The 144,179-nt window shown below is 42.9% G+C and overlaps 5 protein-coding genes and 3 pseudogenes across 5 annotated transcripts; 3 read left to right on the top strand and 5 right to left on the bottom strand.

The window, feature by feature from the left end:
• LOC133898307 (uncharacterized) overlaps positions 1-4,608 on the bottom strand; it is a 5,002-nt pseudogene extending 394 nt beyond the window's left edge.
• Positions 4,609-47,154: 42,546 nt separating this feature from the next.
• On the bottom strand, positions 47,155-48,536 carry LOC133899559 (2-hydroxyisoflavanone dehydratase-like). Its single transcript, XM_062340557.1, has one exon. It carries the CDS (start codon positions 48,399-48,401, stop codon positions 47,421-47,423), a length of 981 nt encoding a protein of 326 aa, XP_062196541.1. The 5' UTR covers positions 48,402-48,536; the 3' UTR covers positions 47,155-47,420.
• Positions 48,537-56,384: 7,848 nt separating this feature from the next.
• On the bottom strand, positions 56,385-57,364 carry LOC133898618 (tuliposide A-converting enzyme b2, amyloplastic-like; annotated as a pseudogene).
• Positions 57,365-61,195: 3,831 nt separating this feature from the next.
• Positions 61,196-62,612, top strand: LOC133899675 (probable carboxylesterase 2). The gene has a single exon (XM_062340709.1). It carries the CDS (start codon positions 61,221-61,223, stop codon positions 62,253-62,255), a length of 1,035 nt encoding a protein of 344 aa, XP_062196693.1. The 5' UTR covers positions 61,196-61,220; the 3' UTR covers positions 62,256-62,612.
• Positions 62,613-76,417: 13,805 nt separating this feature from the next.
• LOC133899190 (probable carboxylesterase 12) lies at positions 76,418-77,951 on the top strand. Its single transcript, XM_062340159.1, has one exon. The coding sequence runs from the start codon at positions 76,618-76,620 to the stop codon at positions 77,761-77,763; it is 1,146 nt and encodes a 381-aa protein (XP_062196143.1). The 5' UTR covers positions 76,418-76,617; the 3' UTR covers positions 77,764-77,951.
• Positions 77,952-82,330: 4,379 nt separating this feature from the next.
• Positions 82,331-91,379, bottom strand: LOC133898464 (protein transport protein SEC23 C-like; annotated as a pseudogene).
• Positions 91,380-103,420: 12,041 nt separating this feature from the next.
• LOC133899272 (probable BRI1 kinase inhibitor 1) lies at positions 103,421-104,437 on the top strand. The gene has a single exon (XM_062340251.1). It carries the CDS (start codon positions 103,566-103,568, stop codon positions 104,178-104,180), a length of 615 nt encoding a protein of 204 aa, XP_062196235.1. The 5' UTR covers positions 103,421-103,565; the 3' UTR covers positions 104,181-104,437.
• A 15,815-nt stretch (positions 104,438-120,252) lies between these two features.
• LOC133899777 (uncharacterized) lies at positions 120,253-121,490 on the bottom strand. Its single transcript, XM_062340839.1, has 2 exons — positions 120,923-121,490; positions 120,253-120,707 (listed from the first exon to the last, which is right to left on the bottom strand). Exons 1-2 carry the CDS (start codon positions 121,322-121,324, stop codon positions 120,675-120,677), a joined length of 435 nt encoding a protein of 144 aa, XP_062196823.1. The 5' UTR covers positions 121,325-121,490; the 3' UTR covers positions 120,253-120,674.
• Positions 121,491-144,179: the final 22,689 nt, after the last annotated feature.

Here is a 144,179-nt window from a genome sequence, read left to right as displayed (position 1 = left end):
GACAGGTCGCGGCGCCGCGGGGCTGTGCCGACCGGTCTCAACGACACAGACGGCGTCGCGCTGCTGCTCGCCGGGCAGCTGCAGGCACATCGAGTCCACGAGGGAGCCCACGTCCTTGGCCAAGTCTGGGAGGTACCAATGCAGGAGCTTCGGGATCGCGAGCCTGCCGGGCGACGAGACGCCGACGGCAGCCTGCAGGTAGTCCCTCTTGGCCGCCTCCAGCTCCTCCTCGACATGGGCAGCCGTGAAGACCCTCACCTTCAGAAAAAAAGGGAAGCAACACTGTCAGTAGAGCGAATTATGCCGGCCGGCATGCAACGATCAGTACTCAGTGGTCAGTGTCACTGTGCTGTGGTGCGGTTAAAATCATTTGCATTGAGAAAGCCCGGGGGGAAAGTTCGGTCTGCTTTACTGCATGATTGCCTATGTCATGCCTGAATTCTCCCACTTCAACAAAGTTCAGAAGATGAACGCTAGTGCTTGTGTGTGTGTGTGTGTGTTTTGGAGAAGAGAACAGATCCTAAAACAACTCGGTTAGACGTGTGATGGATGCCTGAAACTTTTCTTTAGATGGATGAAACTGCCAAATTGCTTCACTTTAAGTACACATTTTTTTGTGGGGGGGGGGGGGGGTCATTCTGTAGCAGTTGAAAAGATGCACCAAGACAGCACCTTTCCTTCTGTCAGTCCTGGATCGGGGCATCGAGTTGTACAGTGCGAGCAAAGGAAATGCAGTGGCACCACGCCAGTGGAGCCAGGGACTCACCGCCGGCGAGGACCAGCTACCGCAGGAGAGCGCGAACGTCACCAGCGGTTCCGGCCACTGCAGCCCGAGCACGGCACGCGCCGCCATGTCGTCGCCCTCCGCCCCTCCCGGGTTCACCTGCCCCCATGTCAAATTTCCATTGTCACAACACAATCGTACACGGCTCAGAGGTTTCAGCCTTTTCGGTCACACGGCAACGATGGTGCATGATGCCTTACGTGCTTTACATCTAGGGCAGCCTTAGGATCAAGTGCTCGATCGTCATGGCGCTCAGCACGCGCCCACCCACGTTGATCGTCGCCTGGGGGAAGAAAACCGACAGCTCACTCTTGTCAGAGATTTCTCATACAATATCTCCTTTTGTAAACAATGTAAACTGAATGCTGCACGCGGTGTATCTAGAGAGGTGGGGTGAACATGGGACCTTGGGCATCATGGCCGCCAGCATATGTGGGGTGGTAGGTGCTCCGTGCTCAAGAAATGCCTGGAGTTGCAGAATAAACAAGTTATCAGTGCCAGATCAGGGCATAGCAGTTGATCTTTTAATGAATATATCCTGTTAGGGTGTAAGTACATTCGAAGACGTGCTGCGGTCAAAGGCTGTTGCTGCCAAGATCGCAATTATTTAGGGCTTTGCCGATGATTAAGGAGACAGGAAGCATTTCAATACTCAAGTCTATGAACGGATAACATGCAGGGCACAGACATGCTGTTTTAGTTCAATCATAAAACAATAGTAGTAGTAATGCAAAAATCTGCTCCTTGCACATCATCAGAACCACAGTACTAGCTCGGTTACAGCATGAACATACTTATGAAATTTCAAATGGTCCCCAAAACAAAGAAACTTCCTTCCAATGAGGATTGCACATGAACAAAGGAGCCTAAAGCTAGGGGTGCCCATAGGTGAACCTTATGGTACCCTCTAACCCTCTTTAGTTCATTTGTTTGTACAAGGAATCCACAAAATGGATGATAACGTGAGTTTTTAGTTCATTTGTACAAAACTAAAAAGAGTCTAGGGTCGAACCTCTGGCACCCATACCTAAAGCTATGAATCATGCTGAACAGGGGCGGAGCCACATTCAGATAGGGGTGCACAGGCACCCTCGTAAATCAAAATTTTAGTTAAAACTGACCTGTTTTTGACCATATGTGCACCCCCGAAACCTAAAATTATACCATCTGAAATAACTTATTTGTATATGTTGTTATATTTACAGTGAGGTAGTGCACCCTTACCACTTCGATCTAGCTCCCTCCATGAATCATGTTGACGGGAGAAGCCAAAGGATGAGGCCTCAATTATGGAGGACAGCTTACATTCATCATGCAGGAGTTGCAGGTGTTGATCCAGAATGCCAGCCTCTGCCGGTGGGAGAGGCCCACTAGGTAACCCGAGGAGAGCTTCCGGAGCAATGCCCTGATTTTTGACAGGTAGACAACGACCATTCGATCAGCATGCAAAGTCAAACATCCACCAGCTCACCACAACCAGATCTAGTTCACAACAACAGATTAGCAGTAGCATTTACCGAATCAGTGGGAACTCACTTCAATCTCCGACCAAGAGCGGCGTCGCCGGCAAGGACATTCTTGTCGAACGAAGGGGCGTCGACCGCTCGGAACTGCTTGTACGGGCCAATGTCTCTCCATCCGAACTCTAGGACACCGTAGGGGTCTCCGGCGCAGGCGCCGTCTGAGCTGCCCTCGCAAGAACCGGAAACCGACGGCGACGATGCTCACTCCTCGTCGTGGCCGGTGGAGGTGCTCATCTGCGAGAAGATGACCAGCAGGCACGTCAATAGCTCCTCCGAACTTCGTTCGCCGCGGTTTAGGCCATGTCTGAATCAACGCCATTGCTGCCATCAAGAGCCTGATGATCTTCCACTGTACTAGTTATCTGAAATTGAAGATTCAAACGCAAGAACATAAGCCTGAATACTGAATTCAGTGTCAATTTTATCTCTAAAATAAAGCCTCATACATGAAAACCGGCACATTTATCCACTACCGGCATCCTGCATTTTGGCACATTGTTCAAAGGCGTCCAGCTGAAGTCTCTACATGAGTTAGTGCCACAGGATTGATTCTCCTTCCCCAGACGATCGCCTTGGCTGAGGGAAGGACCGGCTCTTCTTGGCTTCAAAGATGACCAATTAGCAGCATCTTGATCAGGACCTTGGCGCATCGACGTGGAGACCTCTGAATTCTGCAGTTGGGCCGATGGCTTGTGCCGCGCCGTCGTGGGCCGCTCACCGTCCGGGAAGCACGCATGCTTCGCCATGGAGGTGATGATGGCCTCCTCGTAGAGGCCTCGCCGGAAATTGACGACCTGCTCCTCGAGGCGGACAATCTCCTCCTCCAGGACGGCGACTTCGGCAAGAAGCTCCAGTGTCTGGGCACAATTCAGACGAAGCAGAGATCAGAATGGAATCTGCCAAGCTGCAATGAGCAACGAATTGCTTCAATTGCATGCAGGGCACTAACCTGAGACGGCAGGTAAGGGGGGAGGCGAGGGAGCGCGCCCAGTGGCCTGGTGAACGCGCGCTCTAGAGCTCGGTGGACGTTCTCCTCGTGCCGCAGCTTCTTTCTCAGCTTGTCCACCTGCAACTCGAAATGGAAAACAATGAGCTAAAAGCAGTGATCTCTGTATCAAACACTAGCTGTTAAGGTCGGATACTATACGTCTTGCTGAAGTGCAATTTTCCTATCCCTCCTCGATTGGTTTCTGTTCTTGATCCCCTGCGCCGCTGCATTGGAGGATGTCTTCATAGCCGCCGGCGTCTTCGAGTTGGGTCTCTTCTGATCCTTCTCCATCGCCTTGAACAGAGAAACCAACAAGAAACGACGAAAAGATGACTCTTTAGGTGGAGGAAACAAAATTCAACAAACGGCAGGAGTCAGCAGCAAACAGCAGGTACCAAATTGGAGTTGCTCTCTACAACGACGGATCCGACCGAGCCCATTTCAAACGCTTAGCACAACAAAACCGCCAAATTTGGCTCAGAAAAGCATCGAAGAATAGAGTGTGGTGCACACAACCGTACTACTAGTAAACAATCCTTACTCACAGAGAACTTGATACTGTAGCAATCACTCCCTCCAAGAACAGGAGTAGAGTGCAGAGTTCATATCTCGAAGACACCAAAAGCGCAGGATGAAAGACGCAAACGCAAAGAATTCAAAGACCCATCTCCACGGGGCGCGAAAGCCGTCAGCTTTCCGATCCGAGGAGCACGCAGAACGCCGAGAAACCAAAAAAAAAAACATCGCGGAAACCGCCCCCAAAACGCAAAGAATATCTATCATTGCTTGGGCGCTCAACTCAACGAAAGGCGCAAACTTTCCGACGCCAGAGCCCAAGAAAAGAGATGGGTGGTACAAGGGCTACTCACTTTCTCGTTCCTCGGAGTGGACTTGTTGTTGCCGCGCACCACCACCGGCCTCCGCGCCCTCCCGCTCATCTCCAACGGCGTGGGCATCTGTGAGGCGTCAGCGCAGAACACAATGCGCGGGCCGCGCGAGCAAGCGCCGAGCCGCGGGCGGAGGCAGGTGCAGAGGAACAGGCCTAGGGGCCGGGTGGAGCCTTGATTGACATTAATGGCTAGCGGCCACCTGGAGGTCGGGGGCAGTTGTTAGCGCGGCGCCTGGAGCAGGACAAGGTTGCAGAGGCCAGAATTCGGCGGTGTGGATTGCGTTCGGGTTTGGGAGGGGGTTCGGCGAGATGGAGGCGGGGCGGGGTCACGGCGATGGCGACGATGGCGTCGAGGTGGAGCCAGGGTTGGTTCCGGGTTTCGACCATAGTCACTTCAACTCCGGCAGATCGGGTCGAACGGGGTTTTAGAGACGCGGGATGACAACGGACAAAATTGCGGTGCGCGTAGTATACCTCTTCGGTACGTCAGTCTATCGGAAAACAAGTTGAAATATATTTTAATTTATTTATAATGAGTAATTAATATTAATATTGATTTGGTTCGATAATTTTTGATTTTGTACGAGCATTGATGCGATGATTCTGATAAATCCAAAACTTCCGGTTTAAATCCAGAGCCTTCGGTTGAATTTTTGGTGTTAAGAGTTTTTTATCCGCTAGAGTTTTCGGTGTTTAGTTTTAGCAATCGAATTTAAAATTTCCAATCCAAACCTGGAACTTCTGGATTGACAGGAAAACCAAGATATAGAGCATCTGTTCAAAGGTAAACTCGGAACTTTCATGTATCTAGAACTTCAGGTCTCCAGACAGAGAGGGGTCATTTAGAGGATGATCAGAACTTCCGAGTTATCGTGATTTTTTTTCTGAGTTAGGGTTTTAATTGAGAATTTTGATTTTATGACTAATTTATAATAGAGTTGGAAATATGATTTTGCTTGTCTCATGTTATGCAAGTGATGAGTGTAACTTGACTATCAATGGTGGGATGATGGGGGACAAGCGGGGTGGGTGCCGGACGATCAAGGAGGTCGGATGGAATCAATGATGATCCTAGCTGTATACATAGAGGTCAAAAAAGCATGAGAAGATAGAAGACAACGTGTTGATAAAGTTGAGCGAAGGGGATGCCGATGCAAGTGACAAGACGGCTCGAGGGATCATGAGCAAAGATAGACTTATCGGTGGTCAAGATCGCAAGACGGGGTACACGTGTCGATATCGAATGTTTGCTTGAGGTCAAACAAGTGGCAGTGAGTCATGCTTTCAGAAGTATGCAATGAGTTTTGCGGTGTAGCCTCAAAACTGTGGGAAGGATGGAAGTGCACGTGGTATCATCGCGAAGTTTACGTCGAGACGAAGCTAGGTCATAAAGACATCATAGTCGTCCGATAAATGGAGGAGAAAACAGATCAAACTACCCTCAGTGGTAGGTAAGAGTGTATTATACGAGATGAGTATTTTAGAAATAAGGAAACTTGATATCTAAAAAAGCTTCCAATGCCTATAAATAGAGGAGTAGGATTGTGTTGTAAGTTGAACCAATTACTTGGGCCTCTTGAACCATTTATACAAGAGCTTTGTGCTAGAGTTATAGAGAAGAGGAAAAGAAATGCTTAACCTATGTATTAGATGAGAGCTTTGAAAGGAAAATTTTTTGTAATTCGTCTAAAATAGGGTTGATCTATGTAAGTAATGTAATTTGTATTTACTCTTGTGCTTGTATTCATCTCGTTCTAGTTTCTTTTTATTGGTTCTCTTATAAGTTTGAAAGTTTTTCGATTTTCGGTTGCAATTTTCGTTTTCCTTTTTAAGCTGAAATTTTTTGTTTTGTTGGAGTCATTCTTCTCGTACTAGAGGCATAAAATTTATATACTAATATACAAGATTAGATCTTGAATTCCCTTGCCTGTAAATAATCAACTTGGATGATTTCTTTACTAGTGTTTTTCTCTTGGATCTTCGGTTTAGTTTCTCAAGTTCTAATATTGTGTGAGGATATCTCTTGGGAATGGTTTGCAATGGAATCTAGTGTTCAATTCTATCTATGAGATCCACGGTTGATCCGATTTTAAGTTTGAATTTTGAATTTTTAAGCTGTTGTTCTGTTTTGGTCAGAACTTCCGGATTGAAATATCAAACCGTGACACAGAACCCTAAGCTGGAGTTCATCCGGAGCTTCCAGATACCGGAACTTCCGGATAAACAGTGTTTTCAGCCTTGAGTTTCTGCTGTGTTCTTTGTTGAGTTTTGTTGAGATTTGATTTTGAGGTGCGTTAGCTGAAAATAGGAGAAGGTTATCAGTTTCAAAAGAAATTGTTAAGACGACTATTCACCTCTCTAGTTGTCGTTCTTGGTCTACAGTTTAGAACGTGAAACATAACTAATATAATCTGGATCGATGACTTGGATCGATGGTCTACTTTTACAGATATATTATAGTAGTCATGTTCCAACTAAAGGCTATTATCTAATATTATTCCACACTGCAACATATCTATACAGTTTATTATCGAATGTTCCATCTAAAGCCAAAGGTCCAGCAACCCACTAAATATCTAGCCCATTCGAATCCATTACCTTAGCATCAAGGCACCACTGAGTCTGTACAAGCCCACCGCTTTATGTCCCCTTCCACATCGAAGTCACTCTGTCTCTAGTGTCCAGCCATCGCTCATTTCTCTCCCTCTCCCTCTCCATTGGATCGACGGTCAGCGGCTGACGAGGACACCACCGTTGCTCTCTCCTCCTTGGATCTGTACTGCCATTGCTCCCTTCCCGCCAGATCAGCGATGTCATCGCTGCCTCCTCGCCGGATCCGCACCGTCACCGTGACCTTCCCGTTGAATCTACGCGTTGCGGCCTTCCACACTGGAGGCTGTATTTGCATCGTCGTGCCATGGGTGTGGCTCCACGTGACGGCGTGCCAATGGGGCGGCATCCTGGCGACGACCTAGGATGTCCCGATAGCGACCTGGACCCGTTGGTCATTCGATCAGGGGTCGTGGAGACTCTGGTGACTATTTTTACTGAAATGAACACGCATGAGGGTTGACTATTATATTAAAAAAAAGAAGAAGTTGAGCCTAGACTGGATAGGACAATAATAGAGACCACAACAAAATAACAATAGCAAAACAATAACAGACAATAACCTAGCAACACAACAGTAGCAGATGCAACTGCGAGGGAGCAATAACAGACAACCGACATCCAGAGGAGAAAACCCCAAATGAGATACTTCTGCAAGGAGAAGGACCTAACGAGAAGGAAGCAACCTCCCATCACAAGATTCCAGAAGGCACGATCCTTTAGACACAGAGGAGCATCAAGAAGGTCCGATGGAACTAGCTTCGTGAGGAATTCGGCGAAACCTTGAAAAGCGTTGTTATCAAACTTTTCATTGGCTCTCACGATGCCTAAGTCTCTTAAAACTTTGCGCTTTGGCAAACCGATGACCGATCATAAGACATTCGCTTCCGTTTTGACGGCACCGTTAAAGAAGAAGGTTGTAGCAGAGTGTGAGGGGTACTCAACCCCGGCGGAGGAGACTCTTGTGACTATGGTTTCGACAGGGCTCGATCGAGCGCTTGCTTCCGTGGTGGGGCACTGGGGCGGGCGGGGTCAGCGCTGCAGCTGCCTGCACGGGGCCGCCGGGCCACGCGGCCAATCATGAGTGCAGCGTGCGCTCGTCGTTCTCGGCTTCTCGCTCGCTTTCCGGCTTCGGCAGCGTTGCGCCGCCCACTTCGCGGTTTTCTTTTCGCCTTTGGCTCTTTCAGTGGAGGAGCAGCTCGTCGATTTGACTGCGCACGCTGTTAAAACTGGAACGGGCACTGCTGTGCTTCGAAAGGGCTGCACGTGCGTACGGAAATGTTATGAAAAAAAATGCACGCTGAGATAGCGTAACAGATCAGTGCTCCCACCCTTGGTCTGCTCCGTGCTCCACGTTCAGGACATGTTTGTTTTAACCCTGACGTATGAAAAACAATTTACAGATTATGAATTGTAAAAAATTAAATTATGGAAGTTAAATTGTGAATGTTGTATCGTACAATTTGCAGAAGCTGATAAAAATGGATTGTTACAATCTAAAAACTGAATTGTATAATCTAGTATATTTATTTTAACTTACAGATTATAATCATAATCTGCAATCTATCAGCAGAAATAAACATACCCTAAACGTGGTGAAAATGGTCACTAAAAGTTTAAAAAATACATAAAATTGGTCCAAATTCTATCTACAATGCCAAAAAAATAAACCCTAAACTCGATGCATATACTGATAAATGAAAAGAAAAAATTGTTGAAAAAGAACCCGAAAAGAAAAGGAGAAAAAATAGCAATGTTATTGTTCACTAATATTTGTCTTTTTTTCTCTTAAAATACATTGTATTTTAAAGTTGAAATTCAGGATGAGACTTAATATTTTTCTTTTTTGTTTCTCCGAAAATTCATTGTATTTTCTCATAGTTTTTCATGACCATTTTCACAATGTCTTGACGCGTGGGAGCAAGGAAGCACAAGATATGATCTCGATTAGATAGAGATAGTGGATTGGCTGGATGCGCTCGTGCATCTGACTCCTTGTTTCAGGACTTCCTTTTTTTAGTTAAAGTCCAGGACTTTCTTCTTCCTTTGAAGAAGAAATATCATAACAAAAATGTAGTAGCACTCATTATGTCCCCTAATTTTGGCCGTTGGAGACTGATGCATAGATTAATTAGTGTGAAAAACCGGCAAAGATCCCCAAAAGTTTCAATCGTAAAGATGATGAGAGCGGCTCAAACCCGGCCGACTAGTGCTCCCCACGTGTCCTAGATAGTAAAAATCATGCGAGAGTCCTCCAGACGATCTAACACGCCAACGATATAATTAAGTATCTAACACAATTTAGATCTATTTAGCAGAGTTTTCAGAGTAATTTTCTGGTTGGAATCAGAAAAGCTCTGTCAAATCAGTAGCTTTCAGCTTTTAGCTTTCTGTGGAATCCGTGAAAGTGATTCTATAAAATAAATTAAAAGTTACAGAGCTGAAAAAAACAATTTTTCTCTAATTTACTTTCTGTACATAATCATTTTCTCTATATAGTTTATTTAAAAAATCACTACAGAATCACTTTCAACCATATAATCACTCTCTGTAGAAAATTCAAATCAGAAAGAGTTATATCAAACAGCATGTTAAAATGAAGCATAACTAGTACCCTTGCCAATTGAGCTACACTCGAAAAAAAGTGAGTCGCTAAAAAGGCCTAAGAGTAAAATGGTTGCCACATGTAGTGCAGATGTTGTTACATACATGTTGGGCAAAAACGCATTCCCGTCAAAAGGCGAAGATACGCTGGATTATAGAGGCATGGTGAGTCTTTTGCGGCCAGTTTTTTTCAGACGAAATAACAAAAGGGATTTGTTTACTTATTATCGATGTCCTATTAGCTTAAAAATATTATGTTAGTAAGGTCTAGATTTTTTAAAGGGACTTCACACAGGTCAACAACTAGTTTCAAGATAGGGTTCCATAGGATCTTTGTTCGTATTTCTCAATTATGAATTAAAAATAGATATGTAAACCTCAGAACAGAAATAGTTACTCCCACATCCGCATCCAGCATGGCAAGTCCTTGGAAGTTAGAAGTAATACCCTAATTTCTTGGTTAATTATATCCTTAACCATTTTTTTTTTAACCCGAGGAACTCACCATGAATCCACTAATTACCAATATTTCCGTTATTGCTACCCGTTGTTGTATCCGATTTAACAATCGATATATATGTGTTCTTCTCTTAAAAAAAATCTACATCTAGCTTTTGGTTTGGTGTGTCATCCGAATTAGATCAAGAGAATCGTACAGATTTTATGAAATCCATAGACATAGAGAAGAGAAATGCCATCCCTATTCTGACCAAGATAGAAAGTTCGAATAAGAACCATTGGATCAGTCTCCTATTCCTCACCCCTGTCATCATTCTATTCCTCGACCGTTTACAACAGCGGTGCGGTGCTGTTCATGCAACCGTTTCAGCCGGCCAGCCACCGCACTGCAGAGTGCAGAGCCTTTACAAAAGACGGCCGTGGTGAAGCGTGCACCACGTCTCCATCGTTGCAAGATTACAAGCGAGCAGGGACGAGGCAGGTGAAAAGCGTCGGATTTTGCAGACAGCGAGATTGGGAGGAATTCAGGATAGATATTACTTGCTGGATAAATCTGAATCTGAGCAGAAAAAAAGAGGAGAGAAAGCAGGATATATATCTATCTAGATGCTGGATAAGATAAGAATCTGTACGTTCGAAATCGGTGCGTCATGTGCTAAACATTTCTGGCTGCTAATTTCTTTCGGGCATTACGGTCACGGAGGAGGCAAGCAACCCCGTTTTCCCTCGATCTGATGGCTGAATCGGCCAGTTCGTCTCGACAAAATTTCGCTACGTTCTGATGCCGTCCATGTGACTTGTGACATGGTCCACATGGACAGACAGGGGCACATAGATTAGTTGTGCGCCAAGGCTACTTCCAGTTATTAGGATGTCGATACAAGAGATTTTGTTTTCATTTCTATATGTAACGTTTTAGTAGCATTTGTTTCACTCATAGACGTTGGGTTTAAACGAAATTCATGCCGCTGAAGTCTGAACCTATCCTTCTGCTCTGTCGAGAGGCAATCTGATTAAAAATATAAGCGATGCCGATTAAACTGATAGATGCAGCTCGTCGTCTACTGGCGCTCTTGACCGCATGTTTAACCAGATTCAAACTTGAAACCGTCCAAATTTTGTTTGGTTCAAGGTTGGCTGGCTTGACAGTGGATCAGAGAGATTCAGAACCCAGGAAGCAGACAACAACTATTCTCCTAGCCCCTGGAATCCAAAGCTTCAAAACATCCCCTTTCATCTTTTGGCTAGTGGCACTACTGGACGAGCACCAACTAAATTAGAGAAAGGCAACAACAAGATGCTGTTGGAGATACCGGCGCTGGGACACACACACGAACTAGAGATCAAAAAACCAGAGTGAACAAAGGATGCAAAACACGAATTTGTGCTGCGTGAAAACTGGACAGCTTTTCTGATTTTTCCATTGCTTATTTAAACTGATATGTACACCCATACAACTACTAATGACCGATTAAAACTGACCAACACTAATTACTATACAGCTACTAATGCCCACACTGATAACCGATTAAGACTGACCAACACTGACTACCATACAGCTTCTAATGCCCATACTAACGACTGATTAAAACTAACATGCATAGGCTAACTACAACATGCAGAAACAGCTGACTAAAAAAGAAAAAAACTACCTCAGGATTAATAGTCATGCAACAGATGCATCAAAATATTCTCTTAAAAAAAAGGCGCGTCACAATATTTAGTTTTTAAGCTTATTCAGAAGTGCAGGAAGAGGACCGTACGTGCTTAAGACCGCTGCCTGTTGTGCCTAATGACATTTATAAACGTTGTGATCTCTACTGATTGGACGGCAGAGAGCGCGTGTTTTTTTCAAACCGCCTGATTGACTGATTCTTCTCATGTGACCTCGCTTTGCTGCACCCAACTAGCACATACTTCTAGTAATATTGTACTATACTGAACTGTCAGTTATATGGAAGTGAATCTACATGGAGTAGTGAGAATTTGACCAAAAGCTCTGGATTAATATAAACTACTAGTATTAGCTCAGAAAAACATATAATAATCATCATGCCCGGTTGTGACACCCTGGCTAAATCATGTACCAACACCTTGCAAGAAAAGCTTGTGGCTTTTACTGTGAAATTCACAATTGCAGCTATTGTTGGTGAGTTCACTTGGGGAACAAAGTGAGTGTATGGTGAAGGGTAGGATGTCTCATGCTCGTCAAATTATTGCTGGACTTTGGAGGCCTGCTTCCGGTTACAAAATTGCATTATGGTTTGTTGGGGGTGTCTTCGCCTGAAACATGAAACTGTTTGTGGAAAAGGAGGTGACAATGGTGGACACAGATGCCTACACTGCTAGGATTGTTGAGGAAATTTAGATGCTTTTTGTTGTTTTTCTTTGCAGATAGTATATGAGATCTTATATTCATGCTTGTAGCTTTCCGCCTGTAGGAAAAAGACATCAGCACTAGACATCGAATAAACCAAATTGCAGCCCTGACTGTTTAATTCAATCGCTAGCATTTCTTTAGAAACTGGCAACTTCAGTATTAACTATTCTGCATCACCTTTCAACGATCTGTTTTGTATGAAGAACAAAGCTGAACACGGCAGCAACATGACCAAAACTTTTTTTGTTTGTTTATTTGGAAATCAGTAGGGACGAACATGACCAAAACGTCAGTAACCTATGCCAACATTTCACAAGAATCTCAATCAAAACGGCCCCGTTCTTTCACTACGATGCATCCGCAGCGTTATGTTTCATCAACTGATCGATCATTCACCTTGCAGCTCTGCTCAGCTGATCATCAGTTTACAGTAGCATGAGACAGTGAAAGGAAGGAGGTGAACGCAATGCAAGCACACTATAGCTACAAGGACATGGCTACTGATCAACTAGCCTAGCTTGCCCATCCAAGATTGTTCTTGGTCCACTAAACGCCTATCTACCTGTGCGGCTGTGCCTGTGGCTACCTGCTTCCACGGCAGAAAGTAGCATCCATCTGGCACAAAGATCCGCAGAAGGTTAACCCAATGGCCACCACAGCACAGCTGAGCAGACGCTGAAGAAACAGTCAGTCATGTGCCAAAAGGTGGCAGCTCGCTGCTTTGCCTGCCTGCCTGACATCTTCGAGTGGCTGCTGAAATTTCGTACCTAAAAGGTTGCATTGTCTCTGGAGCTCTATCAGTGATCCTTTGTTTCTCATTGTGACTGTTCCGTCTTATTTAACATGGCAATTGCCCTCGGAGTGCAGGACAATGATACATCAGAATCCAAAGTTGGGTTGCTCTGGATTCATCCTTTTGTCTTGGTTGACTTGTAGCCATCAGCAAGCTGGTGCTACAATGCAATTTCTCAAATCGTTGTATGACCTTGTGCCTTTGTAACACATCGCCTCCAAAATCCGCTTACAATCTAGCTTACTTGTGTAGCGGACCCATATATGCATAATATCTCTTACACTTTCGTCCTTACTTAATGTAAAAGAGTTAATCCGAAAATACTATGTTTTGAAATACAAAAGGTTATAAGCTGATCCGAACCTATTTAAACTACTAAGGTGGTACTAAATCCACCATACTAGAACAATTAGGTCACATGGGGTGAAACCAAAACTATTAATGAGCCAGGGTGTCACATTGTGGTACACTGTAAGTATGATCGGTGTCACATCTATACTGCACGCGCAAAGGTTATAGAAACCTAAATTTGAGCTGTTATATCTAAAGGTTAGCAATGGCCAAAAGATCAAATGATTTGTTTAGGCAAATGCCAACTGGTTCTAGAACGTTTTTTTAACGAAGAGGGAAAAGGTTTGCCTATTAACAGCATGGTTTGAACATTGGTGCAACATTCTAGTAATCCATGGCTATAGATCAGAAAAGCCACTCTTTCATATTCGAAGGTTGGGCACGACAAGAAAAGGATTTAGGGGTGTTTGGATGAGGAAGACCGATGTAGGAATTTTCAAGATTTTGTTCAAATTTGAGCTAAATTCAAAGAATTTGGATCCGACCGGCCAGCCCCATATGGAGCTTTTAAATACTCTGGATAGAATATTGAAGATCAGCATTACGTTCACCATTTCTCCTTCTTTCTCTGAAGTGGACAAGATCTGTAGAAGAGGCATCGATCGATCTTACCAAGCAGACCATGTCCCAGAAGAAGTATTTTGCATTCTAGCCAAGTTAGAATCAAAGCCCATCACGGTCTGTTGAGGTCTGGATGAATCCTCCTCCTATTCCTGCGTGAGCTGTATTGACTGCCCGACTGATGCAAGGCCCATGGAACCATGGAAAAAGGTCAATTAGATTTTTCTTATTTGCTTGTTGGCTCCAAAAGTGAAGGAATTTTTCATTTTGGTTCTTTACTTTTCTTTCCCATTTCTCACCTGTGTTTGCATTGTGCCGTTCACTGAAGAAGCAAAATGCCTTTCCTTTTTCTTAAAAGCTTTGTCACGAATGTCAGCAAACCGAAGAAACTGCAAGATCTTGAAAATGAAAGGCATCGTCCTAATATTAGTTGAAAGTGTCCAGCCATAAGATGGAGGAGTGTAGGATCCATAATTCTAAAAGACATCGTTAACAGAGGGGTGAATGATTATGCAAAAACTAAAAACTTAATTTTCGAAGTTTTGGACATAATGGTCTTACATCACTAAAATCGATCTACAGAAAGATCCGTCCGTTGAATTGCCCTCAAATATTAACTGCAGATACTAGATGTTAATACACAATCAACGCGGCAAGAATCAGTTCAATTGGATGAGTAGATCCAAAGATATGAAATTCGCAAGTAGACTACTCTACACAGTAACACGAAATGCGAATTGATTAAACCCTACACTACTGTAGAAAACCCACCACTAATGACGATTTTGAACGAACACTGATTACTCGGCACTGATAGTCAGTGACTATCAGTACCGAGTATAAAACCAGCATTGAAAATCACTATCAGTACCGGTTTCATCCACGAACCGGCACTAATACTAATTATCAATGTCAGTTCTTAAATAGAAATGGCACTGATAGATATTTGGCAACAAAAAAATTACACAATCCAAAATACATCACATGCACATGCATCCATTGTTCTAATATTTAAGTTACGATAAACACTTAATACATTAATTCAACTATAGCCATTTCTAAAATTACATCAAATACCACTACATGCATAGTTGATATCTAAAATTTCAACTCTAAATATTATATTAAAATGATTCAGTGCATAAATGAGCGCACTAGCTGTTGCTTCAAATAGAAGTTCTATTGGACTTCCGTAAATAATAAAATTATTACTATCACACTGAAACTTAATGTGTGACTGCATGGATCTTCTGCATTGAGGACCAAGTAATGTATACCTCTATTGCTGCGCAAGAAGACGTAAGATTGAAGTCAAAAACTAGAACATACCACTTACATCAACAAATACCCAAAAACAATACTTCTAAAATGACCAAAAACTTCATCTTTAGATGTCATAAAAAATATCCAAGCATATCTAAAGAAATCATCAACAATCACCATAACATACTACTTACCTCCGAAAGATTGAACTCTTGAAGGACCAATAATATCAAGATGTAAAAACTGACCTGGAGAATTTGTTATGACCATGGTAATAGACGGATGGGAACATGCAATCATTTTACCATATATACACGAAGAGAATACTAAATTGCTATCACCCTTAAGCTTAGGCAAGCCACATATAAGATCTAGACCACTAACACGAGTAAGATGATCAAGTCTACGATGCCAAAAGAATAAATCTTTAAAACTATTAGCAACAAGACATCTAAGCTCAGAAGAAGGTGATGCATCAAAATCAGCTTTAAAAACTATTCCAAAATATGTAATCCTAAAAACTAGATCACCTGAAGCATCTAACCCTTTATATTCATTTTTCTTAAAACATACTTCAAGATCTCCATCAATCATTTGTGATACAGACAATAAATTAAATTTCAAGTTCTCAACAAGAGCAACATCTTTAAACATGAACTTGTCATTTACCTGCACTATACCTTTTGCAACAACAATAGAAGAAGATACATCTCCAAATTTAACACTTTCAGCACGAGATGCTTGTACAAAAGAGGAGAACAAATTCATATTGCTAGACATACGACGTGAGCATCTAGAATAAACTAGCCAAATGTTCTCCTTTCTTGCCCTATGAACCTACAAATTCACAGCACGTGTCAAGATCTCAGTTTTAGGGTTAGTAATAAATTAAGAATCCAATACTAAGACACTCAACCAAAAGCATGCACAACACGAGTATTTTTATGAATAGAATTAGTATTACATTTTCTCATGTTCCTAATAGCAAAAAGTGATGACTGTTTCACCCGAGGCACAAAATGAGGAGTCACAACCTCACAAGGAATAAGACGTGTCTTTCTCAAATTAGACCAAGCATTAAATCTTTCTTTCATTTGTTGTCTAGCTAGTCTAAAACAAAACTCAGCCAGATGTCCATCTTTACCACAATGAGTACAAATGCATTTAACACAACGTTTAGATTTAGAGGAAGTAATATTTGCATTCATGATGGAAGATAAAATTCCAGCAAATTTAAAAACAGTCTTTTTAGGTTCATCACGAGTTTCAAACTTGCCATTACCAATCGTTCTAACAATAGTGGGAGCATGTGTCTTAGAATGAGCATAAGGATCAAAACCCAAACCCTTATTGTGTGTGCTAACCTTGGACTGATCCAAAATCATATTTAGATTTTTCTTTCCATAAGAAAAATGTTCTAATGTCCCTTTCAAATAATCAACTTGTTTCGTGACAGACACACAATTAGCACAAGCAACATTCATGGGTTTCTTTTGATTATGGCAATTAGAGCATGAGAGAACCTCATGTGTAATCATATCACTAGCAATTTGAGAAACTCCAGCATTAACATCATGCAACTTAGATTCAAGAATAAAGCATTTAGAACAAGCAGTCATATCAAGCAAATCAGATGTCGAACAACTAGCATCTTTAACTTATTTGCTATTTAACACAAGTTTCTCATTTTTAGCAATTTCAGCACTAAGCTTCTCAAGAGTAGAAGCACGAACATCTCTAAGAGAGGCAAATTCAAAATAGATAAAATCACATGCCTTGTAATCATCATCATCAGGAATCAAGATTTTAAGTCTTGCAATTTTAGAATTAAGTGATTCAATCAAAAGAACATGTTTCTTAATTTTCTTATTGCATTTCTCTAAGAGAGTACCAAGACGAACAACAATATTAGATAAATCATCATAAGTAGGAAGTATCTCACTGTTGTTGCTGTCAAGCTCATCCTCGCTAGTGCTTTCTTTACCATTCGCCATGAGACACAATCCCGTCAAGTCATGTATCATCTCATCTTTGGATGTTGTTTCATCATCGCTACTCTCGAAATCAACATCGCTCAGGTTGATTTGTTCAAGAGCCAAAAGAACTTGATGCACAACCTTTCAGTTGAGAAAGTTCTTCTTTTTATCATCAAATGGATGCTTCTTTTTCTCCTTCTCCTCCTTTGATCTTTTTCCTGGAAGTTTAGGACAGTTTGGACAGATATGGTTGAGATCACCACATTCAAAGCATCTTTGAGGACCTCCACTTCCTCTCTTTTTCATCCTCACATTCTGCAAAGCTTTACAAAAATGAGTAGAGAGAAGTGTCAAATCTTCTAAAGGATTAGTTCAAGCTGATCATTGGTTAGTGAAGATATAGATGATAATGAAAAACTTGATGAAGAAGATTCAATACGAGACATGCTAGGTTGAGAAATTAAAGCAACAGATTTATTTGCATTCTTTCTAGAAAAGACATATAGTTCATATGTTTTCAATTTAAAGTAGAGAATATCCAATGTAAGTGTGCTCGTGGTAGCAGATTCTCTAATATATGTCACCTTCATCTCCCAAACCGACATGTCTAAAGCTCCTAGTAATTGATGTGTGTTTTCAGCATCTGAATATGCAACACTAACATCATGCAAATTGCTAAGGAACTTATTAAAACGCGCAAAGAATTCATCATGGGATTCACCGAGCTTCATCTCAAAATGCATGTACTCTTTCTTATATAAATCATGACGTACATCTTTAATAGTAGATAAACCTTTATGCTAATCACAAAGTACTTTTCATACCTCGTACGTCAATTTGAGATGCACAACACGGTCGAAGTCGCTCCTTCCCAAGCCTTGTATGATCAAGTTCCTTACCTTGATATTTGCCTCGATGGCTAGTATGTTTTGCGCCATGACTGCATCATTCTCTAGAACTACATACAACTTTAAGACCTTCTCCCATATTGCAAAGCCTTGCGCTTGGATGTACGCCTCCATCTTCCCTTTCAAGAACAGAAAATCAACAACATCGAAAACACACAGTTTTGTGGAATACCTATCTAACGCCATTAGTGAGTTAGATCAATATAGATGAGCAACAAAGCTCTGATACCAATTGTAGGATCGATAACTTTAAAATATGTCAATCAGAGGTGGGTGAATGATTGTGTGGAAGCTAAAAACCTAATTTTTGAAGTTCTTGACATATTGGTCTTACGTCACTAAAATTAACCTACAGAAATATCCGTCCTTTGGATTGTCCTCAAATCTTAACTGTAGATACTAGATGTCAATACACAAATAACATGACAAGAATCATTTTAATTGGATGTGTAGATCTAAAGATATGAAATTTGCAATTAGACCATGACTAGTGACCACGTCCAGTGATCATATCTCGCGTGACTTCCTGACTGTCTTGACCTCAGTTTCTCTCTGAACCTAGTCCCAGTCCCTGTCACCGATCACATCTGTCCTCAAGACGACACCTGCACATGAGCAAAAACCAACAACGAACTCCGAGCACAAGTTTCATAAACTTGACTCATGTCAAACCATACAACACCACTCACACGAGTATGTTGCACATATAAAAAAACACAGATCACATTACGCAACCAGAAGCATATCAAGTAACATCATATTGCGGGTTTACAAATTAACACTTTGCCTTTGCCAATTCACTAAAACAGCCAATGGTTCATCACATGATCTCACAATGAGTGTTCTTTTAGGACTGATAAAAGTAGTGATACTAAAGACACTTGGGAATTTGCTTGTTGAAAGGACAATGATGTCGCCTAGAGAGGAGATGAATAGATATTTTTGCAAAACTTTATCCCTTTTTGATATTTGGCCTAAACTTACAGTGGAAATAAACTAACAAATTATTCACAAGTGAAAAACCTAAATATGTTAGACTCAACTAGTGCACAAACGCCCTAACAAAAGTGAAGATTACAATTTTAGGGTGACAAAGCTTATTCAAATCTAGCCAAATATGAAAGAAACTCTAATCAGATGTTCTGATTTTATTGTACATCAGATATTTTGATACTGTTCATCAGAACATCCGATCAGTTCAAAATAACAGATTTGAATATCACAAAATTGACTCAATGTGCATACAAATAAGCATACAAACAATTAAACCAATGTAATGCATAGGAGTAAGAAAATACAGAGACAAATGATTTGTTACCAAAGTTTGGATTTCCACTGGTATCCTACGTCTCCGTTAAGGAAGCTCGGTCACACTTGACCCAAATCTTTTTCAATCTTTTTCCTCATGAGGATGCACACATGCACTCCTCGTCTACACTATGACCAAATATTCCTTCACTCCGGAGATGGTGAGTTCCGCTACCACTTTCGGGTCTCCTCACAATCTTCACTTTAGGAGATCGTTGGCAATCCACCATTGAGATGTCTAGGAGACGGTGGTCTCCAAGAGTAACAAACTCCCGAATTCACGCACGATCAATGCCGAGTGCTCAAACACATGCAACTAATATGACACGTGCAAGCAACCCAAGCTCCACATACCTCACACACCCTACTCTATCCTCACTAAGCCACAAAGGCTTGATTCTCACAAATTCTAGATCGAGAGGGGAGGGGAGCACTCAAAGGTGGAAAACCAAGTTCTAACACCTCTTCTCAGCACCACAAAGCTAGCCAAAAAGCCCCCAACATGCTAGGAGAACTAGGGATATAAATACCCCACTCTGAAAAACTAGCCGTTGGAAAGATTATGTACTGATTGGAACTTCTGATCCCCAGAATGGAACATCCGATACTTCAAATCCCAACGGTTAAATCTAGGCAAAACACACACATAACTTTCGTTGTTTGGATCAAAACATCCAATTAGATCAAAATTAGGAACCTGAGAACCCCAAATTTCTGAAAATCGGAGGTTCTGACACATCAGAACTACCGATTTCACATCGGAACTTCTGAAATTAGCACAGCTAACACTCGAAAAAATGACAATAATTTTGGATCCCAATGTCCGATTTTGGTGATCTTGAACCCTATATAAAGCTTATTCAGAGGGCTACACAATCGTACTTAATTCATGATCCTAACCACATTGGATCAAAACTAGAAACACTATGAAAACCAATTCGCACACTTCAACACATTGTACCAGGCTTAATCCCCCAAGATCAAACTAGGTACCACATGTAACATGCCAAACACCACTAAGGCTTGACCACAACCACTTTTCGTCATCAAGACCGACAACAACAAAGGATTAAATCTAAAACATATTTTAGATACTCCAGACTTGTAAAATGAACTCTCAACACAAAACCATCCCGCACTAAGCATATGGTTTGAGCACTCGACACAACAATCAAGGAAATTCGATGTAGCCGATTATGATGAAATCATGGTAGAACAAGTAGCTACCGTGCTATTAGAACAATTCGATGCGGAGGTTAGAAGAAAAGCTCATGCATATCAAAAGCCATATACCAAACACTATGATACAATCCCATACCCTTGCAGTTTCAAAGTTCTCAATTTTGTGAAATTCACCAGGGAAGATAATAGAACTACTAGGGAGCATGTGGGTCAGTTTCTCACAAAATTTGGGTGAAGCTAGTTCCAATGATATCCTGAAAATTAAATTATTTCCTTTATCATTACCTGAAAATGTTTTTACATGGTTTACATCTCTTGCTCCTAATTTTATACATGTGTGGTCTCAATTGGAAGAAAGATTTCATGAATATTTTTATAGTGCTGACAATGAATTGAGACTTTCTCATTTGACATCGGTTAAGTAGAAATACAATGAACTTGTTGCTGATATATTAGAAGGTTTAGGGATACAAAGAACCAATGTTTTGATTTGACACATTTTCTAAAAAAGATTTGGCCAAATTGGCTTATTTGAGCTTATTGTCACATCTTAAGGAGAAGCTAGGGGGTTATGATTTTCAAGATGTTAGTCAAGTCTTACAAAGTGCTCTGGCACAAGAGTGCTAGGTTAAAGAGTCTAGAAATTTTGAAAGGTCAAATGACAGAATAAGAGTTGATTGACCTAATGTTCACATGCTTGAGTACGAGTCTAAAAATTTAGACGATAATGATGCTGATGTGTGTGTGGCCGAGTGGGCCTGGTCCTCTAAGTCCAATCCATTCGTTTGCTCTGCTCTTAAGCCGATACCTCCAAAGAATCAGCAAGAAGAGATTAAATTTACCTTTGATGTAGCAAAGTGTGATCAAATTTTTGATTACTTGCTACAAGAAAAATAGATTAATCTATCTCATAGTCATGTAATTCCACCACCAGATGGGTTAAAGAGGCGAGATTATTGCAAACGGCACAATTCTTATTCTCATGCAACTAATGATTACAATATTTTTTGTCGACAGATTCAATCGGCCATTACTGAAGGACGATTGAAATTTGCAAAGATGCAAATAGACAAACAGTAGTTTCCGGTTAATGTGGTCGATTTCCAAGACAAAAACGTCCTAATTCGGCCAAATCAAACCGAATCAACTAGAGGGAAAAATGTAATCGTTGGTGAAGAAAGACCTAAACCTTTGGGGGAGAACAAAAGCTTGCTAAGAGAAGTATTACTTAAGAAAGCTCCCAAAGGTAAAGAATCAATCAATATTGTGGTGCACACTTTAGCTACCGGGGGGTACGATCACATGCTAGGCCAAGAATGATTAGACAAAAAGTCTGGAAGTTGGCAAGTGGAAGGTCAATAAAGCGAGGATACCTAACATGGCTAAGAAGTTCAAGCTAGATTACCTTTTTGGCTATACATTGCTGTGGGAGAGAGCGTGATTGGTGTTATTTTGACACAAGAAATTGATGGCAAGGAATATGCAGTTATCTATTTGAGCCGATGTCTCCTGGAATCGGAGACTAGGCATATCTTTATTGAAAAATTATGCTTATAGTTGTATTATGCTTGCAAGAAGTTGAGGCATTACTTGCTCTCCAGTACTTATATTATAGCATGTCAAGTCAATGTGGTCAAATACATATTGCAAATGCCAATTTTAAGTGGTAGAATTGGCAAATGGCTTACGCGCTTATAGAGTATGATTTGGCTTATGAGTCCTTGAAATCTATGAAATGCCAGATTGTGGCGAATTTCATTGTTGACCATCAGATTGATGGTAAGCATGATTTAGAAGTCGGCTATGTATCTGTTAAATAATGGAAACTTTACTTTGATGGTTTGGCTTACGGGATAGTACAATGTGTTGGTCATATTTTTGTTTCATCTAGAAGTGTTGTTTTGAAATATCTTGTTGTTTGGAGTATTTTTGTACTAATATCCAAGACGAATATGAAGTTCTCTTGTCAAGATTAGAAGTTTTGAGTTCCATGGGTATAAAGAATATAGAACGTTTTGGTGATTCATTGCTAGTTATACAGCAAGTTTCTGGTAATTATCGATGTTTATGAATCACTAAATAACATCATTGCCATCTTGGATGATTTTGCTACCAGTCGTGTGTCTAGAGACGATAATTTTAGAGCTAATGACTTAGCAAAATAAGCATCCGATTATCAAGTTAATAGAGGCAAATTCTTTACGATTGAAAGACCGATGCTTGAGCATGTTGATCATTGTATAGCAGATATGAGTTCTTAGGTTTGGTTATGTTTTCTTCAGTGAGAGAAAAGGTTGAAGTAGTTGAATATAAGGATTGGAGAAGACATTTAATTGATTATTTGAAGGATCTAAGCAAAAGTGTTGGTAGTAGGATTTGGTGACAAGCCTTCAAATATGCATTGTTGAATAATGAGTTATATCGCCGAGTTGTTTGCTTCTCAAATGCTTGGATTCAGATCAAGCAAGAATTGTTGTGGGAGAAATACATAAAGGCATATGTGGCACACACCAATCAACACGCAATATGAAGTGGTTATTGAAAAGAGTTGGATTCTATTGGCCTACTATACTTAGTAATTGCTTCACGTATTATAAGGGATGCAAATCATGCCAAAAGTTTGGTGATATTCAATTTGTTCCTGTCGCTATGATGCATCCAATTATTAAACCATAGTCGTTTTGAGGATGGAGCTTGGATTTTATTGGTCAAATACATCCTTCATCGTCTAAAGGTCATCACTTTAATTTAGTGGCTACTTATTATTTCACCAAGTGGGCTGAAACTGTTCATCTCAAGAACATGATACATAAGGAGGTGAATGGTTTTATTTTGGAGCATATTGTTTATAGATTCGGTATTCCACAAACTTTAACTATGGATCAAGGTACTTCATTCATGTCATATCAGGTACGTGAATCTGCTAAGTCATTAAAGTTAAGCTTCTCAATTCATCTCTATATTATGCTCAGACCAATGGTCAGGCCGAGTTTAGTAATAAGATTTTTGATTAAGTTTATCAAGAAAAAACAGAGGAACACCCCATAAAATGGCATGAAGTTCTATCGAATTCTTTATGAGTACACCGTATCTCTATACATTGTGCCACTAAAGTAACATTGTATGAACTCGTTTATGGATAAGAGGTCGTACTACCTGTTGAAGTAAACCTTGGTGATTTGAGGTTGGCTGAGCAGAATAACCTATCAGCTGTGAATTATTATGATATAATGATAGACATGATTGATGAAGTGACAGATGAAAAATTACATGCTTTGGGAGAAATTAAGAAGGACAAATTAAGAGTAGCCAAAGCTTACAAGAAGAAGGTAAAAACAAAGTCATTTCAAATTAGGGATCGTATGTGGAAGACTATCTTACCGATTGGATCAAAAGACAACATGTTTGTCAAGTGGTCTCCGAGCTAGGAAGGTCTATATAGAGTTGTAAGTATTATCCCCAGAAATTCTTATTTGTTAGAAACGTTACAAGGGAAGAAATTGCATAGATCTATTAACAAATGATACTTAAAGAAGTATTATCCTAGTGTGTGGCAGAGTACTTAGATAAAAATATAGCCGATGTTTTGCTTACCATCATCCTGAGGAACAACTGAGGATATTGTTTTGTGTCAAACATATCTCTTCACCAAAAAGGGGGGGGGGGCATGTGTTGATGACAAGATTTGATATCTATAGTGGTCGTTACAATAATGATCGACTCAATGAGATATTGTTGGATCTGGTCAAATATGTGGGAGGTGACCACGACCAGTGACCACCGACCAATGACCACGATCAAGTGACCACCGACCACAGTGATCTCCGAATACGGTGAATTTCAGCAGTTGGTCCCTAAACAGTTGGAATAACTGGACGGATTCAATCACATAGGTACATCGAGCAATTGGTCTCTAAGCAGGTAGTCAGACCGAAAAGGTAGTATGTGAGCGGATGTTCGGATCGAGCATGTAGTTGAATCCAAGAAGGCCGAACTACAATAAAAGATACTTGGACAAATATATGGGATTTACGTGGTTGACTAGGAAAGATATGTTAGTTATAGAAAGTTTAGAGGTCAGAAAGCATGATCGGATCATATATGTAAGTTTTGTTTGGTTTGAATTAGTAGTCCTGATCTTGTATGGCTAAGACATAATTCCCTTTAAATATGAGAGGGTCCTGACCAATTGAGAGAATCATCAATCAATCGATCAAAATATAACTTATATTACCTTTCATTTTGCCTAGTTTCTATAGTCTAATTCTCTTATTCAATTTATATTGCTATTTCTTCTTGATCTTGACGACTAAGGACAAGTCACCGGCTATATACGCTCTGATGGAGTTTCTCCCGAGCGTGGGTGACGGTGAAAGTCCGACGACGCTGTGGCATGATCAGAATATCTTAGATGCTGCTTGTCAAATTTACACATGAGATGCTTGGTGATTAAGGTAGCATCTTTCCACGTCAATACTCCCCTAAATTTTGCGCTAAGCTCTCGTCCCCCGATATAGCCCAGAGTTCTTGCCTCTTCTTTTATCTTGTTGAACAACATGGCCGCAGATAGTTCCCGGTATTGCAAAACCCGGGGGTTTCTTTTCTTCCAAATTTCCCAAGAGACAAGGATGGGAATTGTCTATAATGCTTCTTTTGGACTCCGGTGGTCGATGATGCCGTGGAGGCCCACCAATCGTGTATCGTGTCACTCGGCTGAAAGGATGCCTGTTGAATTATTGGTTGCGCAATTCAGTCAGCGACAAGGGTCCACATCTGCCTAGTGTATGTGCAATCTGTTAGAGGTGGCGTGCCGTTTTCGGCACTTGGCAGCATGCAGGGCAGGAAAGGCTATGTTGCCAACCCCGCGCCGGTAATGCGTTTGAGCCTTGAGGTCCAAGTGCGATTTTGTAGAGCCAACCAGCGAAGAACTTGTATTTTGGCGGCGCTCACGATTTTCAGATCAGTCCCTTGCATGTTAATTGCTGTACTTGTGCTGTCTGAGTGTAGCTGCAGGGTACCTGTTTCTACACACTGCCAGTAAAACATTTTTGCTTCACCTCTGCTCTTCGGTTTATGCCAAAATAGCTAAAAGGAGTTTTTCAGAGGTAATAAGATAAAATAAGGGCTAGTGCAAGCACATGCACCGTCACTTGCACGACCAGTAGGACTGCACCAGAAGCTGCATGCGCTCTATCATAGATAGGCCCTTGTGCGCCCAATCATGCCGGACTAGGTTGCCCGCAGGCCGCAGCGCACCAACGGTTAAGGAGAATGCAGAGCTAAGGGGGCTCTTTCTCCTGCCTTTTCGGCCGAGAGCTAGGTCGCCATGAGCGCCGAATGCTGGCCACTGAATGTTGCAAGTCAAGGACATGCAGCCAGAGACGAACATGTCATGGCGAGCCAGAATATTCAGAGGGATACAGCGAATTCGCATGGGATCTTGGTATGGATCGGGAAAGCGGCGGTGCGTCGCAGCTGCAAGGATCTCATGCTTCGTTCTCTGAACTATTGCAAGAGATCTTATCGGGAATCGGATCGATCAGACCACCGCCGTGCGTGTCAGGCGAGGTACATGCATTATTGTGCTTGCACCGTTGCGCCTTGCGGCGTGCCAGCCTGATCGATGTGTAAGAGTCCACGAGCATGCATGTGCAAAGCATGGCACGCGTGGTACCTCTCCCTTTCTCTGCAAAATGCAAAACATCACAAATCAGCTCAAGTTGAGACACTCTACACCAAAATACTACCTAATAAGAATGTGCAGGTTTTCATTTACCGGTTAAGAAGGTTTACCAGGGGGACCGATCGAGATCTTGACCTTTTACCATCCGAAGTTTTAACATTATATTTAAATTGGAAAATGGTAACCTGACAAAAATTCTGAAAAGTTCCAGTAACTGGTCGAATTTTCTGAAAATTCATTCGATTTTTTTGCAGTTTACGCCTTTTACCTAACAAGTAGCAACAGACACTTTCAAGTCATTCCCCCTTCTAGACGTATGTTAACACTGAAGCGCTTTTTCTTATGATATATAAATAGCTATAAAGGTAAGCATATAAACTTACCCCATATACGTGCTCCACAAAGCGCTTGTTTTGCAAGCATGTTTCTTTAGTTTAGACAGCCACACAAGCAGAATAATTTTAAGCAATGTATAGTATCTTTGCAAATTGGCATGCAGCCTGCCGTTATATTCCTACAAATTTGTGATGTGCTGATTCCTGAGCTTTACTAGTATTTCTTTAAACTGAAAGTATAGTGGCCAAAATAAATCGGAAATTGACTCATATGGGCCTATGCCTTGTCATATTCAGTAATGTTTCCTGCAAGATTGGACAGTATGAGAAAGCAGGGAGAGACAATGCCATCTGGTTCAGTTTTCCAAGTTCCCCTCTTCTCCACAACTCTCTTTGCCGGACCACCACATGCTGAACATGCATGGGCTGAGAATGACCAAGAATCCATTTGATCTAGCTCTTCAACTTCACAATGGTTTAGAGTTTAGTGCTCTCATTGGCTTAGAGTTTAGACAGTTTTCTCAGTTATCGTCTGCTTTCCTCTCATGGGTCTAGTGGTCGTGGAGCGAATAACTCATCTACCCTACCCTACCTGAGTTCGAGGATCAGGCCCACTTAATGAAGAGCTGCGGGACGTCTTCCCCCAGTTTCGTTCTGTTACTAACGGGTGCGATTTATTGATCATATATGTAGATTGAGGGAAAGTAAGTTGAGTGGAGTTATATTTATTAAAATAAATATATATATATATATATGTAGTTGGTTGTATCAGTCTAGATAAGTCAAACTAAGATTCTGTTTGGTTGACCGAATCTTAGATTAGATGAGCGAATACAAGAGTTGAGACTGTGATTAGTTGTTCTTATAAAAATGATTTTACGATATTGATAAGTGAGCCCACCTGCATGAGTAGATATAAGAGCCTGTATCTGTCGGGCTAAACTACGAGCGTATATTTGCATCCATCCGATCAGCTAAAACAATACATACGAAGAACTAAACATACTTCTCTCTAAGATTATACATATCCACCGAACCAGTTTACTCCTATACATACAACCAATCACATCCTTATCATATTCGAAAGATGCAGAAGCCATGGGGTGACATAAGGAGCTGCACTTTAGTCCCTCAAAACTTTATTTACGTTAATCATGGTTACAAGACAGTAGTACAACAGTGCACATTGAAGAGTGAACTGAACAATGTACACAGAACAACGAAAGTAAAATGACAAGAAAACTAAACGAACAGAATGGTAGGACTGGCAAAGTACGTTACAGTACCAAATTACAAAGCAGTACAGCACTAGTAGCCAGCTTCATTGGACCCTTGGATGAGAACACAGTACGCTAGTTGTTGATCTTCCCTCTGTTGCCTATTCCGGGGCTGTTCCCGGGAGCCGTAGCCCGGGAGTCCGTGGTCGTCATTGGCATCCCTTCGCCGCCTTGCCCCGTGCTCGTCGCAGTGGTCATTTCTTGCCTTGCTCTGAAGCTTCCATCTCCTTCGACGCTGCCACCATCGTTGCAGCATGGTCCTTCATTGCCGTTGCTCGTTGCATCCATCAGCTTCCTCGCCTCAGCTTGGCTTGTGACGACAATAAAGATCAGAATGCAAGTGCACAAAACCTGGGAACCAGCCATGCATGCAAGTATTTGTGCTAGCTTAGAGTGAGAGAGGAATGGAGCTAGGTATTTTTTGCTAAATGGTACTAGCAGTAGGCTCAAGTCTGGTGGTCACTACTCTTCTGAGGTTTCTTGGGGCCGATGTGGGAAGGGTGTCTGAGCCTATATATAGAGAGAGGGAGTGAGCACTGAAGCTGCGGTTTAATATTATATATGCACCGTTGTTCGTTCAGACTCAACGATTCAAGGAACAAGCGATCAAAATCCCAAATCTTTTCACATGCTAGTTGGCGCAGTCAGAAGCTATGCCTGTTCATCAGCTGATCAGCACGCCCGTTTAATTCTGTTCATCCGCTCAGTATGCTATCATACTTTTTTTAGACCGCAATATATATGCTATTATACTAGAAATGTGTTATGGTATTTGTTAATTTGTGAGCATATACCGAAAGTAAAAGAGAACAAGATGCTACTATATATACTTTTGTCCATCTGAAACTTTTACTAAAATTGGCCTATTTTTTCACTGTATGCTATTACTAGAAATGAACTGGTGCTTAAATAGCCAAATAACAAAACTAACCAGTGTATGATTTGGGCTACGAACATAACACCAACTTTCACCAGATTCTGGGTGCTTGTAGTATATATACACAATTAGATGCTAGCTAGTGGTAATTTTCTATGGCCTACCTTCTTTTGGAAAACATTTGTGATGGCATATAAACCGTACAGATGCTAATTTGACACAAAATACTCGTTTAAACTGTACAGATGCTAATTTGACAGAAAATACTCGTTTAAATTGTTATACCATTCGAATGATGCTTTTTTGCGAAACAGGCAGGAGCTCTGCTGATTCATTGAGATAAAAGGAGACTCAAAATAAAGTACAATAACGCCAAAAAGGCGTCGAAACAGCCAAGAGAAAACACACCCCCAAAAGAAGTGGCATAGGCAAAATCGAAAACAATAAGCACACTTTTTAAAAAAAAAAAATGAACAAGCAGAAGTTAATCAGACTGGATAGTACACCACCATTGGAGGGGAGGACAACAATAGAACACCAATACAACAAGGACAACAACTAGGCTACTAGTAGGATGGCCGAAACAATGAAAAGTGATGATGGAGCAACGAAAGGCAAGCACTAAACGATTAGGACATATGCTGCCACATAGGCAACCAAGCCTTTCCCGAAGAAGGATTTGATGACTCAAGGTCCAACGTACGCTTGAAAGCCGACACTCGCAATCACGTTGCTAAGGTACCACGACTGCGACACCGGCAAGCAAGCCCTTTACAAGGAAATGTGAGGACTCATAGCCCCACGTAAGCTTGAAGACCGATGGCTAAGATGATCCAAGAGAGCTCCTTCGGTGGTGGTGGTGGTGGTGGTGGAGATCCTTCGAATTTAGCCAAGAACTTCAAAGCAAGGCAGGCATTGCAGCGGACCGATGACTTGTCATAAGACCTTCGTGGACGTCTTGTTGGTGCCATCATTAGCGGTAGAGGCTGTATTAGAGAGGAAGGGGGACCTTGACAGAGTCCTCGACGGTAGCCTTCACGGAGGATGGGTGCTCAGGCGTATCGGCTAAGGCCAGAGTAGGCATAACTGGGAGATCCAAATAGAAATCCAGAATCTCCAGAAGGTAAGCTTCAGATGGTTGCACCAATCGCTCAGCGGATGACTGGGAAACACAAGCCGCAGTAGCGGCCCCTGTGGCAAGGGTGATAACTTGGAGTGACGTTTTGCTCCACGGACAGCTCCTGATCAAGAGCGGGGAGGAACGGAGCTATCGCTTGGTGTTCGCAATCCAGAGGATTCATGCTTGGCCCATCGTTAGTAGTGGTAGCATGAGGTTGTGGCAGTGACCCAAAAACAGTCTTGGGCAGGCGGCTAAGGGGTCAGGTTCCTCTAGTTGCTTCTGTGCAACTGTTGATCGACCTAGCGGTCGTGGCATCTCCCTCATTAGCCCCTGGAAGCTCGTAGCCAACTAGGTCTGCAGTGACTACAATCGTAGTTTCGCAAAGTGCAAGCTCCAATGGTGGTGTGCATACTACCACGAGTGAGCCGAACAGAGATGGGGTCGGGGTCAGGGAGCGGTGAACTGGATAGTAGGGTCCGAAGAGGCCAGCCATGTTAGCACCCATGCTAGGTAGCTCCATGCGCTCCAGCTGGTTGGCCACACGCGCCAGCCACAACTTAATGGTAGATGCCTCATCTCTGAGAGGACACACCACTTCCTCAAAGTGGGTCAAGAGCAATTGATGGAGCTCCGAACACAAAGATTCCACCATCGGCTCAAGCATGGACTTGAGGTTCAGGTGGGATGGCCCAGGCGAGGCATGACAGTGGCAGACACATGGAACACCTGTCTTGTTGTGGTTGACGGAGCCGATATCCTTGCCATGCCTGCTAGGAGAAGCCAACAACAATGTGGGAAGCCTACATGGCGCATGCATGACCACAACATGCACCAATCTCCGGGGAAGGTGAGGATAGTGAGGCTGGACAGACGGGGAGCGAGCGTTCGGGGTAGGAGTGGAGGATCGAAAACGATATTGGCGCTCATTATGCCTAGACTGGCGACATTGAATGCAACAGAAGGAGTCGCGACAAGAGCTGACTTGGTGGTCCCATGCAAGGCATCAGTAGCATCTACCGCGAGCCCACCTTATGAAGGCGAGGCTGTGCTCCAACTGTTCTTTGGATGGCGATGATGACAAATGCTCAGCGTGGCATGGGCACGGATCCCGTTGCACCTCGATGGAGATGTTGGGCAGCGGCGAAGCCCATAGAGGTGATGACCTCAGTGGAAATGGTGGAGAAGTTGACGGCATGGTAGAAGGAAACCACCTCGAGACCCAAGAGGGCATTGTCTTCTACATGAGCAACCGATTTGTGAAGGCATAGGTGTGCTCGCAAAGACCTTCCTCTGATGAGATCGAGCTCCAAATGACACATTGGGGCCAGCACAAGCAGTCGGTGGAGGGGGGTGACGAGATCCGTAATTGGGATAGGCCTGTAGAGCCCGGGACGATGAGATCCATGATTGGATCAAGCAGGTAGGGCTGAGAGACGATAGTGTGAAGGGGTTGCGACCACAACCAGCTGTTGCAGCGACGAGGGAAACCTATGTCCCCCCCCCCCCTCACATCGCCCAGTCCGAGAAGAATCCCGAGCGCCAACTAGGAGCCCCTCCCACCACTCTGGCCAAGGTGGCCGAGCGCGCAGGCAAGCGTGGAGGCCGCGTGGAAGGGCTCGGACAACGGTGAGGTTGGAGACTACGAGGTGGAGCTCGAACTAGTGGTGAGGTGACCAGAGGGGGCCGCAATGACCAATGGAGGAGGTGGATTTAGGCTGCGGCGACCTTTGAACGAGGTGGATCTAGGGTCGAGGTTGTCCTACAAAGGAGGTAGATCCTGGGACGACGGCGTTCGGTGAAGGAGGTGCTTACTAGGGTGACGACTAGTGGAGGGGGTGGATCTAGGGGCGAGGGCGTCCGGTGAAGGATATGGAACCGGGGCGATGGCGGTTGTGAAGGCAGTGGGTGTAGGGGCGTCTATGGCTGGCGGAGGGGCAGCAGCCTGAGGAGAGGCAATGCAAGTTGGAGGGAAATCTTCAGTGGGGAGGGGCGGCGTTGGTGATGGGCTTCGGTGCCATCGAGGTGAAACTGATATGCTAATGTTGACCCATTAAGCCAAACATCCTTCCAAATCCTAGTTTGCTCTCTGTTTCTCACTTTTCTCTTACAAAACTTGAAGAAAGTATCTTTAACCTCTAAGATACCTCTCCAAAAATGAGAAATTCTATTTTTTTGCTCAACTTGAGACAGAGTTTGAGTATGTAGATACTTCTTTCTTAACAGATTTTGCCGAAGGCCTTCCTCATTCTCAAATTTCCAAATCCATTTCCCAAGTAGACACGTGTTCATGGTATCCAAGTCTAAAACTCCCAACCCCCCCTGATCTTTGGGTAAACAAACTGTCCCAATTTACTAGATGGTTTTTTTTTCACACATGGTTTTTCTTGCCATAAAAGCCAAGTTCTGAAATAATTCATTCTTTTAAGTACTCATCTAGGTACTCTTAGGAAAGAAAGCATGTATAGCGGAATGCTACTCAAACTAGTATTCACCAAGATACCTCTCCCACCAATTGTCAGCGGTCTACCTTGCCATCCACCCAACTTTTTTTTATCAAATTTCTCTTCAATTGGTTTCCATCGACTATTACTCAGTTTCTTCCTATCAATGGGAATGCCCAAGTACTTTAGTAGAAGGTTACCCGTACGACAAGTTAAAATACTACTATAAAGCTCCTCTCTCTCTACTGCTCCTCACAAACAAAACATTGGCTTTTGTGGAAATTAATTTTTAAGCTAGATAACTGCTGAAACAAACATAACATAAACTTCAAGTTCTTAGCACTTCTCGGATCATCCTCCATTAAAAAAATTGTATTATCAGTGTATTATAAAATAGCTAGACCCCCATCTACTAAGTGTGGCACTACTCCTTTAATCAAGCCTGCTTCTTGAGCTCTCTTACTCAAAAGTGCAAAGCCATCTGCTGCCAAGTCAAACAACAAAAGTGCCAACGGGTCACCTTGCCTAAGATGTAAGAAAAGTCTAGCATCGATGTTCATGGTTGGTCTCACTAAGGAATGTCATGCGTAGCATTGGAAACATTTTTGGAGTCAACTTTAGTGTGTCTAAATTGGGACACTCTGTTAGTATAGTCTTATGAAATTCAACTTGTTTAAAATCAATTGTTGATTACTTAATTCGACTTATTTTAAAATCAATTGTTGATTACTTAATTCAACTTAGTTTAAAATCAATTGTTGATATATTAGTGAGAGGTCGATAGAGAAACTCTAGTATATGTAATTTTTAAATGGGATTAATACATATAGACCCTGAATATATATAGCATTGGAATCAACTTTAGGTTGTCTAAATTGGCCCTTCCAAGAAAAAAAGTCCGTCCATATGTGTAGTCTTATGAAACTAAACTTAGTTTGGAATCTTCTAAAAGTGGTTGATGAATTGATGAGAGGTCGCGTTCTTGAAAAAAAAAATGATGAGAGGTCAGTAGAGCAACTGCAGCATATGTAAACTTTAAAATGGGACTCCTTTCATACAGCTTCCCTGAATATATATAGTAGCAGAAAAGAAGTGCTTCATTTCTTTAGGAGTCTGAAAAAACTGATACTTTTAACTGAAATTGAAGGAGTACCCATCCTTTACTTAATGACATTTCAGATAACCAAATTAAAGAGGATTATTCGCTGTGTCTGTGGATGTTTGTTGAGGTGTTTCTGCATCCAAAAGAACCAAAACAATGGTTTCACTATTTTTATTTTTATTTTTCTTCTGCGAGAAGATTTTGCTATTAGTAAGTTGCCCCCGCGTGAACCTCCTGCACAAAACCATCGTCACTCCTCCTGAATCCTACTAACTGTGGTCAGGAGTGGTCATTTGTTCCCTGCAAATTTGTTTCGTGATAGATGGAGGAGTATGGCATCAATGTTCATGTTTGGCCTCACTAAGGAATATTATACGTATCACTGGAATCTCTTTTTTTTTCTGAAACAGAGCATTGGAGTCAACTTTAGTTTGTTTATGAAATTCAACTTAGTCTTATGAAACAGAGCATTGGGACATTCTTTCTGTATAGTCTTATGAAATTCAACTTAGTTTAAAATCAATTGTTGATTAATTAATGAGAGGTCGATAGAGCAACTGTTGTGTGTGTGTATAATTTTAGTATGGATCTCTGACTCTCTGTCATACAGATCAGATGAATATATATAGCTCTGTGATCAACTTCAATTTGTCTAAATTGATCCTTTCAAGAAAAATGCTTGTCCAAATTGGGACACACTTTTTGTGTAGTATTATAAAACTCAACTTAGTTTAGCATCTACGGAAGTGGTGATGAATTGATGAGCAACTGCAACATATGTAAATTTAAAAATATGACTCTTTTAACACAGGTCGTCTGCATATATATAGATGTATTATACACTCCGGCCTAACCTAGCCGGCTCAGCTGTGCCAGCCGCGCGCGAGCCGCCCAACCCGCGCGAGCCCGCGCGCACGTCCTGCCCGCCCAGCGCGTGCCACGTGGCTGCCCAATTCGCTCACCCGCGTGCGGCGCACCAAGCGTTTTTGCATGTATGATTGCTGTTGGTTCACGTGGACGTGGGAATCAATGCATGGTAGAGGCACCAATGCATGATTTTTTGCATGTGGGGGTATTGATGCATGGCCTTTTGCATGGCAGAAACATGCAAGCCGATGTGTTTTTTATGCATGCATGTGAGCTGATTTTTGTATGCATGACCATGGTGGGCTCGGTCACCTAGGTCAGGCGAGTGAATTTAATATGACTTAGATTTTACAATAGTTTTGTAGTGTTCGGTAGTTCTGAAGTAACTTTATAGTTACTTAGGGCTCTGTTTGGTTTAAGGGATAAGGTGAGATAGGATGAAGTGATCTTTATTTTTATGTTGTTTGGTTCAGGGACAGTAGGGATGGGATGATCCCTCCTGAGAAATATTCTCTCAATATGCTGGATGAAGATATCTCTCAAAAATATATGGGATGAAGTCATCCACCTTTGCTAATCATGCACATTAGTAAAATGATTAATGATATTAATATACTTGTATTACTTATTAGTACATATTACTATAAGATTAGAATTTGTAAGAGTTAATGTACTGATTATTGCTAATTAATGAGTTAATTAGAGTATGATTATGGTTAATTAGTATATTTTATTGTTAATTAGTAATGATTATGGCAAGAGTAACGTTAATACATGTTGGTGCATGTTGATTAGTGTATTATTAATAATTATTATTTAAAATTAAAAAATATAATTAGTTGATAATTCTCATCCTCATCCGTCCTCGTCCCTCCAACCAAACAAAAAAGAGACTCATCCCATCCAACCAACCAAACAAAAAATAGGATCATCCCATCCCTAAAAACAGGGACGGCCCTATCCCATCCCACTTTGTCTCCCAACCAAACGGATCCTTAGTAATGTTGAGTAGTTATAAATTATAGTAAATTTTATTAAGTAGTTTTTTCGGTAGTGTTAGTAATAATCAGTAGTTGTTATGTAGTTTTAGGTTATAGTAAAATTATTTAAGTAGTGTCAGTAATTTAGTTTAGTGATTTTTTTAATATCATTAATTATTCAGTAGTTTTAAGTTATAGTAAATTTTTTTCAGCAGTTTATGTTAATAGTAGTAGTATTTGTCAGTAGTTGTCGATAGTATCGTTAGTTTTGTTCAGTAGTTTTGGTTCAATAGTTTTGGTTCAGCAATTTTAAGTTATAGTAAATTTGTTCAGTAAGTTTGTTTAATAGTGTCAGTAGTTCAGTAAAGTAGTTATGTCAGTAGTTTAGTAAAGTAGTTATGTCAGTAGTTTAGTAATATCAGTAGTTCTAAGTTATAGTAAAGTTGTTTATTAATTTATGTCAGTAGTGTAAGTAGTTTGTGTTAGTAGTTTATTTAGTAATTTTCGGTAGTGTCAAATTTTCTGATTCTTCAGAGTTCATAGTAACGGTTGCTTCTGGCCGTACTTCCTCCATTAGCACCCGTCAAAATCGAGCACTAGTGTTACAAGTGATGTACGACTGGTTTCTTGCTTCTTCCTGCACATACATATATATAGACACATGTTTGCATACAAAGGGTACTATCTGATATATTGCTTAATTGGTCCATAAAAGTTGAAGCAAGAAATTTTATGAAGGTCGAGAGTGCGGTGGTGGTGTGGCAACCACGGTGGCCAGGGCGGCACGAGGAGGCACGACGGCCGGGGGCAGCGTGAGATCATGTGATACTATCATGTATGGATGTGCTATGACATATATGTAGGTGGCGCATGGTCATTTATATGGTCATGCACGTACACGCATGCAAGTGTGTGTGACGTGAGCGGAGCAGGTATACATGCAGGTGTGCACGCATGCAGGGAGCAGGCAGGAGCAAGTGTCCAGTGTCTCGGGTACGTGTGGGTGACATGTGAGTAGGCAGGAGCAGCGAGCCCGAGCAGAGCGGGTACGCGTGGGCGACACTCGGCCAGTGATGGCTAGAGCACGCGGCAGACTAGGATGGGGAAGCGCACGCTCTATCGGTTGCGGCTCTAGTTCAGCTGCGGTGTTGGTGGAGAGGAGGGGTATATATAGGGGATTCGGGTGTAGAATAGCGTTTTTATATAGTTATTCTACACTCAGGTGTGTGTGTATATATATATATAGCCCGAGCAGAGTAGGTACGCGTGGGCGACACTTGGCCAGTGCTGGCTAGAGCACGCGTGGGCGCACCCGTGTGCTGACCGGACTAGGATGGGGAAGCGCACGCTCGATCGGTTACGGCTCTAGTTTGGCTGTGGTGCTGGTGGAGAGAAGGGGTATATATAGGGGACTCGGGTGTAGAATAGCGTCTCTATATATAGTTATTCTACACTCAGGTATATATATATATATATATATATATATATATATAGAGCTCGAGCAGAGCAGGTACGCGTGGGCGACACTCGGCCAGTGCTGGCTAGAGCACGCGTGGGTGCACCCGCGTGCTGACCGGACTAGGATGGGGGAAGCGCACGCTCGATCGGTTGCGGCTCTAGTTCGGCTGTGGTGTTGTGGTGCTGGTGGAGAGAAGGGGTATATATAGGGGACTCGGGTGTAGAATAGCGTCTCTATATATAGTTATTCTACACTCAGGTATATATATATATATATATATATATATATATATATATATATATATATATATATATCCTTCCCCGTATGCACCCTAATCGAGTCAGCCTCTCTCTCGTGCATCCCCGATCGAGCCTTCCTCCCTCCCGGTCGTCCCGATCGAGCCGGCCTTCCTTTCCTGCTCCCCTAACCGCTTCAACATGTGCCCAACAAAGTCTGCCTTGTGCTATACTGCAGTTATAACTTGGTTTATAGTTGTGATTCAGAAATAGCCGAATTATAATATGCTCAACAACATAGTTGCAGTAGGGTAGACACTATAGTTACGATATGCATTGTCAAGTGAGTACTAATTACAGTATGGAAGATACTCTACTTACAACATGACGAATACTATAGTTACAACATGGTGAACACTACAGTTATAATATGGTAGACATTTTAGTTATAACATGGTAGACACTCTAATTATAATATGATAGACACTCTAGTTATAACATGGTATACACTCTAATTACAACATGGTAGATACTCTAGTTATGATATGCATTTTTTAGTGTGGATTAATTACAACATGGGAGACACTCTAGTTACAACATATTGAATACTACAATTACAATATGGTAAACAATCTAGTTATAACAAGCTGAACAATACAGTATGCATATACTTGTAACCACTCTATGTATGTAGTTGCAACTAATAGTTACAATCACTCTATACACGTAGGTGCAACTGGTTGCAATCGATGCTCACAAGGTGGGAACGCGCTCGATAATCCAATGGACCAGCTGGAGATTGAGCAATAATTGCAACCAGTTGTAACTTCGTGTATAGAGGAGTTACAACTATAAGTATAGGGTGATTGCAACTACATGCTGCAACGGGGTCGGTGGGTGGGAGCGCTCTCAGGGTACGGGTGGTACATGCTTGATCTATGGGGCTAGCGCGCACGTTAGAACCTGATTGGCTGCTCAGTCGGGTGCGCGCGCTCGACCTGTGCGGATTCTGTAGGTACAGTACGCTTTAACTCTAGCGCGTTAAGTAAGACCTAGCTTGCAACCGACACGCTCACCCATAGCCATGCGCACAGCAGCGCGGATCGGAAAATACATGTTGCCTAACTAGAAAATGTCCATGTATGCACCGAAAATAGGCTTTTCTATTTTATAATTTATGTTTTACTGTTTTATGACTTGTGTTTTCTCGCTTTCCTATTTTATAGTGTGTGTTTTCCGGATTTTTGGGTTCTTAACATGTAGTTTCCAGTTTCTTAATAGACTATGATCCAACTGGCCTTTAAATAGCGGTTGTTTCCTCTCTCTCCACTCTTACCCCTATAAACCGTTGTAGATCTGCAGATCCAGACGTGTAGCCAATGTGGCGGGGCGATTTGAGAGGATCGTGAATCTCTCGATCTCGATCTCGCTATGCTCACTCCTCAATGTTCAACAACGAGTCAAGACGTCGTCCATCGTCTCCAACACATTTGTGAATTTCTATGTCTTGCTACGCTCACTCCCTCACGTTCAACGACGAGCTCAGGCGTCGTTCATCGGTGCAACCGTGGATGTACACGCAACATCTCCACCAACACTTCCGTCCATTGCTCACACCTCTATAGTCTCCACCATCGACCCAATCAATGTACCCGACGATGGCGGTGTGGTGGGTGTGTGCACTGCTCGGTCGTGCCCGTGCTGAAATCTAAATCTTTTCTAGTATAGAAACATATCTGGTGAATCATATATTGTAATTTTTTTCATTTTTGTTTGATTCTGTTAGCAGACCAAGAATTCATGAATGTGAGATTGTTTCCCTGATTATTTGATTAGTTTCCTTGTTCAGCGAGTAAATCTCGCAGGCTATTATTGCCTACCAAATCAGCGGGTGATTATTCCTTGGTTAGTTAGGATTGCTCCCATGATTACGTGATTAGTTTCCTTATTTAGAGATGAAATCTCGCATGTTATTATTACCTATGTTCTCCGTATATGGTGCAATATCAACAAATGAATCAACAAGTTTGATTTTTTTGGTTTCCTTCTATGTAATATATATATATATATATTTCAGTCACTCAACAAATATTTTCTAGTCATGTCGACATATGTTTTCTAATCACGTCAAGTCATATTTCCGGTCATGCCAACATATGCTTTTCGGTTTCTTAGTAGTTTTTTTTTCCTATTTTATAATGTGTGTTTTCTAGTTTCTTTCCTGTTTTATAATATATTTTTTTCCTATTTTATAATGTGTGTTTTTGGCTTTTCAGTTTTTTAATAGGTGTTTTCTTGTTTTATAATGTGTTTCTATGTTTTATTACGTGTGTTTTACGGCTTTTCTGTTTTATAATGTTTGTTTTCCTGTTTTATAATGATAATTTTTCAGTTTCCGGATATGAAAATTTACGACCTTCCCACCTGCAGGCATGTTTGGTTCAGCTAGGTTGGATTGGTCAGGGCGCCGAGCGTGTAGAATAATATTTAATGCGCAACACATTAAATAGCGTGAACATATATAGAGAGAAGTGCTTCATTGCTTACGGAATCTGTAAAAAAAAAACTGTGACTTTTCTGAACCTTCGTAAGCTTGCCTCTCAAGAATGTTTGTGGAAGAAGGCCTTCCCTGAGCAGATGTTGGTGAGGGCCTCATCGCAGCAGTAGTTTGCCGGCAGGCGGCAGCTCATTCCATATAGTGCAAGAGACGATTGCTCTAGAGAGTGGACATAGAGAAGTAAAGTGGGCCAAATCCAAGACCGAGGTTCATGACTTTCTAATAAGCCATCTAGAAAATGGGGAGGCTCCCCAAAAAGAAAAAAATAGGCTGAACAATACAGTATTTTATTTCCACTTTAATAAGCCATACTTGTAATCATCTATCATTACAACATGTTAGACACTCTAGTTATAACATGTTGAATACTACAGCTACAATGTGGTAGACAATCTAGTTATAACATTTTCGATTACAACATGCTGAACAATATAATGTGCATATACTTGTAACCACTCTATGTATGTAGTTGCAACTAATAGTTGTAATAACTCTGTACTGCATGTTATAACTCCTCTATGCATGTAGTTTCAACTGGTTACAATCACTGCTCGCACGGTGGAAACGCGCTCGGTAATCTAGTGGGCCCACTGGACATCAAGCAGTGATTGCAACCAGTTGCAACTTCGTGCATAGAGGAGTTACAACTATAAGCATAGAGTGATTGTAACTACATGTTGTAGTGGGGTTGGTGGGTGGGAGCACTCTCAGGACGCAGGTGGTGCGCGCTCAGTCTATGGGGCTGGCACGGCGTTAGAACCTAATTGGCTGCTCGGTCGGTTGGGCGCGCACGCTCGACCTGTGCGCATTCTGCAGGTACGCTACGCTAAAGATTATATATATATATATATATATATATATATATATATATATATATATGCGCTTTAACTCCAGCGCGTTAAGTAAGACCCAACCGGCAACCGACACGCTTGCCCCCAGTCATGCACACAATAGCGCGGATCGGAAAATACATGTTGCCTAACTGCAAAATGCCCAAGTATGCACCAAAAATAGGCTTTCCTGTTTTATAATTTATGTTTTACTGTTTTATGACTTGTGTTTTCCGGCTTTCCTGTTTTATAATGTGTGTTTTCCAGATTTCCGGGTTCCCATGTATTTTCCAGCCTCTTAATAGACTATGATCCAGGTGGCCTTTCAATAGCGGTCGTTTCCTCTCTCTCCACTCTTACCCTTGTAAACCGTTATAGATCTGCAGATCCAGATTTGTAGCCAATGCGGCAGGGCAATTTGAGAGGATCTTGAATATCTCGATCTTGATCTCTCTATGCTCACTCCTCGATGTTCAACGATGAGTCAAGACGTCGTCCATCATCTCCAACAAGTTTGTGAATCTCTCTGTCTTGCTATGCTCACTCCCCGATGTTCAACGACGAGCCGAGACATCGTTCATCGGTGCAACCGTGGATGTACACACAGAATCTCCATCAACACCTCCGTCCATTGCTCACACCTCTATAGTCTCCACCGTCGACCCAAGTGACATACTCAGCGATGGCGGCGTGGCGGGCGTGTGCACTATTCGGTCGTGCCCGTGCTGAAATCTAAAATCTTTTCTAGTATAGAAACATATCCGGTGAAACATATATTGTAATATATTTTTTTCATTTCTGTTTGATTCTGTTAGTATACCGATAATTCATGAATGTGAGATTGTTTCCCGGATTATTTGATTAGTTTTCCTATTTAAGGAGGAAATCTCGCAGGCTATTATTGCCTACCAAATCAGCTGGTGATTATTTCCTTGATTAGTTAGGGATTGCTCCTATGATTACATGATTATTTGCCTTATTTAGAGATGAAATCTCACATGTTGTTATTGCCTATGTTCTCCATATATGGTGCAACATTCTTGTTAATAAGATCAATGAGTTAGATTTGATGTCAATTGAAGATGATCAAGTGGTGAGAAGAATACTTCAAGCTCTTCTTTCAAAGTACAAGTTGATAGTCTCTATCATCTACGACAATAATGACATTAAGAAGATGACTCCAAGTCAAGTACTTAGCAAGATCACCGCCCATGAGATAACAATGAACATGGAGGTGGAAGCTCTAGCCTCATCCAACGCTAAGAATCCTGCCCTCACAAGCAAGCAAGCTCAATGCTCACACATGAAGGCAAAGATGAGAAGGCAAGAGCAAGAGTCAAGTTTAAGCAAAAATGATGGTGATCAAGATGAAGAGAGCTATGAAGAGGATGATCAAATCACATCAAGTGATGAAGAAATTGATCATAATATAGCCAAACTCTTCTCAAGATTAGAGAAGAACATGAAAAGGATCAATACCAAGGTTGATCATCCTATCTCTAGTGAAGATTTGGTCAACATAATTGATCATATCAAGAAGGAGAAGAAGACTAAGAACAAGAGAGAGACAAGAAAAGAGCCAAGGCATTCACAAGCATCGTAAGATTGGTGAGCGACGATGAAGAGTCAAGTTCAAGTGATGAAAGCTTTACCATCTTTCCCTCTAAGAAAAGCTCTTCCTCAAGATTATCATCACACAAGTCATCATCGTGTAAGTCATCTCACAAGTGTCTTATGATCAAAGGTATGGATAGTAATGTAAGTGATGATGAATCTGATGAGGATTTTGCTTCCTATGATGAACTCCTTTATTTGATCAATGAACAAAAAGGGCCCTTAAGAAACAATCAAAGGAGCTTAAGAAATTCAATGCATTTAATGACATTCATTCTACCTTTGTTTATAATTATAAATAATTATTGAGCAAATTCAATTTACTAAACAAGGAGCATGATGAGCTTAAGGCTAAATTTGACTACATTGAAACTTAAACTAAAGTCTCTTTGAAGCAATCTACCTCTATATTTAATTTTAATCCTAAGGTAGATGCTTCTACTTCTTGTGATGATTTAATTGTTTTATCTAGCTCACCCTTTTGCATTGAGATTTGTGTTGAGAATATTGTTGTAGAATCATCTAACAACCTCATTGCACAAGAGAATGATGAGCTTAAATAAGAAGTGGAGAAGCTCAAGAATAACTTGGCAAGTTTAAAGGGCAAAAAATATGTCTAACCTCCTCAAGATAATCGTGCTTTCATATTGAAGAAGCTTACAAAAGGGTCAACCGTGACATGCTTAAAATGGCATCAAGAAGGTCACAAGTCCTTCTAATGCAAACAAGTGAAGAAACAGACCAAGGAGAAGAACAAGATGACGAACCTCGACACCAAGCCCAACTACAAGATCAAAACCAAGAGCAACCACTACAAGCTCAAGAAGAAGGATAATGACAAGGTGGTTGCACACATGGTTGGGAGAAAGTATTGGAGGTGAAACCAACCCATTTGGGTGCCTAATAAGTCATCACCAACATGAAGGGACCCTAATCGATTTGGGTTCTAAAGAAGACTTGAAGCCCAAGACGGCTATGGGGATTTGGAAGCTTGGCTTACAAGATAGAGTGAAGATTCAAGTAAAGAAGGTAAGTGTACAAGATAAGCGCATTGATAAAGATTATGATCATCACATATCTAAATTCCCATCCAAAGGAAAAAAGAGATAATGAAGCTAGATGCAAAATCCTTTCATTTGATATAGCTCATTTACCACATCTAGGATTGCATATGCATATTTTAATTTATTGCAATGCCTAGTGTAGGTTTTCATATGGTAGGTTGCTTGTGTTTATCTCTAACCCATGAGCAACCTACATAGTTTATTACTTGTAGGTTCATTTCATGGCACTAGTTTTTACAATTGGTATATTTCATTTGCCATGATCCAATCTATAGGATAAATCTCCATTGTTATCAATAACAAGTGCATATATCTCAAAAGTATTCAATATTTGTACGCACATATTTAGGGAGAGCATATCCTATAGGTTGTGATTTTGAGACTAACATATGCTGCAGGTTGTATCTCTTGTAGTCTCATGGAGGAATCAATATGTCTATGTAGGTATGTAGTGCTTAAATTCTTCAATTGATATCATTGTCAAATCTTTTATTTATTTAAACTACCTCCATGCATAATATAGCTTAAATTTACTATCTTGACATATTATCTAGTTGTGCATATGTTTCCTCAATCATATGTATGAACATATATAGGGGGAGTTTAGACTATATTATGTGAGTTTTATAAATTATGATACATGTGCTTTTATAGCATACAATTGGTATCATTCATTTGTAGTGGTATTCATACAATTAGTATCATTTTAATTTGATAATGATTTATGAAGCTCTCTTTCATGTGCTATAATATTTTCCCTTTAAGTTCAACATGTGAATATAGCTTTTTTGGGAGATTATTGACAAAGAGGGAGGATTTAGATGACCAAAGCAAGATGCAAGTTGCAAGATAAACAATGTGGAGGAGATTATAGCAACTAGTAAGATATCTAGGAATGCCGAAGTTGACATAAGAGGAGAAGAAGAAAAAGCTCTTACATAGGTCGATCAAGAGAGATAGTGGTGATAGAGAAAGAGGGAGCCACAACAAAATAAGACTAAGTGGTAAGAACATGCATCCAAGCAATGTGGTAAGATTTGTGCTCATTTATGATCTTTACATTTGGAATCATTTATTATTTACCACTTTCTTTGGTTGTGTTGTCATCAATCACCAAAAATGGGAAGATTGTAGAGAAAATAGCCCTATTAGGTCATGATTGTAATTTTAGTGATTAATGACAATATGGTAAATGAGACTAATATGTTTATCAAGAATATATGTTAGTAGGTCTCATATATGCAATACATGAAAAAGTCATCATAGCTGGGACAAAGTTTGGTCGAATTGCAGAAGTCCTAGGAAGATTTGCCTCACCGGATGCTCCAGTGCTGTGAATATTGAGCTCACCGGAGCATATTTGATAAAGGGGGAGAGAGAGGCTAAAGACCTCACCAGAGGGTCCGATGATTATCAAGTGTGCTTACCGAAGAAATTCTTCCAAAGAAGGGTGTCATACTAAAGAATGATGGCTAAGCCTCACTGGATAGTCCGGTGATCAAAGCATGGCAACACCGGAGTGTTTCTGTTCAGAAGGTAGAATAGAACAACTCACCGGATAGTCTGGTGATCAGAGGAAGATACACACCAAAGTATTTCCACTAGAGAAGGTTGCAATCGTGCAAGATCGAAGATCAACATACCGGAAGGTCATATGATGAAGCAAGGCTACACCAAACAATGAATAGTGCAAATAGGCACAACGAAGTTCAAGGCATCAGATAGTCCAGTGATGAAGTGATGAGCACCGGATGCTGAAACCGGAGCAATTTACATAGAGAGAATGCAATTGGCTCGGATGCTAAGTATATATTCACTGGATAGTCCAGTGATAGAGATGAAGTATACATCATAGTGTCTGGTGTTCGCAAAGGCTTGAGTGGGGGTTCTAACGGCTAGTTTGTGAGAGTATACTCACCGGATGATCCAGTGTTAGTACTACTGTTCTCACCGGATCATCCGGTGTTAACGATTTTTCTGAGCCATTGGGTTAACGACTAGTGCGCTGGTTTAAGGCTATAAATATCCCTCCCGCTGGTCCACCACTTTGCCATCTTCATTCGGATCAAGCACAGTCAAGGTAGCCATCGGTATCCCCAAGAGCTTCGCGTTGCTCAGGTCGAACTCAAGTGGTTGATTCCAACTCTTTCATAGCCCTATCCCTTTATTTATAGGCCTAGAAAACTTGACCCCTAAATTTTCTAACTTGTTACCAAAATATCCCTCTTTTGTAGTACACTCATACTTACCACTGAGGGTATTTTGGTCTGGTTTATGCTCCGTCCATCGAACGGTCGTGGCGCCTTCACGATTTAGCTTCGCCTCAACATAAACTTCACGATGATGTTACATACTCCTCCAATCATCCCACGATTTTGAGGCCCAACTATGAAACCCTCTGCACGCTTCTCAAAGCGTGACTCGCCACTTACTTACACTTTAAGTAAACGCTGTGATGTCGAAATGTGTACTCCATCTTGCGATCCTGACCGTTGGTAAGTCTCTCCCGCATCGGCATCCCTTTCGCTTGATTTTGTCAACACGCTGTCTTCATCCGCCGTTTCATACTTTGCTTGACCTCCACGTATACAGATAGAATCACCCTTGACTCTGTCCGGCCTCCTTGATTATCTGGCATCAAGCACCCGCTTAGCTCCGATCACCTGTTATCGATCGTTAAGTTGCATCCGTCACCTGCACACCATGAAATAAGCAAACACATTTCTCCAACTCTAACTCCAGTTAATCCATAATCAAAATACTCAAACCAAGCTCAACCAATCCAAAACTCGACAAACCAAATCGACCACCTTATCATCACTCATCACATATAAACTAAGACACATTTCTATTTGGTTTCTCATAATGTGTGTTTTTCTACTTTATAATGATAATTTTCCAGTTTCGGGATATGAAAAAATTCGACTTTCCCACCTGCGAGCATGTTTGGTTACTCCGGCTAGGTCGGGTTAGTCCAGACGCGGGTGTAATTATATTTAACGTGCATCACATTAAATAGGGTGGACATATAGAGAGAGAAGTGCTTCATTGCTTACGGAGTCTGAAAAAACTGAGACTTTTCTGAACCTTCGTACGCTTGCCTCTCAAGAATGTGTGTGGAAGAAGGGCTTCTCTGAGCAGATGTTGGTGAGGGCCTCATCGCAGCAGTAGTTTGCCGGCAGGCGGCAGCTCATTCCATATAGTGCAAGAGACGATTGCTCTAGAGAGTGGACATAGAGAAGTAAAGTGGGCCAAATCCGAGACCTAATGACTTTCTAGATAAAAATGAAGCCCATCTAGAAAATGGGGAGGCTCCAAAAAAAACTCAAAAAAGGAGATGTAATACTTTAAGACAACTGTTCTTTTTTATCTTAAAGCTTCTCTAGCATCTCTGAAACTGAAAAGTGGAAATAAAATAGTGTAATAAGCCATTTGACTTTCGTCCTTCGTTAGTGTCCTCCCAAGTCTCAACATAGGCTAACATGGCGCAACGTGGGAGGCAAAAGAAGCTAGCAAAGGCCTACAACAATAAGCACATAAAAATTTAGGAAGAGTTTGTTCGAGGGACCCGGATTCTCTGCATTAATACATCATTAATGCAGAGGATCACTGTTTACACAGTAAAATGAGTCTGATGCTACAGTGATGTGCATTAGTTACTTGTATATTACTGTAGCAACAGTAATCTGGTTTTACGTAAAGTCGTTTCGGTACTGTAGCACACTATTGTAGAGATACTGTAGCATACGAATCTGATGCATCCACTCTGAAATCAACGGCTCAGAGCAGACCTAAATGCACTTACTGTAGCTACAGTAGCCTCTCTGCAGTTGCCAGTAGCAACTGCAGAGGATCCAGATCCTTGTTCGAGAGGTGGTTCTACCCAGCACATAAGAGGAGTTTGTTCGAGAGGTGGTTCTACCCAGCCACCTTTCTCGACAAGATGCAGTTTGAAACATCTTTCCATGTGAAACCGAGCTAGTTGACAAATGTATGAACACATGCTAAAGAACTTGGGAATTTCTTCTCTTCTTTTAGTGATCGGAGCCAACCTTTCTACCCAAATTGAGAAGTAATTGATCTTTCAAAAAACAAAACAAATTGAGAAGCAATTGCAGTTGCTACAAGCAATAAATACGTGATTTTCAACTACATTAGAAGATCGAACCAATGTTTCAACAAATTCTGTGTCCAACAAGTATAGTTTCATCAACCCCTTTTCATCCATACACCCAATTGCAACGAACACAAACACAACTCTGAATCCCAAATGTACTAGCAGTAGTGTAGCGCAGCAGCATTCGTCGGCGACGAGGCTGCAGTTATTCCGATTTCCGAGTGTACACTGAAGCTAAATTTGATTCTTCAGCTCCGGCGATGCCACCGCTGGCGAGGCCAGTCAACGGTTGAGGAAGTCGCTGATGACCTTGTCCTGCGCGACGGCCTCGTCGCAGTGCGGCTCCAGGAGGTGGAACGTGTGGCCCTTGTTGGGCGCCTGCCATATCTCCGCCTCGCCGCGCCACCCGCTGGCCCGGAGCCGGTCGTAGTAGGCGCGGCCGCGGTCGCGGAGCACGTCGCTCTCGCCGACGCACACGAGGACGCGCCGGCACGCCAGGACCTCCAGCGCCGGGGCGCCGTCCACGAATGGGTTGATGAGCGGGTCGTCCTCGCCCGTGGTGGCCGGGCACATGACGCGCCACAGGGATCCCAGGCTCTCGCGCACCACGGGGGCCAGCTCGTCGGAGGGCACCTTGTCGGTGCCCAGGAAGTAGGGGTGGATCATGACGAGGCCCCGGATCTCGGCGCCGTGGGGCAGCCCCTCCGCGGCCACGCGCATCGCCATGTGGTGTGCGATGTTGGAGCCCGCACTCTCGCCGCCGAGGTAGAGGCGAGAGAAGTCGGCGTGGCCCGCGATCCACGGCTCGGCGTCGCCGGCGTTGGCGAGGTGGGAGACGACCCAGGAGAGCGCCTCCCAGGAGTCGGCGTAGGCGACGGGGACGGGGTGCTCGGGCGCGAGGCGGTACTCGACGGAGACGACGAGGACGTTGGCGAGCGCGGCGAAGGCGTTGAAGTAGGCGTGGAAGGTGGGGTTGAAGGCGGAGCCGAGGCAGAAGCCGCCGCCGTGGTAGTAGACGAGGATGGGGAGCTTCTTGGCGCTTCCATCCTCAAAGCGCGGGAGGTAGAGGCGCGCGGAGACGTTGGGGGAGATGACGACGTCCTTGGAGGCGACGCCGGTGGCGGCGTCGGTGGAGGCGGCGACGAACTCGGAACCGAAGTAGCGTTCCACGCGGTTCTTGTAGATGCGGATGCAGGGCATGGACTCGTACACGATCTCGTCGTCGGGGGACGCTGCCGGTGGTGCGGTCGGTGCGGCGGCCATCGGATGGTGGGGGAGATCTGGGCAGGCAACCGGTGGTTGGGGTTCCGCAGGGGAGAAGACGAGCAAGTCGTCGAGTGATGGGAAGGGAAGCTACTGCTACGATGGGAGTTGGTGACTGCGGTGTAAAGGGATCAAAGACATTGACTTGTACAAATGATATCGTCATGTTGAAGTCCAAATTTGACATGCCATTGGTTTTCAACAAATTATATGAAGTCTAATTGTGGCCGAATTATTGTGGTTGGTTAGTTTAATTTGATTGCCAAATAAATAGGTAGCCGAATATAAATTTTCTGGTTTAATCAGTTGATAGTTAATTAAGCTTAACAATTAGTTATTGAATTGATATGTTGATTAGGAGAAAAGGCTGGAAGAAAAGAGAGAGAGATTAGGTGGAAGGTCTACATGCTAATCAGTGTCGATTTCTACGCATTAATAGATAATGGTTATTCAAATCATTAGCGGTTGCTAGAGTGACATGCATGCAGGCAATAGACACCAAAATACAGGGAGCTTGACGTCAGCTACAACTTCATCGCCGCACTGTCGGACTCCATGGTCTGCCTCATCAAGCTCATTCGGTACACCGCCATGCATGATCGATCAGGTGCAGCTCTCTTGGTAGGCTATGTTGTGGTCGAGCTGTGATCAAGAGCTGTGGTCAGCTATCGTAGTCAGGTGTTGTAGATTTCGTGGTCGGGCTGCTGTTAGTGAGGCATCTGGTCAGATACCCGTCTAGTTGGGCTGTTGTGGTCACACCTGGTTGACCATCGTGAGGGCGTCTGGTCAGGTGCCATGGTCGAGGGTTGTGGATGTCGTGGTCGGGCTTCCGAGTAACTGGTCAGGCTGCCACATCGGATCAATCTTGTTTTGCCCGACTGCCGGTAATTGAAGACTTACAATCGTCAAACCAAGAACATGATAGGTAATGGAAAATAGAATAGATGTGTTCGGTTGGAAGTTAGAGATAGAGATGTAATTTCTATAGCCAAACAAGAAGTTATCTTCGGTTTTGGAAAGATTGACCGAACAAGATAGCAAGAGATTGACTTGGTTTCGGGAAGAGAGGAGTCCTAGTCGATCCAGGCTAAGTCCAAGTTGTCTCTATAAATAGTTGCAGGGGTGAAGGCTGATTGAATAACGACAATCGACACAAATCAATCTATTATCATGTTTTTTATTTTTCCTCTCGTTTACCCTACTTTTCCAACCTTCATTGATGTTGTTCTTGATCTCCATGATCTAGGGGAAGACGCAGACCGACCGTGCCCCAATAGGGTCTCTCTCGGGTACGATTTGCTGACGAAGATTCGTCACCGCAGTGCCAGACTGGGCTTCACAGGTGCTGCTCGCCGGGTTAGTTATCCTTTGCAGGTTTGCACGTGAATCGGTCGCTTGTTACCACCGATAGCGCAATAATTATCCCCGCTGTTGTACGCCCTACGCGCGTCGTTGCGGATTGCACACGAGGTGCTCAGTGTTTGGTATGGCATGTTTTCATATCAACACACTTTTTGGCGACTCCGCCGGGGAACGATTCATTTAGCTTAGGTCACAGCCGAATTTGTTTTCTAGCCAATTATTCAAATTGATCTATTTTATCTCTATCATCACTGCTGCATCAGGCCTATAGGTCGATTGCGCTCATCTGCGATTGTGGCTGTTCGCGATCATTGTTATCTTGATGTTCGCCGCATCAGGCCTATAGGCCAATTGCGCTCTTCTGTGATTGTAGCCATTCAAGATCGCTATTGTCTTGCCATTCACTTGCGTGTGTGCTGCCTGCTACGTGCTGTTGTGCTGTGCGCTGTCCGTGCTGCTACGTGCTGCTACGTGCTGCCTGTCGTGCGTTGCTGCCCTGCTGCGCCCTACTGTGCTGTTGCGTGCTGCTGCATGCTCACCGCTGCGTATTGCGTTTGTGTGTTGTTGCGTGCTGCCGCTCGTGCTGCTTGAAGATAGACTAGGGACTGCCGTGCACAAGCACCAGACCACCTTGAAAAGTTTTCTCTTCAGCAATTAACTTGTGGATCCAAACGTTTATGATCTTCATGTGGGGGATATTCACGGTTGTTCATCAGAAGACAACTAAGCTCTGTCACGCAAAGAAAATCAACATAAGGTTTCATCATCCGCTGCTGCTCCATGCTATCCGCGGGGAAATTGATTTCTCCAACCATGGTACAATATGAACTCAGGATCAGCCGCAACAATATCATCACGCCATCCATTTATGCCAAGCCCGAGGTACAATTTGCAAATACAGTACATGTCTCTCAAGATTATTTTGCAAATACGATAAATAGGCATGTTGATGTTGTTGTGCCCATATTTGATGAATTTGATGCATCGGCTAGAAGTTTAAAATTACAACGTTTTGATAATATACAATTGCCAATGCAAAATAATATGCATGCTTTAAATTTCAATGCTATTAGCAACATACAATATGAGCCTGCGTCTTTTAATTCATCGATAATATTTGCGTCACCTAGTGTATCACAAACTAACATGCCAACGAACAATCATTATGACCGAATTGAGATGATAGGTTCGGCTGATTATTATGAGTTATCACATGTTAATAATTCTAGTCGTATACAACAAAAAATGGTATATCTTAATTCATCGGTAATGAGTTCACCGCTTATGGTTACACAACAAGCTATGCCAATGGATAAGATGTATGGTCGCAATGCTGATTATTTGGTCAATTATTTTGAACCCCATATGCTACACCATATGTTACTAGAATGGAGGTTACACCTTATACTTTATCAGCATCATATGCAACACCTAATGCATCTAACTCGGCTCCATGTGTTACTAAATATTATAGCCGAATAAATGAAAATTCAGAAAATATACATGTACCTCCATACAACACAGTAGCGTATAGTTTACCTCCCACTCCAACCTAAAGTTCCGGTGTTCCTGTACTTCATTGCCGGGAACCTATTTTAGTTTTTTCCAACAAAATACACTATATGTGCAGCCCACAATGCTATATTCATGTGATATGTCACAAGCACATACTTGTACCCCTAAGCAACAAGCTAATTCCGAACCTACTCGCCTTATAGCCGAGCAAGAAATAGGGACTAAAAGTATTGGGGGCAATCTGGTTCCAAAAAAGGAGCCGAAATAGATATAATGTCTGTAGCTTTTTGGGAGAAAGTGGATAAAATTTTGAAGAAATGATTTAATTCTAATAAAAAGCTAGAACTAACCTTAGCTAAGGAAAAAATGTTGACTACTGTTGAATTGTCAGCTATGCTTGAGATAAAGGAAGCTATGGTGCTAGTATCTGAATTTCGTGCTAAAACAATTGATGATCAATACCGAAATAAAGGTGTTTCGGTCATGCCCATAGCTGATGTAAATAACGGCAACAGATTTACGCTTAATGAATTACCTGAAGAAGATAACAGCGTGATTAAAGCAGAATTGCAAGAACATCGAAAGGAGCTATTTTCGTGCTATTAGAAGACAAAGCAATGTGTTATTAAGATAAAAGAGTTCTCATCCATTGATACCCTGCTAAAAGAGGTATAATGGATGACCCTGCTAAAAGAGGTACGATTTGTAACTACGTTATCCGATCCCTAATCTGATTTTATAGTTTGATAGATAAATCTTTTGGTGATTATATGCTTAATAATTTTGTAAGATTAGGTAGAGATGTTAATGAACAAATTGATAGTATGTTGCAAGAGAAATTGAAATAGAGCTTGATAATGCAATATCTATAAACAAAAGATCGTATTCTGATTTTGATAATGCAGTCTCAAACCCGTGGGGTTTCAAAATGCTAGAACTTGCAAAATTCATGGGTAAAGATAGTAGAATCACCAGGGGTTTCGTCGGCCAAGTTATTGCGTAATATAGGAAGGCCGATAATGATAATACATTCAAGTTAGAATTATTTCCATCATCATCTGTGCTAGGCAATATATTTATATGGATTACTTTACTTGTTCTAAACTCGGTCTACACTTGGTCGCAAATAGGGTTTAAGTTTTGTGATTATTTCGTGTTTAGAGATACAAGATCGAGGTTGAAAGAATCTGAAAATACCGATATTGATTTGGTAGAAAATAACTTTAAGATATCGAACAAGATAAGTACAAGTAAATGTGTAGCCAAATGGGTAGATATCAAATCTGAATTATTTGTTTGTTTAGCTTTGAAACCATCTCCGCAAAAGAATCGACTAAAGATGAAAAGGTATACATTCGATTTTACCAAGTGTGATCAGATTTTTGATATTTATTACAAGAAAAACATATTAAATTATTTGGTCATCATGTTATACCTTCATGTGAAGAATTAGGACATAGTACATATTGCAAATGGCATAATTTGTTTACTCATACTACTAATGACTCCAACATGTTTCGCGGGCAAGTACAATCGGCTATTAATGAAGGTCGATTGAAGTTTTCAAATCATCTAGAGATAAGGGAGCATAAAGCAAATGAACAATCTCTCCCTGTAGGTATGCCTAATTGTGGAGATAAGCAAGTGTTGATTCGGTCAAAACAGGCTAATACAACAAAAGGCAAGAAGGTCGCAATAGCTAGCAAGATTAATAATGATAGAACTAGTAAAGCTAGAAATATTGTGGGCCAAAATAAGAATATGGTTTGGATCCCTAAAGGTACTCAAAATATTAAAGCTAAGGTTAATGTTCAAGAATCAACTGCTAGAGCTGTACCAAATGCAAAGCCGAAGGTGACATTCAAACAACTTATGGCTAAGTATGAGAGGAAGAAAGGCAGCTTGAGTGCTGCTGGTCGGTTTGATAATTTTAAGCGACCGAGAGCACCTCCAAAACATGAGTTTGGTGGTCAGGATCGGCGGTGGAAAGGTTTCCATGCAGCAACACCGTATCCTCCTTTTGGGTCACCAATGCTCATGCCATGTGGGACTTTTTCTATGGTATTTCCTCCTTGTTCACTATGTGGCTGTTATGGTTCATGGATGCCACATCTGAGACCTTTTGAGCCATTCCATCCAGGGTGGACAGCACCGAGGCCACCGGTGTTTTGATGGACAATCTCATCCTAGAGAGAACCAATGTAAGCCAAGGAATCGATCAAGTAATGGGAGAGGTAGAAAGGTGGTAAAAATGATTTATTGTATGAAGGAGAAGGCTAGTTCAAGTGAGGAATCAGATCTGAAATCAAAAGAGGAAAGGCCGGTTATTGAGCAAGAAGAAGTACAAGAACAACCGGCTAATAAGGATTCGGTTGTTAACCATGGGGGACATGGTGCAGCGATGAAGGCAGTAGCTATGCATGGTTCAGATGTGGATGGTCTCTCACCTTCACAAAAGAGGTAATTACAAAGGTTGCACATGCAAGAATTGAGAAAAGCGAAGACTGAGGAGGTAAGAGATAATGTTCTTAGTAAAGTTAAGTCTATGTTACCTGTCAAGAAGGTATGGAGGCCTTAGAAGATGAAAGAACCAATTATTGATAAAGATGAAATGCAAATGGATGAGGATTCTCCATTAATCAAGGATGGTGCTCCGCCCAACAAAGGTATGGATGTTATTGCAGTTTTTACATTATCTTCGAAATTTCGAATGGTTGATGGGTGAAAAAGACATATATAAAGGCCGATGTAGTTTATCATCGTCATACGAAGGAGCTGAAATGATTAATACATTGTTCATGATCATGGTTAAGATGCAAGTTTGTTTTTTTGCCTGCAAGCTTTGCCAAAAAAAATAGGGGGGCATGTGTTGACGACCAAATTTGACATGTCAATGGTCTAAAGTCTAATTGGATTATCAAGTATTTTAGTGGCCAAATTATTATGGTTCGTTAGTTTAATTTGATTGCCAAATGAATGGGTAGCCGAATATAAATGTTCTAGTTTAATCAGTTGATGGTTAATTAAGCTTAACAATTAGTTACTGAAGCCGATTGGTATGTTGATTAGGAGAAAAGGTAGGAAGAAAAGAGATAGAAATTGGGCGGAAGGTCTACATGCTAAGCAGTATCGATTTCTACTCATTAGTAGATAATGGATATTCAAATCATTAGCTATTGCTGGACTGACATGCATGCAGGCAATATGTACCAAAACACAGGGAGCTTGATGTCAACTAAAACTTCATCGGCGCACTGTCGGACTCCATGGACTGCCTCATCAAGCTCATTAGGTACACCACCATGCGTGATCCATCAGGTGCAGCTGTCTCGGTAGGCTATGGTCGAGCTGTGATCAAGAACCATGGTCGGCTATCATAGTCGGGCGCTGCAGATTCCGTGGTCGGGCGCCTGGTCGGATACCCATCTAGTTGGGTTGTTGTGGTCATGCCTGGTTGACAGCCGTGAGCACGTCTTGTCGGGTGCCATGGTCGAGGGTTGTGGATATTGTGGTCAGGCTTCCGAGTAAATGGTCAGGCTACCGTGCTGGATCAATCTTGTTTTTCCCAACTGCTGGTAATTGAAGACTTACAATCGTCAGACCAGGGACATGATAGGTAATGGAAAATAGAATACATGTGTTCGATTGGAAGTTAGAGATAGAGATGTGATTTCTATAGCTAAACAAGAAGTTCTCTTCGGTTTTGGAAAGATTGACCGAACAGGATAGCAAGAGATCGACTTGGTTTCGGGAGGAGAGGAGTCCTGGTCAATCCAGGCTAAGTTCAAGCCATCCCTATAAATAGTTGAGGGGGTGAAGATAGATTGAATAACCACAATCGACACAAATCAATCTATTATCATGTTCTTTTACTTTTCCTCTTATTTACCCTACTTTTCCAACCTCCATTGTTGCTGCTCTTGATCTCCATGATCTAGGGCAAGACGACGGCCGACCGTGCCCTAACGGGGTCCTTCTCGGGTATGATTTACTGACGTAGATCTATCGCCACAGTGCCAGACTAGACTTCACAAGTGTTGGTTGTCGATCTACTGGTTTGCTCATAAATCAGTCGCTCATTGCTGCGAAAGCGCAATAATTATTCCCGCTGTTGTACGCCCTCCGTGTGTTGTTGCGGATTGCACACGAGGTGCTCAGTGTTTGGCGTGGCATGTTTTCGCGTCAACACGTCAGGTGCAAGTTTGTAAGGGCTTCGCTTCTACTAACAACTCATGTGCAGATTTTATTCTGTCGCACCTCCTAAATTTCATGGTATGAAATTTAAATTTAAGAGCTGTGTTGATAGCTTTTCGATGGGAGTTAATGGAAGGGTTAATTTTTTTTTTATGGGTAGGGGAGGGGGCTTTCTTCGTCGTGGGACTTAGGAGGGGGAGCGAGGCCAGCCCAGCAGAGGAGGTGGGCACGAGGTGGCAAGGACGCTGCTGGTCATGGGAACGGAGGACGATCATTGGGTGGTGTTAAGGTGGTGGTGAGCGAAGACGGGTTAGTGTAGCGATGAGCAAAGCCGATGGATCTATTGACGGGAGTGCTACCGGAGGCGAGAGAGGCGAGCGAGATAGGGGAGCGAAAGACATTGTCGATGGGAAAGAAGAAGAACATTATGCAGACGAGACGGGAAGAAAAAATCACTTCCGTCCCATTAAAATCTGATGGCTGAGGAGCATCGCCTAAAAAATTACCTGTTTTCTGGCGCTGCCTGAGGGATAGCATGCGCCTTATTTTCTCCTCAAACTTTTCTTCAGGCCAAATCTTCATTGATCTAAATACAGTGTCATTTGGTTAATGGAATACATGATCCTCTCTCTCAAAAAAAGTACAGGATTCGGCATAGAACCAAAGCTAAGCCAAACAAGGAACAGTATGATTGAACTCCAGCGCATAACCTAGTACGTGCTCGGCACTACGGCAGGGCGTTTGACCAGCTGATAAATTCGGGTTTCCGATTTGAATTTCCAGCAAAAAACAGAGTTTTCTCCTTCCATTTTATTTCTGGTGATCGAGAATTCAAAGACACAGTGAAGTTGTCCCTGCTAAGCTGCACCAGCATTGCCATTCAGCACAAGTACACGTGGCGCGCGCGAGGTTCTACTGGTTCCCGCGGACGAGCGCGACCAGCCGGTCCATGAGAAGCAGCGCCTTGGCGCCATCAGGCTCCCGGATGAAGAACTCGTGGTCCTCCCCGGCGGAGTGCAGCAGCTGGGCGTCCCCCTCCGCCCACCCGCTCCCCAGCAGCCCGTCGTAGTACGCCTTAACCCGGACCTCCAGCTCGCCGTCCGCGACGCAGACCAGGACCCACTCGCACACGAGCCTCCTCAGGCTCGGCGCGCCATCGGCTAGCGGGTTCACGCGCGGGTCGTCGGGAGCGGGGTCCGCCCGCCGCACGCGAACGCCCACATCTCCTCCAGCTTGGCTTGCAGCCACGCGAGCTTCACCTCGCCCTCTTTCTTGTTCCCCGACAGGAAGCCCGGGTGCAGCAGCGCCATCCCCTTCACCCGGGCGCCCGCGCCGCCCGGGTGGTCCTCCGAGCCGGCACGGAGCGTGACGTTGTAGGCGATGTTGCCGCCCGAGCTGTAGCCGGCCACGAACACGCGCTCACGGTCGCCGTGGTCACGTACCCACGGGTCCGCGCTCGCCCCCGCCGCGACCCACCGGAGCGCGGCCCACGCGTCGTCGTAGCAGGCGGTTGAGGAGCGTGCTCGCTGGCGTCCGCGGCCGAGCCAACGACCAGCCCCGCACCGTGCAAGTACAGGACGATGGGAAGCCGCCTGTCCACGCTGCCGCCAGGGCGCGCGGAGAGGTCAGGGAGGTAGAGGCGCGCCCACAGTCCCGTGGCCAAGTCGACGTCCTTGGAGGCGACGCCGGTGGCGGCGTCGACGGAGGGCGAGACGGGAGCAGGCGCTCGACGCGGCCGCTCCTATACTGCCGGATCACCTGCACGAACTCGAACGTGACCTCGGCGTCGGGGTCCATGTGGATCATTTACACGAGATGGAGGCGATAACGAGGTGGTTCGTCAGATTTGTAGCAGCACTGCACTGCGGCAAGCGACGCTCCGTCCGACGAACAGCAGCTTCACATGTGTCACTGTCATGATGGGAACGAGGCGTTGAGGAGCATTCCGAGGAGTAAAATACAGTGCGGGGTCAGACCCTGTATCCTTGGGATTCTTTTTGGAAATGACTTGCGTGTAGTGGAATGGATTGTTCTTTTTGGGCCCAAATTACTTTGTTTGGGCCTAGTTTTTTATAGGAGCTTTGGGCCGGACATCCTGAGGGCTGGGACTTTCTGCGTTCGTTTCCTTCTTTTGGGACCCAAAATACGTTTTCGGCCCTAGTTTATTTACAGGAGTTTCGGGCTAGTAGCAGCCCGGATCTTCTTTGCTCGTTTCCAATAAAAGGAAAAAATGCATTTGACCTTCTTGAACTCTTGTCCTAGTCCGATTTTCCTCCTTCAACAGTAAAATCTGATATGGAATACTCTCAACTATCAAAAATTGGACATGTTATCCCCTCAGGCCAAACCACAATAGTTTTTTATGATGTGTCACTGATTTTGTTGCGGACAGTTGATATGGACATAATATGGCAACCACTAAGCAAAGAAAAGCAAAAAGTTTTAGGACCCATGTGTTGTCCTCTAAAGGGCCCACCAGTCAAAATCCACCTCACCTCTTCTTCTTCCTTTCCTCCTCTTTTCTCTCTCCCCTTACACCTAGATCTCACCATGGCTGGCGTGGGGCAACTCAGCGGTTCCAAGGGACGCCACCACCGGCATGCAGGCACAAGGCCAAAGGGGCACATGGCGGACTCGTCCCATGCAGGATGCAAGAGGAGGGGTAGCATCACGAACCTAGGGACCTCTTAGAGGCGGTTGCAAAAATCTTGTGCTTGTCACCGATGGTAGCTCCGACATCCTCCACTGAAATCACGAGGTGCGCACTCGTAGTGAAAGGCGATGGGGATTGTAGGTGCATCAGGCTAGACTAGATCTGCACTTAAATACTCACAGTTTTGGATGTGGATGCAGGTAGAAGTGAGAGCCAAGATCTAGGTTATAAGACTAGTGCCAGCGGTTGTCTGCTCTGTCGGCGGACACAGATAAGATTTTCAACACCCAATGGCCAGCGGTACCATGGAGGTCAGCACACCTGTAGGGACAGCCTGGATGGGACGATGAGAATGGGGGAAACAAGTGGAGGAAGAAGAGCACAAAGGATGGACGCGTTCTTTTTTGTAATTTGTTGACTGGGTTGCCACCTCCTAAAAAAAATAGTATATGTGGTAAAAACCGATGCCATGTTTGTGCCACATTAGCCAAAATCGCCTTCAAATGTAGTTAGGTGGTAATTTCTATGATTTTTTTATCGTTAAGGGTGTTCAATATCTGGTTTTGCAGTTGAAGGAGGAAATCGGACTAGGTCAAAAGTTGAAGGATGATTCTAGACATAAATTAAAGATTAGGCGTGCTATTCTTTAATCACATAAAAATTGCAATTCGTTAGCCGCCCTTCCATACCATTGGATCTCCTTGACATCCATGCTCCGATTGACGGTGTAGTTTTCCTCACCGAGAATGTCGTACAATGGTGGTGGTACCTAGTGGACTAGTACTTACGTCCACATGCACCCTGAAAGCTTAAACGAAGGCAGAGAATTTGAAGGCTACTTGGAGGAGGGAAGTGGGCAATGTTGGGTGGGGGGGGTGGAAGGGGTAGAGTGGATTAGCAGTGGGCTTATATAGCCTCTTGAAAGAGGAAAAAGGATGACGGTGGCGTAAGTTAGTTTGTCAGAATTGAGAATAGCAAAGAAGATATGCATATTCCACAAATTACTCTTGTATCACTTTTGTAGTCATCTTCAATATACATATAAGATCATGTATGCAGTGTAAGATGTGTCACTTATGTAGGCACTAAACATATTACAGTATAATAGTAGGATTACGGACATGTTTGGTTTGCAACTTAAAATTGCCACGCCTAACCTTAGGTGACCATGGTTTTAGTAGTACCTAATGTTTCGTTCCTGCCACAATTACAACTTGCCTAACTTTCTGCCTAAGGTTAGATTGACAATTTTCTTGCCACAAAAGTGTGACAAGACTAACCTTAGGCAATAATATGTGACACGATTAGTTACTAACCAAGCATGTCCTTAACCTAGATATCTCTATAGAAATTTTGCCATATTTTTTCGAACGGACGATACGAGCACTACCGATTTTATTATAGAAGAAGATAATTGACCTAGTTTATGAAAGAAACTGAGTTCAAAAATCTTACAACTGCACGATTAATTAGAGGAAAAACTGGCTAAAATCCATAAACAACATGATGACAAAAACAACTAAGCTAAAAACGGCCCGCACACCACTCAACATAGAAAAAAAAAGATAGAGCCCCGTCGCAGGTCATCGTTGCTCAAAATTTTGCCATACAAATATGCAAACATGTGAGAAATGGTGTGAAGGTCATTATGACTCAAGGAACACTATTTAGAGGCCTACAACATAATCTGGTCTAAGCTGTGCAAACTATGATATCTTATTGATTGTTTGTGCTGCATTTTTACAGTCCGTACTTTAGAAGTTTGCACACGTATTGTTTAGGTCTATTTGTGACTACTGGATGTGAAATTCAACAGGGCAATATGATGATGCGGTTCTTACATGTGTCACTGTTTGCACTCTAGTTCCATTCAGTGGAGGGAAATGCTAAAGACTATCTTTCTTCAAAAAAGGTTGATGCTACAGTGCAATGCACTGCAGTGCCGTGGCACTCTCGTGTTCAGTTTCGTGAGGACGTACGATAGCCGGGCAAGTCTGTTGACATCCCATCCCTTCAACACGCAGATCGATCCACCCCTATCCCATCCCTTCCAACTCGAAAACAGAAATCTGTTTCATCGCATCCAGAGATATGAATACAGACGCCATGGCAGGGCCAGGGCTGCCGTTAAGGTTGCGCCCATCCCTCGTCGCAGTCAAAGCCTGAACCTAAAAGGAGAGTGAGCGCAGGCACTCCTACATGTCTACATCACGACAAACACGACGTTTTCACTGTAGTGATGCGTGTTGGTTACACTGGTACAAGCAATGAGTAGCGCCGCCCCCATAGCTTTCGGCGAGTAAATAATAGTGGCATAAGGTGAGGGACCGTGTGCAGGTTCTAGGACGAGTAAAACGCCAGGCATCCATTGATGCCGCAGCAAGGTGCTAGGCTCTGAGAAACGGCCGGCATGGCCTGCTGCAAGGCAACAAACGCTCGCACGACGAGCAGAAACAAACTACAGATAGGAAGTGGCCCGCCCGCCCTTCCGCCCCGAATCACAGTCATCACACCAGTGGCACTTGAATGTCTTGCTGGATCAGGATTCTAGAACGGGGCGGCACTAGCACGGAGCCAAACACGGCGACACCACACGAGCACAGCGCAAGGGTCCGAATCTACCTACCAGCAATGGCCGAACGGCACAGCTCCATCTCTCCTCCCGTGATGTCGTATGACGCCATGGCCGTTGAACAGAGCTAGGGCTTGACGACGCGCCGGTTGCTTGCTGCTTGGCTTCGCGGCAAGCCGGATCGATAGCTCCGCGCACTTGAGCAATAACCGTCCGATGGTTACGGATCACTAGTGGCCAGTGCCGCCACCCCACTACTGAAACGGCAACGGGCGCATGCGCTCCCCTGCGAATTGACCGAGCCGTCTCGGGCACATGACACGCCGGGCCACGGCGCGCACGCCGTCGGTCGCGTCCCGTGGAAGCGGTTAAAAGAAGCGATCGGCGCCACCCATCCGTGACGTGCCGAAAACGATTTTAGTGCGCGCACTCGCGGCCCCATCGTGCCGGCCGCATCGGTGCATATAAGCGCGCGCTCTGCGGGCGCCATTTGTGCGGGTCACTCGCGCTGCCACCGCGCCTCATGGCTTTCCCTGTCCTGTTCACCGCACTTCTCGTCGCGCTCTGCTCATTTTTCGGGGCAGGGGAGGCGAGGGAAGCGGTGGAAGCCTCGGCATTTCGGAGCCGGGCCACGGACCCCAACATGGAGGTCAAGTTCGACTTCACGCCGTTCCTCGTCCAGTACAAGAGCGGCCGCGTGCAGCGGCTCATGGGCACCACAGTCGTCCCGCCTTCCCTGGACGCGCGCACCGGGGTTTCCTCCAAGGACGTCGTCGTCGACCAGGGCACCGGCATCGCTGTGCGGCTCTACCGGCCGAGCCACCATCGTGGGGCCGGCGGCGGCAGGCTCCCTGTGCTCATATACTTTCATGGCGGCGCGTTCGTCGTCGAGTCGGCGTTTGATCCCGTGTACCACAACTACCTCAACGTGCTCACGGCCAAGGCCGGCGTCATTGCCGTGTCGGTGAACTACCACCTCGCGCCGGAGCACCCTCTCCCCGCCGCGTACGACGATTCGTGGACGGCGCTCAAGTGGGTGCTCGAGAACGCGCGGCACGGCGGGGACCCCTGGCTCTCCAAGCTCGGTGACACGTCCCGCCTGTTCCTCGCCGGCGACAGCGCCGGCGGCAACATCGCGCACAACCTGGCCATGCGCGCGGGCCAGCAACCGCACGGCAGCGCGAGGATCAAGGGCGTGGCGCTTCTCGACCCGTACTTCCTGGGCCGGTACGTCGACCCGGCGACGCAGCGGGCGTGGGGTTTCATCTGCGCGGGGCGGTACGGGATGGACCACCCGTACGTGAACCCGATGGCGCTGCCGGCGTCGGCGTGGCGGCGGCTCGCGTCCGCGCGCGTGCTGATGACGGTGTCGGACCAGGACCGGCTCGGCCCGTGGCAGCGCGCGTACGTGGACGCCCTGCGGGCGAGCGGGTGGGCCGGCCAGGCGCAGCTGTACGAGACACCCGGCGAGGGCCACTGCTACTTCCTCAACAACCTCGCGTCGCCCAAGGCGGCCATGCATATGGCCACGCTTGCCGCGTTCATTAACGGCAGCTAGCTCTCTCTTCGGCAGCGTGGTACTGCGATCGGAGCTCTGTAGTATCGGCGGTGATAACAACACAGAGCATATATACTACTGTACATGTCACTCTGTCAGTCACGAGTGACCGGAGATATGTTTTGCATCTACTACTACCTTCTTTTTTTTCCTTCTTCGGGTAGACTTCTTTGTGACCTCAGCGACAGGTGATTTCACTTGTTTACTGCGGCCGTTGAACGCACAAGTACATCGGTTTCACAGTAGAACTTGGAACGGAAAAGTATATGAATGGAGTGGGGGTCACTTCTATCTACGACTTCTCGAACTAGATGTAAAATGGGGTGTTTAATAAAGCCTTATGAAAAAAAATCTCAACCGTACCGGCGTACACGTGTTTATTTAAATATCGATGTTTATAATAGTACTAATAAAATAATTAATCATATTTAAACACATATAGTCTTTATTTATATTAAAAATTATAATTTTTATATGAGTAAATTTTACAAAACTACAACTATTTGCACCTAACTATCACAAAACTATAATTTTTAAAACAAGTTTCACAAAATTATAAATACTTATGTCACTAGTGACACAAAACTATATTTTTTGTGTTTCACAAAACTGCAATTATTTTGTATAGAATAGTTGTAGTTTTGTAAAAAAAAATATAGTTTTGTATTACTAGGGGCATAAATACTTGCAGTTTTATGAAACTTATTTAAGAAGTTGTAGTTTTGTGATAGTTTTTTTTTTCTCAAAACCGCAGGAGAGCTACATGTATTAAGAAGAAAAATAACCTAGTTTATAAAAAAAAACTAGATCCAAAAACCTTAACAAGTACAGTAGTATAATCCGCTGAGCTCCACTCACACGTAAGCCAAAGAAAAAAGAAAGAAAGAAAGAAAGAAACCCCCAGATCCCCCTTAAACAACTGGACGACGGAGGTTTGGCGAAGCAGCATACATACAACCCGACAACCACAAACAAACAACACCCACACCGAACAATGCTACACCGCAAGCAACTGTGTCCAGCTAGCACCTCGACCAGGACAGGGGACTTGGGACATCAGAGCATAGCCACTGCCGCGAAGCGCCAAAGGTGAAGGGAAGCCCCACAAAATAGGAGAACGTCGGACAAAAGGGCATACAACAGTGGAGGATGGTGTGCCGTGCAAGTAGTGCCGCTAGCTATAGCACCAAGACAATAGAGGGATTCTCAGAAATAACGCCTTCTAGAGGGAAGCATAACCGTCGTCGCTCGTCGGAGAAGTCGGACAAGGTTTCACCCGAAGAGATCCCATGGGGAAGCCTCGCCACGGTGCCTCCAGAGAGGTTATGACATCCGCGGGCGTCACCGCCGTCGGCATAAGATGCCTATTAGGGCTTTCGCCCATAATTCCCCCTACCACAGCATAACCCAATGAACCTAGAGGCTCGATGGGTCGACCGGATCAATCACCTGTAAGGAACAGCAGTAGCACGCAACACAAGAACACGATGCATCTGCCAACAAGAGATGATTGGGGCTGAAGCCCCGATCCACAATCACACACAACATGACCGCCGGAGGTGCACCAACGTCATCGTCAACAATGACCAGCCACCACAAAGGAGCACTGGAGGTCACTGATGGCCCCTCCGGGTGCACAGTGCATCAGGCTGGCCGAGAGCCAGACCGCATCAGGCTAACCGCAGAGAGCCCTGCCGAATGGCGATCAGCTAGCCAACAGTCCATTCCCGCAGCCCCCAGCCTCGCAAGCCCACATGCCCATAGCCCTTCATTAGAGCCGAAGAGAGATCAAATAGGCAGCAAGAGGAGAGAAAGGCAAGCCACCACACGGATCCGCCCGGAGCGAGCAAGTGTAGAGCTGAGCCAGCCAGAGCAAGCAGCGCACACAGGGGCGAGAGGAGGGGGGAGGGGAGAGGAGAGGAGGTGAGGAGGGGGAAGAGAGAGGGTGGAACGGAGGGAGTGGCCGCCGCCGCCATTACCGGCCGGCCTTGACGGCGGTGGTCTCGCCTACAACATTATTTTATAATAGTTAGGTATAAGTAATTATAATTTTATGAAATAATTCTTTTAAAGATACTCATGCTCTCTTTTTTTAACAAATAGCCATAAGCATCTAGCTGATCACGCGCCATAAGCAATGTTGCCATCGCGCGGCAGCGGCAGTTACTCCGGTGCAACTAGCATTGGCGCGCGTAACAGTCATCTCGACCTGCCCCGTGTCCTCGTGCCGGCCAGTCCTAGAAGCGTGTTCCTCTTCCACGGCAGAAATGATGCGCCGCCGTCCCGGCCGATCGGGCGGCGGCGAACTGTGGCTCCCCTGTGCGTGTTCAGGTCTGTTTTCCACATGAATTAGGCTGGCACCTTTAGCAGTGCTGCGTAGACTTTGGGCATGGTTCGTCTAAAGTTCGGCACACTGCCGAGGTGTAGATTATGGCCTATGGACCATCAAATGTGTGTCACGATCAGTAGCGGCTGGGAAAAATTTGCAGACATTTTGTAGGATGTAGGTGGTCATAAGATCAGCTTTAACGGATTCTTTTTGTGAACCATATTTTTTATGAAGAGATTTTCGTTTTCTTTAATATTTTAATAGTTTACTTTTATGATTTCCTTCATGAAATGATTCTTAAGATCATTTTTTTCATTCTGAAATTATCTATTCTTTCACTTCACGAATCTATTAAAAAAATAAGAACGGACATGAAAACAAAAAAAGAAATAAAATGAAGGAAAAAATGATTCAAGATGACCTAATCGATCATGATCTCTTCTCAATTAAAGGTAGCACGCACTTGTGGGCTATTCATACAGCTTTCAACCGTGGTTGCCGCACTTGATCAGACTCAAAGAGCCGGTTTGTGGATGTCGCGCTCTTGTACTAACTTTACTGCCACCATGGATGCCCAGTTGACAATCCACAGCCGCCACAGTCGCAAGATGGAGACATGTAGTAGAACCGTAGAAGTAGAACATGCTGCAAACTGCAGAAAACGTCATCGCAGAAGAGACGAAGTCGCTCACAAGAGTGGAGGCTTCAATGGTTGCGGACAACGCCTCGACCCCCACCTTCTTGGCAACATTGTCATCTTTCTCTAGAAGCTTGTGGCCTTGAGCAGGGGTGGATCCACTTGTAGATGGAGGGTGTATAAGATGCTTAGTAATTTTTAATTTTCCAATAATTTATTTACGTATTGGACTCATATGATAATTTTTAACTTAACAAGTGAGATATCTAATTATTTTTTTCTGGATTTGTTATTGACCTTAGGGATGCTTCCAAATCTGACATTTGTGGTCATGTGATGCCTGATTGGCAGATGATTCCATCTCGAATCCAAAGCAGGTGAACTACAAATACTACTTCAGTCGTACCACAGCTCGTGGTGCAAGCTGGACCAGTGGACGATTTTACTGGCGAAAGCAAGGCATTCCTACTCGTGCAGCTCTGCAGTTACCGGCGTCACCTCCAAGGACGTTGTCATCGACGCCGAGGCCGGCCTCTCCGCGCGGCTCTACGTTGCCAAGGACGTCCTTGCTAAGTCCACGAAGCTCCCCCTCCTCGTGTTCTTCCACGGCGGCGCCTTCGCCGTGCACTAGGCGTTTGGGAGCGTGCACTTCCGCTTCCACGGCCCAACTTCCCAAGGCCAGGCCCAGTGCCCAGTCCCCGTCCCACGGCCTGAATCGGTGACGTCTGACGGCTCACGCCCACGAGACGCACGAGTCCACATCTGACATCTCCACGAAGCACGATCACGAACGCGGGCACGAGACCACATCTGAGATACTAAGATGGAGGGCGGCAGCGGCAGAGGCAGGGCACAGCGGCGGCGCAGGCACGAGCACGAGGCAGGCGAAGGCGGGAGGCGGCGTCGACGCGATCCGGGCCTAGTCAGGGGCCGCGAGGCACGGGCATGGCGGCGGCGGCACTGGCTCGAGCGCTGCAAGGCGCGGGTACGATGCAGGCAGTAGCAGTACTGGTACACGGCTGGACAGCTGGTCCTACACAAGGCCATCTTGGCATCTTCCAACAGACAAGAAATTTGTTGTTCTTGCTGTTCGTATTGTAATCACAGCTCACAAGAGCCGTTTGTGTCAATCACGAGCACTTCAGTAGTTCAATTAAACCAAAATTGTGTTGTCAATCAAGCGCGGTGGCGGCGCGGGCAGGGCATGAGCAAAGCGGGGCGCGGCCGAGGCGGCGCTAGCGCGAGCACGGCAGGTATGGAGGTGTAATGGGGTTGTTGATTCATGCTAAGTTTGTGGGGGGGGGGGGGGTGCTGATTTGCAGGATGCTTGCAAACAGGCAGTCGGCGGCGAGGTCGAAGGAAAGGAAGATCAAGTACACTAGTAAGCTGGAGAGGAAGGTCCAGACTCTGCAGACGGAGGCCACCACGCTATCAGCACAGCTCACGCTTCTCCAGGTATTGGGTTATATTTGCCTAATCAGTTAAATTCATTGATGAATTGTTGTGTGCCTTCTGTGAAGAATTGCAGTAAATCAGCTCCTACTTGCCTGTACTTTTTTGTGTGTGTTCGGTGTGTAATGGCATGCTGTCCGTTTCCTTGGAACCCAACTTGCCTGTATCAGCTCCAGCTTGATGAACCCAGCAGTTTATAATGAATTTATCATGCCATGTGATACTTTTATACGGATAACATAGTCTTTTCAGTTTGCATATGCGAGCTCTTAACCGTAGAACAACAGGAAGTAAGATTTTTCAAACTGAAAAATGGTCATTTAGGGATAGAAGCAAGTGCAATGAACAGTTCGAAAAAATGTGTTGTAATTTCAATTTTTTAGTTCTTTTATATTACTTTAGATGTTATTATTATGAATAATTTTTACTTTACATCTTGTCGTTATTTAATATTTATAGTTATTAAAAAAATATCTATATATAATATAGTATGTACATCTAAATTTAAAATCATAAACCCGGCGCTGCTATTGTGTGGTTCATCAAGCAAAGCTAGGTTCTTGTGGAATGCAAGATTGATGTATTTTGCTCGAATTATTCAAAAAAACTGTACTCCAGTAGTACTTTTCTTGTGGGCTTTGAACGATTTGGTGCTTAATTTGCGCATTGCAAAAGTGGCACCAAAGTGTTTGGCTGGTCTATTGATTGTGGTTCTTTATCGAAGGAGGCAGGTGATGATAATGCAGTGGTTATATGATTCTCGGTATCGGAGTGGTGGTGATTGATGACGGATGAGGACTTTTGAAGTGGGGTGGTGAGTGAAATGCCAACAGCTACACTGTATAGTACGGGCATTGCTGCCACGAGTCATGACAGTTACAGAAGCTGGCAAAACTATCAGGCGATCATTGGACAAAGTTACTAGTACCAAGATGCATAGGCAAAACCTGAAACTATCAAATTCAAAATGACCGTAGGAGCCGTGAGGTACAAACCCACCCAAAAAAAAAAAACAAGAGCTCTTAAAAAAGGCTGAGACTACCTTATTACAATAGCAAGAAGTAGATCTCAAACATTGTCTAAAAGAGGGTTAGTCCAGTTATTCAGGGAAGGGGAGATAAAATGGTACCAACGCTCTAAAACAATTGATTTAGAGTAATGTGACTGTAGCACCAAATATTTTCAGTTGGTAGCAAATGACAAATACATTAAAATACATCTTTTTCAGCTAGAACATGATGCTCAAATTATTAGAGGCGAGGAACACTCAGAGTACATTATCCAATATAAAGGTCCCTGTGACCACCTGATAATGGGGATTTCTCTATGATTGAGTGAAGTAAGGATGATATCCCTCAAGTGTCCAATGATGAAAATGAGATGTTGACATCAATGTTCACTGAGAAAGAATTGAAATAAGCAATATTCCAAATGGAGCATAAAAAAAATACCGGGTACTCCCAGCTGAGTTTTACCAAGTTTTTTTGGGAAATCATAAAATGTGATTTGATGGCACTTTTTTTATGAATTTCACAAAAGGAACTTTTCCTCTCTTTAGCTTAAATTTTGGCATAATTACTTTGCTATCAAAACAAAATGAAGCAGCACAAATTCAACAGTTTAGACCAATATGTTTTCTCAATGTTAGCTCAAGATTTTCACAAAGGTGGGTGTTAACAGAATAACAAGTGTGGCACAAAATATTATCAAACCAACACAAAGTGCTTTCATGCTGGGTAGACATATCATAGAGGGAATGGTCATCTTGCATGAAATCATATATGAGATGTATAGGAAAAAAGCGTAATAGAGTAATCCTTAAATTGGACTTTGAGAAGGTTTATGACAATGTTACATGGCTTTTCCTTCAACAAGTTCTAAGAGTGAAAGGATTTTCTCCACAATGGTGAAAGTGGATTGAAAAATTTGTGTGTACGTGGGGGTAAGAGTAAATGATGATTTAGCAAGATTTTTTCAAACTAAGAAAGATTTTTGACAAGGAGACTCCCCCTCTCCAATTCTTTTTAATCTAGTTGTCGATATGCTAGCTATTATACTTGCAAGAGATAAAGAAGATGGGAAAATAGAGGGTGTCATTCCATATTTGGTAGAAGATGACCTTTCAATCTTACATTATGCAGATGATACTATAATTTTTATGGAACACAATATTGAACAGGCTAAGAATATGAAGCCGCTGCTATGTTCATTTGAGCAATTATCTAGCCTAAAAAATAATTTTTATAAGAATGGGTTATTTTCCTATGTGGAAGCAAAGGACTATGAAGACCACTGTTCATAATTGTTTGGATGTGGGATGGGAGAATACCCTTTTAGATACTTGGAAATGCCTATGCATCATAGAAATTCTGTAACAAGGATTGAAAAATTGTGGAGGATAGATTCCAAAAGAAATAAAGTAGTTGGAAAGGTAAATACTTGTCATATGGTGGTAGATTAGTCCTTATTAATTTAGTCCTTAGCAGTCTACTTATGTATATGCTTTCCTTTTGAAATAACTAGAAGAATTTAAAGAAATTGGATTATTACCAGTCTAGATTTTTTTTGGCTAAGTGAGGGGCATGAAAAGAAACACAGACTTGCTAAATGAAATATGTTATGTAGGCCGAAAGATCAAGGTGGCTTGGGAATCTAAGACCATGACATTCAAAACAAGTGCCTGCTTAGCAAATGTCTTTTCAAGTTAATTAATGAGGATGGGGTATGGCAAAAGCTACATAGGAATAAATACCAAGGTAATAAGATAATCGCTCAAGTTGAAAAGATGCCAGTTGATTCAGGTCTAATGAATTTGAAACCACTCTTTTCAGTCTGGAAAATTTTGGATTAGAGAATGACTAACACATTAAGAAGATAATTGACTGGGATCAAGCAAACTATGTGAGCAATACCTCATCTTGTATAACATATAACATTGTTTATAGGAAACATGCCATAGTTTCATAAGTGCTTAGTTCTAAACCACTTAATATCTCTTTTTTTTAGAGCTTTGGTGTGAAACAAGTTGGTGGCATGGCATAATTTAGTGGCGAGAATTATACATATTCAGCTAAGTGAACAATCTGACACATTTAGATGGTCTTTGCATAGGGTATTGATGGATTCTAATATTATTGACATAATAAATATGTGTGGCATTTAAAACTCCCTCTAAAGATTAAAGTTTTCATGTGGTTCTTGCATAAATGAGTAATTATTACAAAACATAACTTAGTTAAAAGAAATTGGTAAAGAAATGAAAAGTGTTGTTTTTAGTAACAATGAGACTATTCGCCACATTTTCTTTTATCACAATTTTGCTAAGTTTATTTGGAGAACACTAAAGATCACTTTTGACTGCGCGCGTCCAAACCGCTACACCACCGGCATCGTGTCATTGTTGACAAACACGCGCGCCTAACGCACACGAGTATCGTTGCCGGACCCCATCATCACCCCTCCACCGGCTATAAAAGCCACCTCGCTCGCTCCTTCGCTCTTCACCACCGCTCGCTGAGCCCACCAAGGCAAGCCCCGCCCTTCCCCTCTCTCTCTCTCTCTCTCACACACACACACACACACACACACACACACACAGAGTTTTTCCCCTCCAATGACCGCCACCGTCGATCCACTCTCTAAGGCCGCTGCCGGCCAATTGGACCTCATGGCGAGCTTCACCGAACCTCACTCCACCTCCCTAGCCCCACGGTTTGACCTATCCCTTCCCAACTCGAGCTCTCACTGAGCCATCATGGCGGCTGGAGCTCCTTCTCCATCGCTGGCCGCCGTTAGTGCCCCATCGACCAAACCAAGTGACGACATGTGTTCCCTACACTATGTACAAGCTTCCAGTGCCCAAAAGCCTGACTCAAAGCCATCTCTCCACGGTCTCTGACTTTGGCTGCCGTCTTTCCCAACTCCGACAAGAAATAAACCCTGTTCTGGCCATCACTTGTTGATGATATGCCCTCTAGCAGCTTCACTGTACCAAGCTGATCAGCGTGGGCCATCTCCAGATCCAACCTGAAGCCTAGAGCCACCGGTGGCGAGTACTCCGATGAGCCTCCACTGAGGGCATCTCAACGCCGTCGTCCCCGCGTCGAGCCAACCGCCCGTCCTCGTTCGGCTGCCATCGTCGTTCCCTGCTCTCTCTCTCTCTCTCTCTCTCTCTCTCTCTCTCTCTCTCTCTCTCTCTCTCTCTCTCTCTCTCTCTCTCTCTCTCTCTCTCTCTCTCTCTGTCTGTGTGTGTGTGTGTGTGTGTGTGTGTCAATCCGACAAGAAGGCCCGACCATGATGCCGTCAAGCCTCCCGCCGTCACCCTCCTTCAGGTCGAATTGGGCTGTCTCGGCCCATAGGCTAGCCCAGTAGCCGTTGAGCCTTGCTGAAGCCCGCTTCTGCAGAGCCAACCCACAAGCACAGTAGCATTTCTCTTTTTCTGAAAATCCAATTTTTCAGAGAATATTCTTCCCCTTTTCTTTTTCCGGAATAAAATTGCCGACCAACTTAGAAAGCCCGTATCTCCGTCGTTTCAACTCCGATTTTGACGATTCTTCCACCGATATTCATCTAAATTCAAACTATATCTATTATTACCAATTTCATATTTATTTAAAATTTATTTATATGTATTCGTATTTAATTATATGTTTGTTTTGCTTGTATACCGCGCTTTAGAGACCGAAGAGTTCGTGGAAAAGGAGGAGGAGCCGGGAACGCAGGGCTTTGAGTAGGACCCTCTCGAGGACTTCAAAGGAGGTAAGTCTCAATCTGTTTCCCTCATTGATCCTATTGAACACAGATTTATCACCATAACTCGTAGTAGCTGTTTTTCCACCAGACAATTGCATGAAGTATTATTTATTGGCATAATTTAAAGTGTTGATCTAGTTATGTCCTATTAGCCAGCCTGATTATTTTGACCTGAATATAATCTTGGAAACCCTAGAACATTCATCTCGGCTACTTTAATCACGCTAAGACGACCTTGTTACTAGAATGTTTAGTGTTGGTTACGAAGTCACCAAACCAGGGGAAGCCTTCGGCCCAGAGAGAGAAAGAGCCGAAGGTGGTGAGACGCAACACGTGTTAATGGGGAGATGAGTAAACTATTTTTCTTTGTCCCATCAGTTACAGTGTCAGCCTATTTATAGCCCGTACTCAACCACTCCATACCATAATCTACAATATTACCCCTCTGACTGCCACATTCTCGGCATATTCAGGGGTATTTTGGTACCATTGAGTATATTTGCACATTTACAATTATACCTCAGACCGCTACACGGGCCTCGACAGACGCGCGCCTTCACACGGGTCCCCACAAAGCCAGCCGCACACAGGCCCTCAAGGCACCTTCGACTAGCCTCGGCGCTGCGTCCTGAGTCACTCTTCGGTTTTCGCCCGAAGTCCCGCCAGAGGCTTCGTCTGCACTGATACTTGGTGTCGCGGGTCGACCTTCGGTCTCCACGCGAAGGCCCGCCAGAAGCTTCGCCTGCACTGATACTTGGCGCCGCGGGTCGACCTTCGGTCTCCATGCGAAGGCCAGCCAGATGCTTTGCCCGCGCTCCCTGAAACACAACTGTATTATCCGTCATTGAACAGCCACCAGTGGACTTCACCTTGGGATACGAAGGGGCGCGTAAGATCATTCCCCAACACTTAGGACTATAATCTTTACTATTATTTTATAAATAATCATAATTAGCTTTGCGAAATGGGTGAAAATCGGTGCTTTGGTGTTGTGTGGGTTGTTGGAATGAGAAAACTTACCAGATAATGATAACAACTGAGAACCTATTAAGAGCTTGGGCAAATCAGGATTCCCGCGGGGAATGCCTTGGGAGTATAAGTGCTACCTGTGTGGTAGGCTTAGTATTGAGATGTTTATCTTAGCTCGATTAAGGATCAAGTTGATGTGATATCCTACCTAGTTTTCATAGTACAACCACTTGGCACTGTATGTAGCAAGGCTTAATCTAAACCCCACATGCTAGTCTACTAGTTGTCAAGAGATAAGTGTGCAACGGAAGGCCACGGAGCAAATACAAGTAGGTGCAGGCTTGTTGACCCGGTTGGAGGCCTAGTTAAAGGCCAGGAACCCCTGGTTAGCTCTCGTAGACGGCTAGTGAGATGATTCTTGGGTGGGTAATGGCTTTGTTAAGTCACACTGTCACGACGGTGGTATGTTGTCAAACTCAGTTTGTAGGTAAAGTGTACCACTCTGCAGAGATAAAACTATTCTAATAATCGTGTTCATGATCATAAATGAACTATAGTTCGATGACAGCAACTAGCATGAGTTGTGTGTGTTCCTTGGTGTGGGCGTGGGCAAGGTGCGCTTTTCAGAAGATAGGTCCGACAGTATGTCGTGGGTTGTCGTGGATGGGGTGTCTAGTAACATTAAAATTTGGACCCTAATGACCTTCCACCACAACTTAACGTCCCCCCCCTCCGTCATTTAATGATGTTGATATAATATTTTCACAAAACTTGCCTTATGAAAAATGACCCATGCATGTGTAAACTTAGCTTTTCCGTAAAGGTAAACTCATAGCCTTTGCCCTTGTTGATATCATATGCATTTATTGGTACCCCTTGCTGTAGAGTAAGGGTTGTGACTTACTGAGTATGTTTGTACTCACCTTTACTTGTGCTTTCAGAGGATGACCCGGATTTCACTTATGCAGACGGTGAAGCTGATGAGTAGGTTTGGTCACGTTCGCACCCGAGTTGCTTGTGGAGTGGTGTCGGAGGGTGAACTCCTCAAGTGGGGATCCGGAGGGACCCCCTTTGAGATTCGGCCGGGGGGATGATTCTGAATGCGTTTTGCGGGTGAAATAAATGGGCGTAAATGCGATGCAGGTGGAATGGAATGGTCGGATGCAGGAAGTAGTAAATGCTCAGGGGATTTTTAGATAGGTTCGGGCCGCACTGAGCGTAACACGCTACTCCTGTGTGTATTGCTATAAATGCTCTGAGAATGTCTCTCTAAGTGCTTACTGGGTTACAAGAATATTTGTCTAGTCTAGAGCTTCGTACTCCTTGTTCTTCGGTGCTCGACCTCAGCTCGTACTGGACTTGACTCAGTTAATGTCAAACTCTCCAACTTTTGTGCTTCACTTGGCTACTGTCCTGCCTCTTCTTCTCCGTGGAGCCCGCCCCGCCTTTATACTCACCGGGACGGTAGCGTGCCCAGAAAGGATGGCGCGAGTTCCAAGGCGCCATAAATGGAAAGCAACCATCATAGGCTGCTGCGCGAGGTGACGGGGAGGGTTGAAAACGCGCCCTGTCCGGTCTTGTTCGTCATCATGCCGTTCTTCAACGGGCGCCGCGGGGAGGGCCCACCGGGCAGCCACCGAGCAGCCCGGCGTGCCCGTCCAGTCAGAGCAAGCCTGACACAGCAGAGCGGCAGGTGGGGCACCTTGGGCCTCGCGATGTTATCCCGAGGCGCGCCGGATGTCCCACGATGGGACCCGTGCATTAAATGTCCCCACGCCTCCCTGCCAGGCCGTGGCAGGGACTGACAGAAAGCGTGGGGGGAGTAGTTGGAAGTGACAGACCATGCGCCCTCTTAAATGCAGCATCGGGCCTTTCACCAGTTGACACCTCACCGCTGGACCTCTGTGGGGGCCACTGGCGAAGGATTTCTCAGGCCCTCGGGGAACCGAGTGCTCGGGGGCCACTATTCACGACCCCGATCACTCTCTCCCAGATATACCCTTCCTTGGTCCTCGGGTAACCGAGTGCTCAGGGGCCACTGTTCACGGCCCCGAGCACTCTCTCCCCCAAGCACTCTCTCCTGGAACTGACTGTTCGGGTCCTCGGGGAACCGAGTGCTCGGGGGCTACTATTCACGGCCCCGAGCATTCTCTCCCGGAACTGACTGTTCGGGTCCTCGGAGAACTGAGTGCTCGGGGGTCATTGTTCACGGCCTTGGGCACTCTCTCCCGGAACTGACTTCCCTTGGGTGCTCGGGGGCCACTGTTCGCAGCCCCGAGCACTCTCTTCCCAGTACTTGGTCTTCTCGGGTCATCGGGGAACTCGGGTACTCGGGGACCACTATTCATGGCCCCGAGCACCCTCTCCTGGGACTTGGTTTTCTCGTATCTCGCGGAGATAATCCCCGCGGGAGGGTGCCACGTGGCAACCTACTGATCTGGCCTCGGAACTCAGGGACCCTTGGTTCCTGTATCACCGACAAGTGGCGTGTTCATCATGTTGTCCCTGTTGTGCATTCTGATGTCGTGGACTTTGTTGTTTGTGTGTTCGTGCGCTGTTGTATAGTGTTGTATGTTTATTAGTTTGGTGGAGTTATTTCATCACTTCCTTTCTTTCGTTGTATGACTATGAATCCACTTTTTTAAGACTCTTATTTATCAATGACTGATATAATAAAGATTTTAAGTATCAGAGATAACTCGAGGCGCTTATACGGGCATGGCCTGGCAACAGCACATCTCCCGTTCTTGCGTAGCGCCGACAACACGCGAAGGTAGAACGCCCGTGCCAAGCCAAGTGGAATTTTTTGGGCCGCTCCTCTGTCCGTCCTGCCCCGCCTAGGCCGCCTCCTCACAAAGTGACCCTTCTCCTCCAGCTCGTGCCTCCCAATGTAGGTTGTATGTGCATGGGCCTTCTAGCCCAAGAAGTCATGCACGTCGCTTACCGCTCGATCGGCCAACGCCGTTGCGAAATTGGGCTTATCAAGGGTGCCATGGGCAACGGTGCAAGCCTTTTCGTGACTCTTTTTCTTTTGGGCCGTGCCACGGCCTTATCGGCCATCATCGAATGTCCATCCTCGCTCAGTTCCCCGAGGTCGCCCCTCAACTTGTTGCTGTTGTCAAGATCGAGCGATAGCTTCATTGGCAAGATCGCCAAGTGTGCAAGAGTCCGTCTGCGTTCGAGCTCCACTCTATGCAAGTGCTCACTTCCGTCTGTGATTTATTTTCAGGTACATTCACCCTTCGAATTAGATCCCGAGCAAGTTATGGATGCGCAAACACACATGCGCGTTAGTGACACTAAGTGTTTCTCACACATTGAGAGTCCAGAACTCGTGTGTAAGAGACAAGTATTAGTGTGCGTATGCGTATGGTGCGAATAGGGTATGCGTGGGTCGTGTGAGTCCGAATGTACCGGCTAAAAAACTTGTAGCTGTTGTCATCACTTGACTAGTGAGCAGCCAAATCCTTCCAGAAAGGTGCCTTTGCTGTCGACCAGCGCCACGCAGTGGTCCATCCGTCTTCTGCAACGCGTCCAGATGAACCAAATGCGCTGCTGAGTGCTGATAGCTGGCCCAATCCACTGCCTAGGATTTTTTGACGGCGTCCTGGTTAGTCCATTGCTGGTGAATCAACGCCGTTTTGTTCCGGGGATTGAAATCGCTTGTGCTGCCTGCTCCAATGTTTGGCTCGGTACTGACATCCTCTTGAGCGTTAACTTTCTATGCTGTGCAGAGGATCCTCCCCTGCCCTGAGGTAGGAATCAGTATCCCAAACATTCCTGCACTTCGTCAATTCGTCTTCGTCATGCTGCGACCTTGCCGTCCTATGCGGCACTCTCTCGAGCTCCGTCGAAAGATCCTGCAACGTGGCCGTGTATGCGTCCGATTGAATCTGCGAAAACTACAAAGTACTAGTCGGACTCCGATCGCGACGCCGGAGTAGGAGGCTGGGACTATCCAATGTTCGCACATCACCTGTGGCTGTGCCTCAAGACAAATTCGCCAGCGTCACCGAGGAAAAAACGCAGATTCTTCGGCAGTTCGACGTTGCTGTGCCTAACTTCCGTTTCGTCTCGAGCAACGGGAGCTTAACAGAGGAGATGATCCATGTGATGATGCAACTGGCCTGTCGTCGAGAGGTGCCAGTGACGGAGGACAACACGTAGGGCGCACGCTGCAGATGGGACGCTGCCTACTGCCTACATAAACGGCTAACTCAAGGATGTCTCCGCCTCTCAAAGGCTGCGACTTGGCTTCGCTGATCATGGCGGTGAGCATCACGTCCGCGCTGCTGCTCCTGCTCAACATGGCCGGGGCCTTGCTGGCCCCGCGCTCTCCTCCCGGCCCGGCCTCCGTGGACGCCGATGGCAGAGATGGGGACGTGGACTTTTTCTTCTTCCCCTTCTTGGTCCTCTACAAGAGCGGCCGTGTGCAGAGGTTCATGGGCACGGACACCGTGCCGGCCTCCACGGACCCGGCCACCGGCGTCGCGTCCAGGGACGTGGTCATTGACGCCGCCGCCGGACTCGCCGTACGCCTCTACCTGCCGAGCCTCGCCAACTGCACGGCGAGGGTGAGCGGTGGCAAGCTGCCCTTGGTCGTGTTCTACCATGGCGGCGCGTTCGTCACGGAGTCGGCCTTCTCGCCGACGTACCAGAGGTACCTGAACGCCCTCGTGTCCAAGGCCGGGGTGCTCGCCGTGTCCGTGAAGTACCACCTCGCGCCCGAGCACCGGCTCCCGACGGGCTACGACGACGGGTGGGCGGCGCTCCGGTGGGTACTCGAGAACGCGCGGTCAGGGCCGGAGCCCTGGCTGTCGCGCCACGCCGACCTGACGCGGCTGTTCTTGGTCGGCGACAGCGCCGGCGGCAACATCGCGCACAACATGGCGATGCGCGCCGGGAGGGAGGGCCTGGACGGCGGCGCGACCATCCGGGGCGTAGCGCTGCTGGACCCGTACTTCTGGGGGAAGCGCCCGGTGCCGGCGGAGACGAGGGACGAGGCGACGCGGCGGTGGCGCGAGCGGACGTGGAACTTCGTGTGCGCGGGGCAGTACGGGATCGACGACCCGGTGATCAACCCGGTGGCCATGGCGCGGGACGAGTGGCGGCGGCTCGGGTGCGCGCGCGTGCTGGTGACCGTGGCGGGGCTGGACGCGCTGAGTGCGAGGGGCCGCGCGTACGTCCAGGCGCTCCGGGCGAGTGGGTGGCGCGGCGAGGCGGAGCTCTACGAGACGCCTGGCGAGTACCATGTCTACTTCCTTAATAAGCCGGAGAGCGAGAAGGCGGCGAAGGAGATGGAGATCGTGGTGGACTTCATCAGTGGCAACAAAGTGCGCACAGCTTCAACTTCAAGAATGGATGCCTGAAACAATTTATTTCAAGAGGTTCAATAGAACGCAAGTACACGACATGTTACTGTTCAGATGATATGAAATTATGAAGTTAGCAAGTGAAAGGCTGAACTTGGGGATCGTACGCCCATCCATCTGACCGTGTTAATTCAGAGGATGCAATTTACTCATATAAAGATTTTGCAGTAAATTTTGGATTGCAATTTATCTGGTCCGTAAAATTCAGTTGAATTGGTGCATCAAGCTATGCAAGGTATAACTTCTCACAATCTGTGGTCTGGGCACAAGGTCCGCAACTTCCAAAGAACAATAAGCGAGTGCCTCCTGTCCAAACAACCATCTCTCGGTAGCGCCGGGCATAGCTGCCAGTCTAAAACGTCATGTTCGGAACCAGAATATTCTTTGAACAAGAAATTGACCCAAACAATTTTTTCTACCATCATGCACAGTTTGCAATAGAACATTTACAGAAAATGAAAATTCTTACGCCCGTTGCAACTTACTCGATTACTCCAGAAAAGAGCTACCAATTGTCCCTGGTTCCCAGTTAGAATGGACAAACTGAACCTGCATTTTAAGGTCAATGGCACTAAAAGGTTTGGCGTTTGGGTAGTAGCAACCTGAATAAAAGGTCCAACTCTATCTATTATCTTAATATTTGAGTGTGAAAAGAAGCTTTTTTTTTCGCTCTCAAAGTCACAAAATTATCACGTTAATCAGTGAAAAATAAAGCAAAATATCCCTATACCTATTTATAAATTACCCACAACTACCAATACAAAAAATTAACCCAAAATACCCCTATATCTACTACTCTATTACCTGCTGCTATTATTAAAAAATATCTATTATATTAGTAATAGGCAATTATATTAATAATTAGCCATAAAAAGAAGCCTCCACATTTAACCTCAAGGGTTTAGAAAATCCTAGTTCATTGTTGAAAAAAAATCTACATGTTATTTAGTGGGCCAAAATTATAACGGTTCAGATTTCATCTGAAGTTATGATCAAACATTTAGAATCCATATAGTGTATAGACTGCATCCTACTCGACGCTTGGAAACATGAATAAATTTCCATATTAATTAATACGTATCTACTACGGTCCTATTAAATTCTCTATTTGTCAATAGGTATCTAGATTTGAAGGCAGGGATTTTTTTTAAGATCAAAGAGCTTTCATTACTCATGGTATATTATGAGTTACAATCAAGCTCAAGGCATCTACGAACTCGTAGGGGTGCTTCGTCACGTCACTTACCCCTAGTCAAGCTATGAGATACAAGCTTGGCACATTCATCTGCAGCCTCATTACAAGAATGACTAGTAAAACAAAGTTTAAATTCAATAAAGCATCCCACCAGCTCCTTGATCTCCTTCGAAATGAATGAAATCTCTGAACGTTTGAGTGTTGTGATTCTTCCAAAGATCAACCAAAACTTGACAATCAGTCTCCATCATCAATCGCTGAACACCCCTTCTACCAACGAACAAGATTATCTTTACAAGCAAGAGCCTCCATTGTGAGAGCATTCAAGCCATGGCTATACCAGATTATGTAAGCCCCCTAAAACACTCCCAAGTGATCACGAAGAACCATACCCGTTGCACCAATGCTATTGTCGGCCACAAATGCACCATCACTGTTGCATTTCATCTAGTTATCCGGTGGCTTAGACCAATTAAGTTGAAACCTACCAATTGAGTCTGGCTGCTATGGGTGATTAATTTTCCATAAATCAAATATTGTATCTCTTGCCCAAAAATAGCTTGTCTCATTGACATCGTAGCTTCACGATGGTGTCTCTTATTTCTTGTCATCCACAACATCCACATTCCACACAGGATCACGGTCGAATCCCTTCTAGAACAGATGCTGGGGATCATGATATCCCGAGCCCAAGTCAACGGGTGTAAAATTGGCAACTTAACACCCGTTAGTTCCTTTATGTATAACCAAAATGATCTAGCCATGGTACAGTCAACTAGGACATGTTTTATCGATTCTTCATCAGCACCACAAACTTCACAGTTAGCCAAAGGATCAATATGACGCCTATGGAGAATCTGGCGAGCAGGAAACAACTCATGTAAGACCCTCCACCAGAACACTTTCACTTTAGAGGTACCTCCATTTTCCAAACAAGCTTCCATTCATCATTTGTTGAACTCCTAGGTTGCATTTCCTCGTCTTGTTGCTGTCAATCAGAATCCAATAGCCTATGAGCTGATCTCATTATATAATTGCCATGCCTCTCTAGTGGCCAAGCCCTTGCATCTCCTTCTGTATTGCATAGAGGAATACGTAGGATAACATCAACATCAATAAGTAGAAAGATAGAACGAATAAGATCTTCATTCCACTGACCACTAGCTGTTAAGAGATCAGATACTAGATGAACCTGTGACCATCAGCTGGAGAGATCGGATGGCCTTGTAAATGATTATGTATCCATTTATCATTCCATATATCAGTCACTAAACTATTTCCGACATGCCTTAGGAGACCATGTTTGAGAACATCCCAGCCACCCAGGATTGCCCTCCATGTGTGGCTTGAATGCTTTTTATATGTAGCTGAAAGGAAATTAGTGTGCGGAAAATATCGACCCTTCAACACTCTCGCACACAACGAACTAGGATTTATGAAGAGTCGCCAACCTTGTTTTCCCAACATCGCTATATTGAACAAGCAAAGATCACGAAAACCCATAACCCTTTATATTTTGGCTTCGTCAAGTGCTCCCACCACTGCCAATGAATATTTTGATTATCTACCGAGCTACCCCACCAATAGTTGGAGATGGTATTCTTCATTTTCTTACATGTCTACACTGGTATCTTGAAACAACTTATAGAGTATGTAGGAAACACCTGAGCAACAAACTTGAGAAGCACCTCTCGACCAACACAACTAACATCTTTGCCACTCCAACTCCCTACTAGACCTTTGATCCGGGTAGGCATATACTTGAATGTCTCTTTTGTTGCCCTACCTAGAGCTATAGGTAACACAAGGTATTTTTCAACTAATACTTCAGTGTGAATATTCATAGTAGTACTCACCTCGATTTTCATATCATTAGTGCAATTGTTGCTAAAGAAGACAATATATTTGTCTCTATTAACCAACTATCCCGAGCCTCTAGAATATATATCAAAGAATGTTTTGTAGTCTTTCAGTCCCACTTTGCGATGCTTCAAAAAAAAAAATGCAATCATCCGCAAAAAGATGTGATATCAAGGTGAGTGTATACTAGCACGAACACCGCTAGATAGAAACATTGGGCCTACCGACTTTAGCAAACTCGAGAAATCCTCTCCACATAACAAGAACATATAAGGAGAAATAGGTTCTCCACATAACTCAGAGGGATTATGATTGTCAGAGCTACAGGTTAATGAGTACAAATGTTAGGTTTGTCGGTGCAGCGAGTAACAAACTACTACATCATGTATGTCTTCGGTCTCTGTTTGGTTAAATGCATCTTAATTATACAAAGTTCAGAAATATGCTTTTTTACGATTGTATCATCGGTCTCTGTTTCACTGTATATATCTTAGTTATAAAGAGAGAACAATACATTTTTTGACAATTATATCATCTTGACATGACGTCAAGAATTAATAAAGATCCTGTTAACGAAAAAATGTCTACGGCCTCTATGTGCCAGTCGACTTGCCCGCCACACAGGCCGCGATCGCGGCCACCCTCGCCCCGCCACCAACGCTGCAGCGTCCAAGTATTTGGGGAGGAGACGTGGGCATGGCACATGGAGCAGTGTACGGTATCCAGTAGCAGCTAGGAAGGAGGTTGATGTAGTTGGTGCAACGATGGTGCGACAAGGAAGCAGCAGGGAGAGGGTGGTGAGCTGGTGGCACTACAGGGAGGGCAGAAGTCGCGATCTAGAAAGAGGAAGAGCGACTGCTTGAGGAAGGTTGCTGCAGTGGAGGTTCACGCTTAAGGACTCAAGTGGCTGAACTATCGGGTTTAGTCTTCAGCATCATTAGAAACTGGAGAGAGAAGGATCACGTTACAATGAAAAAAAAGGCCATATGCTATAAGCTTGCTCCCCCTTCTCTTCTGTTATTATGTTTTGATTATCTATCCGAAGTGTCATTTGAGCAGTAACCATCAAAACATCAATGTAGATATTTTATTATGGTGTATATTGTTAGAAAGATTTATCTAATAGTTAGTGATATATTTTTTAAGTCTGATTATTCTCTAAATATTCAAAATCTAGGAAGCACAAATACTCTCCATAAAATCTAATGGTAATGAAACTGAAACCTTAAGGTCACATTTCAACATTCCTAAACTTTGTCTGCAACTATTCTAAAACTACACTACGATTACGTTCACAATAAATCATTACATAACGCCTAAATATATTCTTTTACAATTAGTGCATATGGTTTACTGTAGCAACGACATTGACTGTCCATAGGTTACTGTATCACCTGATCTGAGCTCTCCGTGCGCGTTCACCTTAATGCATAGGGCTGTAGCATCTCTGCATTGGCTTCTATCTCAGTCCATATTGACAAACCTAGCCGTGCAAATGTATGCGCTACCTTGCTAGTTTACACAATATATAAAGGTTCCTCTTGAATCAGAAACCTGTCTATGATGTACAGATGTAGAGCTACAATGGCATGTCAGAGGCTAAAATGTGGCAACTAGGAGAGTCCCATGCTGTACAAAACTTATCATACGTCCATACTTACAAAATTGATGTGCATAGTGAAATCACAATGATCTACTGAACTGCCAAGCGCTGGAGATGATCCATAAAGACCTGGAAGCTCACGTCATCCGTGAATATGACATCCCCTCCCGGTGGTGGCTTGTCGGAGTTGTACGAGACCGATGGATTAAGCTTTGCCAGTAAAAAACGAGCCTGCAATTTCCAAAAGAAAGTAAATTCAGTCGATGTGATACTCCCTGCATTCTCTTCTATTTGATGTATAATGCATTTTTACAGTTTCCAAGATGCAATTTTAGCCATTACCTCTAATAACTTTTATCTTACTAAAAATTCATAGATCCAGAGTTTTATAAAAATAACTTCGACAACAAATATAGTGGTATATTTCGTATGTGGATATGTGCTATCTTGATAGTTTTTTATACATGTTGCTGTCTAACTTTGACGAAGGTTGACCACATCTATTTTAAAGAACCAAATAAAAACGAGATGGAATAATTAGTCATTTTATCTAGCAATGAGCATCCCCTGAAATGCTAATCGACTATCGGAACCATTGCAACTGAAATTTGGGCCACTAGCTTCAAACTGAAAGTAAGTTGAATTCATAAATGTTATCCAGTAGGCAGAACAATTGTTCGTAATTACTTAAATAGATACAAAAGAACAAACAAGATTCGATTGAAAAAAGAGAACCTGAGAACCATATTGATCGCATACAACCAAACGAGGCACAGGAAAGCGTTCCTTGGTTATCGTATCAGCTTCCTCCTGTGGAGCTTGCAACAACTGGGCAAATGCCTGAACATCACACAAGTTTAGTTCCTCAATTGTTGGTTTGCTAATGTAGCATATACTATATATAATGAAGCGCACATGAATTTTCTTCAATCAGTGTAACAGCCTCTAGGTCTCATGCCTCAAGGTTATGCATAAATCTTAAGCTTGGAATTTTCTTCAGACATAATACGATAGGAAGTTTCAAATCATTTTGATGCAAAGGCAAACTACTAGAAAGTAGATCAAACCTAGATAAAATGTTATTTATAACCATGCATAAACATAAACGCATATAAGAAAGTCTACATGGAGCTCAACAGACCAAAATTAATGTTTCAGGTTTCACAGAATATTACCCCATGGCCTTGATTTTGGTAACCAGCCTTTCGCCACTGTGCAATTGTAATTCCATGGAATATGACAATGGTAAAATAAGAATCCAACAAAAGAATCCTATCAGCAGAAATTGCAGTTACATCCAACAGAACAGGCTCTGGACCTGACTGAAATGAATAAGATATAAGTGAAGGCTGTATCATCACAACTGCATTCGCTACATTCTCTCTGTTTAACATCATCCTGAAATATGCAGTTTCATCTGGACTGTTATTCAAAACCTGCACGGGAAGTATAATAATTATTGCACCAAGAAGTACACCTTCCACTTGATCTGTTTGATCTGTTGATAAGCACTGCTCAATGAACAAGGGAAAATGCTTTACCTGAACAAACTGAGATCGTCTCAAATTAAAAATAAACTGGGGGAAAATAGACAGGCGTGGGGATAAACTGAAAGATGAGGGTGTTTCTTTCTGATAGTCTCCAAATTTCGAACATAAACTAATCAATGCTCGATCAAGCCATCTTATTGGATCAAAATCAGCCTGAGAGAAACATGACGATCATGGTATAAAAGAGATTAATGTAATAAGACTCCAAAAACAGAATCAATCGAAGAGATAACCTATCTCAGCAATCGATTGCAGCAAGCCAGCAATATTTTATTAATAAAACTAGTCGAGAAACTCTTATGCATCTAATCAATGTTCAGCCTGTCAAAGTAAGTTTTCTACAGCTTCTTTACTTTCCAATTGATGCTAATATTCTTTTTTCCGATAAAAACACTTCTTTTCCATGTTAGGTGGCACACTCATTGAGAGCCCATGTATATCATATCCTTTTACACTGTGTTTCGTATTGTATGACAATTCTAGAGAGAACATTATAGCTCCTACTCAGTCCAGGGTTCTCCACTGAGAGGAAAAAGCAGTGTCTGCCTTTCTAAGAGTGAAAGATAATGGCTGTACTAATGCATGGAGTGAGAAAGATAATTAGCTGATTCTTTTTATCTTGGAAAAATCCATAAAACTCCCCACAAGTCAATCGATTTTTCATTTTGCCCTCCAAAACTCATTTCCTTTCATTCACACCCCATAGGCGAATATTCTGTCCATAAAGTCCCCAATAAGCAAGGCATTTGGGAATTGGGACTTTGGCCCGACCAAATCGATTAGTGTTTTAACTCGGTTTGCTGTGTACAACATCAGGTTAACTAAATTCACAATCACATGACCTGCCATAAGTCCATAACTGGGTTCCGACGAGAAACCACAAGAAATAGTGGGAACTTGAGGGGATTATGAAAGCCAGTTCACTTTGGGGCTCCAATGAATGAAACGGGCTATGAGAGGCAAAAAGAAAAGGAGGGTAACCTATGGAGGAGTTTATCGATTTTTCCTAGTTAGTTGATGCCTTAAATGTTTCAACCAAATCAATAAGGTACATTCTTATTATGTTACCAAAAGCTGAAGAAATAAAATAAATTCTTTTTTCTGCAAGAAATTTAAGCTAGGCTGTGAAAACCCAACAAGGAAGGCAGATTAAAAGGAAAATTAAACTATGATGTGAACATCTCATAAGTAACTTTAGAATAGGGAAGTGTATATTGTATTGCGTCCACTTAAAATGGGATGAAAAGAACTATTATTTAGTAATTTTAGCTGCTCGATCACCTCTGACTGGTGATCAAGGCAGATTATTCGTACCACTAGAAAGTGAGAGGATATACATGCTAATTAGGATAATTCAAGGGGTCATATGAAAAGTGCCAGTAACTTTAAGTCATTGATCTGAGATGTCTAAATTCAAAACAATCGATAAGGTTGTTTGCTCCAATAGTCCTAAAATCCCATCTTAAGGCTAGTTCTCAGTAGATACATTACTATTGATGACGTATACTGCATAAGCAAAAGATAAGTGGGGGTAGATTTCATCCTATGCATGCTTCTGTATTGGGTATCTGGAAATAATAAATTAGTCTATCATGTGTTCATAAACTGCTAAAATGGTCTAAGAAGTATGGAGTAGTACCTCAGCTTCCATCTTAAATGAGACCAAGCGTGCCATGACTGCAGCAGCTGCCTCTTGATCAAAGCCAGCTATTAGCTCCTAAACCACATGAACTCTTAAGTAAGCAACAATGCTGCATTAGGTTTCAAATATAAGATTTTGAGGAAAAAACAGGTGACAGAATCAGATAGAATAGGCAAAAGGGCAGCCTGGAGCTGAGTAATGATGAGAAAGCACACTGTTATTTCTACCAGCCAAACAAGGTAGAAGTAAAGACAGCTACAATAAAACTTACCTGCAAACCACCAGAACCAGCAACCCATTTTCTCGAAAGTGTAGTAGCTCGTAATCTCATCTGACCCTCATGATGCTGATAACTGCACATCGCACCTCCAAGTCAGTAAGGTACCACTCTCCAACAGTATCAGCTGTTTAGCAAAATGACGAAGGCAGAAAAAAAGAGTCCCTACTAGGTTAAGAATTGGAAGTAGAACTGATTTCTCGCTGATTGACCAACCGCATCTGAGCCATCCTTTTTTGCAATATCAAATACTAAACAGAGTGATGTTTTCCTGTCTAGACCACACATCTTCCAAGCGCTAGTGTTTCCCTGACCTACTACTGTATCTGAGCATAGAGGACTTTTCTGCACAAGCAGAAGCATACAGAAGACTCAGATGTATAGAGTACTATCATTCTCAAAAGTTGACAGCATGCAACTAATGCTATACCTTCTCCAGGGATGTACAAGGTCCAATAATGCCTTGAATTTTGACATCCTTTGAGCAGTTAATCTCAAATATACCACTGCATAAATAATTATTTAAACACATAAATCAGAACATTCTAATGAAAACTGATGTCAAGATACATTATTTGATGCCATGAAAGTATATTTACTTAAAAGATAAGTCGAGGTCATTGCCAGTCTTTAAAAACAGAATGACCAAAACTTTCTGCAAGCACAACTATGCCCCCAGTTCTCTCCACTGCAACCTTCATCTCAGAAACACCAACCTGAGAAAGTTGATATAAACAAAGAATGTTTAATTTAAAAAAAAGGTAACATGCTCATATGAAATATTGGAAAATTTAGTCAAGACTGCACTATGATGTACTAATTACCAGTAATTTGTTCATTAACACTTTTGTCAATATCATTTGACTATTTTTTTGGTACACACTACTATGAGAAAGTTTGCATAAAAGATAAATCCTCACATATTATTGACAAATTTACCTACTAATTACTCGGTGGGTCAATGTTCCATTGCCTAACAACACCAGATAAAACATGTCAATTACTTCACTAAATTGGTGAAGCATTAATTACATATGCCATTACTCACAAACCTACTAAGTTTCTGTTGATTGACTATTATACCAAGACAAGAACGCTTGTGTGATATCAGTCCATGAATTATTATATAGAAAAATTGTTTGAGTCCTAACTGACAGTAACGAACACCAAGAAAACAAAATGGAGTCCTCATTCGAAATGCTGATGTTTGATCCTTTACAAAAGGTCATAAGTACAAAATAAGAAAGAAACAAAATAAGCAACAAACCTGGTCAAGCGCACAAGCAAATAAATCAAGCACATGGCCTTGATGCACAAGCTGCTTAGAGATATCCTCATAGAACTTAACAGCTTTATTATAAAATGGAGCTGAACCTTTTTCGAGGTCTTTGTGTGAACGAATTGGTTCTGATAGGGTCTTGGATACAATCTGAAATTTTGCAAAGAATACGGTTACAGTAAATTGAAGAGAAAATTCCTTATTCGCCATCGGAAGATAAGGTGGTTCCCTATGTGCTATTCCACGAAATGAACTTCCTTATTTGCCACCGCTTCTAATTTTCATTACTTCCTCACCACTGTCATCCATTTGACCCATAAAAAAGACACACTTGCCCTTGGGGAGGAAGTATCCATTGCAGTCCTGTCACCTTGTTATTTTCATATCTATTTTTCTACAACAGGAAACACAACAAATAAGCACACTAAAATTATCTACACAAAATTTTCTACAATTTTGGTATTCACCACAAAAATTAATTATGGCTTTTGCTATGCCTAATCATAGTCACAAATGTAACCATGCAGCCCCCCTAATGGTCGGCAAACAACACGACTTCAGAAATTCATATCTCCTAATCTATTCATCCAAATTCAGTGTTAAAAAGCCCTATGGAACATAAAGAAATTTTCTACGACTCTCTAGGACATCACATTCTAACATTCGGCCTCTAAAGATCACTAAACTTCAATTACCTGTCGGTGGCCGCACCCATGGCCACCATCCTCCCCAAGGGCAAATCTATCTTTTCTATGGATCAAATGGACGACGGTGGCGAGGAAGGAATGAAAATTAGAAACAGTGGCAAATAAGGAAGTTCATTTCGTGGGATGGCAAATAGGGAATTACCTTATCTTCCGATGGCAAATAAGGAATTTTCTCTAAATTGAAAGCATAAGCAAGAAATGTGTAACAATAATTTTAAGAATTTTTTTGAGACAACCAACTCTCAACAATAATTAGTATCCAAGGATAACTAATGTCATGGACATACTTGTCCCAGTGATTCTCTGCTGGCATATCACCAATCCGCAGGCAGAAAGTTATAGCAGTCAAGCAGAAGGTAAAGTGAAATAAAAAGGCATTCAGCTTTTATCAGAAAACAAACCATAATACACTGAGGCTGTTGTGTGTGTGTTTTCGTGGTACCCCTTTAGGGGGTACTTGTACTTGGGCCATTTATTCTCTCTTTAATACAAAAATGCACAGTTCTCCTGCATGTTAGAAAAAATAATGCACTGAGACTATATAAGTAGAATAGACTTAAGTTTATTTTAGGTTGGTCGTTGATGTTACTTTTGGTTATGAGACCTCTTTAAGTTTATCTAAGTTTTTTCTGTTCTCTAGCAATCATGTATGGATGTGATTTCATCAATGTTATAATTTATGAGTAATAGCTTGACCTGGACTCATACATGCGGTGCAAAGGGTTATGGACTTCAATGCAAGTCTAATGCGAGATTAAACCCACCTCTGTTAGACATTTAGCCAGTACTGATCTGATCGAGATCTAAGTTTTTTCTGTTCTCTAGCAATCGTGTATGGATGTGATTTCATCAATGTTGTAATTTATGAGTAATAGCTTGACCTGGACTCGTACAGGTGGTGCAAAGGGTTATGGACATCAATGCAAGTCTAATGTGGCATTAAACCCACCTCAGTTAGACACTTAGCCAGTACTGATCTGATCGAGATAGGGGTTACAAAATAGTCCCATAGCATGAACGGAAAAGAATGTTCGATCACTTGTACTAGAGAGTAGGTACAGATTTTGTAACTGTAAGAGAATGATCACAAATACAAGCATCTTAACTACAAGAACAATTTAACTGTGAACAAATGGGTGGCCAAGACAGCACTTCGTTTATAACATCAGCGTATCTCAACAAAGTGAATGAAGCTTAACAACGTAGTGTTCACTAAAAGATTTATGACTTACAGAACCGGGTCCCTCCGTAGATGGTCCACTTATAAATGCCATAATTCTAGCACCTGATCCAGGTACACAAGCCCCCAGGAGATTAGTCGCAACACTTAATGCAGCTCCAGTACATCTTGATGCCCGTTGATCAGCTGGGACAGGCCAAGGGTCCTTTTGCAGCTCTTCTATAACCTACAGAAAATGGAAAACAGTGTCAATCCTAACGGTGGAAAGGAAAATTGGTGTATCATGTGGGAGTTCTCATTTCACAATTGTACTAAAAGAAAAAGATTCCAGCTCCATTGATAAAGTAATAATGTTTTTGCAATTAAGCAGAGCTCTTAACTGAATTCAGCACAAACTCGCACTCTGAAGCAGGCAACAGGAACCTAGCAATGCTCTCTGCTGAAAGACCGTCCCTTGAGCCTGCGATCACACCTGTTGTGGGTTTTATTTTCCCTGCAAAGAAGCTCATTTGCTCCAGAATTTGCTCCTTGGTAACCTCCTTTGTCCCTTTGAAAACATATGACTTTGGCGACAAGCCAAAACCCAATTCATGCACCTATGTGGATCAAAATGTAACTGTGTTAATTGTTAAACAGTACATTCAGCAATGAAGCATAAATGAGAGAAATGATTATAACCTGCACATATGTCCCAAAAGTAATAAATCCAACAAGGGATTGATCTGGCAAAAGTTCGATTGCTTGTGCTAGAGCAGACTTCAAATAGCCAATTTCCTCCTCAATCATACATGTATCAACAACAAACAGGAAGACTGGAGGGACCACAGGACCTGTTTCAGCAGTGGATAAGTACTCAACGGTGGTATACTGAGGAAATAGTTCTGCAGGCAGGTTGTTTTCCGAAATGGAGTAGTAGTGTTGGGGGAAGTGGTTGCGCTGAAAGCAGAATGGACAGACCCAAATCTTTGCAGCAAAGTCAACAATGGAGAAAGGGTTGAGGATCGAACGGCAAATGCGGCATCGGAGTGGGCCATAAGAAAGAACAGGAATGGCAGCATTTGGCTTTAGAGGAGTATAAATGGCGGAAACAGGGACCACACAGTTAGTAACATCCTGCTTAGTGCCCGGTATGACATTCCAAGTCATTCTTAACCCATCCTGGGCCTCAAGGTCCAGGAACTCAGACATTTTCCGTAATCAAGTCACTATAACGATAGTTTCTTCAACAGAACCTCAGTTTCACAACTGTATCAGGCCTCTGCCAGCAGCAAGAAGCTCTCTGACCTGTAATGACCAATTTTTAACGATGTGTTCATTTAACGGAAGCCAAAACAACAGAGGAAAATCGAAACAACAATCAACAATTGATGTGAACAAATAACATATAATTATTATGCAGATTACTGAAGCTTCCAGTCAGTATTGGCCACTGTGAGCTTCGGAATTTTCAAATCACCACAGCATACTTTCCAAGTAGAGAATTAATGAAGTGTTTGTACCATGCCCTCCAACTATTCCTGACAGAGTAAATCTCGAGATGTCTTATTCTTTCAGACACTCGTCTTAAAATTTTACTATTAATAACAGTATTTATTGCTGAAAAGTGGAGGTCTCTATTTATGTAGTCATCACCATCTGATAATAATCACAGGTTGCTCCTGCTGATGTCGTAGGGGCATGTGGTTTCAGCTGAACCTCCAATTTTATTTTATTTTTTAAAATTAACTGCAGTATTAGCATACCACGACGCATCACAAATACGCAACAAGCAGGAGGAAATAATTTTTTGGATTTAAATGCTCACAGCAATTTTCCCGCTGAACAAACTCACTCTTAGAATAATCCATCTAAGCTGAGCCAAAAATGAAAAAAAGAAAGAAAGAACGTGCCCACAAGCAAGCTAGGGCCTTCTTACCAACAGAAGACGAAATCAATCCAAGCACGGAATTCCGTCGAAACCCACACCAAAGGGAGAAGAAGGACAACGAGGGGAATTCCGTCGAAGCGAGCGTCGTGCTTCGCTTCGGAGCAAGGATGACTGGAGGAGTGTGCGCTCGGCGGAGAGGGTTCGGTGATGGTGTGAGGCTGGGAGCCCAGGCGGAAGTTGACAAAGGGTGTCAGTTGTTGGTGGTGGACTCAGCGCCGCCGCCGCCGCGAGGGGAAGAGGCAGCGGGGGGAGCCGGAAGGTAGTAGGCAAACGGCGATTGGTCGCCTCGCCGCCGAAGGGGAAGAGGAAGGACTAGGATGGAAAATTTTGTTACGAAACACGACAGTTCTGCGAGTTGCGACATGGGACTTCTGAGTAGACCTCAGAAAAGAGAGAGAGGGGGGGGGGCTTTTTTGCAATGCAGAAAAGTGTGGACTAATATGGTTTGCTAATTTTCAGTGATTTGAGATTGGGAGTTACTAATTTTTAATAAAACAAGAGTACGTTTTATTTGACAACAACAATCGTTAGATGAAGACCTAACAGTTGATAAAAACTAATTCATAAGTAAATAATATTTTTTATAATAAAAACATTTATAATTTTCTAGTACATATCAAATAAAAATTATTAACTTAGTACAGATAAGGGACAGATAAAAATTCTTAGCTGAGTATAGATAAGGGATAGAAGTACATCTAGTAAATCATTTTCTTATCTTCTAGTCACTGTTGATCTTGTAGCAAGTAAAATCCAAGTTTAGAAGAGTTTTACAACATTTTTAGGTATCCATTTGTAGGGTTCACCGGACTAGTATTTATCCTTTTTTGTCTATGTTGAAATATATTTGTTTCATTCTGTCATATATAACAAAATAACGGTAGAGAGGAAAACGGAAGTAATAAGAATCGGATGTATAAAAGGCTAAATATCATTAAACAAAATTTCAATTACATAAATAAATATGAGTCAAGCACTTCAAAAGAATGCCATCCATACTAATTTGTAATTGATCTGACATGTCGATCGAACTAAAGTTGTTAGCAAACAGCCTGCTCCTACTGACAAGACGGTCAATTAAACTTACATATTTTTGTTGGACAAACTCTTATGCGTAGGTCCAGTGACCTACACAAAGCCTCTCCTCTTTTATAAACAAGAAACTACACCACACTATTTTTTCAGACTTTCTGATGGGCGCAGACGGGGTGAATTTTTATATTTTTAAAATAAAAATGCAAATATACGAGTATATTTTACATATTTACAGATCTAGGCTTATGTCGCTGGTTCGAATGGGGACAGTATCTGAAATTTTTTAAGAGCAAGATAATGGTACCATCTACACACAAAAACTTTTCATAATTTTTCATGATTATTTCTATAGTGTTTTGAATTTTAAGAGAATTGGAATGTAATAATTTTTTGATTCTTAAATATATTGTCTTTCCACTGGTGACATGAGTCTAGATCTCTATAATTTTTTAAAACAGAAGTATATATTTGCAATTTTTATTTTATTAATATAAAAAACTCCGTACGAGGCTAGGTTAATTAGGCTGAGCTCAAGCTTGGGTTTCAAGGCCCGCTCAGCATTTGAACTGGTCTAGCAACTTAAGTCTTACTTTGCTTATGTTGACAGCAGACAACTGTAACAACACCATGGCTCATCAAGGATCCACTGGTGATACAGTGAAGGTGTAAGGATAGCTTCACCTAACCGGACTAAGATAGTTAGGTCCACTCTATAGTCACTCTATAGGATGTATTTACAGAGTAAATAATATTTAATAGAGAAGTGCTTCTATACTTTTCGGAAACAAAGAGAGGTTATTAATTGTGGATTAGGGCCACAGGAGCTCGGATCGCAAGCTCATATGGGCCTGAACCATCCACGCAACCCAGTCCCTTTCCCTTCTCTCATGTGGTTTCACTGGTGAAGATGCTTAAGCATACCTTTCTCAATATGCTAAGAGCAAATGAGATGACTGGTACCTGATAGTACACATCAGATTGCTTTCATCATTGAATTGTCACTATCAGTAATTATGGACTTTGGCTTCTGTTGGCACATTGCTCTCACAAACTGTGCATCACACCAGAAAAGGCATTCGGCCTTCAACATCAACTTGGTACTCATAAAAGAAATCAGGATCCTTGTCCCGCTTGATTTGCATGATCTCTAAAGTAGCATTTGCATCACCATCCACAATTCTTGGCCTCTTATACCTAGATGAGAAATTGTAAATGTCCTTCCTAACAATACCAACCTTATCATATCCCCCGTACCTGTACTCCAAGATATCCATTATTACATGCTTTTGAATGCCCATTGATTCCATTAGTTTAATTTCAGATTTCGGAGATTCCGTCATCTTCCTTTGAGACCGAAGAAACGGAGTTTCATCAGGAGATGTCAAACGATGATTATGGTCATCCACAAAATTATCAACAAACCAAATACCACGGGCCTTATTAAGCCTAATGCAGAGTTGAGCAGGACAATCACATCTTGTTTTTGCTCTTTCCCTCCTTTTCTGATTCTTGATGTCACTTAGTTCAGGATCTCAACTCCCTTCCTTACAGCACAGATAATGTCCGTAGAATATGTCCCCAACCTTTTTCTCATACCTCACAACATCCTTCCTAATGCTGAATCCTTTGCCACTGGCATACTTATTATAGAAACTATAACACTCGTCTTCGCTTCCAAATGTCATCTGCGCTACATTCTAAAACTCTTCCAGAGCAACGTTTCTTTCCTCAGCATTGTAGAATCCACCACAGCTGCTCCCACTCTCATGAGATTCACTAGTACTCGCATTTTCCTGTGGATGAAAAATAAATGTATGATTCGTCCCGATCAATAAGAACTTGCAGTGATTAATTACAAAGTAGAAGCAATTACAATTCAGGTCATAATAAGCAAACCTCCATAGAGTTGTTGTAGCCACTGCACGTCTACTCCGAGTGATTATACCCTTCCGTCTACATATCAGCTATAGAAAGACGCCAAAAGGCACCAACCATTACAATTCCAGCAGATAATACACATCGTATTGGAACTTCACCGAAGGGATAACAAATGTCGGTGCACTGTCTACTCCGGTTTCTTTCCCGATGTCTCATGTTCAACAGAATTTTTTGACCAAACTATCAATGTGTAAACCAATGAACAATTATCACTGCAAATTTTTTTACACGAGGCATTATCCAGTTGTTGTAGACAAAGCAAAAAAAATGACACATAGGAACATGTATACAGGTGACCCCTGGCATGCGAGATTGCCAAATTATTGTTGAAGTCTTCTCGAGTTTCTCCCTGACAAGCTCAAAGAGCAAGATGAAACACTAGGGTAATAATGGCATGTTTAAATTGGGTACTTGTTAGGTATAACTTAGCTTTAACTTTATCTCATAAGATCAAGAATATTAGAGGCTCTATCATGTTAGAAAGATGAGCAACAGTTCAAATGTTCCTTCTTCTTAGACATGAACATAGTTGCCTGAGAAGCCTTGAGAGAGGTGACTACCTAACGATAACAGTCTGATTAAGCTGATCAACCTTACAGTCCAATATCTTGCACGCTATTGCTTTCACAATCCAACATTCGACCTCATCATCATTGATCTAATGAATGAAGCGTTATAAAAGTCAATAAAAAGTTTTAGCACGTGAACAACAGCAAGATCAATAGAAGTCATCGATGGAACGAACAATAGCAAGTGAAACCTTTAATGCATATGTGATTGCGGAATAAAGGATTTCACCATAGCAATGGCTGCTCAGAAACTCTCCTTCGATCTCGCCTTGCAAGGGAGCTGGACAACGAGAGACGGCGGTGGAGCGGCACCATGTGACGAGGACGGGTGCCGGCGGAGCGGCAACTATGTTGTTTGCTAACAACTTTAGGTTCGATCGACATGTCAGATCAATTACAAATTAGTATGGATGTCATTCTTTTGAAGTGCTTGACTCATATTTATTTATGTAATTGAAATTTTGTTAAATGACATTTAGCCTTTTATACATCCAATTCTTATTACTTCCGCTTTCCTGTCTACCGTTATTTTGTTATATATGACAGAATGAAACAAATATATTTCAACATAGACAAAAGGATAAGTACTAGTCCGGTGAACCCTACAAATGGATACCTAAAAATGTTGTAAAACTCTTCTAAACTTGGATTTTACTTGCTACAAGATCAACAGTGACTAGAAGATAAGAAAATGATTTACTTAGATGTACTTCTATCCCTTATCTGTAGTCAGCTAAGGATTTTTATCTGATATGTACATAAAATTATAAATGTTTTTATTATAAAAATATTATTTATTTATGAATTAGTTTTTTATCAACTACTAGATCTTCATCCAACGGTTATTGTTGTAAAATGAAATGTCCTCTTGTTTTTATTAAAAATTAGTAACTCCCAATCTTAAATCACTGAAAATTAGCAAACCATATTACTCCACACTTTTCTGCATTGCAAACTATTATAAAAAATTAGTTTCAATATGAAATCCGTGTATGTACATGGTGTTTCTATGCTCGCACAAAAGCTAAAATTGCGATAACATGCTCTAAAACAGTAATGTCAGGACCCGCATTACCACAGAACCCGAAAATCGTCAGGGTACAATTTCCTTACATCACTGTCAAGAATTCGTCGACAGGAGTCGGGTTCGCGCATGTCCATCAGGAAAAACCAATAGTGTCATGAATTAATCGTGTTCTGGTATTATCCTTTGACCAAGCTATAGCACCTAGATCATGTCCAACTGTTTTCTGTTGGAGAAAATTTTGTGGTGAAGAAATTTTCGTTTCCTTCAGCGTTTCAACAGTTTTATTTCACGATTTCTATCACGAAAGAATTTTTAAGGTTATTTCTTCCGTAATAGGATTCTCTCTTCTTTTCGTTTGAAATTTCCCTCGAAGGAAAACTATTAGAGATTAGAGAAAATAAAGGAAATGAGAATGGAGAATAAAACAAAATAAAAGGAATATGATTGTAGATGGTCTTAGATCACTCCCGATATTAGTTTCTTAAATATTAATTAGCTATCTATTTAAGAAAAAGATAATATAAAAATAATTTAAAGATGGGTGAGAAGAAGCTTATTTTTTAAAGAAGAAACTAGCTCTTTAAGTAATCCTAGATGATTGTAAAACAATAAAACTGAATTATAAGATCCCAATAAAGTAACAACACATATATGCATTGTAAGTTTATTTCTTAACCACGATTTATTACTCTCTCTTTTCTTTTAAATATCACTTAAGAAACAAGACGGGAGTAGCCTTAGAGCATGTATATTCATCGGTGTTAAGCATGTATATGATCTTATGGCATGTTTGGTTGATGCTCTAGTGCAAACTTGCCTGACAGGAAGATTGTCGGAGACATGGGGAACCGGTTCCTCTGACGTAGTTGTTTTTACGTCAGAGGGACGTTGAAGTCGGGAGGAACGTCCGACGAGAATCAAACGGCTGTATTCGCTCAGTCGTTGCTCGGGGCTCGCTCACGCGTGGTCGGACGCTCGTTGGGGCTCGTTCGCGCGGGTTGGCTCGGCCTCGGCTGAGCTGAGCTCATGAGCGCTGCCGCTGCTAGCTGCTACAGTAAAAAATCTAGATAAGTTGGCTATGCAAGTTAGAACTAATTCATTCACAATTTTGTAAAAATCATAGAAAAATAATTACAACTCAGAAAAATGTGAAATAAATTTTGTTAGTTTTGTATTCATCGGTCATACATGTTAAAAATATATGGGCTCATAAAAATGTTAAAAATTATGAAACAAATATTCAAATTTATATGAATGATGTATCTTTTAAATTTTCTTTATGAATTTTTATATTTCAAAATGAATTACAAGTCCAATCGAATGTTAAACAACCGAGGGCACCCAAAGGCATTTGTGACATTTCTTCACTGCGTTATATTGCTCTCAAAATTCCAAACAATATCGAAATAGTCATGATTTTTTTTTTAAAAAGTATGTTTTAGAGGATGCTATAATCTATCTCTCTAAAAAATTTCAACTCAAACCAATATGTTTACAATAAAAAACATCATTCATACAAATATGAATATTTGTTTCATAATTTTTAACATTTTCATGAGCCCGCATATTTTTAACATGTATGACCGATGAATACAAAACTAACAAAATTTATTTCACATTTTTCTGAGTTGTAATTATTTTTCTATAATTTTTACAAGATTGTGAATGAACTAGTTCTAACTTGCATAGCCAGATTATCTAGCTTTTACTGTAGCAGCTAGCAGCGGCAGCGCTCATGAGCTCAGCTCAGCCCAGGCCGAGCCAACCCGCGTGAACGAGCCCCAACAAGCGTCCGACCACGCGTGAGCGAGCCCTGAGCAACGACCGAACGAGCACAACCATTTGATTCTCGTCGGACGTTCCTCCCGGCTTCAACGTCCCTCTGACGTAAAAACGACTACGTCAGGGAACCGGTTCCGAGACATGGTGCTTGTTTGTTTCGTACCTTGAGGGGGTTCCCGACTCAGGCGTCCTGACTCCGGCGCGTGCAGGTGCCTATGTGTGCTCGCTTAAATATTTGCTAATCACAATCAATGCTTGGACTGGACTGGACTGCTTTTCATGCGGACCAGATAAATTTGGCTTCAGCGTGCTGCCCCAGCGCTCATTTTCTTACTATTTTCTTGCTCGAAAGTAGTCTGCTACAATCGTTTTACCCTACCGATGTCCCGAACATGCCATCATTTTTTTTTCTTATTTTTCTAACTTCTAGCTGGGATATTTGTGACACAAAGGATTAAGGAAAGATTGATGGGTGGGAAATATATTAGAAGATCAAAATTATATTAGATGATAGCGTTGTTTAGTGATTAAGTTATGTTCCTATGGCATGTTGACCCACCCACGAAACGGATATTATGTAATGCGGATGAGCTATTAGGGAAACAGACTCAATTTTACGCTTTCTCATTTATAGAGTGTATTTTTCTTAGTTTCGTGTTTTCCTCTGGCATAGTGGCAGACACAATGAAGTCATGGAGGGGCTCATCTTCTTACCCCTTCAATTTATCTCACTCTTCTTCTCTTCTCTTGCAAAAAATGGATGCCCGGTCCTGAGATTTTGGTAGTCCTAGGTGAAACTAAAAACAAGGCCTATTGAGTTATCGAGCTCAGTAAAAAACCAAATATATTTTTTAGCGATGGAATTAGCAAGGGAAACCATTCTGCTAACCTCCTTGCAAAGCTGACACCTCTTGCCATAGACTCGTAGACTCAACAACAACATCGCAGAACGTGTCAATGAGCCCGTCACAAGAGGCGTCCACGTAGGTCGCGTGGGTTGGACGGCCTGCACCGGCCAGCAAGGACGCAATCCACCATGCGACGCCCGAAGGAGGTGAAGGCCGCGACCAAGGGCGTGGTAAGGAAGTCGAGTAGCTGTTAGCTGTTCCATCATGGCATTGCACACACCCACGCCCATCAGCGCCAACGTCGTGTACACGGACGCCGACAACAACGCGACATTGCCGGCACGGGTGGAGGAGGTGGTGGCAGCGGTGTCTATTGGCAAATACGCGAGGTGCTTGGCGAGGTAGAGAGCGAGGCTCGTCTACCCACCCAAAAAGGTGGCGTAGGAGACAGATCAAAATTGCACAAGAGAAAGTGATATCATCGACTTCTCTACATACGAGAGGATTACTAATTTAAGTTGCTACTAACTTGCTACGAAGGAACCAAAATAGCAAAGGTGCTTCTTGTCGGCCGGCCAAATGCCAAAGCCCATACATGAGCATGTAACTGCAGGCGTTAGTCGATTGAAATTTGACCTGTTGAGTTTTGTTGGGTTACAAGTAGTATACACGTGTACCTATATAGGAGGCCCCCTGCATTTTGGAGGCCCAGGGCAGCCACCCTGCTTGCCATGGCCCCCTCCAAGGTGTAACACCCTAATTTTCAACTTTTTTTTAGATTTAGGGTGTTATTCTTTGTCTCAAAACCTAAGGTGGAAATTTACTTTCTAAATTAAATAATTAATTTAGATTATATTTATTTTTGTGTTGAATTTATGTTGGTATAGAAGCATTAGAGTTTTACTGTGTGAAAAATAAATTTTTGAAAACATCAAGGTGCGCCATATAGATTTTTTAAAAGAATTGAAAATATTTCATAAAAGAATATCCAATTTCCTTCTTAGGCCAAAATCCTTCTTCCCCTTCCCCCTTTTCCTTTTTTTTTCCTTTTTGGCCCGCTTCCTTTTCCTTCCCTAGCCAAACCAATTTCTCTCCCTCCTCCCCCGCCTCCCCGCCACGTGGACCGAAGCCGCGCCCGGCCCAACTCCAGCGCATGCATGCTACCACCTCGCACCGTCTCCCTTCGCGCGTCGCCGCCAAGTGGGGCCCTTCCTCTTCTTCCGTCTCTAACCCGAGCACGCCGCGCTGCCTCGAGTCCGAGCTAACCACAAACACCACCGCCCTCTCTGAGCCCAAATCCCAACAAGCCCCGTCGAATTCGAACGCCCCACGAGATATCCTTCGCCTATATAAGTCTGCCCCTCCTCAATCTGTCTCGAGATGAGCCGCCCCTAAACTCTAGCTCCAGCCACCGCCACCATTGCTGCCTTGGTTGAACTCGCCGCTAGCCGAAATCCACCGCGCTTTGTCCCGTCTGACCCACATGCGAGCTTCACCGCCACCTCTTGAGTGCATTGGTGCGCTCACCTTCGCATCTCGGTCACCGGAGCATCAGCGTCGATGAAGAACCGAGAGCCCTCGCCATCCCTCCCGCTGTCGACCTCCTTCCCGTGTCGCACCACACGAGGTATACCGTCAAACAAGTTTGTCGTGCCCCTCCTTCCTGTTCCGTCGCTCGTTGTAGACCATAACTCCCCGGAGCGTCGTCCTAGCAAAATTCTGGCGAGTCCACCGTCGTTATTCCCCACCCATCGTTGTCTTCTCTCTACAATTGGCTCTAGTTGCTTCTCCTTCTCCTCCACTGTCCAATCTCTAGCTGATGGTCAAGATTAGATCGGTTCTTACCCCTTCACCAACCTATAGTGCGATTCTATGTGTCAGTTTCATAATCCAGTCAGCTACGAACTCTATGCCACGTCATTGTCCACATCATTGCTACCTCAGCCGTTGTGCTAACGTGTCTCGCCACGTCAGCAGAGCCTTTACCTAGTTAATTTCTATTTATTTTAATTTGGGAAAATTGGCAATTTTGCATTTAAGCCCTTGAACTTTTCTATATTTACCTAAAAGCACTTGTTTTTATAGTTTAGTCCCTAAAATTTTCTATAATAATAAAATGGTCCCTCTATTTTTACAAAAGGCCTCCAACCTTTTTGTTTTATTCAAAATATGTCCTTTTCTTTTTTAATTAAACCCTAAACTTGTTTTTAGCGTAATTTTCTCGTTCTAGCTCCAATTTTGACGATTTTTGCGTTCTCAAGTTCATAGTAACGTGTACTATCTTTTAGTACCTTTTTATATATGTTAGCTATTGTTTGGTATATTATTCTTAGATAGTTTTGTTGTGTGTGTTTTCGGTGTGTATCGAGAGCAGGTAGCAGTTCTAGAATCTACAGGACAAAATATTTGAAGAATTTGAGCAGCAAGTTGGAAGAGGCAAGTGTCTTTAAACATTTTGATCCCAGTTTTTAAACGTGTTCTTTATTTTAAATATGTATGCTGTTAATTCTAAATCTCATTTACTTATAGTATCATATTCCATATATCTCTTGTCGCTCTAGTTGTCAGTAGTGGTTATGTTGGGTAGCTTATGCTTAGCTTTGCATAAGGGTATGGTTGGGTTGTTGGTTAAACATGACTAATGATATATGCAACTATGAGATAAGAATACTGGTAGTCGTTGTAGCAATATGGAACATATGGATTTTGAGCAGAAGGTTAGATGAGGATGGTATAGGAATGCATAGGTGCATGGAAGCACTATGGTTGGTGGTAGTGTTTGCTCAGTATCCTAAGGACCGGTTCGTGGAATAGGTAATCTTGATTAATAGTTCAACCACGAGGCTTATATGGGTATGACCTAGCCAATTAATTAGCATATCCTCAATATAGTATAAGCCAATGGTAGTGTAAGAAGGAAAGAGTGATTCTTTCTAGAGCTACAAGGCGCAAGAGGAGGCTTCTGTGTGGTGCGATGCCACTTTGACGACGGTTCAACCTCAATGGGCTTTTTCTTGTTTTGAGGATGTTTTGTAACTGCCTTGTAGTGAAATCCAGTCGCACACCTCGAAAGTGTATAAGTGATGTGATGACACAGATATACAGGAATCACGACTCGTGAGTAAAGTTGGACGAGCTCTACAGAGTGTAAAGCTGATATATCAGCCGTGCTCATGGTTAAGAGTGGCGTGATCCCTTCGTATGATTAGTTGGTTTGGATTTTGGTTTTGGTTTGGTTGGTGGTTGATTAACTGTGATGGGTAACAGTTGGATGGTAGGTTAACTGTGATGGGTAACAGTTGGATGGTAGGTTACCTGTGATGGGTAATAGTAGATGTTTCTTGGTTACCTGCAATGGGTATCAAGTTGGTTGGTTTGGGAGTCTGATGTGGATTTCAGGTGGTTGAGAAACCTGTGTAGATATTTCTAGAAATGGAAGTTTAATGATGATTCACCTACTTAAATAGGATGCTTTTATAACTCTTGTATTATCATAGTTGACATTTATACAAATTATACTTTTTATAGCATGTTACTTTATTTATGGTTACATGTCATTTATTTTTCATACTTACGGAGTACGATATGTATTCACACTTGCTATTTCCATACAAATGTATTTCAAATCACTGCTCAAATAATGAAGGAGAACCAGACTACTTCACGGACGAAGATGAAGACTGCTAGGCTGGTGGACCTCCGGTCGATTGCCTGTGGAATATGGGAGCTTCGCTATGATTTACTAGTGTACTATGGTTAAGATCATGAGGCCATTTCTATTTATTTAAGTTAAACGTTGTAATAATGACATTGTTTGTGATACAATGATGAAGTCGCTGCATGTATGAAATTTAATCATGTTATACATATAGTTTACATCTGATTTTGTTCGTTTATAAAATCGGGTGTGACACAGGGCCAGTCCTAAGGGCTTAGAGAAGCTATAAGGGGAGCAATAGCCGTGGGGGGCTTGAGCCCCTCCCCCCTCCCCCCTCCTCCCTCCCGAGTTCTACTATTTAGCGCACGGGCAAGCTAGCTTCCTGGCGAATCTCACGGCAACCTACCGCTCTTTCCTTCTTTAAAAAACATTTTTCTCTTTTGTATTTCCTTTTTTGAAAAAGTTTACACGAGAAAAGTTTAGCTCAAAAAGTTTTGAGAAAAAATTGCACTAGAAAATTTTGGCTTAAAAAGTTTTAAAAAAATTGCATAAAAAATTAACATTTTTGCTCAAATGTTTTTTGAAAAAATCAGGAAAGGTTTACATGGGCCCCACACAACAGTGTTTGCTCGGAGCTCATGTGCATGGACCGTCACGGGCTGTCTGATCGTGAGCGCACGTACGTGTGGGCTCTGGCTATCGTGGGCCGTCCACGTCGCTCGGACCGTCACGCAGACTTGGGCCGTCCACATCGTAGTGAGTTGTCGTCCTAGCGCGTGCTCCAAACAGATTTTTCACCCCCTCCCCCTTCCTTCCCGATCCGTCGCTGCTCAGGCACATCACACGTCTTTCAACCAATCATACGTTTTCAATCATGCCTGGTCAGGCATGAATCATCATAATCTCAGGCTAACTTCAGGCACCACTTTTTCTAGTGCAGGCCTTTCGTGCTCGGTTGCAATTGCAAAACTAGGCCTTTCGTGTCCCTTACAAATTACGGGGTCTCTGTTAATTTTTCCGAGATAGCGATGAAGCACAGCTAGCTATAGATGGCATGCTTTTCTTGTCACCACGTCGATCAAACTATCCTGTAACTTGTGCAAATAATGGGAGAAATACCGTACACGACGCTGTCGCCATCGCGGCGCTTATTAATACGTGTGTCATATTGTCCACGTCAATCTCGTCTACCTCATCCTGCTGGCAAACGTGCCAAAAAGAAAAAACTCTAAACGTATGTTGTAGTAACAAACGCGTCATAAAAAAAAACGAAAACAAACTCGTCATACTTCTGAATCACAATTGAGCAACCTTAACCTTCCCCCATTTCTGATTATCAAGCTACTGGTTTAGAATAGGAAATTTTCATTAGCCTTTGCCCACGATGAAAAAATAAATTATAAGATAGATGAGAAAATCAATAAATATATAAAGATCATATAAAGAAATAGACGACGAGACATATCATGCCTCCGCGATAACATATGAAGTTGTATTTCTCTACTGGTTCACCATGCACCGGAGCATGCATACACGTGCAGTCACACAAACCCTACATCTCAAAGCCATGGCCGCCACAGCCATCGGCATCCAAGCCAATAATACACAGCTTCGTGCCTCCATCCCTCTCCCACCACCTCATCTCTGGCTCATCCAGCCGCGCGCTTCTAGTCACCATCTTCTTCTTCTCCCTTCCCTAATTCCCCCGTTCTTGTTCCCGACATGTCTCGCCGCCTCGGCCGCGTCGGGAGCGACCTCAGCCGCAGCAACCACCGCACAGCAACAAACCATGGCCTACACCGCCAAAGCACGAGTGATATTAATGTCGATAGCAGCAACACCGGCAAGGCCAAGCAGAAGCTCTCGCTCCTCTTCTCCAGCGTCGCCTCCTGGACAAGAAGCGAGACCCACGGCGACACAGGTAAGCCGCAGACCAACGGAACAGGCAAGCGGCGAGGTCTTGACATAGGTCAGGTGGTGAGGAAGTACGTGTCAATGGTGGAGCAGCTTTTCACGTCTTACTCAGGTGGTGATCGTCGGGAGAAGGAGAGGCGAGGCCTGCGGCGTGGACCGCACTCGTTCACCTCCGGCCGCGGCAGCACGTCGTCCAAGCGGTACAAAGGGAGGCTGTCGTCGGCGCCCGCGTCGCTGAGAGGGTCGCCGGCGAACAGCGGGCGTCTCTCCGTGGGGGAGTCGGTGAAGGTGTCGACGTTGTCGGAGGTGAGCACGATGGAGGAGCTGCAGAGCGCCATCCAGGCCGCCATCGCGCACTGTAAGAACTCCATCGCCGTCGACAAGCAGCAGGGCGGCGCCGGCGACAAGCAGTGTAAATGTTGAAGCGGTGGTGTCTTGCGCGTGTGTGATACTTCACATTTGCACGTCACGAGCAACTGTACGTGCATGCCTGTACACTGTACAAGGCTCGGGCTTGGCCGTGACAAGTTTAATGGTCCAGTGTGTGTTTATCAGTCTGTGTAAAGCTGCATGAGTGAAAAGGAAAAAGACGACTTAGATTTGAAGCGAATAGTTTTTTTTTTTGAAACATTTTAATTATCTGTGGATTTTCTTTTGAGATTGGATTTGTTTTTTTACTATCGACATATGTGATCCCGTTTATACTATATCGTTTGCACTGTGCACTGCGGTCCAATTTGGAACACAAGAATTTAATAGGACGAGACACTTCCATTTTCACCGGACATAGGAGATTTCTCATAGAAGGTTTCGCATTCCAAACGACACCTAAAGTACATTGAGGCTAAGAGGCTACATACGAAGGAGTATCGATTAAAATTTTATTAAAATTTTGTGAGTTTCAATTAAAAGGAACAAAATATCTAATTCTAAAATTTATTTCACTGATATATAAAACCCATAAGGTAGAGAACGAAAAATAATTGATTTTTTTGAATTTCGGTCTTCTTACCGATAAAAAAAATTGTAAAATAAAATTGAAATCCGTCCACACAAGTGCTCACGTATTATTGAATCAGAAAGTCTGGTCTTTTTTAATGCATTTGCAGAAATGCTGAAAGCTCCTTATATGCATTAACCAGAAAGTCCAGTGAACTAAAAACTAACAACTAACAACTTTATAGCCGATGTAAGGCACTAAAGTACTAATCTTCTTTTTGACAAAACGTAGGAACTCCATTGTCCGGTTTATGCAAGGTAGTACGACTACGCACCGATGTCAGGTTATGTACAAGTGGTTGGTCGTAATCATCACCATAATCGTTCCGAAAGCTTCTTCCACCTGCAGGCCGTACTGCTCTTAATCCTCCCATTTCCGCGCTGACAGCGAGTGGTGGTTGGCTGGTTTCTAGATGAATTTTTTAATATTATATTTTTTTTTCGGATACTACAGAAATAATACTGAAAATGAGAAAATTACAAAAATAATACCTATTCGCCCAACGGTTTGGCGAAAACATATTTTCGCCCTACCGTATGGCGAAAATAGATGACGTGGCACTGGCAGCAGGTTAGGGGTGCCCGACTGCAACATCGAGGCAATTTTCGTCAAACCGTTCGACGAAAATTAATTGTCGCCAAACCGTAGGGCGAAAATTAAGTTTTGCCAAACCATTGAACGAAAAAATCGCGTGAGGTCAGTGGGCCGTATCTCCTAGCCTGGGAGCTCAGTGTAAACCATATCTCCCGTGTCCGAATGGCCGAAATTATTTCTTCCGTCGAAAAAATATTATATCGTATTTTTATTTTGCAATTGAACTTATTTCTGATACATAATGGAAAGATGTAAAATAAATCATAGAATCGCTTGTCTGACAATGGGACATAGCATATAATTGGCATGGGAGGCTACAATAGTAGTTGTAAAGCATAAGTAGGATAGAACCCAATACAGATGTTACAATACGCTGATGAATATTATATGTGACGTGGGGTTTTTCGTCCTAACACGGATAGACTCTAACCATAAAGAGGTACCGATAACAAATATTGGTATGTACAGTACGTCTAAAGAATAACATAATAGCGTGCTGCTGCTAAACTAAACATGTCTTAGGGAGTGGAAATAGACCGGGATATAATAGATACTCTATATTGAGTGCACCTAGGATATTTGCCCTTTCTTAGGGCATCAGGCCCCCTGTCTTAGCGCGACGGGCCCTCTCCCGCTTTCTTTCCCTCTCTGTTTCGCGTGCTTGAGCCGTGGCACGCTCCATCACGGTGTTCCTGATGCGCTCCTCCTCCTGCCGCTTCATCCGTAGTTCCCCCTGATATGACTCGTACTTGCGATGTTGGTAAGCTTCCCTCCTCCACCGCATCTCCATCTCTATCCACCGCTTCTGGTCCTCATTTTGCTCCACGTCAAGCTATTGCCTAAAGTCACAGATAGGTGGAGGAGACTGGACAAAATAAACAAGAGGAGAGATTAGTAAGAAAGTGCATGAAATCGTATGGAAAGACCCACATGAGTGATCTATGTCGCTATACCGGTGGGTACTCGTATTGTCCATGTCAAGACTTGTCATACTGATAGTTGACACATATGAAGAAGTATTGGCTATAGGTGTAGGATATATCTTGGGACTCATGAAGACTACAAAGATCGCCACAAAAGCACATCAGTGATTCGACCCCCTGGGGGATGAAAATCCCCTAATATTTCTTGGGTTGGGCTTACAGGAGCTGAGGAAGACATTTCAGTTGAGGGAGCTGAGGAAGGAGTGGTCTATCCATAGATGATGGTGATTATTTATTATGTATGGGGGCTAGTGCATGGACTGAGTGCACAGGCTTTGCTGGAGGCTGGAGCATTGGATACCCTGTGAAAGCTGGAAAAGTTGGAGTATTGATGCTTGGTAGAGATTTCCTGTGATAGTTGTTGCTTGGTGTGGTCATTTTATTCTGCAAAAGTTCAGCAAGTAGTTATTGTTGCCTCTGCATGTAAGGTAGGGAATCCAATGAAGCATTGTGCTTAGAGAAAACATGTTGGTAGAATGATAAATCCTGACCATTTTATTGAAGAAAGTAAAGTACATCATAGACAAAGAGATGATGTTGTAGTCCATGTAGGCATGGAGATGATGATGTAGTCCAGGTTTATGAGCATTTCAGTGACTCAGGCCGCCACTTCTTCCGTTATCCACATTTCAGAGTACGAAGAAATAATACTCACTTTATTTCCTTTTTTTTCTCAAAACCATTTTCTTATCTCATCTATCATTTTTTCCAGACGAATGATTATGGGTTTCAGTACTGGATTGACCCGCTAATAGATCTACACATTCAAGAATACATCCGTCATGTGCACGTCATTATCGAGGAACTACAGGAACAATTGAGCCCAGAGAGATGCAACAACGTCAGAAGGCGCTATATCCCACCTCGCATGGCAGGTCGGAGGAACAACTGGGAGTAATAAGGATGTGTTCTAGCGGTCAGACGAAGATTTGATTTCTTATTTGATCTATACTGTGTTATCATTCCCTAAATGTGTGAATCCCAATATGTACCCAGGACTCACCAAAAGCTTGCTCCCCCTCCACCATGACCACCGACGCTCTATTGTGACGTGTTACCTTAGCATTGTATTATATTTTCTTGTACCGTGTTGTTTGTAATTGAATAAATTGTATCCCCATCATGTAACATTTTATTGTAGTTGAAAGTGTTATAGTTGTAGGGTTTTTTGATGCGACGGTTTTTTATTTTGAAAGTTTGAAGTGAACGATTTGAAAGGGGATATGAAGGGAGATGAAGTACTGAAAGTACTTGATGTCGACTAGAGGGGGAGGGGGTGAATAGTCGTTTCTGAAAAATAAAACTTTATAGCGAATCAGATAGTGTCCGAAAACTCTGGCCCAATCCGGATACTTCGGGTTCCAGAGTATCCGAGTTCACCCAGATTATCTGGACTATATAGGAACTTGAAATCAAACAAATTGAATCTAAGCAAGTCTAATTTGGTCTACGAGTTACCACATGCTCTATAAGATGTATATGCTCCTTTTCAACAATGACCTGCACTCAAATACCCACAAGCAACAATATTAGGGCAAATCTCAAAATATCAATTTGAACGAGTAAAGTGCAAGAAAGTAAATTGAGACAAGATTTGTTCCCGAATTTTGGCCACCTCACAAAGAAGTGCCTACATCTTCGTTGAGGAGCTCACAAAGAGCAGGGTCTTTTTAACCCTATCCTCACCCAAGCGACCACAAAGATCGAGCTAGGGTTCTTATTCAAATCACGGGTGATACAAACTTTCCGTTGCACTCCACAAAGATTGGGTGCTCTACGGGTGACTTCTTGCCATTTAGAAGCACGAAGCTTCAAGAGTAAAAAATGCAAACCACAGCTTGGGAAAGAACTCAAATGCTCAAAGATTTGCTTTTTGCTCTCTTGCACTAGATCTCACTCCCCAAACCCTAGCTGATGAGTAATGTTGGCCTGATCTTCCGATAGGTTGTGATAAGTCGGTGGGTGGAGAACTCGATGTTGATGATCCAAAGGCTTCGACCCGAACATATCGTCTCCCTTGTAATCACTACACCACAGCTCCGTTGGTTATCAACCGTGTCGCGCGGTTGACCTCGCCAAGAAGGCTCAATCCCTGCAAGCGTACCGAGAACACAAGCAAGAGCATAGAAGATGCAATCTGAAATATTGCGAATAGAATTCAAGCACTCGAAGTCGGAGTTCCACAAACACTTGCGGCGGCCTAGTCGGTCCGGAACAAGAGCGAAAATCTCACAACTGTGTGTAGATCAATATCTAAGCAAAACCTAATCCTAATTAGGGCGACGGCTACTGTATATAAAAGACTAGGGTCGGCCAAGGACCCCTGGACGCGTCCCTAATGGACTCCAACACGTTACACGGCCCAAAAGATGGTGGCGCAGCACCCTGACAGATTCTGGATGTCCACTTGTTTTGACGATTCCCGTTGACTCAGAAAGAATTTGGATATAGGACTAGTACCGTTGGAAATATTATCTCCTTAGCTTTCCAACCATGTGTAGAACGTCAAAAACGGAGTCCGTATGCGTCCTGGGCGACGATTTTAGTGCGGACTGGTCCTGGACTCCGAAACGGACTCAAACTGGATTGGGCCTCCACCTTGGCTTGGGCGCCCATGCTGTTCTTCTCCCGTGTTCCTAAGTAGCAATACATCACAATTATTCAGTAGCATCCCATCCTCATCAAAATATAAAGGAACACTAAGGAACGAGCTCACCTCATGATTTAGTTGACGTGCACGAGCTCGTGTCAATGGACCTAGTGTTGGAGGAATATTCGGTGTGTGTGTATCCAAAAGAGTGATGTCCTCATCACTAGCTCTCAAATCTTTCAAAGATCAAAGCACTAGAGGGGTTTGGGAGGGATATTGAATGCTTTTAAGGAGGTTTGTTCGCAGGTAGTAGCAGCATTGAATGGAGGGGGTGAAGAGGTATTTATACCTTTCCCCCAAAAACTAGCTATTACAGTGCTTTTCGAATAGACCCGGAGTATCCGGGTTCACCTAGAGACTTCGGGTAGCACAAAAATACACGCATCAACCCTGTCAGAAATTAGCCGTTACAAGACTTTACAGTAACCTAGAGTATCTAGGTTCACCCGGAGACTCTGAGTAACACTTGTGAAACGGCCAATAACTAAATCCGGAGGATGCCCAGAGGGTCCGGAAGCTTCAGGACCCGGAGACTCCGGACCAACTCGGAGACTCCGGCTTTAGCACCTTCGACAGATAGAGACTCTTTCTCAGAGTCTCACTCAGAGACTCTGGGATACTGGCAGTATCCGGAGTATATGGGCTAGCTCGGAAACTTCGGGCTCAGGATTTTATCCCAGACAGAGACTCTCTCTCGAAGTCTCACTTGGAGACTCCGGGACACCACCAAAATCCGGAGACTCCGTGCTCAAACTTTAAGCCAAACAAAGACCTTCTCTCAGAATCTTACTCGGAGACTACAGAACACTAACAAAATCCGGAGTATCCGGGCTAACCCAGAGACTCCGGTCTCAGACAACTCTGCCCTTATTCCCGGTGTCCGTGAGTGATTGTGTCTCTCAATTTTTGGTTTTAAAAATATACGTTGAGCACAGAGACATCCGAGTATCTTAGAATGAGTATATAACTATACCCATAGTGATAAAGGAGTATATCCAGTTCATTTATGTGGTATATCATAGTAGGGAGTATGTACTCCCGGAGTACAGACTAGTTTTCATATATATATATATATATATAATCATATGTCCATTTAAAATTTTTGCAAGACTAGGCTATTGTTGTCGGTTTATCGGAAGAGAGCAAGGTCTCGCCCCATGAATGAACGACACCTTGACGTGGCTGGCCGCTGACCTGGCATAGAAGGTGTTGCTCTCTAACTGAACGACACCTTGACATCGCCCGATGATTGGGAGATACCTTGGTGTTGCCCGCATCATCACCCTACAAAGGTCACCACACCAGCATGTAGCCACTTCGTCCCCATCAGATGTAGTATCCGGCAAGTATTTCTTGGGAAAAGGATCAGATGTCATTTTGGTCGGAGTTGCGGTAGTTGAGGCTAGTGGTTTTGCGGTTTCGTGTCGGTGCATGAACTAAGTTCACGAAAATCGGCTCTGGGAAAGTAGTTGATTCTGCTGTAAGGATTGGTCATGTCTACTGGAAAGCTTACTTCTAAAAAGCCTACTTCTGTAAAGCATATGTCTGAAAAGCTTACGTCTGAAAAGCCTACTTCTGAAAAGGTTAGGTTTGAAAAGGCAAGATCCAAAATGACTAAGTTTGAAAAGGCTAGGTCTAAAAATGGAGTCTAGGTTTACTAATGTGAGGAGTGATAGTACAAGCCGTCAATTTTATTATCACAGTTGAATGTCTACGGGTAACACAAAGTTGACGGTAATATTATATCGATGCAGATAAGAAAATACTTCTAATGAGTGGACAAGGGATGTCTCCCTCTTCATTGATGTGCCGCTTCACACTCAACCTCTTCTTGTCGACGCAGGACTACTTAACGCCTTTGTAGTTCTTCCCCACGCCTTAGAAAACTGGCCTCCTGCCTCCTTAGAATGTCCTATTGGAGATGATGTTCATCCTCAAGCCTCTGAAGTTTCTCGGCCTATCGCTTGCATTCTTGTTCACGTTGATATTCTTGTTGGCGCTCATGCCATGTCTCCTGTCGTTGTCATGCTTCCTCCATCCTAATCTCATACTCACGTTTGATTTCAGCCTCTGTAGCCCGTATTGTACGGTGGCATGAAAAGGTTGATCAATTCCTTGAAATGACATGGCTTAGGATAATAAACTCAGAGTTTACAGTTGGGAGGTGTGGGTGAAAGGCAAAAGAGAGACGCACCATGAAATCATTGTCAAGCTCCAGACACATGAAGAACCTCCTACAAAAAGTCTCAACCTCGAATGATGTCAACATTCGAGCTCAGTCGCCACACATGCCCAATGGACGCCCATGTCATTGTGGCACTGCCATGGGGCGATTCCTCCAGGAATCCATGATGACTTATTTTGAGACGGCAAGAGTAAACAATTATCAAGCGAAAGGATGGAATATGCGATACAAAAATAGTTGCAGTATGCCAAATCCTTTTGGATGAAAATACAAGACCTATATGGTGCAACAAAAACAATTATGCCGCGGTAAAAGGAGCAATGGTGCTACCACGCATCTATAAAAGCCTCATGTATCTTCAAACTAAGCGATAGCGATCAATGGAGGCTAGGGGTGGGGTGGCCAATGGTGAGATGGGATGGTTCATTTGGTCCAACTGAGTACGACGAACCTCTCTACAAATTCCCTTTGCAGGATAGGAGTAATTTTTGTTCTCCAAGTCACCTGAGGATTTACGAGCACCTGAATGAGTTGTGCCCCAAGTGCTCCTATGGCTACGACTGTGTTGTTCAGATGTACGATGAGAGCATTTATGGAGGGCGTCGGTTCTTCTAATGTTCTCTTGGGAGGGTGAGAACCATATCACCATGAATGTCAGTATCACTTTTTTAAAAACATTCTAGATTGTGACCTTCACATTTTTGTAGGCCTCGGACGATGATCCCGACAATTACCAATACACAAGATGGGTTGATCCTCCTGTTTTGCAGCATATCCAAGATTACATCCACCACGTGCGAGACCAAATCTTCGATTTGCAGAGGGAGGTGAAGAATATGCCAAATCCTCCTGTAATACGCATCGAGGATCATACTGTATGCATCGATCCACGGTGCTCCTACCCATGCCACAATAGGGACACTCCTCCCCACCTCCTCCTCCGTCAATGCAATATGGTGATGGGGCATATTGGGACTCAGCAGCCTACTCACAGTTCACTCTAAGTCAATAGGATTAGAACCACTGTTAGGACATCGTTGTTATTTGTGTATCATACCATCGATCTATGCCCTTTTACATTCTCTAAGACATGTTAGGCGAAACTCCGGTACACCACTAGGGGTATCGTACATGCCATGTGTTTTTTTATTATTGTTATGGAATGCTTATGGTATGACTCTATATTCCGACTAGCATCACAGAATAATAACATGGTGCATTAAAGATATTATGACATGGATAATAACATAGTAGCATCAAGATAGTAGTATTACACTGACAATAACATAGTAACATGACACCAACAATAACATTGTACCATGACACTAACAATATCATTGTAGCCTAAAGGTTGCATTCCTCTTAGGGACGACCCCCTTGGTCTCACTCGCCCTCAAGATCTCATGCCTTTGGGCTCTCACGTGGTATTGAGTACGTAAGCGGGTCCGGTGGAACGATCATTTGCGCAGGCCGTCCAGCGGACAGTGGAGGTGTGTAGCCACCCTTGGTGCCCTGTGTCCTCGTAAGTGGCGCGCCAGGTAGCTACGAAGCACCAAGCTCGTCAACTTGACTGAAGATGTAGACATACCCAAGGACCTGAGAACCATCCCTGATGAATATCTCCATGTAGCTACCTTGTGCCTCTACATCCCTGATATTGTCGATCTCTGCACATGGAACAATGAAGGAAATATGTTAGCACCAATAAAGCATTAGATACATAACAATTGGTCATGAAGCGAGTGTCGTACATGAGGCAAGGACGCTAGAAGACGAAGGACTAGTGTCCACGGAGGAAGGCACCGGTGAAGAATGGCCTCGACGCTATGATGTTGTAGTGGGGGTCACTGATGCTAGAGAATGAGTGCCTTGCTGAGGTGCCACTGCAGTGCGGGTCATTGCCCGTGGTGAGGGACTGCCTCACCGAGGTGCCGCCATAGTAGGGGTCAGCAGATTGGGTGAAAGACGGCCTCGAACTTCCAAAGTGCATCAAACTTCCGTTGTTGGTTCTGACTATGTTCAAGAGGTTCTTATTCTTGAATTACCGGAAGAAGTTTGCACCCAGATGCCTTGTGTACCACCTACTATGCAGATATAGCCACACAAAACTCATCACGCTATCCTGTGTACCATTCTGCAGATCCTGAATAGCCTTGAGCATCCTTGCATACCAGTCATGTATAAGACACGTCTGACCGAGCACCCACAATTATTATCTTGACACAGTACATGAACAAATATCAACTTTTGGTGTTCTCACTCTCCAATCTCCACAAATGCAAAGACCAACGGTAGCACTTGGTTGTTCCCATCAAACCAAATAGCAGTCAAGATATATCCCTTATACATGCCAGTAAGAAAAATGCTATCTGTACAGAGGATATGTCGACAATGCTCAAAAGCTTTAATACATGGTCCTAAGGCAACAAATCATCGCTTGAGGACATACTTGCCAGGTTCAGACTGCAATGGGTACTTATCAGTGTCATAATACATCCCCGAGTTCCTTTGAGCAATGATTTGCAACAAGTGTGGAAGATTATCATATGACACTTTGTAGGTCCTAAACCTCATCTTAATTGTCTTCCTCTAAGCCCTCTAAGCCTTGATGTAGCTGATAGTGTACTTGCACTTTTTCTCAATTGCCCTGATTATGAACTCTAGTTTATATTTCAAATTGTTCACAATCTGGATATACATCATATTGACAATTAAGGCTGAGGTAATGTTCCTGTGGTTGGACTTAAGTTCGTCCAGCGTGCAAGTGTTGTCCACCACAATCAACACCTCCCAATACCCAACCCACTTCCCTTTGAAGCCATGCACTCGCCACGAGCAACCCTCCTTCACGCACTTCACATCATATTCCTTCTTCCTTGACTTCATAACATAAAGCTATCATCAAAGCAATGTCACTCATTGAGTTACATCATCCTTCATGGCCTGATTGGTAGTGTACCTAGCTCCCTCATTCACTTCATTCTGCGTATACTCCTAGGACACCTAATTCTCCTCATTCACCACAAGGTTGTTAAAGTTGGGATTGTTCCAATCCGTGAGAACAGACACATCGTCCTCATCATCCGACATGTCATACTCAAGAGTTTCGTTAGTCTGAAGATTATCCAGTTCCATTTGTTCAATTAGAGAAGGGATTTATTCCCCCTCGTCTGCCTCACCAATGGGTTTAATCGGGTCATCCGATGACTCTACAACATTTAGTTTGCCATTCTCATTATCCTCCTTCTCATCACCCTCCTCCTTCGCATACCTCCCACCCCACATCTTGCAAACTCCCTCCTTATTCTTCTATTGCACAAGCAACATAGGTGTTCAACATTTTTCTACTACATCCTGCAGGTACACCCTCCATACTTAATTTTTTCTGAGCAAGTACACACCATCTCTCCTACGGTACCCACAATGCTAATGGTCATCTGTTGAACATCGAGGTCTATTTTGAAACCCTGCATCGACCAGTCATACAAATGTCCAACACTCTTTTGCATAGGTTTGGAAATACCCTTGTTCATTGACTACAAAATCGAAAGTACTACCCCTTCCGGACCATAAAATATTTTAGTATCCCCATAAAAATCCTAGATTTCCACTTATCCGGCATACTTGCCAACCATCAACATAAAATCCTACCATTATTCTGACAGAAAAAAAACATATGTAAATCTACATCTACAATAATGCATCATTGATTAAAAACATGGGCCAACAGTTAATATACATTGTAACAAAAAATCTCTGGGTCGTTGCATAAAAAACCTCTAAATCCTACATCTATTACTAAAGTTCTGTCTACACTACATCTAAATCCTACATCTAACACCTAACCTATGTCAAAATACTATATATAATTGCTTAAATATACGTACAAACTAGATCTAATTGATAAACTATGTCTAACCCTAGTTCTAAACCTAGATCTATATTCTAACCTACGTCTAAACCCTAGATCTAACCTCTAACCTATGTCAAAACCTAAAACTAGTGGCTACCCTACCAGGTTTGTAAAAAATGGAATTAAAAAACATACATTTTCCCTCCGTCAGGACTTCGCCTCCTATTTTCCCTCCCTCCCTCCCTCCCCTCCCCTCTCCTCCCTCTCTCTGCACTCTCTTCTTCCTCTCTCAGCTGGATTGCGACTCAAATGACTTGCTAACATCGACCGAGAGCATACGGTGCCCTTCTATAACTGAGAGGTCTTGCCCGAACAAGGGTGACACCTTTTGGGTGGGCACACCAGGGGTGTTGCGAGGGATATCTCGCTCGTCCACTGGGCGAGGGCGAGATCTCGCTCGATGAATGAGTGACACTTACACGTGGCCATCAAGTCACTGCCATTATTAAAATCTATCGGGCTGGTTTAACCGTGGGGCCCATAAGATGTCACCTATTTATGAGGTGAGACCTTGCTATCATCGGTGAACAGGCGATAGTAGCCTAATATTGCAAATGTTCAAACATACGTGTAAATTTGTAACTATTAATTGCCAACTAGAACGGGTCTTATGGGCCGAGAAGGTGCATTGGTATGTGGGCTTCTCTATGGTCGGTCTGGATCGCTGACCGAAGCGACCGTCCACGATTGCATCAAAAGTGATTTTTTTATTTTTTTATTTTCTAACATAAATAGTTAAATAATATACTCTCGATGAAAATATTTGCAAAAGTAAGCATGTATCGCCCTTTCATAGGGCGGTAAGATGCCTACCACCCTTATAGAGGGCGGTAAAATGCCACCATCATAGGTCCAACTCTTACCGCCCTCTAATTAGTGGTTAGGCTCAGATGAACAGTACCCATCCTTTTTTCTAATTTTTCTCTTTTTTTTTTCTTTCTCTATTTAGGCAGTGGGGTTGTCAGGCTCTAAAATCCATGAAACTTTTTCTGTAGAGCTTATAATTCATGCTGAATCCATTTTAAAAGAATTCACATCAATACCTAGTGTAAGTTTCAAAATAAAAACTCCAAATATGGCTATTTTTAGAACTTCTAGCAATTTTTAAGCCATAGAAAATCGCAAAAATCTGAGAAAATTCACTAATATTCCGCTCATGTGTCTTAATAATATCTAAAATTATTTCCAACCATAGGTTATTTGTTGAAAGTGAGTTCCTTTGCAATGCTTTATTTATATGCATTTTTATCATTTCATGTGATATTATCTTTTTAATTCAATTTGAATTCAAACAAGCACAAATTTATCCAAACTCTTATGGAATACATATACATATGAACATGCACAAATTAGGGTGTGACATAAAATAAAAAAAGGGGTATCCGGACAAGTATCTTCACAAAATCATCCAAACTCTTATGTAATTTTGTGCACATTCATCAGGCCGTGAGGTGGTCGAACACCATAATATCCTTCAGCCGAGAAGATTTCCCTGATAACTTCGTACGGCTAGACCGCTTCACGATAGTGCTCAAACCTACGATAAATAACTACAGAGTTATTCGAGTGGACTCATGTACTCATGTACTTTGTATATGTATTCCGTAAAGAGTTCGGATGAATTTGTACATATTTTAATATATTTAAATTCAAATTGAATTAAAAAAGATAATATCACATGAAATGATAAAAATGCATATAAATGGAGCATTGCAAAAATAACTCACTTTTTCACCAATAACCTAGGTTTAAATATTTTTTGATATTATTAAGACACATGAGAGGAATGTTAGTGAATTTTTGTAGATTTTTGGGAATTTTTTAAGGCCTTAAAAATTTCTAGAAGTTATAAAAGTAGTCTTCTTTGGAGTTTTTTTTTAAACCTACATGGGTATTGAGGTGAATTATTTTAAAATAAATTCATCATAAATTATAGGCACTATAGAAAAAGTTTCGTAGATTTTGGAGGCCGACAACCCTACTGACCAAATAGAGAAAGAGGAAAGTAGGAAAATTAGGAAAAAAAAGGTGGGTATTGTTTATTACCACGGTGGCACCTTACCACCCTCTTAGAGCGCAGTAGGGACCTTACCACATATGAGATAGCAGTAGACGTCTAATTTTACAAATATTTTCATCATGATATATTTATTTAATTACTTATGTTAGAAAATATAAAAAACTCGTCAAATGTTAGACAAATCTTTCCTGCTTCTTGGCCCAGCACGAGCGTGGCCTGACGGCCTCACCACTGCTCAATGGCCGAGCAGCGCGCTGCCCCATCCGTTCACTCCTCTCCTTTTCCCAGCACTTGTCGGCTTGCATCGCTCCTCCTGTCTGTTGTCCTCCGAGAACTCTTGATCCGACTGATGTACCGGGGCTCGGGAGCGCAGGGATCCACTGGCACGCGCGAGTTTTTTTATTTTTATATTTTCTAGCTTAAAAAATTAAATAAATAGATTTTAGATGAAATTTTTTTAAAAATAGACGTTTACCGTCCTCTCAAAAGACTGCAGCCCTTTCAAATGACAGTAAGGATGCAACGGTGACAAAGCAGACCTGCGTTTGCTATCGTGGTATTCTTACCGTCCTCTGAAAGGGCTGCAGCCCTTTAAAAGAGCGGTAAGCATCTATTTTAAAAAACTTTCAATCTAAAATCTATTTATTTAATTTTTTAAATTAGAAAATGTAAAAAAAAAACTCGGCACGCGCGGCATCGCGTGGGCCATCGGCCTTTGGGGAGATTGGCGTTCAAGAGTACAATCGGCCGTCTCCAAGAGAAGCGGCAAACGAGACTCTAAACTACTGTGCTGGCTGCCACCTCAGCTTTTGCCGTTTGCAGCGCACGTCGCAGCACTCCAACAGAAGCGGCATTTGGTGCTACAGGAATGCCGCTCGCATTTTTCGGCGGCAAAGTTGCGGCACAATGCAGCAGCCCACATCACTGTATATTGAGGCTGACCTGTGGGTCCGAGGGGAGGAGGAGAGTAAAGGAATGTAGGAAATAGAGTGTCTGTTGGAGATAGAAAAAATAGAAGATACTGTAATAATGATAGGAGATACTATAATAGTGTTATAAGAGGTGTATTTTTAGAGTTTCTGTTAAAGATACCTTATGAGCCTTTTCCTCGTGCCAGGCGCCATGGCAGAGCAGCAGTCGACGGTCGACCCAGGTGGACCTCCCCTGCCTGCCGCCCAGCAGATTTCTCTCTCGCACAAAAAAAGAGCAGATATCTCTCTGCACGGAAACACTTGTATTTTTGTCGCGAGGCCAGGTCCCAAGCTGCAGTCAGGGCAGCCACGACATTCATACCTTTTAGAGAAAAAGATGGGTTCAGATGATATGTAAGTACACGCTCTTTATCTTTTTTTTAAGAGATGGTACTTGCTTTTCTTTTCTTTGCGAGTATAAAGAATTATCTTAATTATAATATAATAGAGGAGTAGAGATGTCAGAGTTGAAATAATACAGTCCAAAGATGAGATCGCCGGCTTTAGCCTGCATGATGTCTTATAGTTTTACCCGTGCGTCTGTGTGCATTGTAGGAGGAGCACAGAGCGAGGCGGACGGAGCAGGCGGCACCACAATTGCATCCGAAAGGCCGACATGTAGAGGTATGTCTGTTTCAGATTATAGAATCTGGATTATGATCAAAATCTAAAAGCTGAAACAAACAGCTGGATTGTAAAAGCTGGATTCTGATCATAATCTAAAAGCTGAAACAAACAGCTAGTTGGAAAAGCTGGATTGTTACAATCCAACACACAGATTGTAACAATTCAGCAATCTGCTTTCTACCGTATTCTAACAATCCACAATTCAGCTTTTTACAATCCAGATTTTATAATCCAACTTTTTACAATCCACAATCTATAAGCTGTTTTTCACAATCTTCAACTGAAACACTAAGACCTAAACAGCGACCATCCATTGGACACCGGGCGCGGCCGGGACGCTGGCAGTGTCTGGCTGGCACGGCGCTGCTGCGCGCAGAACTAGAGGAGCCCCGAGATGCCACCGTGCATGCAGAGCGTGAGCCTGCACGCCGCAGAATTCTTCGGTCCTGCGCTGCTCGCGCTCTTCTGAATATTTGGGAATCAGCGTAGTTTTGACTTCTATGTTGGCGTTGCCACGGGCTGTGATGTGATCCATTCGCAGGGAGTATTTGGGTCTTGGATGTGCACGGGTGGAGCTAGCATCGGATGATAGGGGCTAGATAAGAGATAAATTTGTATCAATTCTAGAAGGTATCGAATTGATCCTTATAAAAAATTATTTTTCCTTAATACCGGTTAATCTATTTTCAATTTCTCTAGAAGAACAAAATACAATTGTGGATAAATCCATATTTCATGGTCAACTAAAAATATTATTTTTCTTATTCATACACAAATTCTTCTATAGTAATAAATGTACATCTTTCGTATAATGGATAGTAACATATATTCATTCAACGCCCTAATGTTGCATTTACTAGTTTGTTATGAGTCTACCATTAAAGTTGTTAAAAAAATAAAGAACAGAAAATAGGTAGAGCTCAGATCAATAAAAAAAATAGAGTAATGAAACATAAATTATGACCATTAAAGACAAACATTTTAAATTTGGTAAAATCTGTCAAGAAAAAATGCTTCATTAATAACCATAGGTTGTAAATTATATTTTGTATGCTAATATGCTTTTAAATTATTTAGTTTTTATATATCGCTCATTATATATATATATATATATCAATACGCGCATTTATTGTCATAGGGTCTGCATAAACCATTGGAGGAGGGGAGCTGCATCAAGCATACCCCCGCCCTTGGAGATGTGCACGGTTGAACGCAAATCTCTCTTCGACACGAAAGAAACTCCTGCTAGCCTAAAACGGAATGCATGATCCCCGATCAACACCGGGGACATCTTCAGTTTGTCGCATGACATGCATGGCATCAGTCATGACAACTGTCTGTTAATTCTTAATATTGACGAGGAAGGGAGCAAGCTTAAGCAAGGGATGTTTTCCGTCAGCTATGTCTTCAAGTATTACTAGGAGCACATACATTTCGTATGCATGAGATGAACGTCCAAGCAAAATGATCTAGTATCGGAGCAGAGAACACAATTGCACAGTGGATTAGATCGGATCACACCACCCATCTCAATGATTTCATTACCTCTTCACTGAATCCCCAAGCTACAAACATAATCTTTGTACAATTTGAGGAAAAAAAATACACAAGGACACAAAAACTGCTAGTGAATTAAACACTGCATCCTACCGATCACACCCGGCGGGAAAAATACAATCAGTTGGCTCAGCTCGCTACCGAAGACGATCTCAATATCTCATTCCGTCCACAAGCAGCCATGTACTCGATGCGACCAAATGTCCAAGATCTTCTTTTACTCCAGAAACAACCAACCAGTGACGAGGTGAATGGAAATGGCCTCAAATTTCTTGCTCCCCCAACCAAGAAAATGAAAAGGTAGACGCTGAACAGTGAAAAATCAGTTGCACTCTGCAACCAACGTTTGCTTCAGCAGTTACTTGTCATGCTCAAGTCCAGTTACATGCCTCGCTAACCAAGTTACGGATTGTTCGTTCACTCCCCGGCCTCTACATGGTCTCCAAGATCCTGTAAAGTTCGCCCATGCTGTTAGTAAAAAAACGAAAAAAAATGCTCTCCTCGACAAGTGAGGGCGCAGATCACTGTATGTGTCCGCGTGGAAGGAGCCAGCTACGTGCAAATGAGATCTCAATACAGGTCCAAACCGATATTAAACTGGCATGGTCTGTGATACTCTAAATGATAGTCAACTCCAAAGTCGAGCAGCGTTAGTGTATTATTACCACATGAGCGTCGGCGGACGCAGTTCCCCCGGCGCGCTCGGCGCTCTTTTTGTGCGCCCTCTTCAGGCCAAGCAGTTCCTTCCACCGGGGCGCGCGGCGGCCGCGGTCTCCGTTGCCTTCGTGCGCGCGCAGCTCGTCGCGCAGGGTCAGAGGCCGGCCGTCGCTGCCGCCGGCCGCCTCCCGCAGCGGCAGGATGCGGCCCTTGGAGAAGAGCTGGTCCGCGGCCATCATCGGGCGGCTGCCCACCGACGAGAACTCGAAGTCGGCGTCTCCTGCCGTCCGAGCCTGCGCCCCCGACGGCGGCCTCGGCGGCGGCGGCTCCAGGGCGAAGTCGGTGGAGAAGGATATCCGCGGCGGCCCCATGAGCCGCTGGGGTGGTTGCTGCTGCTCCGGGTTATACATGTCAAGTGTCAACACGTACGCGCCATTCGGCGCACGATCAAGATCCTCCCCTGCTCGTCGCTACACGCTCGCGCGTGCCCTCGTGCGCGGCGGAGAGAAGGCAAAGCGTACGTGCCCCTGCTCCACTCGTGTGGTGTGGCGCTACTAGTAGCTAGTGCAGTGTACGAGGCTGGGTCCCGCTGCCAAGTTATGGAGTGATTTGTGTTGTCACGAGGGTTATATATAGCGATAGCTACCCTTAGGAGAGAGGTGAGGGAACGGCTGCGTGTAAAAGTGGGACAGGGTCAAATGGGTTGGCACGAGCTAGATCATTTTAGTCTGGTCTAGACACGATACAGCACGGCGGTTAACGGGTCAGGCCGATATGGCATGATGATTTGAATCGTACCTGTGTCGGAGCCGCGGCACGACGGGTCGACACAGTACGGTCTGTTTAATTGTTTCTATTTTTATAATTTTATATAATTTGTTTAGATCTAATAACATATAGGATATATGATGCAATGGTAGTGTGTTTGACCATAAAGTAGAAGATCGTGTCTTCGATTTCGGATGAAAATAAGTTTTTATGATTGGTTCTAATTTTTCATGGGTTAACGGGCTGACACACAGAAAAAATCATCGGATATACTATGCCACGGACCGGTACAACCCAGTCTTAAGTGGACCGTGTCTGAATTGAAATCACGACACATGGATCGATACGACACGACCTATTTAACTAACGGATTATGTCTAAACGGACTATACCTTAATGGACCATGTCGTGCCGGGCTGGACCGCCCACTGGCTGCGTGCAATATAATTTTGCACTGCAATGTTGCATGCACGGATGCGGTGAAAAGGACGGTGTGGTAAATTAAGGAGCCACCGTGTGCATGCATGCATTGTCAACTTGTTTTTACGGTCAGATTGACTGCGGCCTGTGTACGTGTTCAGTCGCAGCCATGGCAGATCTGGGAGTTCGAAACATTGGGAGCCAACGAAAAATTTACGCAATGGTCGAGTTGACTGGAAGAATGAAAAAGAATTGGGGAAACTGCTAAATCAAGTGATCGATCCTCACTCCGTTGACTTTACATGTTACCTGCAATACGCGTCGGTTTATTAGCTATTTAAGCACTTAAATAACAAAGTCAAAATCTTGGGCTAGTTGATGCCGTGATAGGGATTTTGACTTTCCTTTCAGTTGTCATCGAAAAAAAAAATAGTAGTCTGACCATTCGGGAAGGAATACTTAACAATCACTAGTGTGGTGCTGTCATGTTCGACGCAGGTTGTACAGCAGATCGTTCATGCCGTGCGCATGCGTGTCGCGACGAACTATTTTGCCAAAGTCTTCGAAATTAAATAATTTTCGTGAGATTGTACATTTGGTCTTATTTTCATAGAAAAAAATTATACATTTGATTTCTTATTGGTTGACCTAGCCGAACATCTCGTGAAACAGTCGAACAGATCTAAGGGATGTGATGTGATTGGATAGAGACAAATTCATTGAAGTACAATGCCCGGGAAAATGGCTGGCATCTGCTAAGTGCCAACTAGCGCCTCGTGGCACCATCTCCTTATGCATATAGAGCGATGGCGCGGAAACTACTCCTGCAATGCACCTGGGATTAGGTCGATCGAATCACCTTGTTATATATTTTATGGGCTGGACGAGAAGACGCCATTGAAAAGTATGGACCTTCCGTTCTTCTCAATATATGCCATCACCTGGAAGAAGAAGCCTCACAGGAACACAAATTCTTCTTAAAAAATGATCGAAAATAGTGACTAGAGGGGATGAATAGATGCCTTTTCAAATTCTTTTGAATCGGATGGTCTTCTTCTTTATTTCACTCAACATCTAAAAAATTCAAGTGGAAGCAAATAGAGAAATAAAGGAAAGAACCGATAACATGTGACTTTATGGATGAGATATGAATACAAGACTCCATCTAAGACCATTTGATGACCCTAGTCACAAAAAACTAACAACTTTGAAAGAAATTCAAGAAAATAGTTATCAGGTAAAGAAACTCTCCATATTGATGACTTAGAGATAGGCTTGTTCATGGACAACCCGGCTCGAGGAACCCGGCCCGACTCGACTAGTACACGGGACGGGCTCTAGCTTCAAAACATTGGCCCGTAGTTCTAGCTAAGCCGGGCTCAAGCTTCAAAACAAGGCTAAAACATGAAAAAAAAAACCCCTAAAACCCAGAAAAAAAAAACACCAAACCCAAGCACGACCTAAAAAAAATCCAATTTCAAGCCGGCTGGGGCTTAGCAACTCGACTCGACGTCGTGCTCTGACCTGCGAGTTTCATGTCGGGCTTTTCAAAGCTCGGCCCAAAACCTGGCCCTACCCGACGTTTGAACATGCCTACTTAGAGGCAAGGGATTGCGAGACCTAAATTTGTACTATTGTACAGGCATTTTGTTCCCCTAGCAATAAAGAGATCAACTTTATAATGGTAGAAAAAACTGTAGCTCAAAAAGGAAAACAAAAATCACAACCGAAAAGGAAAAACTTACAAAAGAAGCAAGAGAACCAAAATAAGGAAACTAGAAGAAGATTAATACAAACTCATTCAAGAAAATCAACTTCGTTAAGCATAGATGTCAGCTCTATTTTAGACAGATTACAAAGTATATTTCTCTCACAAAAGCTCTAATCTATTACAAAGGCTAAGTCTATCATCTCCTCTCATCCAAAACCTATCACTAGACTCTCAAATAGCTAGCTCTACATTCATCTACACCTTTACCCCTCTATTTATAGGCCTAGAGAGGTGGTTTAGCCCTTAAGTTTCCTTGTTCTTAAAATACCCATCGCCCATAATGGTCTCCTATCTATCACCAAGTTATTTTGGTATTTTTTTGCTCTATCCATCGAATGGTCATGACACCTTCATGACTTAGCTTCGCCTCGACGCTTGCTTAACGATGATGCCACGTGCACTCTATCCCTTCATGGTTTTGAGGCTAAACCATGAAACGGTCTCGCACGCTTCTCAAAGCATGACTCACTACTGCTTACTCTGACCCAAGCAAACATCCTAATGTCGACACGTGTACTTCGTCATGTGATCTTGACTACCGGCAAGTCTCTCTCATTCCTGATCCCTCGGGCTGCCTTTTTTCACTTGCACCGGCATCTTCTTCGCTAGACTTTGTCGCCACGTCATCTTCATCCTTCCATCTATGCTTTGCTTGACCTCCATGTACATAGCTAGGATCACCCTTAACTTTGCCCTACCTCCTCGATCATCTGGCACCAAACTCCGTGCTTGGCCCTGATCATCCCACCATCGACCGTCAAGTTGCATCCATCACCTGCGCAACATTAGACAAGCAAGCATGTTTCTCCAAACCTCCAAAAACATCTCCAATTGGTCCAACATCAAAATCTCTATCGAAGGACCAAATCCATAAAAAATTGTGAACACCGGATGTTTAGGTGTGTACTCGTCTCTAAACACCAGATCATTCGGTGTGTGCACTGATTTCTCTAATGAAAACCTTCTAAAAAACCCTTCGGTGAAACCTCCGGTGTGTACCAAGCCTATCACCGGATTATCTAGTGAGTACATATGCATCAGACCCCATTTTGCAACATCTCTAATAAATGGTCCGGTGTTCACTCTGCTCATCACCGGATTATCCAGTGTGCATCTTCTCTTTGGCACCAAAAATAGACTTCTTTGGAAAACTATCCAGTGTGTAATGAGCCTCATCCCCGAACCATCCGATGGGTTGAACTCCACCTGGCACCAAAAACATACCTCTCTGGGAAATACTCTAATGTTCATATCCCATGAACACCGGATCATCCGGTGTACAGTCTAAGTTTTGCCTCTGTATAAAAAAAGCTCCGGTGTGCACTACCTCTGATCACCGGACTATCTAAGTGTGTACTATTTTCTACACACCGGACCATCTAGTGAGTACAATTTCCCTAGACTCGAAGACAAAGACATAAATTCCATTTCTTTTTCACCTTTCATCAGACATGATTATATTTGCAACATATAGACATGCTCATATAACGCAAAACTCATCAAACCAAGACTACAATCTTATCAATTACTCATCACAAATAAACCAAGACACATTTCCACTTGGTTTCTCAAAAACAATCAAGCGTCGGATACAATTAGTACATGTGCATGTCATTCCCACACGTGATGCATAGCCTTGCTATCCAACATGTACTACGTACGTATTGCGAGGTTCGTGTCGGCTAGGGCTGTTCATTTGGTTAATTCGGCTAATTTGGTTCGGTGGATACGGTAGTTCGGTAGAATATGGTTTTGTTACTTCGGTTAATACGGTGTTTTTCTAGAATATAGTTCGAGATCCACTACGTGAAAAAGCTCATTGGTGATGGGTAATAAACCTCATGGGTGACGAGTCCTGCATCCGTCACCCGAACGCATCACTAATGATCAGTCATTGATGACGGGTAAGGACCCATCACCCATGAGGTAATCGGTGATAGGTCAAACCATTACCTGTCATCTATGAGCGTCGCCTATATGCTAGGGTGATAGACATAAGTGACGATTAACCTCTTCACTCGTCACTTATGTCCTAACATAAGTGATAGGTAATCTGTTTATCCGTCACTTATGTCTGTCACTCATGTGCTGGGAGAAATACATAAGTGACGAGTAACCAGGTTACTCATCACTTATGTGTATGTTACCCTATAGGAATGTCCTGTTTCATGGTTGCATCCTGGAGCGTAGCAAGAATTTTGTAACTGTCTTCTCTCTGCAAACAACAGCAACGCATCCAAATCCGACAAACACACTTATATAAGAACTCGCTTCATCACATAATTGCAAAGGTTATAAAGTTCCAATCAATTCATTACAGAATCACAAATGTTACAATGTTCCAATCAACTTATATTACATAAGACCTCACAACCTAGGGATTCTATAGTGGAACTTACCATGTGGGTTGATGACTTCACACACCAAGAACTCAGCAATCCATCATCGAATATCCGAGAGTGCACCGTCGTTGAAAAAACAAGCTAAATATTTCTGCATAATTTAATACGTAACCAATGTCATATTATCATAGAATTAAACTAATTACTAAAGTTAGTTACGTATAATCTTGTATTGACCTTACATTGGGGGAACTGATATCCTTTGCTCGAGTCGTGAGGAGCATGTTCTACGCAACATAGAATCCACAGGTGTTGCCCGATGGTTATTGGTGGCACTGCCAAAAAGAAATTTTACTGTTAGATCGTAAGGAAAAAGAAGCAACAAAGCATTTAGTATTCTGTTAGGTAGCATTTATAACGAATCGGTCTTGTGTGTTAGCCTGCGGCCGGCTTCACGTCGTAGTCAGGTTGAGCTCGAAGGTACTTGTCACAAACCCTGCATAAAGAGGGATCGATTATGGAACATTTGAATGTTAGAAAAGTTTAATATGTGAACTAAGATAGGCATAACTTACACATCGAGGAGTCATTTTACAGTGTTGTAATCACACTGTCTAAGTTTGCCTTTTGTTCCTACTGGTCTTGACGAGTTGAGATAGAACACCAAGTCCCACTGGAGGTAAATGACCAGTAAGATCTAATGGTCATTGGTGTTGTGGGCGCCCATCAGGTACTTCATTTTGAAATATTGTTGCATTGCCCTACCCATACGTTCCACAGCGTAGTCGGGGGTGATATTGGATGACCGATATTGTAATGGCCTTAGGGTCAAGAAATGCGATGGGATCCTTATTTATTTTTGTTTCTTTCATCAAATTTCTACAGATAAGAACACAGTTAGATTCAAAACTTAGTGGTATTAATTAACGAATATCCAATATCAAGGGACTTACAATGTGAAGATCTGTAATAACGATACATCCAGGCCATCAAGGTTGAAGAAGTCGTATAAGTCACTGAAACTCACAATGAAGTAGCCATCTTCTTTAGCAAATATGTGTCATCGTTTATATTGTACGACTATGAATTGAGCATTGTTGTCTCTAGTAGCCTGCATGTAGTAATTATGCAGGTCGACACATGTTTTCCCCGCCCTTGCTAGGGCATCTACCGTCTACACTGCTCCAATGTCCATGGACTTCTTCACCGGTACAATGACCTTTGACCTCTGTGACAGATGCTTCTTAGAGCCTTTCTTCTCGGCCTCCTTTTCCTGCTTCTTCAGGCTCTCTAAGGGAGATGGAATTGAATCTGGAAGCGAGGCTATCGGATGCAGAGGAGAAGACAATGAAGCTAGCTTCTTTGGAGGAGGAGAAGGCAGTGAAGCTGCCATCTTTGGAAGTGAGGGTCGCGACGGTGGTGCACTTGAAGCTCATCTAGACTAGGATGCATCGAAGACAATGATGTCACCCCTCTTTCTCTGGATCCTTTGACGAAGAGCTTCACTCAGAGTTGTGATTTCATCATTGGGGGGGGGGGGGGAAGGGGAGCTCCAACACATGATCGGTAGGATTGCTATGTACCATGTCCACCATAACCACGGCATAACCTGCACGTATCGGGACCGTATGTAAGATACGGACGCCTGAAATCACCTGGCCCCTTGCAGCCTCGATGTGATACCTGCCAGGACTGATTACAAGGTTGTAGGGCATGGTTCAATGTGACACCCGAGGCGATATAAGTGACGGGTGGTTTAATGACCTGTCACTAAATTGTGTCTCCTTTATCTATTTTTTACATAGTGATTGGTAAATATTAAATTATTTTGGTTCGGTGTCAGTTGATACCATTCCTACCAAAATTGATGCAAATTAGAAAGACGTGAATCCTAGACTGACTATACATAGTCACATAATGTTACTATAAGTATAGAACATTGCATGCATGAATTCCTATGTGTGGTACATGAACTTTCCTAGCACCTACATGCATGTCTGTGCATGCATATATGCAGACATTGATCAATGATCAGATTGATCAATGTGCCATATCACATGGTAGGAGAATAGAATAAACATTATGTAAAAACCATCAAAGGAGACAAGTCATTATTGATGACTGCTCAGTATGCATCACTAATACACTATTAGTGACGGGTTAAATGATGACCCGTCACTAATGTGTGGTCCAGGTTGAGACTCGGCTAAGACCCATTACTAATGAGGGGTCATTAGTGACGGCGAGGGAATAACCCGTCACTAAAGATAGTAGTGACGGGTCACCTCAAAACTCATCACTAATGATGGAATTATTAGTGACGGGTAGAGAGAGCACACTCATTAGTGACAGGTGACCTCAAAGCTCATCACTAATAATGGAGTCATTAGTGACGGGTAGAGAGAGTACACTCATTAGTGACAGGTGACCTTAAAGCTTGTCACTAATGATGGAGTCATTAATGACGGGTAGAGAGAGCTCATTAGTGACGGATTACCTAAAGACCCGTCACTAATGAGTTAGTCATTAGTGATGAGTAGAGAGGGCACGCTCATTAGTGACAGGTGTCTTTTATGGCGGGTGATAAAGACACCTATCACTAATGACTGACTCATTAGTGATGGGCCTTTAGGTGACCCATCACTAATGACTGGTCGGATCCCGAGTCATAGCTGGTCGGGTAAAAAATTCATAACTTTTTTTATACTAACTCATATGGGGAAAAACATTATATAAAAATTGTAGCCCTTGACGAGGTCTACAACTTTGTAGTTGATCACTTTTTTATTTGAAGCCATATAGATGCATAAATAAATATATAAAGACTATCGAAGGAACCACACATGAGTTCACAAACTAAAGTGCTGGATCTAGCGTAAAACTAGTATGAATCATTGGAAAAGACACACATAGGGTCACAAAGTTGAAAATTGCAAATTCAAAAAAAAAATGTTATCATGAGTTTAGTAACTCAGATTGATAAAACGTCTACGCAGCACTAACTTCCATATGTAACACCATGTCTTCAAAAATTTCGAGGCAAATCGGAGAAGGTTAATTTTTGACGAAAAACTCTTCCAAGCCTCTTTTGGGTCAAGAAAGGTATATGTCCAAAAGACCTATATTTTTTCGGATGCGCCTCCTTGTTAGCTTCGAAAGTAGAGATCAAACGTTGAAATCGGACTCCGTACGCAAAAGTTATGGCTGTTTTACTGAACCTTGTACGGGTTGGATACAAACTTTTTCATACGAAGTTGGATGGAGACAAATTTTATATGCACATTGTAGAACTCTGCGGGATCTACAACTTTGTAGTTGATAAAAATTTTCATTTAAGATCATTTAAATGTTCAAATAGCCATTCAAATGTTTAATCAGAAGATGTCAAAATTATTAATTTTGCTATTATACTCAACAATGAATGAGAGGTGAGATAGTTAGAGGGGGGTCATGCACATGAAGCTCACTTTTAAGGTCATGAGTTCAAGTCATAGAATCGTGTGACTTGTGAATGGTCGGGTGCGGTCGAGTGAGCAGTAACTTGTCGGGTGCCTGGTTAGGTGTCATATTTTTCCAGACAAAAAATAATTTTCCTTTTTTATTTTTTAAAACACATATTAGTGACGGATCAAGATCAGATCCATCACTAATGTGGAGTTATTAATGACAGGTCAGATCTAGACTCATTACGATCGTCACTAATAACTTCATATTGGTGACGTGTTAAAAGTGACAGGTAAAATATCTGTCACTAATAAAGGTTATCACCCATTATTAATATAGATTTCTCAGTAGTGAAATCGGAATATATACACAACTTATCAGCAAACATGCATATATGCATATATAAGTGTATCATATCATATGTTCGTACATGTATATATGTATATACAAGAACATTTGTCAGCAAGCAAGACACAGCAGCCAACCACCAGCACGCTGCACACCCACGCCTAGCACTCCAGCAAGCATCAGTAGCACTGCAGCAGCCTAGCACGGTAGCAACCCAGCAGCCAGCAGAAGCAGTGCACTCCAGCTGGCGGCTCGGTTTTTTCTGTTTTCAGCCGGTTAATACCCAAAAAACAAGCTTTTGAAATTAATGTTCCAGTAAACCGAACTAAAAACAAAAAAACCAAATTTCAATTCGTTTAATTCGGTTCGGTGAGATTCTGCACAGCCTTAGATTCAGCGGCAATAAAAGGAGCTCAACGGCCATGCATGCATGTTTATCCTGTATGGCCAGCACCTGCCGTACGTCCGGCCTGATCGGTTATGCATGCATGGATCGGAGCAGCGGCTTGCAGAGTCCATTCATTTCTGCGCGTCGCGGTGCAGACTGCAGCCGGTGCTTGGCTAGCTGGAGCATAGGTTTCGAGCCCTTTGAATAACAACTACGGGCCACCCGAGACGCTTTGCATCGTGGCACTGCCATGGTCGGTGCAGAATGACTGCCCGGTAGATAGAAAATCCATGGCCGGGTACTGTTGAGCAGGCCTGACTGTGATATTTGGAGCCCTTCGGGAGACTTCAGGGTCGCAGTCCACAAGGTGGAGTGTAGTTTTTAGTGATTCAGAGACGGCAAGGAGCGCGGAACAGATCGAAATGCAGCGTCTCAGGATGATCCCATGCATTCACCCATGGCTTTTGGCGAGAAGGAGAGCAGAAGTTACCGCACAGATTGTGTGGTCAGTACTCGTTAGTAGGGGTCAACTGAGTAAATGAAAATTACTGATTGCAGAAAGCGGGGAGCGGAGGAAGGTGGTCCGTTTCGGATACGGCAAAAGCCATGGGATGTTGAAATTTCAAATCACTTGTATTCAGTACTTATCTCCTCCATCTTTTTTATTCTTATTTGAGTGTTAAAAAGTATCGTTATATTCACTCTCAAGGTCACAAAATTATTACATTAATAAAAAAAAGAAAAGGATCAGGGAAACTCATTGTTATAAACATCTAACGGTCTAGATTAAATCAAAAAGTTCATATCATATTATGATTAATAAATAGCTAAATTCGGAATTAAAAATTATGGAAAATTAACATTCCAATTTCCATATAATTTGAAAAGCAAAATATCTAAATAAAGAGTCTAAATAGAATAAAATATATAATAATTGAAATTAGGGTTATAATAGAAAATAGAAGGATCCATATCAAATATAGTCTTAGAAAAATCAAATTATTATAAAATTAAATATCTAAATAAAGAGTCTATATAATATACAATTAATCAAAGATATCGTGATCAAATATTATGGTGAGGTTAAACATGTTATTAACATGGACCACTTTGCTAGTTCTTATATATTTGGACTGAGTTTAGTTTTTTGAATTTTTTCTTCTTTGGGCTAAAGTTTTGGTGTGATCTCTGCGCGTTTGGCTAATCGGTCACAGACTCACAGTCACCCATCTCCACTCTTTGCCGATTGGGCTGGACTGGTCTGGCCCTGATCTGGTCTAGATTTTAGTCTAGCCAATACTAACCGAACGCTGCGGCCCATGACAGGCTCAGACCGGGCCAGGTATTTCTCAGCACGTTAGGCCAATGTAGGTTAGGACTACCTCCAGGCCGCCGAAGCATGATGCTATGCAAGGGTGGGTTCAATCATTTAAACTGCGATTTGTTATGAACTCCTTAAGAGAACACGTTAGTAGTTGAGCATGGAGACGTAGGTTTGTTCATCAGTAAATTTCAAACAGATAATGGGAGTTTTGAGAAACTAAATTAAAATATATTTTAATTTATATGTGATGAGTGATTGATTAGTTTGTCGATTTGGTTTATCGAGTTTTCGGATTGCCTGGGTTGTGCGGAGAGTCCACAAAATTCTTCGGATGGTCCATAGTTTTGAAGTGAACTGGGATATGCAAAGAGTCCGTATATTTTCTCATAGAGTCCGTATTTTTGCGAAGTGTCAACTCTTTTCTTTAGAGAGTCCGTAGTTGAGCATAATTTGAATTTTGATTGGAATATGCTTTGAATTGATTTGAGTTTTCAATTGAGCATTTTGATTATAGACTAACTGCAGATAGAGTTGGAGATATGTGTTTGCTTGTCTTATGGTGTGCAGGTGATGGATGCAACTTAGCGATCGACGGCGGGTGATCAGGGTCAAGTAGGGTGCTTGGTGTTAGACGATCAAGAAGGCCAAACGGAGTCAAGAGTGATCCTAGCGGTACACGTGGAGGTCAATCAAAGCTTAGAAGATGGATGAAGACGTCATGTGAAAGTCAGGCGAAAGGGATACCGATGCAAGTGATAAGACAGCTGAGTGATCAGGAGCAGGAAAGACTTGCCGGTGGTCAGGATCGTATGATAGAGTCCACGCATCGTTATCAGAGCGCTTGCTTAATGTGTAAGCAAGTGACGTGTTACACTTTGAGAAGCGTGCAAAGGGTTTCACGGTTTGGTCTCAAAATCGTGGGAGGACTGGAGGAGTACATGGCACCATCTTGAAGCTTGCGTTGATGCGAAGGTAAGTCGTGAAGGCTTCACGGCTGACCGATGAATGGAGAAGAAAATAGACCAAAATATCCTCGGTGATAGGTAGGAGTGTACTACATGAGTGATGTATTTTGGAAAAAAGCTACAAAACTTAGGGGTCAAATTTTCTAGGCCTATAAATAGAGGGGTAGGGTTAGAGAGTCTTGAACTGGCCATTTGAGCCCCTTGTTATGGGAGCATTATACTAGGATTTTAAAGGGGAGGAGGATAAGTACTTAGTCTATGTAATAGGTCAGAGTTTGAGAGGAAAATCTTTGTAATCCTCCTAAAATAGAGCTGATCTCTTTGAGTAATAAATGTTATTTTGTTACATATGCTTAAGTTTCCCTTCTTCTAGTTTCTCTCTCTTGGTTCTCTTAGGTTGTGTGCAAGTTTTTCCTTTTTAGTGTTGATTTTTGTTTTTTAGCTGAATTTTAACACCTTGGGAGGTTGTTCTTCTTAATTCTAAGGGCATAAAATTCACATACACATGCATATGTGATAGGGTCTTGAATTCCCTTACTTTTAGACCATCATTTTAAATATCTTCTTCACCCGGTGTTCATCTCTTGAACCTTGAGTGATCTTTTCTCAAGATTCATTCTTTATGTGGGGATGAGTCATGGATTGGTTTGTTGAGGAACCTAGTGTTCGATTCCAACCATGACACCCACATTTTGTTGAATCTTCAAGTTTGGTTTTTGATTGTCACGTTCTAAATCCTTAATCACGCAATTAAGCATAATCATGCTTTTTAAGCATTATATTTAATTTTGTGTAATTGTAATTGGGAATACTAATGCACTTCGTTAAAAGTCAATTGGATGAGAGAAAAGAAATTCGGGAGAGAAAAGAATGAAATTCGCAGTCAAAACAGACCCTTTTCTCTAAAATATGGGCCCCACATGTGGGCCAACCACCCCTCCCTCTCCCTCACGTGCATCCACCTGCTCCCACCCCCTCTCTCCAGTGCCCTCACTCCCACCCGTACAGCAGGAGTTGCTGCTCCTCCCTCTCTCTCACTCCCTCTCAAGCACTCTCTCCTTCTCTCTCAAATCCGACCTCAAGAGAAGGATTCGAGGTGAGTATGTGGTACCTACGTGATCATGAGCTCATAAGGTATCCATCCCCTCAATTCATTTTCATTTTCCCGGAGGATTTGAGCCGGATTTGGTGTCTTTTGGTGTTTAGGGTTGAAATATGAAGAACACCAGATTTCTTTGTCTCCCGAACGATTTCCTCCGTTTCCTTCATCCCCTAGTGGTCACCCAACTCCACAAGCACCATGGGTAAGTCTCTTAGGCTTCCCATGGCGTGAATTCAAGATTTGGTTGATAGATTTTGAGTTTTAGTGAAGTTCTTGAGTTCTTGATGAAATTGGAGCAAAGGAGGGTTTTGGATGAATTTGAGTTAGGAATTGAGTTTCTAGTTTGGGTAGTGAGTTCTAGGACCCTTGAATTAGCTCTAAGATGTTTTCTTTTGGTATGGAGAAGTTTGCAAATCATTTTGGCCAAGATTTCCCCCTCTCAAACGGGCTGTTCTGGAGCCACCCGGAGAATCTGGATTAAACCGGAGGGTCCGGGCGACTCCCAGCCGAAAATAACAGAGAGCTCCGCCCGGAAGGTCATCTGGAGTCTCCGGTACACGGTGTATCCGGGTCAACCCTGAGTATCCGAGTTTACTGTTTATCAGTTTTTTTCCTTTTGTGCTGATAACTTGTAAAATTCATAGTAAATTCTCTATAGCTCTAACAATTATGAAACCAATTTTGTTAGTTTCATAATAACCTCCTCTACCCATTAAAAATATCCCTAGCCTTGAAATAGTTAATTAAATTTCTGAGATGAATTAATTAGGTTAAGGCTTCTTTAATTCGTCACTAATTCTAATGAGTGAAACCAATTTTGCCAGTCTCCTTATGACTTGTTCTATCTAGAAAAATTGTTTCCCTGCATTATGTGGCATATTTTGAGGCATTTCATCATATGCGCCTTGTGGCATGCATTGTTGCATTTCATTCATACTTATCATTGTACACGTTATGTTTCATAGAGCACACCGATCCGTCGATCCCGGAGGCCGAGGGCGATCCCGACGTGCCCCACCTATTTGAGCTAGTGCATCAAGGCAAGCAACTAAGCATATTGATCCATATTATGTAATTGGATAAGTCTAACATTGATGAACTATGCTTATTGCATGTTTATTGACTCACTAAACATGTATGCATGTTTAGTGAGTTAGTATCGGGTAACAATGGGTAGAACCTATGCTGATTGCATTCTTCTACTTTGAATACTTGTGTATTTACATTCCTTATAGCCTTGAGATGTTGTCAACGTCTAGGTATGAGTTCAACTTATATGCTTAACCATGCTTAGGTCATTCGGTAGAAGTCGAACGACGGCGCATCCCGTTGTTCGTGAGCATAGGACCTTCTTATGATTACATATACTTGTTGAGGTTGAGATGGTTGTTTGAGTGGTGAGTATGAGATGATGTGTGGGCGGTGCTAGTAGGTGTTTTGTCCTGCCCGGATGTGGAGTTCTCCTGGGTAGGCCGGTAGAGGAAGCCTAACACCATAGACCGCTTTGCGTCGGTTAAGCACCGATTGTCAGTGTTGTTGGTTTTAGCATTTACCTTACTCACCACATGCTGATCTAATGGTAAGGCGAGTCGAATACCTTCGCAACTATGGCTTTTTGGGCTTGGACATCGACGGTGTAAGCGGGCGGGCTTGTAGTGGTATTAGTTTGCTCCGGGAGTAGTTCTAGTACCACCGCACCGAGCGATGTATGATCCAAACAACTGGGGCTGGTTAGGAAAGGTTATCACGAGTACCCTCTTGTGTGCACTTTGGCCAGTGGCACAAGTCGAATGGTCATCATGTCGTATGGGTCCAGGAGTATCCCCTGCAGGGTGTATAAACAGTTTGAACTACCGCGCTCTCGGTCATGAGCATGCTTCTATCCATCTGCATCGGTCGTAGAGTTTCGAGTATGGTTTGTGGTTCGGTATGTGGGAGATGGTGATGTTGGTACTTGTTACTTATTGATATACATGTTGGTTCCAGTTACTTTTGTTCAGTTGTTAGTTGCAAGGTAGTTTTCATATGTTTTGGTAAAGTTTCAATCGCTCACACATATATCTAGGATGCTTAGTGCATATGTTTTACCTAACCTGTGGCTCATCCTTGCTAATGATCAATGCATAATCCTCGAAGTCGAGCTATGTATATGTGTTCCATATGGTTTAAGTCTTGCGAGTACCTTCGTACTAATGCCTGCGTTTTCAAGTACTCCTGCTGCTGAGGAATAGGCTTTTTTTGGCTACTTCGTGCCTGTCAATCGGGGTGGCGGGCAAGAGTAGTGCATCATACTCTGAAGGTGGCATTTTTTAGACAGGGCCTAAGGGCATGTGGCGCCGTTCTCTTTTGTTGTCTCTAAGTTTAACTTTCCGCTGCGTAGTTCTTTTGTGGTTAGGAGTTGAGGGGTTTTTGTTTTCTCCTAGCTTGCTTTTGTTGTAAATTGTTAAAATTATTTGCATGCTTAATACTTGTAATATAAATATTTATTACTCACTTTTTATTAAGCTATGTTGTGATGTACATGTTGGAAGGCATGTGTTCCGATCCTTGGGCACAAAACACGTGCCGGGACTACCGGGATGATATTTTGGTTAATCATCGAGGATGTGATTATGGATAATGATCTTCCTGGTGATTAATTAGAATATTATTTGGATGGTTCCCCACATTGATCTTTTTCAAAATCTCTGGACTCTCCGGTCCTATCTCTGATGTCTCCAGACTTTCTAGGTAAGTATAGTTTTTCCGTTGCGTATTTGTGTTGCGTTCTATTGTGATTCTTTTTTAGAGGTGTGTTGGGTGATCGAATAGGAGAATGCTATCAATTTTGCAAGAAATTTGTTGAGGCACCTATTCACCCCCCTCTAGTTGCCACTCTTGATCCTACAATTGGTATCAGAGCCAGTTTGATCACTTATTGACCTTAACCGGCTTTGTGATCCGTATGTGAGATGGAGAGAAGTGGGAACATTCCGTTGTTTGATGGCCATGATTTTTCGTACTAGAAGGTGCATATGGAGGTTTATGTTCTAAGCTAAGGAAGTGCAATATAGGAAGCAGTTGATTCTAACAATGAGATCCCTGCTGCTCGTATGACTCAGGTTCAAATCGAACAGTATGATGCCAACAATGAGGCGAAATATTTTGTTCATTAGCCTAAGTTGGAATGATTTTGACAGGGTCTAGAAACTCCATACTGCCTGGGAGATCTGGATTACTCTGAGTGTTTTTCATAAAGGTCCTAATCAGATTAAGGTCAGACACCAAAGCACATACAACTAAAAATACCAAATATTTGTGCAAGGCCTTGGAGAGTCTTTAGATGCGATGTTTATGTTTACTAGCTTTGATGGGATTGTTAGCAATCTTCGATCATCTGGCATTTTACCCTATTCTGACCACGAGAGAGCAATCAAGCTTCTCTATGCTCTTGACCATAGCATATAAGAAGTGAAGATCTCGAGCATTGAAGAGTCTTCAAGTTATGACATGTTAACTTATGATGAGCTCTTTAGCAAGCTCAAGTCCATCGAGATAGCCAAGGTGGCTCGGATCGGCCTCGAAAACCCCCTGTCTCAGAACGTGGCATTGGTTTTCAAGCCTAGTGGTGGCAATCAGACTGGAGCTAGCTTTTCTTGTACTAACACTTCACCGAGTGGATTTGATTTGTCTTCCTTGGTTTCTATCACAGAGAAGCAGGTGGACGCGCTTGATGATGAGGACCTTACGTTGATTGTGAAGAAGTTCACCCGCTTCTACAACAACCATCGAGATCGAAGCAGGAGCGGTTCTCGTGCCTGCTTTGAGTGTGGTGATACCACCAACTTCAAGGAGACTGACCCAAGCTTAAGAAGAGGGGGGACTGCAACCACGACACCGACAAGTATAAAAAGATGAAGACACCCTTCTTCAAGAAGAACCGCGATAAGATGGCCAAGAAGACGGCCAAAGCGGCTAGAGGGCATTTGTGGCGGCTCTCTACGATATCGACATCTCTTCAAGTGAGGAGGAGAGCTCAAAGGAGGATGAACCGCAAGCAAAGAACAAGAAGAAGGATAAAGACTTCACTGGCATCTGCTTCATGGCGGACGACAACGACAACGAGCTCGAGCTCGATTCTTCTAAGGTATTGCCTTCCTATGACTAGCTTTCCATCCAAGTTGATACCTTGAATGATTCTCTTGTTAGCCAGAATAGGTTACTTAAGAAAGTTATACGTGAGTTGAAGGATCTTAGACCTAAGTATGAGTCTGTCTCTACTGAACTTATATTTCTTAGGTCTAGACCTGATGTTGAGGAGTGTGAGAGTTGCCTAATTATCATGGCTGAACTTGCTGAGCTTTGTAATGTGTATGCTCAAGTCGTCAGACAGCTTGAGAGTGCCGAGAAGAAGCTTCTTGAGGAGGAGTCTAGGTCAACTCTCTTAGGTGCTTGTAAGAATTGTCCTTTGCTTGCAAAAGATGTTGAATTGAAAGACAAATGCCTGAAGGAGCTAGAGTCTAGATTGGACAGTGCTAGGAGTTCTAAGGATGTGTAGTCAAATTATTCCACATGCACTATCTTTTAGGACAAAATCAGCTAGGTACCGAGCAAGTTCAAAAACTTTTGATTGAGAATGAGTACCTCATTTCTCTAGTGGAGAAGTACTCAGAGGGCAAAGGAAAAATGAATTTGATCTTAGCTAAAACCAAGATGTGTGCTGACAATGCTGATTTGGCTTTTGGGTTGGGTTTTGAGAGGGTGGCTTACAATGGAGAGAGTAAGATTGTGTTCACCATACTACTACCCTAGAAGCTGAGAAGTTCAAAATCAATGCCACACCATAACCCATCAAGAAACCCATTCCTCAACCCACAAAAAAGAAACCCGCACCACAACCCAAAAGAGCTCTAAAGCCTAATATGAGAGAGCATGTGAGAGAGCCCCGAGTGATCGGCAGACAAGTTCCCAAGAGACGCTACCACTACACCTACTGCTAGAGAGAGGGTCACTTGATTGGGTTTTGCTTTCGTCGTAGGAGAGATGAGCGATGTGAGTGGGAGTGGAGCATTCGAGACATGTACTGCCCCTCTGTTGGTGTACATGAGCCTTTTTCTCGTTTCCACTCACGAGTCCCTAGCGCTTTTCACTCTATTCCTAGAGGTGTTGCCCAGCATGGATTTTGCTATGACTCATTTGGTTTTGGTCCACGTGCAAGAGGTTTTGAGTCCCAGCATTTTGGCAGACCATGTTTTTCTCATCGTGGTATTCGCCCTCAGCGTACTAGATATATTTTACCTACACCCGCTTTTGCCACTTCAGGACGGATGACCTAGTTTTGGATTCACAAGAGGTTTATTACTAACCCCAGTACTGAGTCATCCACCAATTATTCTTCTCATATGTAGGTGGCCGGCAGAGGCCTAGAGAACAAGTGGCTCATTGACTCCAGTTGTTCGCGTCACATGACCGAAGATTCATCATGGTTCTCCAGCCTCACCCCTGTGAAGCGACACGAGTACATCACATTCGAGGATGATTGGAAAGGAAGGGTGAATGCCATAGGTATGGTAAGGGTGAATGAAAATTTCACTCTCAAGGATGTAGCTTTGGTGGAGCATCTGGGATACAAGCTTCTCTCTGTATCTCAGTTGTTGGATGAGGACTTGGAAGTGTATTTTAAACGTGATACTTCTCGATTTCTTGATTCTTCTGGTGCTTTGATTTGCAAGATTTCTTGAGTTTGTAGAGTTTTTAAAGCTGATTTTTCTGAGTCTCTTGGTTCTTCTCGTTATTTGATTGCTTAACATTATTTTGAGTTTTGGATGTGGCATAGGAGACTAGGGTACATGATCTTTGATTTACTTACTTGTTTGAGTGCCCTAGGCTTGATCCAAGGATTTTCCAAGCTCAAGTTTGAGAAGAATCTTGTTTGTGCTCCTTATCGGTATAGCAAGATGGTTGCCGCCTCTCACCCACTAGTCAATCTGGTGATAACTGAACGACCGGGAGAACTTCTCCATATGGATACTATTGGTCCTTCTCAAGTTCGTTCGGCTGTTAGGAAGTGGTATGTTCTTGTCATTGTTGATGATTTCTCCCGTTACTCTTGGGCCTTCTTTCTTGTGAGCAAGAATGAAGTGTTCTCACACTTTTGGAGCTTAGCTTTGAGATTGTTCAAGGAACTTCCTGATGCATTGAAAGCAATTTGCAGTGATAATGACACCGAGTTCAAGAACTATCTCTTTGATGATTTCTGTCTTTATCATTCATTGAGCATCAATTTTCTGCCCCACAAGTTCCTCAGCAGAATGGCGTGGTTGAGAGAAAGAATCACACTTTAGTGGAGATGGCTAGGATGATGCTCGATGAGCATAGGACTCCAAGGAGGTTTTGGGTTGAGGACATTAGCACAACATGCTACATCTCCAATCGGATTTTCTTGCGCTCGATCTTGAATTTGACTTCTTATGAGTTGCGCTTTGGGAGGAAGCCGAAAGTTTCACATTTGAGAGTTTTTGGTTGTCGTTGCTTCATCCTAAAGCGTGACAATCTTGACAAGTTTGAGTCACGTTCTTCTGATGATATTTTCTTAGGGTATTATCTTTATAGTCATTCTTACAAGGTCTTTAATCTTGACACTAACACCATCATAGAGTCCTATGATGTGACCTTTGATGAATCAACCCCCTGTACTAGTTCTGTCTTTGAGTCTGCAGATGATCAGGAGATGAGTGAGACCATCTTTGTAGATGACAATCTTTGTAGATGACAATCTTCCAGCTCTCGATGAGGACGAGGATGATCCACTACTTCCCTCGACCAAACCTGCTTCAGAGCTGGCACCTGCTTCTTCTACTCCAGCAGAGGGTCTTACAGCGTTTACTTCCACTTCAGCTGATAAAACTTTGTTCACTCTCGAGCATGACAATGATTTCTTACTTATTCAGATATATATGGATGATATCATTTTTGGTGGCTTTTCTCATGTACTTGTGGCCAAGTTTGCAAAAACTATGAGCAGGGAGTTCGAGATGTCGATGATGGGCAAGCTTAACTCCTTCCTTGAGCTATAAATCAAGCAATACAAGTAAGGTACATTCGTCTACCAGGTGAAGTACACCAAGGATTTGCTAAAGAAGTTCGACATGAGTGATGTGAATCCCTTGGAGACACCGATGGCTACCTCGACCGTGCTTGATCTAGATGAAGATGGCGAGAAGGTGGACTAGCGGGAATACAGGAGCATGATCGGCTCTCTTCTGTACTTGACGACAATAAGACCCGACATCCATTTCGCTATTTACTTGTGTGCTCGCTTCCAGGCTTCATTGAGGACGTCTCACCGCCAAGCGATGAAACGCATTCTGAGGTACCTCAAGCACATTCTCGAGTATGGGTTTTGGTTTTCTACTTCCTCTTCGCTTTCTCTTCGAGGTATTTCAGATACGGATTTTACTGGTTGTAGAATTGATAGAAAAAGTATCTCTGCTAGTTGTCACTTCTTAGTTACTTCCCTTGTGTGTTGGTCTTCTCACAAACAGTCTAACGTTGCATAATCTACTGCTGAAGCTGAATATGTAGCTGTTGCTAACTGTTGCTCACAGATTTTATAGATGGTTGCTACTTTGAGGGATTTTGGGTTGAATTTTAGGACTATGCTACTTTTGTGTGATAACACCAGCGTCATAAGCTTAACCAACAACCCAGTTCAGCACTGCAGAACCTAACACATAGATATGAGATTTTATTTTCTAAGAAACCACAATGATAAGAGAGACATTGAGTTGAGCTACATAGATATCCAACACCAGCTAGCAGATATATTCACTAAGTCTCTAGATGCTACAAGATTTACCTATTTGAGAGGAGAGCTTAGTGTGTGCCATCCTTATGACATTGCATGAGGGGGAGTTGTCCTTCGTACATACTCTATTTTACTTTTATTGTATTTGCATTGCATAGTATTTTGTAAGATAATCATGTTAGAAAGCTTCACTTATATATTTTTTGTACTTTCTTGTACTAGTTGTGAATTTATGCTAAGTGTAGTGGATATATAACAATTTGTGCTAGTTTAGGCTCTTATTGAAACATGACATAAAATCTGTTGAGCAAGCTTGTCTTTTCTAAGAATAAACTTGAAATTTGAACATAATCTCTTATCACCCTTGAGTATTTGCTTTAGCTTGATCAGTGCTTAAATTAGGGCTAGTTCTGTGAAAAGCTTGTGCTATGCCGCTTTGTTCAGTTCAATAGATTTAGGATCTTTGACCTTTGTCTATATAAATGTTTAACCCATGATTAACTATTGGGATAGCATGTGCTCAATTGTGTTGCAAAGGTATAACTTGTTTTGGCTTTGTGAAAATTGCATATCTTGAATCCTATGCTGAGTTAATAAAATAAATAATTAAGTTTTGAGCTAAAATTAAATCTAATACGGTGGCTTAAGGCTCGTGTGGTTTGTCAAAGAAGTGAACCCTTGATTGCTTAAAGCTCACTTGAGAATAGTGAAATGATCAAATAAGAAAGTTAACTTATGCTTTTTAATGTGCTAAGAATGTTCTTTTTCATGCTTTTAAAACTAAAGCTTGGATTGATATGTGGGTATTTGCATAGCCTGTAGGGTTGAACTTGGTTGCCTAATTTGAACTTGACATAGCAATAGTTTCTCTAATCTTTGCACTAATCATGAAACTGTGGATGCTTTTGTGGTGATATCTTTTGGATAATTGAGCAATATGATCAAAACTTGCTTCATTCCTGGTGATTGTGATATGAACTCACTTCCAGACATTGTGCACCTTTGAGTTATATTGTTTACTCCTTATAGTACTTTGACATCTCCAGTGCTTGCAAGTGCTTTGTGATCTATATGTAAAGTTTTATAGACTTGTATTTTATTGGCATATCTTTAGCGTTATCTTGTATCCTTGATGTTTGCATTGCTAAAGGTCCGTATTTTTCTCCTTGATATCTGCGTAGTCCGTATTTTTACGAAGTGCCCACTCTTTTCTTCGGAGAGTCCGCAGTTGAGTAGAATTTGAATTTTGATTGGAATGTGCTCTGAGTTGATTTGAGTTTTCAATCGAGCATTTTGATTATGGACTAACTGCAGATGGAGTTGGAGATATGTGTTTGCTTGTCCCATGGTGTGCAGGTGCTGGATGCAACTTGATGGTCGATGGCGTGTGATCAGAGCCAAGTGCGGTGTTTAGTGTCGGACGATCAAGAAGGTCGAACAGAGTCAATGATAATCCTAGCAGTACACATTGATGAGGACATCACTCCCTCGGATACATACAATGATCCTCCATTGAACTTTCAAGGTCCAATCACAAGAGCTCGCGCACGACAATTAAATTTAGAGGTGAGCTCGTTCCTAAGCAACTCTTTATATAATTTTGAGAATAGATTACTACCTAATGATTATGTGTTGGTTAGGAATCATGGAGAGGACAAGGAGACACATAGAGGAAGGCTTGGAGGCGTGGAGGAGCAGCTAGGACGTCCAACAGCAGCAGGAGGTCCAGTCCAACTCGAGTCCGAATCAGCCTCGACCTCCAGGACCAGCGAGCAGTAAAACGGACGTCCAGGACGCATCCGGACTCCGTTTTCGACGATTCACATATGGTTGGAAAGATAATTTCATAAGGAAACCAATGGCGTTGGTTTGAGGTCCAAATTCCTTCTGAGTCAACGGAAAACGTCGAAACAAGTCAGCATCCAGAATCTGTCCCGGTGCTGCGTCACCGTTTTTGGTCCGTTGGGCCATGTATCGTGTTGGAGTCCATTAGGGACACGTCCAGGGGTCCTTGGCCGACCCTAATCCTTTATATACAGTAGTCGCCGCACTAATTAGGGTTGGATTTTGCTTAGATTATTCTGTCAAGAACAGTTTCGTCGTTTCGTCGGTTTGTGAGACCCCAACTCGTGAGATTAATCATTCATCTGCAATTTGGTTGCATTCTTCCTTGTTCTTGCTTGTGTTCTTCGATTCGCAGGCAAGGATTTTAGCCTTCTTGGCGAGGTCAACCGTGCAACGCCGGTTGATAACCAGAGGAGACGTGGTGCTGCGATTGCGGGGTTTCGGATCGTGTTGTTCGGAAGCCGGATCGACTTGTGTCTCGTTTCCACCAAATCGAGAGTTACCAGAACCTTTCGGAAGATCGGGAACCCTTGTTCATATTAAGTGGTATTCAGAGCTTCAGGTATACCGTCAGGTTCATATCTACCCTTAGTTTCGAGTGTTTTCGCCTTCGTTCCATAGTCCACTGCCATATCGTTTTTTTTTTCCTGTCCTACAACCCTTCCGCGCCTTTGCTTTTGCATATTTCAGTTTCAGAGTTCGTCGTGTTGAGTTTGTGTCCTGGTCAAGGTCTTGTTGCTGGTTAGGTCGTGTTAGAGTCCA

The sequence above is a fragment of the Phragmites australis genome, chromosome 18 (assembly GCF_958298935.1).
Source record: "Phragmites australis chromosome 18, lpPhrAust1.1, whole genome shotgun sequence".
Lineage (NCBI taxonomy): Eukaryota > Viridiplantae > Streptophyta > Magnoliopsida > Poales > Poaceae > Phragmites > Phragmites australis.
The sequence above is the reverse complement of the archived record's forward strand: the minus strand, read 5'-3'. Positions and strand labels throughout refer to the sequence as shown.

Bases quoted from the DNA above. Each gene is read 5' to 3' on its own strand.
- LOC133899559 (XM_062340557.1), bottom strand. From the start codon at position 48,401: ATGGCCGCCGCACCGACCGCACCACCGGCAGCGTCCCCCGACGACGAG.
- LOC133899675 (XM_062340709.1), top strand. From the start codon at position 61,221: ATGGCTTTCCCTGTCCTGTTCACCGCACTTCTCGTCGCGCTCTGCTCA.
- LOC133899190 (XM_062340159.1), top strand. From the start codon at position 76,618: ATGTCTCCGCCTCTCAAAGGCTGCGACTTGGCTTCGCTGATCATGGCG.
- LOC133899272 (XM_062340251.1), top strand. From the start codon at position 103,566: ATGTCTCGCCGCCTCGGCCGCGTCGGGAGCGACCTCAGCCGCAGCAAC.
- LOC133899777 (XM_062340839.1), bottom strand. From the start codon at position 121,324: ATGTATAACCCGGAGCAGCAGCAACCACCCCAGCGGCTCATGGGGCCG. The intron at 120,708-120,922 runs GTAATAATACAC...CGAACTTTACAG, and splicing joins CGTCCGCCGACGCTCATGTG to GATCTTGGAGACCATGTAGA.